At 37.5% G+C, this 144,179-nt stretch overlaps 5 protein-coding genes across 8 annotated transcripts; 3 read left to right on the forward strand and 2 right to left on the reverse strand.

Moving 5' to 3' along the window:
• The first annotated feature begins 20,636 nt into the window (after positions 1-20,636).
• Positions 20,637-29,355, forward strand: LOC121867241 (polymerase delta-interacting protein 2-like). Of its 2 annotated transcripts, none has more exons than XM_042367096.1 (8): positions 20,637-20,757; positions 20,961-21,154; positions 23,794-23,961; positions 24,168-24,282; positions 24,623-24,800; positions 26,000-26,163; positions 26,323-26,528; positions 26,907-29,355. In XM_042367096.1, exons 2-8 carry the CDS (start codon positions 21,042-21,044, stop codon positions 27,016-27,018), a joined length of 1,056 nt encoding a protein of 351 aa, XP_042223030.1. In that variant the 5' UTR covers positions 20,637-20,757; positions 20,961-21,041; the 3' UTR covers positions 27,019-29,355. The 2 variants fall into 2 exon arrangements, with proteins under 2 accessions (XP_042223030.1, XP_042223040.1); XM_042367106.1 differs by having other exon boundaries at positions 20,640-20,757; positions 24,168-24,273.
• Positions 29,356-31,560: 2,205 nt separating this feature from the next.
• Positions 31,561-58,434, reverse strand: LOC121867255 (cullin-3-like). 2 transcript variants are annotated; one of them, XM_042367118.1, is made up of 15 exons: positions 58,082-58,434; positions 55,083-55,088; positions 49,944-50,141; positions 47,646-47,831; positions 46,549-46,752; positions 46,245-46,424; positions 45,768-45,962; positions 44,682-44,858; positions 42,151-42,429; positions 41,451-41,629; positions 40,841-41,210; positions 39,927-40,096; positions 37,703-37,841; positions 34,277-34,404; positions 31,561-34,154 (listed from the first exon to the last, which is right to left on the reverse strand). In XM_042367118.1, the coding sequence occupies exons 1-15, from the start codon at positions 58,142-58,144 to the stop codon at positions 34,130-34,132; spliced, it is 2,499 nt and encodes an 832-aa protein (XP_042223052.1). In that variant the 5' UTR covers positions 58,145-58,434; the 3' UTR covers positions 31,561-34,129. The 2 variants fall into 2 exon arrangements, with proteins under 2 accessions (XP_042223052.1, XP_042223060.1); XM_042367126.1 differs by lacking the exon at positions 55,083-55,088.
• A 190-nt stretch (positions 58,435-58,624) lies between these two features.
• On the forward strand, positions 58,625-70,090 carry LOC121867268 (propionyl-CoA carboxylase beta chain, mitochondrial-like). Its single transcript, XM_042367138.1, has 10 exons — positions 58,625-58,846; positions 60,176-60,289; positions 61,204-61,329; positions 61,759-61,905; positions 62,110-62,417; positions 62,565-62,770; positions 65,654-65,862; positions 66,378-66,455; positions 68,874-68,994; positions 69,636-70,090. The coding sequence occupies exons 1-10, from the start codon at positions 58,649-58,651 to the stop codon at positions 69,755-69,757; spliced, it is 1,629 nt and encodes a 542-aa protein (XP_042223072.1). The 5' UTR covers positions 58,625-58,648; the 3' UTR covers positions 69,758-70,090.
• Positions 70,091-75,306: 5,216 nt separating this feature from the next.
• LOC121867274 (BSD domain-containing protein 1-like) lies at positions 75,307-102,451 on the reverse strand. Of its 2 annotated transcripts, XM_042367152.1 has the most exons (10): positions 102,394-102,419; positions 101,450-101,485; positions 100,402-100,453; positions 95,456-95,584; positions 94,988-95,143; positions 93,076-93,258; positions 92,510-92,642; positions 85,591-85,905; positions 80,906-81,015; positions 75,307-77,926 (listed from the first exon to the last, which is right to left on the reverse strand). In XM_042367152.1, the coding sequence occupies exons 1-10, from the start codon at positions 102,402-102,404 to the stop codon at positions 77,900-77,902; spliced, it is 1,152 nt and encodes a 383-aa protein (XP_042223086.1). In that variant the 5' UTR covers positions 102,405-102,419; the 3' UTR covers positions 75,307-77,899. The 2 variants fall into 2 exon arrangements, with proteins under 2 accessions (XP_042223086.1, XP_042223095.1); XM_042367161.1 differs by lacking the exon at positions 101,450-101,485 and having other exon boundaries at positions 102,394-102,451.
• Positions 102,452-107,080: 4,629 nt separating this feature from the next.
• LOC121867282 (grpE protein homolog, mitochondrial-like) lies at positions 107,081-115,341 on the forward strand. The gene is made up of 5 exons (XM_042367175.1): positions 107,081-107,231; positions 108,812-109,013; positions 110,982-111,095; positions 111,758-111,877; positions 114,591-115,341. Exons 1-5 carry the CDS (start codon positions 107,149-107,151, stop codon positions 114,783-114,785), a joined length of 714 nt encoding a protein of 237 aa, XP_042223109.1. The 5' UTR covers positions 107,081-107,148; the 3' UTR covers positions 114,786-115,341.
• Positions 115,342-144,179: the final 28,838 nt, after the last annotated feature.

Genomic DNA, 144,179 nt, shown 5'->3' on the forward strand with positions numbered 1-144,179 from the left:
GAACATGCCAGTAAGCCTCCTTCCGACAAATAAGGGTTGACCAGAGATATTACAATAGTCCGGAGACCCATAGAGTCTAAGCTCAGATTCCTTTAAAAGAAATGGCAATCAGGTGCCTATTCAGATACTCCCAGTCACCACATCTGACCCCTCTCCCCACTCCCTTTGAAGGCTTAGAAACTAAGATGGCTCCCAATTTAATGTTTTCACTTGATCTAGCTATAAGAGCAGACTGAGGAGTAAAACAGGTCCCCTACCATCCAAAGAAAACCAAATGTACTGTATTAGTACAAAAGCATTTTGTGTTCCCCTAAGTTCACTGACACAGTATCAAACTGTATATCTAAATATTGATTGGCAAGGAAACATTCTCTGGTAAAATTTAGAAGTGCATATATATTTTTTTCTTCTTCACAATGAAATTCCAAAATATATTAAAGAAATAACATTAGACAACTTGCTACAACCTCTGAACTCTTGACCTAGACCTATGGTCAGTCTTCTGATTCAGCCTGGACTCAGGAATCCCCCACACCTGCAGACAACTAAAAATAACACAGATATGAACCTAACTGACTAAATGTGAAGCAACCCAGAGTATTAAGTCAAACTAAAACTGGACTTATCTGAATTGAAGATCGCCCTAATGATAGCTGGCACATCACAAGTCAAGTAATACTGTATAGCAGCTAACAACAATCACAGCAATATTAGACTGCAAGTGTATGAAGCCAAACTTGTTACATATCAGTGAGAACAAGGTTACTAACATGTACAAAAACCTGTACCTACCCTCCTAGGGTGCTATCTGGAAAGAACCTTGGAGCTGCTCTAATGTGTGGAATAAGATTGCTCATTGGTGGAGGGGGAAACTGGTAACTCCTAAAAACAACTTAACACAATACACCACTTATCAGAACCCCCTGAAAGGTTCATCGACGTTGATTGTTAAAGTACAGTACAGTATTTAAAAGCACATAGTAATTCCAAGGAATAATTATGTACATGATGTAAAGTACTACAAGTATCTTCATAAAAAAAGGCCATAAATTTATTAAACCACTATACTGTACAATCAGAGATGTAGGAACAACATTTACTGGCAATAAACATCTTAGAAGCTTCAGCCAGACTCCTGATCCACCAGGAAGCCTCCACTGAATATAATAGACTGCACTACAGCCATCTGGAGAGGATAACCAATGCAACTGGTAATATGGCTCTCTCTGGTCACCACACAAGTACAGTACTGCATGGAAATACTCATGAAACTAAATAAGAGAAGGAAAACATCCTCTCTTACTGCATACATGGCCAGTGACTACTTGAATCACCCCCAACGTAAATGCCAAGGAGCATGCAATAAGGTTATTCCTAGACAAGGAATTAGAAAGACATATCTCTCATCAGGGAGATTGGCAACTGAAGTGAAAAGGGTTGTTGCCTGTGAAATTAGCCTATGACAATGACATTGTCAAATGTGGAGTGATCAACACTGCAGTTAAAGAGAATGGAGTGTAAAACAACAGGGATCATTAGTTCCCATTTCTTACGGGATGAACTGTGACCTCTAATCCCACACATCCGAACAATGGTTGTCACTGGGGAGATGATTGAACTTTAGAATACCTTCAGACACACACTGCCAAGGAATTTAAGTGAGAAATCCCACACGCTTTGGTGTACATATCCATGGGTTACTCTGATGTAGTGTCAAGTTACGATTTTTTCTTTTATAAAATAACAAGCTAGCTATCTAGTCACATTATTAGACAGTATGTCTCATTTAAGCCAAATATCCTTTTTACTAAAGTCAGGTTGTTTACAGTTCACTTAAAATGTGTATATGTATATACAAGCACAGTATTATCTCCTACAGTATATACATTCACCACTTTCTCACGAGCACATTCCCTTTTGTCTATCCTAACGGCAACTTTAGTCTGATGCCCTTAAGCACCACCAGTATAACTTTTAAAGGGTATTTGTAACACTGAAGTTCTTGGTCTCAGGTGTATATGGGTTAAAACCCTTGTATTTAGCAGGATGCAGGGAAAGTTTGTTGTGGTGTACTTTGAAGTCAGGAGTTTAAGTGTTCTGGTAAAAGTTGAAGTACAGACTGTGCAAGTATGCATATTTCTTTTGAGAAATGTTATTTTAACAGGGAAATGTGACAAGTATCATACAGCCAACCCATGTAATCTGACAGCAAAGTGGTCACCATCATCACCTGCCCATGTAATTGGATGAGGACGGTTATGTTAAGTTATAAGAAGGAGTTGTGATAATGCTGACACTGAGTTACAAGGTTGTAGGACAAGTCATGTAAGGTCAACACAGGTCACCAGCATGACCTACCTGTTTGCAATTACCACTTTCCATTGTATCTGCTGAGTGATGAATGCAACTGGCACATTTGATTCTTCTCATGAATAATGAATCATACCATTTTTATAATAATAAAACCTTGATATAACTGTTTTCAATTACAATTCTACCTTAATCGAGATAAACAATAAATAATTTAAAAGCAAAGATATAACTGACCCAACAGATGACACTACACCCTTGTTATTTGTTTATCCCTTCCAGCAAATAAACTCTCCCTTTCTTCCTCATTCTTACAGCTGTAACAAATGTGCTCTGCTATAACAAGGCCCCAGAAATTTGTCTGATTTACACAACCATATCATCAATCATCAGAAGCAACCACTTGAAGACATCCTCTCCCACCACTCCTATACACCACTACTGTACCAGTATATACCTTACTGTCCAATTCTGGTATGCCTTTAAGTCCCGTGCCTTATTGTTCAATTATTATATCCTGTAATTTATCCCCATCTCAAATATTTTTCCATGACTGATCAATCTACTGTACAGTAGTATCTGATCCCACATTTCTCTACAGGTCACCCTTTTAACCTCTTTGCTACTGTAATGTGCTAGCAACATCAACAAGTGGGTACTGTATACTGTAATACAAATCACACACACACACATCAAGAGCATTCACTTCACAGTTTTCCCTGGATTAATACACCCATTAATGGAATTATTGAGGCATTCCATGATACAGTACAGTATTCTCCCTTTGTCCCAACTATTCTGTACTGTAATCACTTATCGTATCCCTTAATACTGTATCACCCACATCCCCCTTACATTGTCAGCTGTAATCAAGTGTTGAACATTTTGTCTGTATGCATGCCTTTTTATAGTGCTGGAATGATAGAGAGAACAAAACGATAAAGAAAATAGAATGATAAAAGACATAGTCGAAGAAGATATACGACCTGTAAGCTGAGAGGTGGTAAAGAAGAGTACCCGGGGCCAAGCGCTGGGCCAGAAGAGAGGCTAACAAAGCTAAGAGGCATGAACAGAATGCATATGCAGATAAGCTTAATAGTGCACATGACTGAGGCGAGGTACTGTATACAGAATTGTTGGGAAAAATATAAACAGAAACAAAGACATACTTGGCGAGCAGGATGGGATAAATGACTACTGTACAGTATATTCTTGTTGATAATGAGGAAATTAAGGATGCTTGGACAAAATACTACAATTGTTTGCTGAAAGAAGAGTTTGAATGAGAGAAAGGCAGTGTAAAACCAGCAGAGCCAGGAGAGGAACCATACCTAAGGATTAAGTAAGAATGGGTAACAAAAGCAAGTGACAAATTAATAATGGAAAAGCTTCTGGTAGCTTTGGAATAGTCGTAGTAATATTGAAAGCATGAGATGATGCTGGCATGATTATGGAAACCAACTGATTAATTAATTAATTAATGCATTTATGATGGAATACAGTACAATATTTAACTGTTCCAGAGACTGGCTGAAGACCATGATTGTGAATAGTACTTGCAAGAGAAAAGATGATGATTGATATGTAGAAACTACAAGGGCCTGATGCTGTTAGATCAGGTTGTGAAAGTTGTGTTAAGTGATCAAGAAATTGATAAAGTACATTATGATATGCAGTTTGGATTCATCCCAGCAAGGAGACTACAAAGGCAATATTTAGAGTCAGACAACTATAAGAGAAATAATAGGGAAGGAAAAAAGCTGTAAGCTGTATTTATAAACATAGAAAAGGTTCCTGAGAGGGTTCCATGTGAAGTAGTACAGCATGAAACAAGAAAGTTAGGGATCGAGGATTGTCTTGTTCAAGAGTAAATGGTGGCAAAAATGAGAAATTTCAGATGACATTAGGGGTTCACTAAGGGTTTGTCCTGAGCTCCCTTCTATTTATCATGATGTTAGAGGCACAACTGCAAGGTTTTAGGAATGGTCTGCCCTGGGAGTTGCTGTATGTCAATGACTTAGTGTTGATAGCAGATAGTACTGAAGAGGTTATAAAGATTTAAGAAATGGAAGGTAGGAATGGAGTCAAAGAGTATGAGAGTGACCAAGGGTCCTTGCAGCATGGAGTAAGGATCAGTAGTGTAAATGGCAGACAGCAGTATATTGCTGACTAAAGAGTGCAGCATGTGCAGGAATTCATGTGGCTATATATTCATGGATTGTATCAATGAGTTCTATTTACCTAGGTGAAATAATCAGTGCTAAAGCTGGTATCAAAGCTTGCTGTTACAAAAGTCAGAAGTGGCTGAAAAACTAAACCATAATATTGTACCAGTATCTTTTAGTACTGTAGAGTACAAAAAAAAAAATTATTATATATATATATATATATATATATATATATATATATATATATATATATATATATATATATATATATATATATATATATATATATATATATATATATATATATATATATATATATACGGTATATATTAATTTTATAACTGTACAGTACTTTGTTTTTTATATACTACTGTACATACTCACACTACAGTATATATGGCACTACTGTATATTGTATATCAATTATGCAGTATCCTTTCTTACTCAAGATACCTATAATGTACTGTCATGTACAATGCTGTACAGTATAGCTTCATTTTACTGTACAGTATATACTGTATACCTATTTCCACTACCTGAAACACATGTTCAAATCTATGACTCATCAAGTTTACAATAAATTTTTTTTGTTTCCCCCCAATTTGTATCCACTCTAGACTTCAAATACTGTTATCTGAAACATTCACTGTGATGAACAATTCTCTTGGTATACACTGCCCATTAGTACCCGAGGTTCAAAGCTTCATTATTTTTTCAGTATACTGTATCATAACTCATCCTGCCATCTACCATTGACAATGTACAGTATTATTTTCATCACTTTATATTTTGCATCTCAAACGTTCTGCAAGCATTCTTTTTTCATGAAAATCTTCAAGAATTTTTGCAATTCATCACTGTTATTTAGAGAACTCGAATGAGTTACAAATCTCTTGAACAGCAAGAATAACATCAACATAATACTGTACTGTACAAGATATATCTTTCAGTTTCATGTACAAGAATCACTAGTCAGATGACAGTTCACAAAGATATTTCTTGTCTCAAATCCTTGTCAACAATCTATTCACAAGTAACAGGCAAGCTATGGCTTAAAAATTAACACTTTTTTTTCATTTTTCACTCATCCATGATCACCTCGCATAATAATAAATATGGTGAAATATCACTGTTAATGATTCCAATTGTTGACACATTTATTGTACAATAAGTTTTCAAGTTTTACCACTTTCAACGAGTCACGGTAGAATCTAGAGAAAAAGTTGTGGCATTCCAGTCATTTATCTGTTTTAATTTCACAGTTTCTCATCACTAACAATCACCTGTCCAGTCACTTGGTCGATCTGCTGCCTACTGTACTTTATTCCACTGGCTCCGAGAGCTTATCACACTTACTGTCATGAATAGTCATCACCATAAAGTAGCAAGCACAATATCAAGTCAAATTTTCATTGATAGGAAGTTTGTCCCGCACACTCTAAGAAACACACGACACATGTACTGTAGAGATGCACTGAAAAGTTACCACATGGATACATCTGCAATGTTCTGTTTGCAATCCACCAACGAAAATCAGACTTTATTTTAATTTCACACAATGTTCCTGATAATTTCCGCGCATTAAACGCAACATCACACTCGACAACTACGTGAGGACGAGGTAAATAACCCGGTAATTACGGCGACGTTGTGGCTAAGTTAAAACAACCTTCAGCTGAAAGAGGTCTTGCCATAGGTCAAGGCTACAACTAATAAACAAAATTTCCAGCTGTGGATACTGCTGGACACATTGGACCAAAGGTTCTAGAAGTAAACAAGTCCAAATAACTCCAACTTTTGCACTTTAAGACTTGTAAGGCCACTTTACTGTTGACAGTTAATTCCCTAATTCCTATCACAAATTTTTTTTTAATGAACTACAGTAATTACATCAATGTTTAACAAATTAAAAACTTTCATGTACAGAAAACAAACTCCTAACAATGTCATTATGTGTAGAGTAGTTCTACTATAAAAGAAGGCACAGTACAGTAATTAGAAGTAGTAATCCAATGTGTAAGAAAATAGATACTGTACAGGTGTGAATAAATATGGCTATAATATATAGCCAAATGGCCTGACAAATCCTCAGTGAAACTAAGTGTAGCAACTTGACCTTACTTCACAAGCATACTGAATTGTCCGGAGGCTCTTACTCTGGGTGACGCTGGTCGACGCAAGGGAGATCTCCTACGGGGAGACTTTGGCCGAGGGGACCTAGGCCGCGGAGATCGCGGCCTGGGGGACCTAGGTCGTGGTGACCTGGGTCGTGGAGATCGCCGGGTTGGGGTGCGTGCCATTCTCACACAACCCAAACCCCACTCTTACCCTGGAAGCAATAAGAAATACTGAATTAATAAACTATACTGCACTCAAGCAAGGAACCAATTCCTGCCCATCATAGTTGTTTATTTTCAGAACTGTGACTTAGATGATCCATAACACCTGGTACAGTCATTCTAGAAGTTGTCATGTGTAGGGGATAGAGGTGTGTGTTGGGGGAGACAGGACTGCAGGTGTAGAGGGGATGGGGCGAGTTTGTGTGCATACATAATTATATGCCAAATATTAGTAATGTAGGTCTTTCTATTGTCAAGTTATGCTGTTGACATACACAGTAGATACAGATGGCACTAATCACCCCACCGGTACTCACATAACTTTGTCAACTTAAGCAACAGATCTTTCAAATACAGTAGTACAGTACGTGTATATGTATTATCTAAACACACCAGGCCTTCTATGTACTGAGAGCTTTACGGTATGCAGATCCTTTAGTAACTGAGCTTACACCATCAACAGTGAACATTGAACAAGAGCTGTTAAATGTTAAAATAAAACAATTAAAAAGAATAAATTTTAAAAGAAATTCAGGAGGGTTGAAAAAATTATGCAAAACATTCAGCTATCCCATAACAACCAAGTACAGCCTCTTCTCGACTTAAGACAGCCCGGACATACGACGGCCATGGTCGTATAAAATATTTTTCACATTACGTATTTTTGAGTCTCGACATTGGTGATTGCGCTGTGTACAGACTTTTTTTTAATTCCCTTTAAAATGGCTGGCAAGCGTAATAGTGAGAATTCTCGTGGTGCTGAGAAGAAAAAGAGACACCCATTTTAGAATTTCTATGTACAGGTATTATCTTTGCCTTTTCGACTTACGACCTGGACGTCGGGACGGAACCCTATCGTAAGTGGAGGAGAGACTGTACAGTGAACCCTCGAAGATCTGGACTAAAAGGGGGGACCACCTGTCCGGAAAAGCAGATAGTCAGAATTTTCCGACGAATAATAAATGATATAAGAAACACCAAAAATACAGTACTAATGTAATGATAAACAAATTACCGTATATAAACCATGCATTTACCTATGATAACACAATAAGAAACATTGTACCATTAATAGAGTGAATAAAATAATATTCCCACAAACAACAATTGTCAACTCTGTTTATGTTTCCCACCTCCTCGGGCACCTGTGTCCAAGCAGCTGATGGGTCAAGCAGTGCCCATGAGCCTAAAATGTTCTTTGCTCTGGTTTGGGAATGTTTCTTAGGGAAACTTCAAGGAGGCTTCTCAGCCCAGAACCCCCAAATTTTTTGTCCAGATCTTCCGAAATCCGGATTTTCCGGGTCCGGATTTTCATGGGTTTACCGAATTGGAATTCAAAATCTGATCTTGAACTTTTAGTTCATAAAAATCACAGTTCTCACTTATTTTCATTGTCATGTCAAAAAACAATCTTGAGCAACAGCAATATGTCATTACTAGTAGGTACCTAGCCTGGTTCAAACTCAAGTCATAACATATTTTCCTCTCAGCAAGTCGTGTACAGATGCTTCTGAAAATTATAGAATCAATTTTATTATGCAAAGGAGGTACCATAGTTAATTTGGGTAGTGACCTCAAAAAAGCACACGACGGAAGAGTCCAAGATAGGAGAAGAGAAGAGTTCCAGTAGTTTTAACAAGACATCCATCTACATATGTGAGGTCTACTGGAATATTCAAAGACAATGCCCCATATTACAGATGCCAGGTGTAAAGACTTAAACCAACATAACATCTAATAATCAGCCAACAGAGTAGAAAGAGTTTGAAGATTAAGAAGTTGATATCAGGATAGCCAGCAATATTCACAACAGACCAATTTATTTCTCGCCAACTATGGGAAATTTGTAACAATGAAAAGATTGAGCTACTCTGAGAAACTATCGACAGGTAAAACCGTTGATAATGTAAAAGATTTAATTGTCATGGAGATTACAGTAGTGATGTCTGTTGATGAAACAGTGAACCAAAAGTCCCACACTGCTTTCCATCTGGAAGTTAATTCATAACATTTAAGTTCTAGGATATATTTCACTTTTGATCTCTGCATGCCAAATGTATAAATGAGGGAATTTTTATGTATCAGTATATATTCCTTGGGTATTTATGTGAATAATATTTTTACTAAAAATGCTGCATGTCATAGTCACCCAAGTCCTGGTCTTAGTGCATGTACAGTACTGTATTAAGGACCTCATACTGTGTCCTCTGTAGAAGTACTCTAACTTAGGCCAGGTGGAATATTTCATGCTACCATATAGTAATCTCCCCATTAGCTGGAATCCCCAGTCCCAAGAACTCTCCAATAGCCGGAATGGAAATCGAGCTAGAAAAAATCCGGGAAAACTCGTAAATCTCTCCAAATCGCACCGTTCTAGGCCTGGGAACAAATTCTCTGCGAGTTCCGAGAGACTGAGTCATGCTCTGACACTTCTGCATGTGTCCCCACATTCTGGGAGCTTGAGTGGACTAGCTGGTTTGGGTAAATTGGGCCGTAGGCTCACTTGTTGCGATTGGCTAATGCTGTTATGTGACTGCATGGAATGCCTGTGATAGGCTGATGCATCTCCCAGCTAAACCCATTATGACACTCTTAGTTCATAATCCTGTCATTGAAGTAGGTTGATTTTTTCGCTTGCTGTAGTACAGGTAATGTACATTACTGTACCAGGACACAATCAGCCAAGAGTACAGTGTTAAGATGTAAACAGTGATTACAGTACTGTAGTAATTTACTGCAAATTAACATTGTTTGTGTGAGCAAAGTACTACATACGGTAACATGCACAGCAGAGTGGACAGTGTTTGCATACCATAACCTAAGCACCACCAGCTGTTATAAGAAGGTACAGTAGAGGACAAAGCAGGCCAGCCTGTATCACTATTCGGCCTGCCTGCATCACAAGCTCAAGATGAAAGCATATTTTGTTTATCTCTATAGTGTATACAGCAGTAAAGGTATACTGTACATTACATAATTTTTATTATTTACAATATATTGTAAGTGTTCAGTGGTGTTTGCCTAAATAAATACAGCTCTGTGTCTGCCCATGCAAGGTGTGTAGTTTAGAATCTCAGAAAACTTTCCCCAGCACCGATGCATAGTTTAGAATCTCAGAAAACTTTCCCCAGTACCGATGCATAGTTTAGAATCTCAGAAAACTTTCCCCAGTACCGATGCATAGTTTAGAATCTCAGAAAACTTTCTCCAGCACCCGGAAAAATTCCAGGGATGTGCAATAATATCTGTCTGTGCGAGATATGTAGTTGAAACTCGAGGAAAACTTTTCCCAGTACAGTACCCTGAAAAATTCCAGGGATGTGGGATTTTTTCTGGGTTTGAAAATGTTGTCTCATTGCTCGGAAATCTCTCGTTCCCAGAAGAGCTCTGCACAAATTATTCCAGCTAACAGGGACATACGTACCTGTAATTAGTTTTAAGTTAATTTAAACAGCTACCTATACCTCACTGATTAGTTCCTCTGAGTACCTGAGATGTGTTATTAATTTTGTTTAATAATTATTATTGAAATTACACAAGTAGGCGAGTAATCTTTGATCACCCCAGGGAGTAGCAACCCTGTTTTACCAGCCAAGAGGGCGCATGAAAGTCTTACATATAATACCAGTTCCCACATTGTAAAAGTGGGCTAGCAATAGGAAGAGCATCAACAGTAAAACTTGGTTCAAATTTGCCTAATGGTAACCGGGACACCATGCCGTCAGGTATACAATCACTGATAACTCACTAAGCTTGGAATATGGCCATAAAATTGTGATGATACTGCACAAGTATGTGTACTGTATACAGTACAGTATTCACTTCTAATTTCTGGAATATAACCTTTGGTCTACTTTTACTTTATTTTCTCGTTGACGTAAAATGTCCGAGCGTCACTTCCACTGCAGATAATGATAAGTGATAATATATTTAATCTTAAAATATTCATCAAAAGAAACTATAAAATGACCCTCCCAATATTCAAAGGTGGAAGGTAATGAATTAAAGTTACTTAAATACTGTAAGGAGCTCAAATGGGTTTTTTGAATAATTCAGTTATACTGTATACGAGAGAGTAACTTTTTTCTTGGTAACTTTACTCTAAACTGAATAACTTTTCAGACAATTATCAGTACAGTACTGCATTCTTACTTCGCTACTTATCTTTTTGGGACTCTCGTTATCTCGTTAGTTTATTCTGGACATCTCAGCACCGAGTGTGCTCTCTATACAAAATTTATCTTTACTGCTAAAAACACCAGCATGTGAGAGATTCTATATTCATCATACCATACATTACTTGTATGATATATGGTATAGTATAGAACATTACAGCAAAATAAATTACAGTTCTGTACTTTATTATGTACAATGTACATAATAATATTTAAGGAGAATATCATATAGATGTACTGTAGGTGTAAAACAGAGATCCTTACATCAGACACTGCTGCCACACTCAGGATCCTGTTCTTATGTTAAGATAATTCATAAATTAGCCTGAAATATTATGATTAAAGTTTTGTTGACAGCAACTTATTCCTTATCTCAAGAAAATGACATACAGATACAGTACTGTATACTTGTGTAATGATAAGGAATTAAAATTTTCATGCTTTGTTCTTCCATTTTTTCTCATATACAGTACAGTAGAGTGCAATCTACTTCCAACCGCCACATCCACCCGACATCATTTATCCGCTTGATCTGTTGTTGACATACGATAAATAAACCTTATCAGCAAGTGCTATCCTAACCTTAATAAGATACAGGGTATAATAGTCACTATCAATACAGTTGCATAGTGACCTTTACTGCATCTTCATAGCTAACTACAGTACTGCACTGTACAGCTGTATATTGTTTAAATATATTTACAATGCAGTACTCTTGTAGAAAACTTTTTATATTCATTTCTGTCTGTGCACTATTTGTTGTACCTTTTTTTTTATTTCTCATACAGTACTGCACACTATTACTGTACAGGTATGTCATAATGTTCAAGCTTCCCTACACTGTACAGTATTAATAGAAGTTTGCAACTGTAGAGGCTTTTGCTCCACCCAGTTAACATTACATAACAGTACATCTATGATAAGTGATACATATTGCACTATACTATACCAGCAAAACAGAAGGTGCTAGTAAGGTTTGTAGGTCAACAAATCAAATGGCAAAATAGTGTCAGGCAGATAGGCCAGAACTCCATAGTTGTGTACCAGTACCTATAGACACAAAACACAGAAAAAATACACAAGTTTCAATTCCTCATCCTTACTTGCAATTTTCTTGAGGCAAGGAATAAGTTACCTTCAATACAATATTTATCAAAAATAGGTGGTAGTTTATGTGAGCAAGTGTCACCAAGTATTACCTATAATAAGACTTTTAATCATTTCACCACTTATCAGTTTACAAGCCATTAGGCAGTTGGTCTATCCACTGTTAATACAGGAGGAAACAGGAGTCTAGGAACCCTGTAATGTTTGGTAGGGTCACACTGGATAACACCCTTCTCCCAACTTACTCAAATAAATATGGTAATATTTGACAATGTGGAAGTGACATTAAGAAATTTCTCCATACAAGATAAATGATTTCTTACCACAGTAAAACAGACAAAAAGTACACAAGGAAAGCATTTTCATAATACCCAGTACAGTAACACTTCTAAATATTTCTTACATCATCAGGCTGTAGAGCAGACGCCAAACTCCACCTGGTATATCAGTCATGTTCATTTGTGTTTGATGCTTCTTTTCACAAAAAATTATTATTGTATTAAAATATGACTTATTTTAGGTTCAGTTAGGTTAAGTAGGTTAGTTGGGTTAATTTTATAAATGATTACGTAATTATCAACAATCTATCTCAGAATCTAGTGACAACAGTTAACATCCCTGAAGTATCAGATATTGCTATATTCTATAATTTATTATTCATAAAGTGAACCAAGCTAAACTAACTTACCAAACCTAAAATAAGTTCAGTAATACTTGGTGAGAATGGTCTGACTTTAGCAGCTACCTGAAAAAAAAAATCCCCATCCAAAATAAAAGTTTTCTTACCTCACAAAAAATAAAAAAAAATGCACTTCTCTTTTGAATTAAAAAAAAAATTCTGGGCACGAAGAAAATCTCGATCCTCCGTCCACCCACCATGTTTCTGTACCCTTTTTCATATTGGCCGATGGTTCCTTTCAATCAATCATTGTTGTTGTTTTTCCTTTTCTTACAGAAGATTTTTGTATTAGTATTATTATTTACAGATGGTCATCAAATTGCAACTTGAGTTAAGTTTTTTTTTCCATTCAACAAAATCCATCAAACAGTGTGAACAGATTACAACACCTTTTCTGAAAGCATTGTAGTAAGTGATTTCAAATATGGCATCACTGGCATCTCAAATGCAACTCACATTCTGTTGCTAGCAAGCAGCAAATTATGCTTACAATCTGTAATTTTTCATTCATAAAATTATGAAAACTAACCAAACCAAAAATTCTAGTTATATCCTATTTTATTCTTCTAAAATAGAATAGAATTCCTTTGTGAAAAACAAAAATCCAGTCAGAACATGGCACTGGTGGCAAGGTCGTGTTTGGCCGTCATCCGTTGACCATTTCACCCATTAAAACTACTACCTCGCATGATGCATTCCTTGTGCATTTTTGTATGTTTCTCAAAGTAAGAAAGCTTTTACCCGGTAACTTCAATGGAGAAATTTTGTCAGTTAACTGCTTAAGTCAGACCACTCTTGTCAAGCATTACCATAGATTACCTAGTATTTCACCCCCTAAAACTTTCTTTAAAAACAACCATTTATTCACAGAAACAGATACGAAGGACAAAAGAAGCTTGGCCATGTTCTCGCCAAAAGACTGAAAAAATATAAAAAAATCACAAGAGACATATGAGTACTGAATACTACAGTGTATTACACAAAATGTATTCCTTGTGCACTTTACATCCATTTCATAAAGTACAGTAGGGAACATTTTGCCTTGTTTGGAGAAATTTCCTAAAATTTTGCTAAGGACACTCCCACGTTGTCATATATTACCATAAATACTGGTACAGTACAGTATTAAGGGACTCGAAACAACTGTTTAAAACAGATTTTCCAAAAGGACTAAACAGTACTGTAGTACAGCAACACGTGCTCATAGCTTGAGTTTTGTTAGAATAGGTTTGGTCTATATTTCTTTTAGGTAATTCACTACAGATACAATCATTCAAATCTTCCTTTATAAGGGTACCATTATTATACAACTTATTGATACAGCTCCCATTACAACATAACAAGATACAAGACAGTGGAGCTAAATTCAAGCTTGCTTTACCATATACAGCACTGTACCGGAGATGCTGTCAAAAAGATTACAGTATAATGAAAGTGGTATATAAGGTCAATTTATAGTAGAGGACATAATTCAAATTTTTTTTAATGATAAGTTTAGAGAAAAACAAGGCAACTCTCATCTTTGACACCTTGCCATATTTTACCCATAAACGAGATATCAGGAGTTGACAATCAGAAAACTATTAGAAAAGCTACAATATTTTTGCATTTGTTGCCACCAACCGAATCTCGGGATTTTTTCTTTGCAAACAATAATTTAGGTTAATATATAGGACTAACCCGCCAGGGCTGCATAGCGACGATGCGGCCGTATCATCTCATGTCCAGAAATGCCTCAAATTTCACCATATCATAGTAAGTTCTTTCTGTTTAATAACTGGGGAAGTTAGGTAAAGTTAGTAGGTTTGTTTGGTTACGTCTGTTCTTCATAACCACAAATGTTAAGTAGTGTTTATTTTAAAAATATCAATTTTTTAACATTTCCAAACTACCACAGTGTCCACTATAATATAACAATGAAATTCCGGCGTTTTTATAATTGTTTTCAATCAATTTCGCTCGTGGGTTAGTCCTAAATAATTACCATAATTTAGACAATTCTAAGACCTAAAACCGAGAAGTTGGGGAGGTTTAGTTGGGTTAATGTATGAGAACAGTTACCACCAGAATGTCTAGATGAAATAGTCTTGCTTTCGTATGAACTTATCATTAGAAATAATTTTTGTTTATCAAATTATGTCCTGTAATATAAACTGACGTATATAATCATCACTACTTCTCAACCTTATTTTCATATATTCATAACACAACCAATCAGAGAAATGTATCTTAAGTTTCTTTTGTTCATGTACTACCTCAGTCACAGTAACAAAGAAAAAAAATGAGTACCAGCTATATGACCAGTCACATATATATTAATACCGCCAGAATTATCAATAATAATAGAAATTAGGACCTGGCGACCCAAGCTAATTAGAAAAAGACAAAAATGCACCTGGACATACCTGTGGTTGCTGCCTCCTGCTGGGCGGCGTCACTAGGCCATACCAAGCGGCAGCTGGCCACCTCCCCTACCACTAACTCCCTCCACTAATACTAACCGCGTACAGATACTTCAACAACGGATTGAATTGGCGGAGTCACTGTGGGTTGGAGGTTTCATCAAGTTCCTCTCTCTCCCTCACCGACCAAAACGCAGATCTATAATCGATGGGCGGCGGCGGCGTCGGGTTGCTGTGAGACAACCAACCTCCTTCATCCGCAATTTGCATCCCACGGCATATATATTTTGCGTTCCAGTGACGCTCAACTCTACCTAAGCAACTTTAGTCGACTGATTGACCATACCATCGAAGCAAGTGGGTACAATTCACGAGACGAATTACCTATTTGTACAGAGGCAGCGGCCACTCCTCTCTGAAGGTTGAATTTTCACTCACACTGTTGACGCTCCGGGGCAATGACGTCACGGGAGGGTAGGAGGGGAGAGGTAGGTCATCACCCTCACAACCTATTATAATTATCATACTATTGTACATTGAATCATCTGACTTAAAGATCAAACAATAAAATAAATATAAAGCTTAATATCTCCTTATAAAAACTTATCTGTAAGGCCAATTATAAAAGACCCAAAGCAATTATAATTACCCTAATATTGTCTGGTTGATTTCTTCTGATACAGGCATGTCACCCCGTGTTACATGCTCTGTAATTCCATAAAGTATGTTTTACTATGACCGCAGCTATTATTTCCTTTCTTTAAACTATATTTCACCGTTGTCGATATACAGTACATTGATTACAGTATAATGTAACGTCTGACTGCTATCATTGACTAAAATTAATAGTTTACACTTAGTTATAGAAAAAAAACATAATTTGGTCGTGATAAACGTGACAACTGTGTCAATGATTACACTGATCAGATTAAATTAGAAATTATAAAACTTTCGCGAAGAAAACGTGTACAGTATTACACGGAAACGCGAATTATTTTGATATAAGCGCCACCTATTAGTTTACTAGCCGTTCGGCCGGTTGGTCTATTCTTTATTACAATGAGGAGTATTTTGTTATGAACTTGACAATATGGCTCGATATTTTCCGATCGAAGTCATTTATGTTGATCACAAACACAGGGTGAATCCACTAAGAACCGTTTTTACCATCCCAATGTACTTTACTCCGTTTACGACCACTCTCCGACTAGTGTGTAGGTGTTATTTTTACCTTATTTACCTAATAGTCACTCACTGCAGGTGACCATGCTGAGGGAAGGCCATTGGCCTGTGTCGGATCCCTCCGTTGCTCTTAATAATTTTGTCAAGGGCTGTATTGAAGCCCAACAGTACTGTTCCTGATTCCACAGCTTGGGCTGGCTGACCGTTTCATAGGTCTACTTATACTGCCAGATTCTGGGGTCACTAAGTCTAAGGGGATAACTTAACTCTAATCTTAATTTCTAAGGGTCGCTGCCACCAGACCCCCTCTGGACAGCATGTAGCTCGTTAGGTAGCGGGCAGAGTGGACTAGGCATTGGGTTAGGTTTTCCATTGACCAGATCGATAAGGGTAAAGAAGGGTGAAACCATAACATGTCTTACTTGATTTATTCCTTATCAAACATACTGGTAAAAAACATATACATGAATTGGCCTTCCTCAGAAGAACAACGGAAATGTGGTTACCCAGATGGGCCCCAGACTCTTACATTGATGGCGTGTCATCCACCTACTTATTGCATAACAATCTGTGACCACCGTACCTCGGTCGTTCCTTCTTACAATATCCCTTAACACATCAGACTGCTCCACCTGTGTGGAATCTAGCACCGTCGGTTATCATACATAGTAGCACCATCTCAACACACCTGTTACACTCCATACCTGCAAGTATGTGACTCCTTGTGACTTTTAGGTATACACAACAGGCACCTCGTTCGCACACCGCCCTCGGTGGGTAAAGACGAGGGCTTCACCTAGAGACATACCAGCACTATTTCTGGTATTATAGGTCGCTCCAAGTGACGACTGCAGAGTTTCTCACGGTCTCCTTAGTTGTGACTATTCATTTGGAGTGGTGCGCTGGAAATCCACAGGTTCACAGTGGATTGGCATAGCGGGGAGTAGTCCCCACCTGTTGTGACGCTCAAAGGGACAATGGCGGCCGGGCGGCAAGGTACTCCGACCACATGGCACCTGAGGTGGCGGTAGAACGAGGAAGACTGAGCAATAATGTCTGACGGGCGGTTATCCCACCCCTTAACACATTCCTATTACACTTATATATCCGGCAAAGCTTTAAACTGTAATAACTTCTATTTATCAACCTTAATTATAGGGCGGGATATAGCCCGCTAGGACACTGACCTGAGGTGGCGGTAGAACGAGGAAGACTGAGGGCAGTGCCCCGCCGCTCCTCGTCACATAGGCCTACAGTTTCCAATCCTCAATTTACACCTTTGTTTCTTATGGTTCTCACCTGAACACTTTTCGGTATATTGTCACTCATGTCTTATAAACACATATTTTAATCCTAAATTACACACTAAGGTAAGGTCTTGGTTTGCTAGTGCTTGGGTAAATGCATGGGATTATAATATCAACGTGGCATCTGAGGCGGGTACATGACGCGCCTTGAAACAAAGGCTGAATGTTCATGGCGGGGGTGTATCAACTTCACTTAAAACTGTAATGAGGGATCCTCCTCTCACACATTGCACTATTTGAACACAGACATAAGATTCTCTGATCACTGTACCTGTCGTGGGTATATGTCACGTGAGGCTACGAGGTGTATTAAATTCATACTGACGCATACACGATATTTCCTTTCAAGTATAGTTTCTGGATCACTGTCAACACCTCACATAGTTCTGATACATTTATCCTTTTTCCAGATCATTGTACTCATGTATTTTCATATGATATCTGTTGGAGTTATGTTCGCTACACGCTCACAGACGTAAATAGTAAGACCTTCAAACCCTGATCCACACTTAGTCTTACAGTACACTAGTCCGGCTCAACTGGACTTTAACATTCATCTTATGCATACCCTGAGTGATCCTTAATGCTATGAATACATACACTTAATATGATATAACTATACCTGGGTACAATACAACACATGGTCTAGGAACCTTGAGTAGGTGAGTTGTCCTTTATCAATGTTTCCCGTTTTCTGAGGTTCTACAAGCGCGGTGCATTTGAATGTTATGTAGCGTAATATGAATTAAATGGGATTTTTAGGGATGACAATGATGTGCGCAGTACATAGCCTTCCCCTCCCAAAGATTCATATTATGCGAAATAATATGCAAAGCACTAACGCTGTAGTGTACATACATTTTCCAACATCCTAACAGTTCGTGATTAGAGTACCTTAATACATCAAACAAAACATAAGGAGACTTAAACGTTTCCTACGAGCGTCTCCGCTACCCTATACATCAGACAACCGTTTACAATCCTGCTAGTTCGGTGTACAATATATCAGTAAAAAGAAAATTATAAGGAGACAAACTTTTCATACTCGAGTCTCCGTTACCTATACATACAACAACTTATCAACTCTTATTTCAGTACAATATAGTATAGGGAACATTCCCTTAACAGTTCATCAGCGTAATACCTCAACCTACTTTTGGCACCAGCACATAAACAGTGACTCTTTGACATTACATCTACAACAAAAGTTCTCTGCATGAAATTACATATCCTGAGGAATTTAAATTCTTGTCTATGAATGGGGAATTAGTTACATCAGTCACTTCCTCAGATTACTACTTCATTTCAATAATAATTCCCCTTTTCAACACAAAACCGTGGTTCTAGATGTACACATTGGGGGCTCAGAACACAAAACACGTATTTTCTATCTCACAGTTCAGGAGATCTGGTGTTTGAAAGTCGGGGTGACTCCCTCACCCGGAGCGAGTCAACAACCCCCCAAAAAAAACTTCCAACCCACATAAACTGAGATTTTTTTCTTTCGACAACATAGGCAGCAACTGGATCTCCGGACTTCAGTTCAAAAGAACTGGGATTTATAATGTTGGGGTGACTTCAGTACGACTCTGTATGAAAAAATAATCCTTATATTCGTTGTGCATGACAAGTTGTTATGTTCTCTCGTGTTGATGGTGCATGATATTCACGTTTTCCACCTCTTTCAGGATTTTGAAGGTTTCAATGAGATCTGCCCGTATGTGTGTGTGTGTGTGTGTGTGTAATAGTGTAGTGGATTCCTCCCCTACAAACGCTGTTTGTCGCTGAGTAGCCGACCCCGCGAATTCCCCAGTGTATGCCTCGTGGTCTGGGTCAACCAGCGCCACCTTACATGACGGAGGTCAACTATTAAGCCACGCCTACCTCCGCTATATAAGACCTGACCTCGTGGTGACTTACCTCTCTTTCTACCTACAGCCAGTCCTCAAGCAATACCTCCTCCTCCTGCCTGGCGGCCCTCGCTCCAGCCAGCGACCATGGCGACCCACAAGCTTGTGCTCCTCTGAGCACCCTCACCAACCAGCTCTCTCTACATCACGCTTGTGACCACGCTGCCACTTCCCAGCACCAAGCTGCACTGTACATCCAATACAATATGTATACAGAGAACACATTGTGAGTTTCCTTTCTCCATCCCATCCTGAGTGTGAACCAAATTACCCGTACCCCACAATAGCATAATCAGAATTATTTTGGAGATCCTTAATAAATCAACATATCAATCAATCAGTCAGTCATTCAATCACTATATACGCTCGTATATGTATGTATGTTAGTTACAGTATGTATGTGCATTAGTTGGCGTGCGTGTGTGCTTGCACTTAACACTTTAAATATAGAGCAAGCTAGGCTGGGTGAAGGTCACGGAGAAATAAATAACTAAATTGCTACAACTACGCAGTAGAGACTGTTACTTCTGTCCTCGTCTTATTAATTTTCTTCAAACCATCTTCATGTTTGTGTGAGTGGTAATGATTCTTATATGGATGTTTTAATAGGAGGAAAGTTAGCGAGAGGAATAGGGTGGTTTGCTGATTACGTTTACGGGAATAATAATATCCCACGAAGTAAAATTTCAGTTTAAAATCAATACTCTCATACATATAGAATATACTTAAATATATCGTTTTATTCCTGTATTTCCGATTTGTTGTTCTTTCTTGTAATATATTTAGACTAGTTACTGTACGACCTCATTTTCCCTTGGATCTGTTTACAGCTGATTCTTCAAAAATAACCTTTTTCTCTACACTTAAGAAATAAATTTACTATAATAAAATATATTAAAATTCACAGTAGTATTTGATATGGTTATTTTAACTGTGATATGATGAAACTAGTAGTTGTTTAGATACGAGAATAAATGCAACTCACTATCGAACCCCACGGAGTCGTATAATATTAATGAGACTTGACTTTGATGATAATTTATAATATTTGCATTTAAAAAGAATTGTATAGAATTATTTTGATCCAATACTCAGCTCCCTCGCTAGTACAGTACGGGCCCTTGAATCAGCTTCTTATTTGTCATTGTTTGTATTTTATACCGAACCAACAGGAACGTGTATGGAGATTTTACAATTTATTTTATTAAGGATAAGCTTTTAGTGGGGTTTTGGGGTTATCTATAGTCAAATTAACTGAATATATACCGCAGTTTGGATACTTCCACTGCCCATGTACATAATAAATTACTATGAAGTTATATGATGAATCTAATGAGCAAACGTCTATCTAAAAATATTTATCGATTGATCTAATTTTTAGGTTCGGGTTGAAGGGGTTGGACGGACTCGCAGCTGGCCAGAGATAAGTCAATTTCACTACTGAGGAGACAGGAGTCAGTAGATGGTGGACGGTGCATGGAGCAGGAGGATGATGTTCTTACCATGTACCTCACGAACACTCTCGTCCACAAAACTTTTCAAGTGTATTGTAATACCGGTGGCTAATTATACCAGGTAGGTTGTCCTTAGCCAGAAATAACTTAGCATGTTTGTGTGTGGAGAGTTAATGGCACACCAAATAGTGTCATTACAGAATGTTATAATTTGGGGGTATTGTTGCAAGTATATGATGACTAAACAACCTATATAAGTTTGAAACACGTCTAGTACTGCTCTCTGTTATATATTCACTTTCCTGCATCTTGTATAAATTGCTGTTTATAGTATCCTTTTCACTGTTGTGGAAAGTGGCACACTGGGACTGATATCATCAAATGGGTAGGTGTCTTGTTTATAAACCAAGCCATGTATGTTGATATATGAGATAATCACATTTTCTTCAGAAGCCCATTTACATCTCATTTCCCTACAATTTATGAGCTAATTCTCTTCATTCTACTGTTTGTATTATTAGCCATTCGGGGAGTTGGTCTGTCCAGTGATAGTACAGTATAGTTCATGGGGAAACCTCAGTGCCTGGAGGAAACCTGTGATGTTTAAGGTCGCACAAGATAACAACCTTGTTAGGGTGTCCGGGCCAAGATTGTTGGACAAAAGCCACCAAGGACAAATAATGATGTTTTAAAATCATAAATTTTATTCTTTATTATTTACAGTTTATAAACCTAACCTAACCTTTTGGTAATTTGCAGTTTAACTGAGGGTAAAGTTGTAGTTTTGATCATCTGGGGAATCTTGGGAATTTAACTATTGGAATCTGTAGTTTAAGACAGTTCTGAAGACGTTTCTAATATGATGTTTCCCCCTTAAATGTCCTGACAAAACCTCGTGAACTGAGCATATGTAAATCGTTTGAGAGGGAAACATCGTAGAAGAAAAGTGTTTTAGAATTGTTAAAATTACCAATAGTAAAGATAAAAATCCTAAGATTCCTGTGTTGTCTGAAAGTTAAAATTTACCCTAACTACACCTAACCTAACAAAGGACTCTACTGGAAATTAACACCCGATATCTTTGTCGGCTATCATTGGTCAAATTGCCTTACTGTTTACTAGTGTTTGTATATGTGCACTGCACTGTCTTAGGTTCTGTTCATTGGAAATTGTATGTCTGCATGGTCTATGTACACTATATAATTATATACAGTACCTGCATTGCCAAAACAAATGTAAACTTGTACAGTATTATGATTTTACTGAATAAACATCAAACAATCAATTCTTGTATGTTGTTGCAAGTGAACTAAGCCCCAGGTTGATTCTTTGCTCACGAATAAGCTTTAACTCCCCCAGGAAGTAGTTTATATTTTTTACTTGGTTTTCCTCATGAAAAATTCTAAGTTCATTTCTTTTAACCCTTTGTGGTCATTCCAACCATATTTGTTGTGAGGTACAGTATGTCTAAAAAGAATTAGCCAAGAGACTAAACAAAACCGTTCTAACAGTAATACTTTAGACGGCTGACTCGTGGGAAGAAGCCACTTACGGATATTTTCTATAAAAGAGAAGTTGTTTTTCTCCCCACGAAGATAAAGAAATTGGTGGAGGAATTGCAACTTCCGACTTCTGGTTTTCCCTTGTTTTTGTTAAGATAGTTCAGTGAGTTGCTTGGACTGCCATGTTGACCTTCCTGTTGACTTTATATAGAAAGGCAAATTGACCCTTAATGAAACTAATATAACCTAAGATATATAACAAAATAAATATTTTCAATTCTAGGGTCATGAAGGTTGTCTGGGTTATCCTGTCATCATTCAGGTGGTGAAGGAGCACTTTTCCAATTAAGGTTTTTGCCCCTAGTTTCTCTTGTAAATAATAATTAATGTATGTACATTTAAAAAATATTTGTTTGCACAGTAATTATAAGTACAATATTTTATGTGGCAACCAAGGCATGGCAACTGAGTATGTTTGTTGGTTGTAATAATGAGGAACAATCTTTGTAACGATCCTAATAAGGAGCGAAAACTGAACAGGAAACGGACAGAAAAACTCAGAAATTCTCGTACTGCAATGTCAAAATATTCTGAACTTGGTTAATTCGGATTTTTCGGTAATTCGAGTGACCCCATAGCCCATTTTTTTTAATTAATGAGGGTATAGTGTACAATATAGTACTGGCATTTATATTGCTGTACTGTACAGTACTAGAATGTTTTAAATTCAGAAAATACCTTGCAGGAGGTGAGAGAGTACATAATGTATGTACTGTATAAGGAATGTTAAAGAAAAGCAAGTAAGCAGTGCTATGGAGATGATAAAAGAATAATTATGCATTTTAAAACTCTTGTGTGTGGATTTATTTATTCGGAGTTTGAACATTTAATACTACGGTATACAGCTCCTCCCCGACTTACGACCACCCGCATTTACGACCTGCCTCAGTCGTACCAAAATTTTGTCAAATTACGTATTTTCGAGTCCCAACGTCAGCAGTGATTGCGCTGTGTACTGATACAATTTTCGTTTGTAGTTCACTTTAAAATGGCTGGCAAGCTTAAAAGTGAGAGTTTTGTGGTGCTGAGAAGAAAAAGAGACACCCATTTTAGATTTTCTGTGTATTATTTAAGCATTTTCAACTTACGACCATTTCGACTTACGACCTGGATTTGGGTCCCTAACCCCGTCGTAAGTCGGGGAGGAGCTGTACATGAGAAATTATGCAGTAGATAAATTTTGGCTATTTTTTTTCAGTAACTACAGGTTAGCTGAAGTTGGCAAATTTGAATCTCCAAAATTGACAGGAAAATATGAAACAGGTCAGCTGTTCCTACACCGAGTGTTTGGTTACCGAGGGGTTGTTCTCTTCCCATGGCTGGCCAGAGTCTATGACAGAGATGTCCCTAATAAAAAGGAATCCAAGTAAGGAAAATGCTGTTTGTTGTGCAATAGCTACTTCAAATACCTGTTCTGTACTGTAATTATTTAATGTTTTATTCATATTCATTGTTATGTTTCATTATACAGTACAGGTACTGTACTTTACTGTATATGATATAGTAGTGTACTGATACTGTTTGATGTGACCTTCACTTTTAATCATTTCTATGTTTTTGGCAATATTCCAGACCAATAGAAGAGAATATGAACTATAACCAAGTTGGAAAAGAGGTGAAAGGAAGAGCTCACACATACTATCAAGTGCTTATCGATTCTCGAGATTGCCCATACATTGTAAGTACAGTACGTACCGTAGTGCACTTCCGTAGCCTTATGATTTTAGCCTTCCTCGGAAGAGTTCTGAGAAAGACTGTAAGGTCGAAACGTGTCAAAGGTAAAATTATCAGCGTCTGCATATAAATGTTGAATATGCTTTGTTTAGTGTCAAATATAGTACGGTACAGTACAGAAAAAATTAAAAATGACTAGACTGATGCTTGATAGCCTTTTCATTGGGGTCTCTTTACTCATGTTTAACTGCATAAATGCATAGTGTGTAGGGGAGGAAGGGAAAAAAAATGCACATAAAGTAGTCATTCATGGCATTTATAAAATAAATTAATCACCTTCTAATCATTTACAGAGAGCCCAGACTGAAGCTGTTACATTCTTAGGTAATCAAGACAATGGCAGAACCCTATATGCAGTGCCAGGACTAGATTACATAGGACACGAAGATGTGATGCCATATGTTGCAGGAAGCAAAAGGCCGATCAGACATGACTTATTTGATAAGTTTTTGTCATATGTCCCAGAGAAAGGTTAGCCCAGTTTTTTTTTATTTTTTTGTAGATTTGACTTGGTGCATAAATTAATTTTGATGCAGCCGCCTTTAATGTTTGTTCTTATGAGGATAAATTATGACCTGTAAAACACCTATTATACTCGATGACAAGAAGTGTAGTGATTCAGTATCTCTGCCTACATGACTGTGTACAACCAATCCCCAGAGGTTAATTCATTAGGGTGTAATGCCCAAGATACACTTATGCAACATCAGGACCATTTGCACATCTAGTGTGAAACTTTCATACTTGGAGCCTGTGGCTGTGGCTTCGGTTTCCTGTCTTGGTTTAGTTGTCACACCCCCCCCCCCCTCACCCCTTTGTAAATTCACATACAGTATTTTTAAGACATGAATCATTCTTCTAGTTCTCTTTTTACATAATTTTCATAATGATGTCTTGAATACACACAGGTATCAACCTATTTACGATGGGATTATGTTCCTGAAAAACCCATCGCAGGCCGAATTACCTTAAATCGGGATTATTATAACTTGGGGTTCAGTGGGATATGTTTCCAGCCAGTCGGACACCGACTTGTATCACCGAAAATAAAATTCCTACACTAATACTATACCTACAACACAATAAACAATACTCACCACATCATTAAGAACAAGCCTGGTCATCACATGTCCCCTTCAATGCTAAGGGGACTCTTGAAGGTGGAACGGAAACTTCACAGACTCACACACAGCCTCTGGGGAGTCTCTTGCTGCTTCACAAAGTGTAGGGTAAATGAACTGGAGAGGTCGTGTTTTGAAGTTAGTGGTTGTGGACCTAAATGATAGTTCTGAGATGCTTTGGCTTAGATGGGTGGCCTGGAGGGGTATGATGATTGATATTGTTTAAAGAACAAGAGTATATTGTTAGCAAAGTACAGAGGGAGGGATTGTGGGCAACAGAATGTGAAGAAAAATAGACTAGCTATTTCCTATTTTTTACATTTTTTGTTTCAGAATAAAACTAGCTGTATTTTTTTGTAATCATAACTGCAGTATTCATTCATGAAAATTTTAAGCCTTAAATTTTGGTACCTGGTGCTTTTTAGCCAGTTGTCTTTATAATATAAACATTTTAGCTTTAGGTTTTTTTTCTTCAGTATTGTTTATATGGAATTTATCATTTAATTTTCCAGTATTAGATTATTCTTGTATTTGGGATTCATCTTCTAGACCCACCATTTGGTGCTCGTGAAACACTGATGGCATGGCAGGAGCGTAATCACCCATGGCTGGAGCTCTCCGATGTACACAAGGAAACTACGGAGAACATCAGAGTCACCGTTATACCCTTTTATATGGGATGTAGAGAATCACAGAATGCCAATGTTTATTGGGTAAGTTGAGGCACTTTTAGCATTGTAGTCTAATATTCATCTATGCATATTATTGTCTGTTCATTTGCATACTTGACTTGCATGAATGAGTAAATTGGCGTTTTCAATATACCGTAATAATATAGTATGTTATATATAAATGTGTTGCACCGTTTGCAGTGGCGGTACTGCATTCGTCTAGAAAACCTAGGAGATTTGACAGTGCAGTTGAGAGAGAGACACTGGCGCATATTCAGCTTGTCTGGGACTTTGGAGACAGTGCGTGGACGGGGTGTTGTGGGACAGGAGCCAGTACTCTCCAGTCAACAGCCGGCCTTCCAGTACTCATCCCACGTGTCCCTACAAGCACCGTCCGGACACATGTGGTATGTTGAATCCCTCTAAACCTTCATTATCTATACTACTTTTTAAAGTAAATTAGTTAGAAGAGGTATACCAAGACACACAAGATACAATTATGACCCAATAATTCACTCAAATGTTGTATAAATGTTAAACCTTAAACTGTTTGTTCAAGCCGAGAGATTTCCATTTTAATTCATTCTTAAACTTTCAAATGCAGTTTGTCCCACATGTCCTTGGTCATCGCACATTCCTTTTACACAAATTAAAGAGATTTTATAGGGCTCACCTATTCATTGCTTGAGCCTTCTGTCTTGGCTCCAAGTTTTTACACTTATAATAGACTACCACAATTTTAGCTCGGTACTACAGTATTTAACGATTCACTGTTTCCTCTACAGGGGCACTTTCCGAATGGAGAGAGAAGACGGATTTACATTTGATTGTCGCATCCCACCATTTTCATTAGAAAGTAAACAGGATGATAACACACAACCGAGTGGTATTATTTAATAGGCATTGTTTGTCATCACAGCCACTATCTGAGAATTAAAGACAATAACCAAAATAATTCTTAGGTGCAAAGAAAGTGATGTAAAGATATTTATTTTATAGTTCAGTGTATTAATCGAGTTGAAAGTTAAGAGAACTCCTTAATTCATCAGTAGAATTGGTAATCAAGTTCAAGTCAGGTAATGGCAATCATCATATATATCGGTTGTCAATCTGTGTTTACTAAGATGTATTAAGGTTGTTCCTGTAACATATTATGTATATATACTGTACTTTGTAAGTATGTTGTTAAAGCAATATTGATCACCCTCTATAAGAAATTCATTTTGTATTACTAGAAATTTAATTTTCTTATGAATGAAACTTAATAAATGTTTTTAAGATTAAATTTTTATTAATAACTTTTTAGGACTGACTTAAGTGACCAGTAAAACAGTGGACATATCTGGAATTGTGAAATCACTTACGCAGCCTTCTCAAGCTCTGTTTAGTAATTAATTTGGAAAAACCTTAACAGCCAAACATAAGCCATAGCATGGCTTGACTTATTTAGTGTTTTCATAAAATTTAATCTTAAATTGTACTATAATCACAAATATTGATATCCTTTATGTGTCTTAGAGGTATCAATTTCATCTTATCCCAAATATCATAAATGCTATCCCTTTGAAAAGCCACGATTGTTGCAGTGGGATAGCTGAAAATTATCCGCAAACAGCTACAGTGGGAAAAGTGATTGGGAATCACTTTCCTGTGTGGGCATGACTTACCCATGGAGACCACTGCATAGAATTTTACATCATTCACTCTAAAAAGGTACTGTAGTTTCACTGGACTGTCCAGCCATGGCATGTGCATTTCTTAAGGCCAAATTATTTAAGTAGTCACCATGTTTATTGTCAATGGCTCCAGAAAAAAAATCTCCCACTGATTTAAATAAATCTGTTAATTTACTGGAGAAAACCATAAGACTGTGCAATGGTCCCACATCCACTACTTGTCTATTGATATTCGACTTTAATTCCTCTTGTACTTGTGTACTGTAATTCAACTTCACTTTTGTCAAAACCTCCTTCCTATACTTGTCCTTTCAGAATTGCTCATTATCTCTTACTGGGTCCTTCAACATGAGAGGGAATATAACATGATGCTGTCTATCAGTCAAACTTTTAGCTATGATATTTGTGCCTCTCACTATTGTCTAGTTTAATTCCTGGCCTGGGATATGAGTGAGAATGGTGTTATCCATTGTGACTGTACCAAATTTTGCAGTGAGTACTGGGTACTCGTTTCCTCCTATACTGTACTGGTCAATGAAAACCGTAACAAAGAACTGACCAACAGGACGAATGGTTAGTGAACTGATAAGTTGTAGAAAAGCTAATTATGTACCTCTAGCATCTTAGTTGTCGTTTGAGCAAGTGTTGGTTGACTATTCAGTTTTAACTTACCCATCCATGCATTCAGTGTGTCCGTCCTTCAAATGATTCTTGCATAGGTAAATAAACTGTCATCCACACCCCTTTACCATGGAAATAATGTTGAAATTAGAGTGTGAGGGGAGACCAGAAGCCATTCATACACATATACAGCTATACAAACATATACCTAAAAGATACATTTAAATTACATGAAAAAAAAAATTTGCGCGAGACGGTACAAAGCCTCTTTATTGGCTCGTATCTCAAAACTAATATTTTTTTTCATTAAAATTTTAAAACCCTCAATTGCAGTGGAGTTGCAAACTCGATTTTAAAATTTGTGGCCAAAAATTCAAAATTTGTGGCAAAGCACCGGTTACTTCAGCGCTCATTTATAAAGGAAACTATAAAAGTTGAGGAAATATCGTTTCAATGCACTTATGTTACTTAGAAATCAAGAAACTATAATATAAACCTATTAAATCAGAAAAAAATGAAGTGGGAATGAATTGTGTGTGAGGGAAGGAGGGTGGGCAGCCGGCTGAACTCGCCACCCCTTTATAACTGTAATTTCACCATAATTCTCATAATAGATTCATTTGGTGCTGGGATAATAAATTAAAGTAAAATAATCCCCCCCCCAAAAAAAAAAAAAAATAAAATATCCAATGCTAGACCCCAGATGAGTTATCCAGTTGTATTAAATTCCTGGTAGTTTGTTTACATAATAGACAAACAACTGACGAGCCTGCCTGCCTCCATGTTGGTTTAACAGTGTCACCTAGATGATGATTATGAGAAGAGAAGCGGTTTATGTAATATAGAACTACTACTTGTACAATATCTGTCTCTCAGTACTGTATTTTTGTATGGGTTATGTATGATATTTAGTGTTTATTAAAGCAGTTTTGGAACATTAGTGTATATTATGGCATCAGGAACCTAATTATTTCTATTTAAATCGAACTATAATTAGCAATTTGATAATACAAGGTGTTTTCTGGTACTTACCCCACAAATTATTGTGACTCCACTGTACAGAATTATTTTTAATGCTAATTTTGGCATATTTTATCCCAAAACATGAAAATCCAAACTCTCTCTGAAAATGAAGGCTTCTGTAGCTGTAAAGACCAATAGTTATAGAAATAGGTGGTGCATGAGGGTATTTAATGGATTAATTATAAACACAACCAACTGTAGTTTTAAAGGGAACATCTTGCTCAACTTTTAGTTACTTTTATTTAAATCAAGACTAAATGATGGGGAGGATTGCATCTGCCATAATTACTATATGCATAACAAGGGCCTTAACTGGTAAATAAATTTTCAATAAACTACTTGTTCTTTACATGAAGCTGTATAGTGAATTTCATTGACCACGAAGCCTTTCTAAGGTTAGGGAATTAAAACAAATCATGTAAAGCCAGATGGGCTCCCAAAATACTCTGTACCTGGTTCATATCATGATTTTTTACCTTGAATTCTAGGAGGCGGCTTTCCTCCACCTCAACTTGCCTGAACTCAAACCTTTCACTATAGTAACCATTAGATATTTAGCTGAATCCTTGACAGGAAGGGGGTAGGAATCCTTATCTTGAATACTGTACAAAGAGGTTCTACCAATGTAGAATAGTTGCTACGTTCATACAGTTACCGTACGCAAAGCACCGAGTCATCTTCCTCCAGATGTAGTCTGTCTCATACAACCAGATACTCACAGATGATCTTCTGGAAGAGGCTCACGCCTTGTGGTATAACTCGTTCTTCCAAAGACTGAAGCAAACAGCTCTTGTCCATAAGCCCCCCCAACTAATGATGTCACCATGTAACACACATTACCACATTAAATTTTCAAGTTATTACTATATTGTTAACTTTCAGTATTTATAATACAAATGTAATCTTTCCAAATTTATTCACCAGAATTAAAATAAATTATGAAAACCATTCAACTCATCTCAATCTGATGAATAAACCTGATTATCCATGTACAGTGGGGTATGCTATAACAAACGTAATTGGTTCCAGAACCTCGTTCGTTATAGGATTAATCCGTTCCAGGCCCCCAAATACAACCACCTAACACTGAAAAAATTCTGTGGAAAATGTAAAAAATACGGTACTTTATCTTACCTTAGTGTTATTCAGCATGCAGGTACCCCTAAACACTGGCACATCACTATCACTTCCACTGGGAGTCTTGGCTTTAAGGTCCTCAAACAATTGTCTGGCCTTCTCACAAATTATAGCTTCACTAATGTTACCACCTGCCATTTCTTTCTCCTTTATCCACACTAAGAATAAGTTTTCCATCTCTTCAATCACATTACACCTTGCTTTGCTAAGTCTAAAGATTCCCTTTGCCACTTGCACAGTTTTTAACTCCTCTTTATTCTTCAAAATCGTACATATAGTCGATTTAGCCATCCCATATTCATCACTAAGTTTCGCAATGCTTCTTCCATTCTCACGTTTCTTTATAATTTCTTTCTTAGTTTCAAGGGTTATTAGCTTTCTCACTCGCTTTGGACGACTCATTGTTACAATTGTATACTTGTATAACAAAATAGTTATATAACGCGAATTTCCACATCAAAAGACGAAATTTTAACAATAACAGTGGTGCACTGGCTACACAATGAGACAAAGATGGCGCCTGACGCTCTTCTTGTGGGTCGCGGTACAACAATATTCATGCGCCAGGCGAAATAGTCCCGTATTCATCCACGTTCGTTGTAGGAGTTGCGTTCGTTATAGCATTCTCAATTTTATAGGTAAAACCGTTCGTTATAGGAATATTCGTAGTAGGATCCGTTCGTTATAGCATACCCCACTGTATGCTCATCAGCATCATTTATGTAAAAAATTCAAGGATTACAAACAGTATATAGAATGACTTATCCTTGACAATGAATACATTCAATAATAAATTCCTAGTGAAGTTCACTAACCTCACACATACAAAATTCATTTAAGCAAATTGTCACATAAAATATTTGTCAGTCTGTCCGTGGAAATATTAAAAAATAATTTCCACAATACTTCTTTTAGCATTGAAACCAATGTTAAAGGTGTGGTTTTCACTCTTATCACATGAAGGAGTATCAAACAGAACAGCCTCTTAGACATTCATTTAATGGAATAAATACATAACTCTTTTAAAACCTGTTTATATATCCAATGGTAGCGAGTGTACAAAGGAGTCTGGGAGGAGAGACCAGATAACAAAGGAGAATACTGCTACGTAAGAAAGAGCATAGAAAACAATGTGACATTGTAAGATGGCAGGCAGATGGATTCATGACTCCTCAGTTCCACCCAAACTTTATTTAATTTTTTTTTTAATTTGCATACAGCCATCCCTTCCCACCCTCCATATATCAAGAGAAGATTCTGAGTTTAAGTGCCATTTCATTTCCAGAAATAAATTCTTGGATTTGCAAAACAGATATTCTGTATAACCAAAGATATAAACTAGCCTAAATCTTTCTCCAGTGGACAGACTTTTGAATTTTACACTAAAAAGGCACCAATCTTGTTGTCAGGTGCTTAAGATGGTTCTCTTGCAACATGCCAAGATGCAGTGAATTGAAGGCATCTACACTATCTCACCACAAGGATCTTCCAGGGAGAATCTTAGCTTAAGTGCTGCATTTGCCCATCTGGTATTTTGGAAGAAACTGTATACAAATAACTCTCAGGCACATTAAAACATAGGTGGTAAAGTCTCTTACTGTGCTTGTTATTGTGTTGACCCCAAACAGAATGACCTATTGTAGAATACTGCATTTACAATATTTCCTTTTAGTATAAGAGGTATAATTAGGGTGAATTTCAAAAGGGACCTAAGCCTACAGTAGAGCTATACTGTGAAGAGCCAATGAGTAAAACATAATACACTGGGTCCCTGAGTTATGGGAATTCTGGTTAAAAAAATTTGCTCTTATGGAAATTGTAAATCATAACAGTATCCCTAAAATCATGATACGGAATGTAAATTCGTCCTTATAGAATTTTACAAAAAAATATTAATGCCCCAAAAAATCAACAAATTTTTTTATTTATTTTAAGAAATTCAAATTGCATTTCTGTGTGCTGATGATGATGGGGGCAGGCTTTGTTTTGAATATGGGAGTGCGTCAGTTATAGTCCGCCTCCGCGACTAGCTATTGTTCTTTCAAGATTTTTCAACACTCTGAAGTGTATTCCCCTAAATGAGCATGTAAAGGAATTACACTTGATGTTAAAGCTCAGTGTTTTATGGAGGTTTGATGCTGGAGAAAAACTTAGGTCCATCTCTAAAACTTGTGTATTTTTATGTATTTTCCCTGTACAAGTACTACTATTTGTGGTAATATAAAATGTCTAAAACTAAAGTTTTTTTGTTATATGTAAAAAAAAATTATATCTCCATTTATAAGTGTTTTTATTACTTGTGTTGAACAAAAAAAATTGTGTGAAAGCATCTTCACTTTTAACATGGGAGTACTTCGGAAAAAATGGTTCGCGTTCCGGCCACTTTTTCAAGAACACATCCATTCCATAATGCAGGGGTCCAGAGTCAAAGGGTCAAATATCCTAAAAAATATCTTAACCTCCCCAAAAAATGCAATTACAATAAATTACACCCTGTGTTTTCATGGAATATGTTCAGCCCAACTGAAGAAATTCACATACAGTACTTGGATCAGTTTGAAAGGTCTAATAACACCTCTGTATACATAATTCAAAACATAAGTTACTATTCACCTAGTCCATCGACAGCATGCCTCTATAGTGTAAAATGCTAGTTAATGTAAAAAATTTACCACATCTATATTCCACAATGTTACAATTTAGAAGAGGTATTTGTGATGCTGTATATAACACTAACAAGGATGGCTATCACAAGTGCATTACTTTACTACCACCTATGAATTAATACCTCTGCCTGCAAGAAAGATATAAACTTTTCATAACACAAGTGAGCAACAGAAGTCTTCTCCCTCCAGAATTTACACAAGAGAAATAGAAGAGAATGAAGGTTAAGAGGATAACAAAATTTCAAGATGAAACAATTGCATCATTTATGAACTGGTAATAGCTCAGCATCGACCACACACGCAAGTTTGGCTGCGCCGGGACCAAGCAGATAAGCAGGTCATCACTCTTATATTATTTTTGTCCATTTCCAATGTTTCTTGGCCACCAATCATCTCCAAGTTAACTAATTACTTTTGGATATTGACAAGTTCTCTCAAGTCAAGTATCCAATTTCATTATATAGAGAGATCCCCTTGACACTCTTTGTCAACCATGATTAAAACTGTATTTTTGTTTTTTTGTTTTTTGTTTTTGGTCCAATCACTATCAACTGTTCCAAACACTTCCACTGGTAACAATGGCTATGAGAAGCAGCTAACAGTAACCTGCCGCACGATGGATACAGTAATCCCAATGTTCCTTATTACAGGTTGAACTTGGCTCTCGTGGCAAAGATCAGAAGCTACAGCCGTACACTTGCCGTTCCCGGCAATATATTGAGGGTGAAATGAGCATCTGCAGAGAGAGCATGGGACTGATGAGAGCAGAAGTTGACCCCCGGGCTCTCGTGATCCTTTCCCCTCACCCTCCACGGCTGCACGACTGTATCTCTTACAAAGGAAGGTTTCACAGCCTTGGCTATGCTCCAGTGAATAACCTACTCTTCACGCCACATATGAGTAGATTTTCCTGTAACAAAAAATAACATGTACAAAAAGCAAACACCATATACAGTATAGTATACCAATTGAGCATGAGCTATGGAAATTATTTTTCATCAAATTACTTTATCAAACATTAAATTTACTCACCTATCTTCTGGAGTGCGGGCCAAATATTCCCGCTCTATGAGGCTTTCAATTCTTTTCTTGATAAGTATTGGGGACGGTAAGAAGCGGGACTTGAGCTGATCTGTTACTTCAGCAACCAAGTTGTTATGCTGTAGAGAGATAATACATGATTAAATGAAGGATTGATCTTCAAATCCTATCTTATGGCCAAGGCTGAAGTTAGGCAACTTGAGTGACACCATGTCTGCAATTTGAAATCCATGAAACTCTACAACAGTGATGGTTCAAACTATATCATGAATTACCTGTAGTTAATTAGTTATACCTTCTTACTACTTCAGTCCCCGAAAAGACCACTTAAAGTAGAAACAACAAATTGTGGTGTCACATCAGCATGTATACCTAGACCTCATCTCAGTCAGCTAAATTGGAATCCAAGACCATACTACTGTATTCAGTTCCAACCCCACCCCCTGACCAGACCATGTTCACCACCTAACTTGACATCTCACCCCTCCCACCCAATTGTAAAATGACCCCAATGTCAAAGAAACAAAATTAAGGTGTAGGCCAGGGACACCATCCTAAATTTTCCTACAAGTATAAGTTTGTCACCCCCCTTGACCCAGCTGGGGTTGACTCTAAGCCCTACCAAACAGAGCAAGAATCATGTTCTTCCTGTCTCTGAACCTATATCATAACTCTTCCCCTAAATTACCTCTGAACTGCACTCGAGGAACACCTCCTCCAAGTATCCATGCCTCCTTCCGATAATAAAAAAGCCAGAGGACCAATTGTCCAGAAACCTAGTCAAAAACTACTCTAACTGCAAGACTTCAAGACTTGAACCTTTCTCTTGAAGGGTTATGCCCTTGGTAAAAAGAAAGGTCTCCAATTTAACTACCAGTTCTTATCCTATAGAGAAGGGGTTAGAATAGAATGACATTTGCAAAGAGCATATCATCAGACTCCAAATTGATAAACATTTTGTTCTTTAATGTATTCTGACCATGGCATCCCTTTCACCTGAACAAAGCACCTGTGCCTACAAGGAACAGTACAGGCACCTCTTGATTTACGCATTTTTGTTTTATGCCGTTTTTAGAATAACGCGTGTGGTCCATTTACACTTTTTTTATTTATGCAGGTCTACTGTATGTTTGGAATAATGTGATCATCGACAAACATCATCACTGGGCTGGCAGAGGGGTGGTGAGGTGTTGCCAGGACCGTACAAGGAGTGTGGGCATGCAGCTTCCTGCTTTGCAATCCCCAGTGTGTGGATCAGTCTAAAGTCACAGAGTGCTCCATTATTTTGTGATGTAGTACACTGTATATAAAGTATATATTGCACATATTTTGCCCCTTGCATCATGCCACCCAAGTGTTCATCAAGTTCACCTGGTTACAGTGGTGCTAAGAAGCAGAAGGCTATTACTATTGAGACGGATATGTTCAAACGTTATGAGAGGTGAACGAACAGCAGATAATACATGTGCCCTTGGACTTAGTGAATCTACAGACTATTCATGATACAAGGATGGATGATTAAGGAGAATGCCAATAGTGGAACATTTATCAGTGCATCTAAGACCTTGTGTTTCAGAAGTTTGATTATGAAGAGAATGGAACTAATGTTGAGCACATGAATTGAACACCAAACTCACAAAATGGTCCTGTCAGCAGGCCTGTAATAAAAACAAAGGCCCGGAGTATTTTATATTACCAGGTACGTGCATACAGTACGCCCGGATAATTCGCGGATTTTTATTTCGTGGTCCTCTACTATTTGCAGATGACATCCTGGATGTACCCAAGAATGTCTGCGGGTAGTATTAAAGTTGCCAGCATTTTCACGGCTGGGACAGGGAGCCATTCGTTCTAGAGACAGTACTGTAATTTCCTTTACCTGTATTGTGTGTGTGTGTGTGTGTGTGTGTGTGTGTGTAGAGACACACACAAAACACATAGATAAATAGTAGGTAGTAGGCAGCTATCAAACAGGAAGATATTGGAAACATAGTGTGTTGTCTAATGGTAGACCCTGCTGTCATGTCACCAAAAAAATTGTGACCAAGTCCCAGGTTGCTGATTTGACTTTCTGCCTCATTTACACACAATTGCAGGGTCTCAATCGTTTCTCTTACTTTGACAACACAACATACATAACGTACATAGCATTTCTCATTCTTGATTTATTTTTTTCGTTTTTTGTAATTATTTATGGTTATTATTATAATATTTATTATTATTTTTGTATTAATTTTTATTATTATAATAATAATAGTTATTAACATTATTATTATCATAATATCTTCACCCCTCCCCCCCAGGCCCTGATGTGGGTCAGTGACCTGTGCCCAGGTGGGCTAATCCCAATAAAAAATAATAATAATAACAACAATGGGAAAATCCTCTCACAAATAATCAGTAACCAATGTAATATTAACAAAGCGCGAAGTAGACTTGAGGGTAGACTCAACATTTTTAATACTACATTTGTTTCCGATTATTTGCGAGAGGATTTTCCCATTATTATTAATTTGTATGTGTGTCTCTACACACACACAGTGTATAAAATACAGGTAAAAGAAATAATTGTCGTAAGTGCAAACACAAAGGAAATATACATTTCTTTGTACACAAGTAAAAATGTACCCCCCCCCCAGCCAAAAGTTATTCGGGAATTTGGTGATTCGCGGCCATTTTGAGAACCCAACCCCCACAAATTTGAAGGGCCTACTGTACTGTAGTTTTTCACTGGTAAAATATTCGGCATTGTCTTATGAATAACGAAACTCCAGAATTTCCACTATTTATTGTACATTGTTTGATTTACGTGTTTTTATTTGCACGACCATTTTCAAGAACTTAATTATCGCGTAAAATGAGAGGTGCCTGTGTGTTCTCATGGCTCTCCCCTGACAGTGTGGGGTCAAGATGGCTCCCATACTAACAAATATGCTGGAAAACAACAGATTACTGTAACTCTAACACAGAGGACTGTGTGGCCCAGCCTTTATTTTTATACCATTAAAACAGTAAAGACAATGGACTTGGCTTCAAAAACAAAAGACATCAGACAAAGACGACCATTCAGGATGAAGTCGTAATTTCTAATATGACAAACCCTAAAAGGCCTAGATGATGGATAAGGAGCACAAGCTGGGAATTCACAACTTATTGCTTTATACTGGGTTTCTTAGGCCTCAATCCATAGACATGGCAAGTTTATTATTTAAAAACTTGTGTACAGGGTCCCCTCTGTGCTGAATCAAATTGCTTGACGCTAGCCAAATAAAATATTAAAAGTGACGGCCCCATAGTGAAGTGGTTAAATCACTTAGCGAGAGGCCGTTGGGCTACAAATTAATATTAATGTTATGACTTATACTTGATATGCAGTAACTCCAATGCCAGAAAAGGCAACAGCAAGATTAAACTAACTGTCATTCGCCGACGGGCCTTCATGATCCTGACAATAGCAGCTTCAATCTCATGTTTGCGATCTTCATCAACTTTACTTCGGGTTTCCTTCCTCTCAGGTTCACTCTCACCCTTAGCTGCCACGGCTTGAATCTTCACTCTGGCAATAAAAACTCTGAGTTATCTTGGTTATCATTTTACTGAACATGCTACAATGCACATTTAAAGTATTATACACAGTGTACTGTATCGACAGGGATAATTTCAAAATGCTTTTCTTACAACACATCTATAAAGAACATTGTTAAGTATATATAACTAATGGGTGTGAAGTTCTTTGAAACCATCCTCAAATTAACAAAGACAGTGTTGTACGTGAGGAAAATGAAGGAAAGCAACAAACTGCTCACCTGAAAAAATCATTGAGCTGGCCAGAAGAGCAGTGTTATGTATGTTTAAAAACAGCCATTAATGAACAAATAAATGAAACTACAGTACAATGATCTTTAAGCTATTTACTTCCACTAACACCACCTTAAGCATGTTATAGCCCAAAATATTTATACATTTGATGCTTTTGGTGAATAAAAAAGTGCTAATGTCACAAACAGGAACAGCAAGCAGATAGCACACTTAAGTAGTTGCTGACCTCTCACATAGAGCACTGAAAACACATTTAAAAATGGTCCCAAATCCTATAGGGTTCATGCCACTATAAAGATGCACACTTAAGGTAACAGTGGCCTTCGTCCGAACAACTTTCGGAAAAAATTATCAACCAGTTTTTCAGATACAGGGGATCCCCGACTTACGAACGCCCTGATGACCTATTTTCTACTTTCATTTACTGTATTTTGTCATTCTATTTCTTATTTTCTCTTAAATTATATGGTTTTGGATGTATACAAGGACTTAGGCTATGATATAGTGGGATTTTAGACACTGTTCTGTAAGTATGGTATATATTCACATAGAAGGTGTTTCGACTTAAGAACGTTTTCAGGAACAGACATCCATTCATAACCCGGAGAACCCCTGTATACTGTAGTTCTCCATTCCTCTCTTTATTCTCCCAATACTGTTACTACCACAACTACCAAATATACTTCCAACAACAGCACTACATAACAATGGAACACCCCTTAAGCCCATTTGAAAAAAAAATTGGCCACAGGACCTAGAAAACCAAACTAAGGTCTCTTCTTTTGAAAAATAACTGACATGTTGATTAAACGAAGCCTTGGTATAAATTCAAAGGGTTAACCCCAAACCCTTCATAATATATATTATCTACAAACAAACTAACAGTACAAGTCAACCCAAGTATAGGTTAATGGTTAAAAAAACAATTAAAAACTAAACAGCAAATCAATATATTTGCCAGTTACACTTCCCAATTACTATTCTCTGTCATATTTGATGAACAAGTGCTTCAAATCAAACCACAACTGCTCAGTCATTTCTTATGTGTTTGCATCAACAGGTGTGAGCCTGCTGGTACAAAACTTATTCTGTACAAACTGTACCACTTACACTCTTCAGTTTGTTTTTATGTAACTCATGAATTTACAATACTGTAATCTAAATATCTTAAAATAATGAATAGAAAACAAGGGGAATATAGAGGTTGTGAAAACAATGCTCAGACTTGCAGAGTCAGTCAGGTTGAGTAAGCCTCCTGTGCAGTTAGCTGGGTGAAAAATTGACAGACCACTTTGACACTGTTACAGAAATCACAGAACATTAATTGTTTCCTACTTGCCCCAATGTGTTCAACTTCACTGAATATCATCTAATCGTAAGTCCCATGTCCATTCTATCATTTTTACTTCTTTACCTCCCATCATTTCTTCAGCTTTCTCTGAAGTGGTGAACATATTGACATACCATCTGTTCTCACACAAATGACCTGCCACACGAACCTAATGTACATGCATTATCAACAAGGAGCTTCATCATTCTATTTTTTAACTTCCTTCCAGAATTACCCTTTTCTTAGTCGTTTTAATTCATCCATTATCCAACGGCATTCACACTGTCTTTTACATCCATTTACCCAAAGCCTTTAAATCCTTCAATCTGTTACTCCCATATCTTAATATCACAACTGGATTACTTAAAAATAAAATTAGGAGAATAATACCAACAATAAACCCTTTAATTCAGAAAGGATTCACTGTTGGTAATGGTTAACAGATGATGATTAGCCATATGAACTACAAAAAAAAAAAACATATAACCATACCTGTACAATTTGGATGTGAAAGAATCATTAACTGTAAACTCATGAGAGGACTCCATCTCTTTAGTCTTCGGAGTCTTGAGCAAAACTCGTTGGGCTGGCTTGCCAAGCGCTAGTGACTGTAACGCTCGAACAAGGTCTCGATCAGGGATGTCGGTCTCATTTTGTATCTCCTGAAAATTTTGGAAAAAATTTAGTGTATTTGCTTCCTCATTTGTGTTGTTGTTAAAACTGATGCCAAAACTCAGTAACTGTAACGTGTAACTGTGACCTAAACTACAAGTGCTGAAAGCTTATGAATATTCCTGCAGTTAACTCCATGAAACCATTTATTCTTATCTTATTTTTGCTCAATAACATCATCTTGTTTACCTTCACTCTTCTAAATCTATTCCCACTTCCCTCACTGCATTCTTCAGCAGTTTTCTTATCTCCATATACTGTACTTCATAAAACACTAACACATTGACATACAGTATTATCTTCTTAATACCTTCCCACTATTACATAGATTACTACCTGACAAAAATTATTTACACTTTAATTGGCTATTACATATGTCAATAAAATACCCAGTGGAACAGAATATAGCATACACTTCAAATAAGATCAAGTTTAACACAGATATGGCATAAGTTTTATCCAAATTTTAAATATTGACCCATGGATCCAACCCATGCAAACATAGGATATTAGACAAAGAAAGAGGTTCCAATAGGTACAACTGTATGTTATGGACAGTGTGGATACTGAACACTATAAATTTTGCCTTCGGTATGCAGGGAACCTGTATATAATAAGAGTACAAATACCCCATATGGGTTATTATACCAATTGAATTCATAATTAACTTACTACATACATAAATAATTTACAGGATGTAAAAAAACATCAGATAGGATGTAAAATTCACACACCTCATAAGTTAGTTTATCCCTAGTATTGAAGAGCATGAGGATGACCATTTGGTAGGTAGACACCTGAATGATGTGTTTCTTGGGGCCTGAGGGTTTTCCCGTCGCCATTACTGCTGATCCCGACGGCGTTGCTATGGCATTTGTTGGTGTGGGTGGACCAGGGAGGCTCGGAGATGGCACAAGACCATTATTATTGCTCGTGCCACCACCGACAGCCGATGAGGAGGAAGATATACCAGCAACACTGCTCACTGTATCACCTGATGCTACAGCTGCCACAGAGGCTACTGACCCAACAACTACACTGGCTGTTGCACATGCACTCTCCTCTTTTCTTGAGCCATGGAATACTGCATTGAGATCTGCTGACCTAGAAATTTAATAAACTAATTAGAAGTTCCATAGAATCAACAACAATGTCAAGATACAAATGTTTTAATAATGGTATATTTGGTGTGATGATGGAAGGAACACAAGGAGGAAAGTGACACCACTAAAAACCCAATGCTTCCTCTTCCACATTAGAATACAGTTAAAACTTTAGGGCAAAGTCACCATATATTGTAAGAACACGACCAGATATACTGATTGCCTCGAAAAGAACACTGACCCCAGCTGTGGTTGAAGAGTAAGTTGTCTGCCGCTGTGTTTGTTGAGGTAGAATCTCCGGAAGGCCTCAAAGGCACTTCTGGGGGCCAGGGGAACATTGGCTTTCAGATTAGCTGACTGCGTTGGCCAGTACCCTGTTGTTAAAACTCGTACATAGATGTCCACTCCATATAAATTTGTCTGTTGGAAGAGATGACACTGAAGAATCCAATAAAACCAACAAAAATTTTAATTATCTCAATAAACTGTTACATTTACTGTGTAAAAATAATAAATATATAGGATCAACAAACATGGAAATAATTAAAAATATACAGAAGTTTAATTGAATTTACTAAACAATTTTCTAAACATACTTGGAGTACTCTTCCTGGCTAACTGGGTAGATCCTAAAAATCATATCCTTATTTTACCTCTCCACATTACAATCAACCCCAATCTAATATCATTAATATGAAAACTGATTCCAATAACTATACTGAAAACTAGAAGGCTTGAAATCTAACCAAGGCTCAACTTCTGAACCCAAGTTTATGGTACTCAATCATTTTTTTCTCTTTCTAATTTTGCTGAATCATACACAGTTCCTGGGTGTCAATTCCTGATAAACAGCTACATAAATTACCAAAAAAGTCTGAAGTATGCATAAAAATCAGCCTAATCCTGTAAACATGTTCAATATTACACTCCACAAACCATACCCCAGCACTGCTGACTCGTTGCTTGAACTCCTCATTGATGGTATTGGAAATGGTCACATCCTTGAACATGCCTTCAAGCTTTGAAGTAAATTGACATCCACACTCTGTTTTCAGTTTAGATATCATTGTTTTCTCCGAATCCTCTGAGACAGACTTTTGCAAGAGAAGACGTTTGGCTAGGTGCTGCTTATAGTAACGCTCAAACACGTCCTTCTCTTGTAGGAAACGGAACAGCACCATTGTCTTGTCTAACACCACTTCTATCTCTGCTTCAGTCATCTACAAGAAAAAGGGGTAATAGTTGAAGAGTGAAACAAGTACTATTGTTAATGAAATTAAGGTCCTCTAATTAATGGCAATTTTTTATTCACACCAGGAAAGTTCTTCTCCTATGCACAAGGTGCACATTGCTTAGTATAACATATCTTCTAACATTTCTCATTGAAAGAGACGAGATGTGCCAGACAATTCATTGACTGGATATCTAGAAGTTTGTAATTTAAATATGCTTGTACAGTACTTACTATCCAACTGGATAGTGAATGAAGAAAAGTGGCATCAAAAGCAGAAATACAAATTTCAAATACCCCCGTCCAGTACTATATACTGAGTTGAAAGTACCATACTATAAAATAATTATTTGATATTATTATTAACTTTCACAAAAATATTCATCAAAAGTCATTAATTGATACAGTTTGCCTCACAAGGTGTGTGATGAATTAATGGGCACGAGTCACTGTGAGTACACTAGTATAACTGGTAATAAAGAATCAAAATAAAAGTACTAATGTACAGTAATCCCGTGTTTTTTGCGTTTTTTTATCACGGTTTTGACCATTCGTGTTTTTTTTACTAAAACATTTACTATATTCCCCTGTGCGGTGCGGCAAACAGATGCCACTCTTTCCCGCCTCAGACACCCGATGCTCCTAGAAGCCTCAGTCCACACGTGCCTACTGTACTGTGCATGCTACTGTGATGACCTCTTCTGTTTGTCCTCCCATGTGCATTCCACATGGCTTCGGGACGTAAGCCAGCCTCATCAAAGGCAAAAATTACTAACAAAGACTCTAAAGTGACCAAGAGATCAAGAATAGTGATGACCTAAACAGAAAAATTTTTTATTGGACAAGCTCAGAGGTGGTACAAACTATGGCTCGAGATGTGGTGAAGACTGACAATTCATTTGTGTTTTTTGTCAGAATACAAGTCTTCAAGTGGAGGAATGTGGGTGGAAGAGGACTGGCTGGCTGGTGTGACTGCGTGAGGACGGGCAGATGCCGGGACAGCAGGGAAAGGCTGGCAATGCGGGTGTTGCTGACCTCGGCGAAATAATTTGTTTTTTATTTACTTGTAAATAATTTTTTTTTGTATATAACCGTTTACGTTTTTCCATTATTATACAACAATATGATTAGTTTCAAATAATGATGTTAGTAAATGCTGGTACAGTGCATCAGTTATCAGTGTGACCACTGGGCCGTGAGTGGAGAGCATGACCTACCTGAGCTGTTTGGTGACCACAGGTACATTGATTCCTAAAGGAGTATTTGCGGTTTTGGCTTTTCGCGGGGGTTTCAGGAACGTAATTCCCACGAAAAACACGGGATTACTGTACCTTATAATAAAGCAAATTTACACCCAGTAATTACGTACAGTACCACTTAGTGGGAAAAATATTTGAGAAAGCAGGAACCAAAAACATGCAAGGTTCTGTAGGATATTTTGCACCATTTTTTGTAATACAGTATAAAAACGTTCCATGAGTCACGTCTTACATTTTTTTACAGCACAACAAATACAGTACTGTGCAAGACTTTTAAAACCTACTGACTCTCTTCATATAAATACAAATATATACAAATTAAATATAATAAAGTAATGTACAGTACTGTAATTACATTTTCACATTAGGCAGTTAATAAAATAGTTTGGAGCTACCAATAAACTATTCCGAGGGCAATATGAACTATTTAACACCCCACATTAAATTATGTATTACAGAGATGAAAGGCCTAGCACTCTCTTTTGGAGTCTATCAACATGTGATTAAAATATCATACTGTGCTACACAATAGACTGGACTCCTGAACAATAGTAGCCAAAAAGTAAAAATAATTTAAAAGAATAAGCAGCAGATTAATGCTTTAGTTTTTTTCATGCTATTACTTTTCTCACTACTGTCGAGTGTATGTTTAGAATTAAGATGAAACACACACTCAAACTATTCCCTTTTTACTGTTGTAATAGATATATTTTGCAATGATATTAAGAGACCATAAGTATCTACCTGGTTTATCCATCACTTGACACAACCTAGCATCACCCATCACACCACATGAAGATAATTATGGCCAACTCAAAGCTGAGATAGCACTAACATGTGAAACAAGATTAAAGATGAAATACAAACACTTTCTTCAGATAAATTACTTCACTGGTTGGATTGTGTTCACACTCTAGGCCTAATAATGACCCCCCCCCCCCAAAAACATACAATATGTACAAAAGAATCAATAAAAACTTACTCCTTTAACTCCCTTCTTGAGCTTGTCATCAATAAACAATGACAAGTACTCTGGTGATTTGTTATTAAGGTTGAGGAAGTATTCAAAGTCAGCTGCAATCATCTGTTTAAATATCTTATCATTATTGAAGGAGTTGTGGAGGAAGTGGTCAAATCGGTCCTTCAGGTCCAACAAATTCTGCAAATGATAAACTAATTAATAAGTCTTTAATGGCACCCAGAATCTAATGCAGGCCCCAGTAATAATGTCTGGTAAATCAGAGCATTTGAGGCTTTAGCAATATTATATTATATATACAAATAGTAACAAGTTGCTGTCCTTCCTCCAACTAATAGATCTTTTTTTTACTACCTTCTTCTTAACACCAGCACCACCTTTTCAGTGAAAGAACTAAACATATATTTTCCTTCCTTATACCTCTATTCTTTCTCACTCCCTTCCTTCTATTTTTGTTGTAGTGAATGTTTCCTGAGGCAACTCATTCCTCTCCACATCTTGTCTCTCTACAAAAACAAGTTGCACCTGTTTCACCATGCAACAACCAAATAAGCACAACTCTTCAACAAGTACTATATTGGATTATTGGTGTCAAGAAAGTGCCTTATTCCTTACTATTTGGAAATTATTTTCATGAGAAATCCCCTCACCAAAGGAATGGAGGAAGTTGCCATTAGAGAGAGGGCATCACTGATGTAGACAAGTGTAATGCTGAAAACTGTAGATTCTGCAGCTAACAAGTAAAATGGTATTTTTGAAGATATTAAGTTTGATGGTAAAATAAAAGCAGAATAACAATAAATGCAATATTATACAAATGGCACTCTTCTATTTTTTCTTCAATATATGCCGAGGCAGCAACTCTTGTCTTTTCATTTACACTTTATTCTTACTAAAAGCTGATGGCAACTGCTTCACTGAACCAGAAAAAAAAATCTGACATATTGTTGGTTCGATACATTTGAAGCCACCATGATGATCAGATGTCAATTTGGTTTAGAATGATGTACTGTACAGTATAAAGCATTGATCTTACTATTGATACAGAGAAGTGTACATAAAATATTACTCTACTGTACTTCCACTTACCTGTACAAATGTGATAGCATTCTTTCCTCCTTCTTCTTCTGCCACTAAAGCTTTCCCCTGTTCCCTAAGATGTTGTGATACACATTCTGCTACTGCCCGCAACCCATCTGATACACGGGACATTAGCTTATACATACAAGCTAAGTCTTCAGTTTTATTATTCTTGAGCATATGTACAACTCCAGAGTTCTCCATCTGTTGAGATATCAATGGAAAAATATCAAATACATATTAATGAGGGGTGGTACAGTACATATATTTCAAGCTGTACAGCCAGGTCCAATTTGGTCATAAACTTTTTAATCCAAGAGATAGATATTGGGTGCTATTGTCATGTTCTTTGAGGCTGTAAAGCATAAGGGCTCTGGCATAAGAAACAGGTATGATGAATTTGTGATATAAATAAAAGCGCAGAGGAAATATTTCGGTAACATCTAGTATGCAGCGAGGCCATACCTCTACAATGGTCTTCCATACCTCTACAATGGTCTTCATATGTTTCTTTATTAGTTCTTCCTCTACAACTTCGACAATCCGCCTCTCTGTCGATTCATCCAGATAATGTTTAGCTCGTTCTGCCTCCTCCATTATCCGTGCCTCTACTCTCTTGATGTACACTGACGCACTGTTCTCTGCTAAAAACTTTTGACTCTCCATCTGTAAAAATTAAGACAAAAAATTGTGGCTCACAGCTGATTTTTTCATTCCTATTTCCTTACTTTTCTGTAAATAAACATCTACAATTTACAACAAGAATTTTCAGTCAACAAATAATACTCACCCTATAAAATTCTGCTGACTGAGCAAGGAAAGGTCTTTCAAAATCCTCTTCATAAACAGCTCGAGACTCAATGCCTAATACTATGAGCATTTGAGCTGCATTCTTAATTGCTAGTCTGTCCACTACTTCACCCCTACGTTCCCTCATCACCATATCCAGAAGTGTTTCTCGTAGATGATCTCTTATGCAACCATACCGCACAACCTGCAATATAATAGAGTAATTTAGTTAATGACTAATCTGTTACATAACTTAATCATGAGCAAAATTTTAAGAGTAAGATGATCAGAAGTACAACCAGTACACTGAAAATACTTACCTAAGTCTGGTACAGTACCAGCACTTATACCATTCCTCTCAGAATAAAAAAATCTTTACCTATATTACACCAAAACCTCTAGAATGCATGGATGAGTCAGGACAGTCCTACGGATCTAGACCCAAGCTGTTCGCAGCAAAATGCTCAGAATGGTAACATGCAACCCATAAAGCCAAGGCAGCAACAAGTTCTTAACACTACACATACAGTACTATGCTGGCAAGTTCCAACACCAAACAACATAACAGCTGCTCTGAGTTACCAGGCTTATGTTAGAAATTTGCTGTTGTGCCAAATATAATATAAATACATGTCACAATGAAGTTATGACCATGAAAAGTCCTCAGCCTGACTATAACAGAATTATTGGCCCACCTATGAAAGGTTCTGAGCTTAACTTTGACAAGCTTTCAGCCTTAAAATACAGGTACCAGGGTCTAGATCCAACTATAACAATAACCTTTTACATGGTATACGAGAGGTAGGGGCATCTATATCTCGCAATCAACTCACAGCATTCTAAAACTCTTCACTATTATCCCTCAATATGCCTGGTAAGCACCTAAATTACTATTTTTTAGCTATTACTGTTTTAGTATTTCTATGTCTTTAGGTCAGAATAGCCTTAGTTATAGGAATGCTTCCATTCCAACTTTCCACTCACATGGACTACCTCCGGCCTGCTGGATTCAAGAGATTTTACTGTAATTGCACATTTATATAGGAATTACAAACCACAGTCTTCCCCAATATTTTATTTAACCGTAAGTAACATTACCTGATCTCTAAATATTATTAACCCTAAGTTGTAGACGTTGTCAACGTTGTTCTGCTGAACATACACTCGGTCCATGTACATAAGGATGTCTCTGATCATCACCATAGATGTCTGATGATCATTCCAGGCATGATTTAGAGTCTGGAGAAAGTTGTTCTGCAAGGAGGTCAACACATCTGCTCGCACCTGTCAAACAACAATAAACCATAAATGTACTGTTCAGTATATAACATCATACATATTACAATGAAGCAACAAATACTTTATATTCAGTATATTGTATTATACTTCCTATTACACATAGCATAAGCTACTGGAAAATAAATAAAAAACATGGCAAGTGTATGGAAAATAGCTCTTTCTGTAAAGATTATCAAATGATAACGCTAAATGTTATTTATTCGAACACTGCAGTACTGCATAATTCACTTGGCTACATAAGGTAACAAATGAAAAGCTTCAGTACAAGACATTACGGGCTGTATTCACAGTCGCCATGCCTGAGGGTGAGCCAGACCATTGGGAACCCGAAGTTCATGTAAGAAAATGCTATTCAAGAACATGATTCGGGCACTGCGATGGATCGGGAACCCGATAAACCGTGCAGGGCTCCCAATAGTTCCAAATTGGCTGAATGGCCCACTCCTGCCACAACCCAAGTACCTCATAATATTTCTCTCAAACACAATAAAAAGTAAACAACATTAAAAAAATTACCATCATATGACCAAATGAACATAAAAGTGCAGAAAGGATATCTATGGGATATAGAAGTTATTATTCTCCGGTGTTTGAGGGGTTTGTTTTGAAGGTTATATTTTACCAGGTGTCGGTCACACTGGGATGGCCGACAGTTGGTGTGCCGTGAGTCAGCTGTCACAACATGGCAAGGGAAATATGGATAGCCGTGAATGTAGCATACCACTGTCTTTTAAGCAGCATAGTACTCTAGTTAAGCCTCATTCGTGTGAAGGGAAAAATTATACAAGACAAGGCATCTAACCTCTGGGGCTGTGATAAGAAGAGAAATGCTTTGTTTGTCTGCTGATGTATGGGTGCATGTTTATGATCAGCCGGGATTATTTAACACTCCTAAATAACTGACAATCTTTGAATGAATATGGAAACACGACTTTCTGTCACCAACAAACTCATTTCCTATCTGCTTGAATATATTCTATTTCAATTATCAAAATTTGGAGGGCGAAAAGTTTTTATACTCATTGGGACTCCCGATGAATTTCTGCAACAATCCCAATAGAAAACCCGATCCAGAGGGACTGCCATCGGATCTGTAGGCATCTCTAAGTAACCACACACGATGGTGCTCCTGATTGGTCGGGTGGTGTAACAACTGTGATTACGGCCCTGTATCACACCTGCCAATGATTCCATATTCTGGGAAGATATCCTGAAACTTAGTCAGAGAAAATGCTATGGCGTCACATGTTTTACTCCTTTATTACCCTTGCAAGCTTTTGCCCACTACCATACATCACAGGGGGACCAGAATCAATAGCACAAATTCCCTTCTTTCAGTCAATCATTTTATCTCTGAGTTCTGGAACATTTGTTCTATTATGGTGTTTCCTACCAAGTGTTAAGACAGTGTTTCACACAATTAAGCATCACTCATAAACAGCAAGTTCTTCCCAAGATATTTTGGACACCATTCACTCTTGATCGTACACACACACACAAACACCACTGCTTCCTGGAAGTTCATCTTCCTTCTGGCCAGTCCTTCCCTCTCTCTATCCTTCTATATTTTTCTTGGGTATTCTCACCTCTATCCTTCTACCATTTTCTTAAGGCCTTTTCTCTCTCACCTACCATCCAACTCCAAATTAAACATGGTATACCCATTTAACAAAAGTAGTTAATGTGCTTAAGTGCAATAATGACTGAAGGATGACAGATTCCACATCATAATGATGTAACAAAAAAATCTTGTTTCACAAACTGTTCTGAAAAATGAAATCTCTAAGTTGACAAGTAAGCTGCATTACATGGGGACAGAACCAAAATTACCTTAAGGGGCTGAATTAGTTTGTGACCCTCAAGAAAAAACATCCTATCTCTTTGGCATAAGTTAATTTCCATACAATTATAATAAAATAAAGGACTCAGATATTTGCCATACACATAAAAGTGTATGTTTCATTGAAATAAACTTGGGGGTGAGAGTGGAGGAAGGTCCCACTTAGTAATTCGGGAGATTGACATCCTAATCACCCCATCTCCTAGGCTTGTGAATTATTGCATTATTCTGCTAGAGGAAACAATGATAAAGGTTACCTTGTTCTCCAAATGCTGCGTAACAACATCTCTGAGGCCCGAGTAAAGTCTCTCTCCATGCTTGTGTAGGACCATGGTATAGGCATTACGGTATAGTTCCTCAAAGCTCAGGCCACTGTTGTTCTTCTTTTGAATTTCCTGGATGGCATTTTTTAGCAGCTGCCAGATGTTTTCCACATAGCGCTCATCCATAGTCATCTGTTAAGATAATGGCTTATTACATACTAGTACAGATAATAAAAATTACCATAGTCATCTGAACTGTATACAGTACATACCCCATTAAAAAAATAGCTAGGTAACACAAATCAAAATATTATCTTCAGCAAAATATACACTTTTCATCAATGGCTCAATATACACTGCATGTACTGGTAGTATAAAATATTTTATTCAGATGCTGTATTGTATTTTCAACTTAGTGAGTTACACACCAGAAAACAAACTTGGATAAATGTACAGATGGCCTTCACTGGAGGAAGAAAAGATGATGACCACTGTGTCAGGGGTGCTAAGGCCATATAGACTACACTCTGACATGCATACAGTGCCATTCCAGGGCATGTAGAGGTCTGTTGCAAGGCTCAACACTAGTTAGAAGTGTCATAGTACACAGAAAAATACAGGTACAGTACAGTATAACAAAATAGGATTTAGATTCATTAAAAACCCAAGCTTTCTTAATGTTTGATCGGAAATTATTTTCTCAACTGCCATGTGGCAAGGTTCTGCTGATCTGGAACCAAATCATGCCCATCTAACCTTCCCAAAATAGAGTAGTTAAGTCGCTACTGACCGCGCATATCGCGTAACTGAAAATGTCAATACAGTAGTTATGTTTTATACAATTCTATTTATGCCATATTTTTTCTCTCTGGGACTACAAAACAGCAAGTTTAATCACACATTCTGTCATGTAACCAGAAAATGCACCGTTTCAATTACTACAGAGGTAGTTACTACTTTGCACCTTTTAGGAAGAGTACAGTAATATCAAAATGCCATTACAGAGGCACCATTATCAGGTACTGTAAAATACTTCTTTTAAGACAGGCAAAACAAACCAACATCTAGCCTACCTGACTAAAACAATTAAAAGATTGTTAAGATGGATTGGTTTGTCTCATCTACAGTATATAAACAGAAATGCAATGTCAATGCAGTAAGTGAATAAAAACTTTGGATATTTTGCAAGATAATACAAAACAATGTGTGACCAGCCAAACTATGAATTTAATAATGAATCCTAACTTTTTTTCTTTAAAGAAAAGCCATTTAATAACTTTTAATTCTACCATGCTCACTTTTTAAGTCTTAAAATAATTATAAGCTACGCCAGTTACGGCGGCAAACAGTAAAAAAACAACGTAATCCAACCTAACCACACTAAAAAAAATATGTTCAACTTGCCTTCCCACATGAGACATCCACAATGTTGATCTGATCTTTACAAAACTTTCAGTCAGATGACCTTGTCAATTGCATGGTACTACATAATTTTGTCTAAAATAAGGTCAAGGTCAGCTTAAGTTTTGAATGTAGACATTCCCAATTCAACAGTTGCCAGCTGCAGTCACCACAATACGATTTTTTCTTGTGTTACTCTGAGCAACATTTAATTTGGTGTTTCTATAACTATAGAAGCCAGTTCCAGCAAACATGATAATAATCATGGGTAAGCAGGCTTATACATTACAGTACCTGTACAAGTACTTGACAATTTCTCCACTTACACCTTAAGAAATTTTCCAAGGGGACTATTCATTACAATCCAGAAACTTTTTTACTATCAATTTGTCAATACATTATTGAATTCTACGGCATAAAATTGTTTATTTTTTTTAGGTAAAAGAACATATTTGCAAGTACAGAGTACAAATAGTTTCCAAAACTGGTTGAATTTATTAACGGGGCCAAAACACCCAGCATTCCTTGACTACCTGAAATTAGCCCCATATTAATAACAAAATGAAATTAAACCACAGTAATAGTACAGTACAGTAATCCAATTCCTTGTTTTTGTAAATTTCCCTTCCCTTCAGCTGACCATATGAACTAGAGTACAGGTACCCAAAATACTGTACTGTACATCCAAAGCCCATGGACACAAAGGAATTTCAAATACAAATGGTGGTGATAATTGACTCTTCATATGGCAATATGCTAAGTGGATCCACAAATGAAAAAAATACAAAGCTCTTAATATGAGCACCACCCATATTATACCTCTGCTTTAAGACTGCAGTTAGCCCTGAACAAACTCGAGTACTGTACTGTATCCATGTACAGTACAGTAATGTGTATTTTGTTAAGTGGTTCATTCCTGCAAAAATCACAATTCAGCAATTTCTTCATGTAGCCACCTGCAATGTTTATTTGGGGCCAAACTCATGAGCTAAAAAATAAAGCTTTTTCTTTGACTGTACAGACATTTTTTGAAATGTTACAATTAACCTAAAATGCACTCTGCAGTACAGTACAATATTGTATTACCAATGCAAGAATCTGATATTACAGTACAGTATTGGTTCTTAGCTGCATGAAAGAGCCTAAAAAGTGTGGATGCTCTCTGTACCTGTAATTCATAATTGCTTTACTTTTTAAAAAGAAAAATGCCAACATCAGTTCTCCTATCACCCAACAGCAATGCTGCATTAGCGATATGACGGTGATGAATTAACTGGAGATATTATATTGTGTAGTAAATATGGAAGTAAACATGAAAATGACAGTACGATATACACATTCTTTTGAAATCAAAATTTGGTTAAAAAGCAAGTACAGCTACTGTACAGCTTTTGTGGATTAACATGCAAGAAGACATCTGAATACTGTACATACCTAAGATGTAAAATTGTCCTGTGTGCTTTAGAGTATATCCCAACCACCCTAACTATGACCTATCTTAAAGGTAAGAGATATGTGGTATGAATGTATCTAATGACATATAATGCAGCACCCAACAAGCCCTGTTTGGAAATGTATATTTTGTTCATGTGAAAAAAGGGTAAAAGTGTAGTTAAAGCTAAAGGCCTTATTGTATATTTACTTTGTTTACATAAGTACAGTACAGTACAATTTTTTTTTTGTAGAAAATGATAGGGACCTTAGAAAACTGAATTACAACTTACTTAGGTTAATGTTAAATATGCATCTAAAAGTTAATACTTGACAACATAGAAGCACCCACAGTACTAATACAGTAACCTCCCCATTAGCCGGAATCCCTGGTCCTTGGAACCCTCCAATAGCCGGATTGAATTTTTAGCCTTCTGGGAAATTTCGGGCATGGGAATGAGTTTCCGAGGGTGAAATCACATGTATTTTCTGGAAAAAAATCTCACTGTTCCAGGCACGGGAACAAATCTTCTGGGAATTCTGAGAGATTGCATCATACTTTGACGCATACCCAGGTGCCGGGCTCGTGGGTGGAAAAGCCCCTTGGGTAACTTAGGCCATAAGCTCATGTGCTTAGTTCATATTCTGCTGCCATTATACAAGGTTGTTTCATTGCTTGTTGCTGTTTATGCATACAATTTGTGTTGTGCAGTCCTGGACACTCTCACCAAAAACTTTTCAAACGCTATAAGCACTATACAATATGAAAAACAAATGAAGAATCTGAAACCATTCTGAGGTGACAAGCCTCATTCTGCTCATCCATTGTGCCCGGGTGTTCGAGAAGCTTTTGTTGAGTGTACACATTACTGTATCAGTTCACAATCAGCCAGGAATACAGTTGTAAGACGTAAAAAGCGATTACAGTTACGTAAACTGTTCTATACATTCAGTAAGCATGAAAGAACTGTAAATAAAATACTGTATAGTATATAGCAGAGTGTATGTATAGTATACAATCTCTCCTTCATGGAGGGAGAGGAGAGTGAGTTAACAACAAGTGCTACAGTAGCTAGATGGTACAGGACAAAGGCAGGCCATTCTGTATCATATCACCATTTGGCCTGCCTTGTATCACAAGCCCAAGATGACAGCATCTGCTTGTGAGTACAGTATAGTGTATACAATAGTATATTTTGTTTATTTTCAATATATTTTATGTGTACAGTGGCATTTGAATAAATAAATACAGCTATGTGTGTGTCTGTGCACCCAGCACCCGTAAAAATTCTGAGGTTGTGCAATAGTGTGTCTGTGTGAGACATGTTCATATGTGTTCAACATTTTTTTTATTAAAATGCAATATAGCTGTAGTAATCAACAATCCACCTCAGAAACTCCTGGCAAACATTCCTGAAGTACGGTACAGTGTACACCAAGAAAGTGCTGCATTCTATAATTCAGCAATCATAAAATGAACCAGATTTATCTACCTCACCAAACCTAACACATTAAAATTATATTGCATGCATTTTAATATATTACAGTACACGTATTTTAATTAAAAAAAAATCTTTGAAAAGAACCATTTACTCACAGAAACAAACGTGGTGAACAGAGGGACCTTAACTATGTAAAAAAATTTTGGGCAAGATTTTAGTTTTGGTCATCCCTGTACAGTATTTAGATATCCAAACTACAGTAAGTGATTTCTGACAGGTATGATGGTTCAAATCGTTCAAAACCCATCAAAAATCATTGGAAAAAATAGTTTGGATAGCTAACTAATTGCCAAAAATCTCTGGTTGACCAAACCTAAAACACATGTAATACCAATCATTTATGACATGAGCTTTTACTTGTACTGTATATCTACTACAGGTATATACTGTACTAATTTCTTTTTGTAAAAATGGTGGGGACATTAGAAAACTGAATTTGAACTTACTTAGCTTAACTTTAAATATGCATTAAAGCAGTGCCAAGTGCTGTTGACACATTGGCAAACTGTGAGATTATGGCATTAAATAACATGAAAGATAACAGGAACCAAAACATATTAACACTCTTAGCCTTTTTTCAAATTCAGTTAAGTTAGCAAGGCCATGTTAGTCTGATTCATGTCATCTGTTGTAAATAATTTAATAATACAGGTACTGTATATGGTAGTACTGTACAGTACTATTCTCTTACGGCCGTCGAGCTCATTTGCGCAAGGCGTTGCGACGCTATTCTTCATAAGGATATTGTAACACACGATTCTTACCGAGTTCAAATTCTTTTTTTTCTAACTGCCCCCACCTGTTTCTGCAATAAGAAATATTGCTTAGTAAGTACAGAATGTACATTTTTTTTTGTATATAACACCCAAACAAAATATTCTCTAAATGAGATTTATAAACAAAACATTACCAATACAACAAAAAACAGTACTACAGTACAGTCCTCCTTTCCGGTTAGTGTAGTGAGCCACTGCAACAATTATATGGAGTACAGTATATAACTTAAACAAAAACACTGGCGACTAAACAAACACCGAAACAATTTGCCACAAAATGTAACAACCAGAAAACTTTTCTAAAAGGTTGTGATTGTGTGAAACATATTGTCACCACATGATGGCTGAGAATCGAATTTAGTACAGTACAGTACTGTATAAAGAAACCTACCCTACCTTCGAGCGAGAGAAATTTTTCCATCGTAAGAGAAAACGTTGTGAGAGCTGTCAGTATGATTTGCCATGTGTTGCTAAACCACAAACATAAATTGATGCAAATAGCTCAAGTGATAGCATAAAAGTTTGTGAATATTCATCCAAACACACTTAGAAAACAAACGGCATTGAAGGCAATTTATTCCTTAGACCAAGAAAATTTTAAATACAGTACTGTAATAAGGAATACAAATTTTCCCTATAAACAATGGACTTCAAACTGTAACGTAAACACTTTGTGTCTGCCACTTGTACCTATCCTAGGATGGACATAGATACATTATTCTAGGTTAGGCAAGTCAATGTTTGAATGGAAAAGTTGTTTGGTCGCTGGAAGTTTTTTCACGGTTATACAGCTGGTACTTAAATGTTCATGTGCACACTGCTAATCCACCAATTTTGACTCCATGGTACTTTTTTATTGAGGATAACTTATTTCTTAATTTGTGAAAATTGCAGGAATTGCAATTTTCAAAATTGTATTCCCATAAATGATCTGTCATCATTTCCCTGCAGACACTCCCAGTACCCTTCTCACCCAAATGCTACACTGCATCATTTATCCGATTTATCATGAGCCAACCAAGTCTAATGACAATGTAATATATCATATTACTAATACTGTACTTTGGAATAGTAATGCACCTTAACCGGACTGAAGGACATACCTTATCTAAATAGAAGATAAATACTTTCTTTCCTCAGGAGAATCCCATAAAATGATGAGTACAGTACTGATTATGTAATTTTTTCATCCTGAACACTGTGTTGACACGGCACATCACCATATTCACTGTTAACATTCCGAGCATTGTTTCATCCTCAGGAACACTTCCCAGCAACCACTACATGCTGTATACACAAACAACCAGCAACTTGAGAAAATTTTTGTATAGAAGGTATACCAGTACAGTATAACTTTCTTACCAATTTAAAAAAATATATATATTTTGTCAATTTTCTCTTGAACAGCATTTCATGCACTTACCAGAGATTGCTACATTATATCCAATATATAAATCATATAATGTAACAGTAACTGGTAACTTTTTAGTGTGCCTGTGGATAAAATAAAATACTTTTGCTTGTAAACAGTGAATAGGGCGTCGTAGTTCGTCGACATAGAAGAGAGTTCAGGATGAAAAAAATCATATATTGTATATAATATATATTATACAAAATTGAAATTTTCATAATTTTATGGAATTTCCATGAGATAAGGTGACATTAATGTTCTACTAAAAACTTCCTAAAGTTTCTGGTTAATGTGCTATAATAGTATTTTAGAATATTACTATTGCTTATAAGTTAGGATTGGTACCGCTACAATGTAGTAGTTGCTGTAATTGTTCATACAGAAAGGTTCCTGGAGGCATTTGTACAGAAATGACAACAGATCAAGCACAAAAATGGTTTGGACTGACGAGACATATAAATGGATTACTGTACACTATTTTCAGAAAGAAATAAAAAAAATAGATTGCATCAACTGCACAAGATTTTTGGTTTTCTCAAAGTAAGAAGGGAGTTCTCTTCTATACAAAGCTAATAAAAAATAAGCATTTTAAGAGCACAAGCATTATGAAGTATTACCCTTTAATCTTTAATGTATACCATATTCATAAGAAAATGTGTGGATGTGTGCAGTGGTGTTGGTTCTCAGTTTCAGTATTCGGCAGAAATCTGGTAGTGATGATATTACTTTGCAGTGTAAGTGAAATAAAATATGAAGTGGTTATTTGACCAGGATTCCCGGCCGAATAACTGTCGGCTATTTGACCGAGACCCATGAGGATTGTGCATACATGATCTTAATGTGATTCTGGTCAGGATGGCTGTGGGGATTACACAAGTGTACTATTATTTAAATGTTGAATGGTTTACCACCATCTTCGTTAATCATCTTCTGATACTACGAGTTGTTTCACTTCTCTCATGGACATAAATAATGTAGGTTAGGTTTTCTTAATAAATTAATTTTAATTTATTCTGATTTTATCTTCCTTGTATCCTTGATTTTTCAGGTATTATTTCTATTTTATCGATTTTTGCCCATAGTTTGAAATTATCAATAAAAAAATATGTAAACTTTTGTGGCCAGAAGTACTGCGCTTTATTTTAGATCTCAGTCAAATAACCAGTGATAATTGGACCGGATACTGGTCAAATAACCATGCCAATAAAATAATGTCCTTTTTTTACATTTCTAACAAATAATTAGCCTATATAAGCATTTTACCTTGTACATGTATTGCACATAATGAGCTTGCATCAAGGTGTAACGTGTTCTTGCAACTGTTAATGGACTAATCAAACAAGCAATACTATTCCAAAAAGTACATGTCAGTGTCACTAGACTTGACAACAACACCAGGACTAACTCCCCCTAACTTGACTCCCTATGTACTACAGGAGTTCCATAAACTTACGAGTATGACAAGTACTTAAACCACGGTATAACATGTGGTAAATGACAAAAGAGTGAACTCGGGTAAGTTAATAGAACCATATCAAGCGATGCATAGGGAAAAAGAATAAAATCTTCTCACAGGTTAGGACGGCATGACCAAAGGTACCACATACTTACCGGAAAAGCGCGTATACGCATTTTCTGATGATCCTTTTTGTTTCCTGGTTTTAACGAACTCATATTAATGGTATTTCGTTCACTTGATTTTAAAATACACTGAATCTTTGACACTTCCTTCCCGAAATTCTTGGGTGTTCATCAAAACATCTTTTATTAATGGCCTCTAATCAAGATACACGGCATTATTATAATCATTCGTATATTTCTTTCATCTTAAACAAAATTCAAGTTCAAAGTAAATGTGGAGTCATGATGATAAAGTCACCGAGAGAGAGACATGTAGGGAGTTAGGTTCACTGGTGGTGTCTAAGGCGGCGAACAATGGTCGGCCATCATTGTTGATACACTACTTTCACATTACGCCCACAAAACTAGTACCTTAACGCATTTTTTACTGATTTAATGAAGATAATTAATGCATAAAACATAATTGATGTGATAAAAATGAATTTATTATATTTTTTAATTTTACTATCAGAGGATAATTTATTTTCTCTGTAGAATTTGGTAAAGCGGAGTAATACATGGAGCAGCTGCTGGTGTGTGTGACGTCAGGAGGTAAACATGGCGCTGGCCCTGGTGAGGAGCTCGGCCGGTGGTCTCATGAACCATGGAGTCTTGGCTCTCCGGGGGAATAACACGAGCCTGCTGCGGCACTGCTCAATCGCCCATACTCTACAGATCCGGAATAACATAAAGAAGAAACGGAGCGAGGCTCTGCTTGGCGGAGGGCAAAAGAGGATTGATGCACAGCATAAAAAGGTAGTTGTAAGGGTATTAATCTATTTTGTCCACGTTGATGTACAAATGTTACACCCGTGACATTTGTAGATCATATGTGACTTAGGTAAGTTTTACAAGTGGACAACCATGGATTTTAACATCGGAAAAACACATTGCTCAACAACCAAAAAGCACCTAACCTAGGTTTAGGTTAAGTTAACTCGACGATTTACACTATAAAAACCCATTTTATTAAATCAATTAGGTAGTGGCAACTACTAATTATTTACCAACTTGAACTTTTAAATACATGTAAACCCCTTTTTAACACATTCTGGTCTTTAACCAAAAACATTGTAATAACTTCTCCACTCCCTCTTTTCCTCCTCTCTTCCGACTTAATAACTCTTTAGCCAAATCTCCCCTTGACAAAGCCAATCTCTTTGGCACCTTATTCTCCTCTAACTCCACCTTAGATGATTCCCACTCTATCCCTCCTCCTCCTACTGAACCACTCTATCCCTCCTCCTCCTCCTACTGAACCTATGTACCTTCCTATAATCTCCATTCGCAGGGTTGCTGGTGTGTTATCCAGGTTGGATGTGAGTAAGGCGCATGGACCGGACGGAATACACCCTCGTGTTCTGAGGGAATGTGCTGAAGTTCTGGCCCCTTTGCTTGCTCACCTCTTTCGCATTTGCCCCAAAACCCAAACTTTTCCTTCTTCTTGGAAGCATGCCTTGGTTCAGCCCATCCCAAAGATGGGTGACCATTCTAATCCCTCTAACTATCGCCCCATTGCCCTAACTTCATCCCTCTCTAAGATTTTCTAAACTATGTTGAACTCCCATTTTCTCCACCACCTTGAACGCCATTCTCTTTTGTCGGATCACCAGTATGGCTTTCGCCAGGCGAGATCTACTGGTGATCTGCTCTCTTACTGCACCCATCTTTGGTTATTTGCTCTTAGGGATTATGGGCAAACTTCCATGATCAATTTGTGGTGTTACAGTATTTTGAGTCATGCATAGCCATGGTAATTTTATTTTTATTTTTTGTATGTATCCCAATTGTTTTATGTATGAAACTTTAGCTCAGTAAGGTGAGATATGCAATACAGGTATTTATTTTATTTTCCTTATGAAAAGTGTGTTATATATTGTTGTGTGTTTCGGGCAGAGGTAAATTCCTAGTGCTTCATTGCCTTATCCTCCACCTGCTTGTCCTGCCTTATCTTTACAGTCACCACATTTTGCTCCTAAGCTTGAATTACTTTTAGTCATCTTGGGTTACATGAAGTTAATGGCTAAAGTTGAAACTGTAACTTGAACCTACCTTAAATTTTCACCAAATTGAATTTGTCATTAGGGCAAGTTAACAGCTCGAGAACGGGTGGAGCTACTATGTGACCCAGACAGCTTCGTGGAGTTTGACGTGTTTTCTGAGCACACCTGCACTGACTTCGGCATGGAGAATCAGAAGGTGAGCACCATTGTTTTTATACTGTAGTTGTATACAGTAATAACATTGTGAAACTATGCACAATTTGCCTTTTCACGGCCATTTATATGTAAAGCAGATGTTCAATTGTCTTTTTGGTCATGAATGATGACATCCTTCTACACCGGTCCTTCGCTGTGTACAAAGTTCTCTCCTGAAAATAGCCTTCAGAATACAACCTGACCAAAACATTTGCAGTTGGTGTTAAATTGCCAACATTTCAAAGATAACACCAAGCTGAGTGGCTGTAGACTTGGGGTGACCCGAATTATGACCTCACATGGTAAGTTTTACTGCCACCGACACCAGATTATAAGGGGAATGATAGTTAGGTTAGGTAATCACAGGTGCTGCCTCCACACACCCTGCAGATGTGAGGTGAGATGGCAGGAGTTATTACATAACATGATATGGGTTACTGCCATTGACACCAACCAGAAGCTGCAGTTGACCCTTGGATGGAGAAGGGTGAGGGTAAAAAGCATTTGGATGGACACAAGTGATCTGTAATTAACACAATAAATTTGAATGTTCTATGATGTTTATTTAACTTTTCCCATAAAAAAAATTCACTTGCCTGGGACAAGTATATCTTCCACATAATCTGCACAGCCTGTGTTGAAGACTAAGTAATACAATTGGTAAACAGTTCAGAGAAACAATACTTATCAAGGGATGAGAGCATGGGTGAATGGGATAAGTAGTCTCTGGGTAAATACAGGTGTTTACCTCCCCTTTTAATTTTCTTTCATTAACACTATGTGATGGACCCGGCAAAGTGAGGTAAAATGGACCCCATACGAAGGCAAGGGGTTCCTGTGCCTATGGATGTCATATTTAGTGGTGCTACATAGCTCCATTGGATATTTTAATGATGCCGAGCCTTGTTTTCTCAGTTTCCAGGTGACTCTGTCGTGACTGGTCATGGTTTCATTCATGGTCGGCTGACTTATATATTTAGTCAAGATTTCACTGTGTTTGGGGGTTCACTTTCATCTATTCATGCAAAGAAAATATGTAAGGTGAGTTATAAGGTCAGGTGGTGATGATTGTTTTGATGTAATATTGCATAGTAGTACTGTAGTAACAACTTGATTTAACACTTTCATAGAGAGTTCATATTTCCTCTTTTGCTTTCAGCTATGTACTCGAGTATGCCTGTACGTGTAGCTCATTTTCTTTATTAGATACAAGTGCTCGGCAACAGTGTGAAAGACTGTTATATGCTGATAATGTTTTAATGCCTTATACAAAATACTTATTCACGTTGAAAATTCTTTGTTTCTCTCTTCTTAAATTCAAAATTCAGTTCGGTAATTCAAGTTGTATGAACCATTAAGTGAAATGTATATCCCAATTTTCCCATTTCATAGCTTCAAAATTCCCAAGAAAAACTTTTGTTAATTAGGAATTCCTGTTCTTTCATATTTCTCATTTCACTATTCGATTAGATAATGGACCAAGCAATGCTAGTGGGGGCTCCTGTGATTGGTTTGAATGATTCAGGTGGAGCTAGGATTCAAGAAGGAGTTGAATCTCTGGCTGGGTATGCTGACATCTTCCAGCGCAATGTTATGTCATCGGGTGTTGTCCCACAGGTACAGTTTATTATTACATGTATTGTTATTACTAAGATTTTTAGATAAGAATTGCTATACTATATCTTCCTTATATGGTTATTTTTGTTTTATATTGTACTTTAAATTATAATTATTATTGATACAATACTGTATCATCATCTGACCATTATAGCAGGAAAAGTATTTGTATAATTGTTTTAATTTTGTGTTTTAATCTATCAGATCTCCTTGATTATGGGCCCATGTGCTGGTGGTGCAGTGTACTCCCCTGCCTTGACTGACTTTACATTTATGGTTGAAGATAGCTCTTACCTCTTCATTACTGGCCCAGATGTAGTCAAGGCAGTCACAAATGAGGACGTGACTCAGGAGGAACTTGGTGGAGCTCGTACACACACCACGCTCTCTGGGGTTGCTCATAATGCTTTCCAAAATGACATTCATGCGTTGCTTAACCTAAGAACATTCATGGGTTATTTGCCACAGAGTAACCAGGACCCATCCCCTATCAGAGAGTGTGATGATCCTTGGTGAGTGGATCACCATTAAAAAGTATAAGATGCTACAGCTGTTTACTGGAAGATCTTTTAAAAAAAATTTTTTTTTACATTTCTGAAAGATTATTATCATTGTTCTTGTATAATGGGAACTGCTGAGAGAATAAGACTTTTTCACAGGGATCGTGATGTACCTGGGCTGGACACAGTTGTACCACTGGAATCCACGGCCGCTTACAACATGTTAGATGTGGTCACTGGCATTGTAGATGAGGGTGACTTTTTTGAAATTATGCCTAACTATGCCAAGAACATAATTATTGGATTTGCACGCATGAATGGACGTACAGTTGGTATTGTTGGCAACCAACCAAAGTTTGCTGCAGGTTAGTGGGTTCTGATTGTCTTGTAAATGTGGGATTTGTCTTATTAAAAAGTGGATGGATGTTGGGATGGTTGATTTTACCAGATCTATTTGAGGAATACCCTGTATTACTATCAATGTGTCTGTCTGTACATTATGGAAACAAAAGAATAAATTCACCTCATCCAACATTTTAAAATGCAATATTACAACAATGTACAGGGGACCCCCCAAATTCACGGGGGTTATGTTCTCAAAATGGTCATGAATTGCCAAATCCGCGAATAATATTTGCGGAACGGGGTGGGGGTATATTTTTACTTGTGTACAAAGAAATGTATATTCCCTTTATGTATTTGCCCTTATAGACATACAAACACACAAAACACATACAAATCAATAATTATTGGATAATCCGCTCACAAATAATCAGAAACAAAATTATTAAAAATGCTCTATTAATAAAACACTGTACTGTAATAGAGAACGGACGGTAGACTCACATTTTTAATAAATTTGTTTTTTATTATTTGTGAAAGTATTTTCCCAGTATTATTTATTTGTATGTGTTATGTGTGTGTGTCTACACACACACACACACACACACACACATTTACAATACAGTACAGGTAAAGGAAATTACTGTCTCTAGAACGAATGGCTCCCTGTCCCAGCCGCAAAAATGTCGGCAACTTTAAAACTACCCACAGACATTCTTGGGTACATCCAGGGTGTCATCCGCGAAGTAAAAATCCGCGAACTTGGGGCCTGTATGTACCATACTGTGTACAGCATGCCCTTAAAATTCGTGGGGGTTAGGTTCTCACAATGGCCGTGAATAGCCAAATCCGTGAATAACATTTGCTAACCAGGGTGGTACATTTCTACTCGTGTGCAAAGAAATGTATATTCCCTTTATGGATTTCCCTTAGGACAATTATTTATTTTACCTGTATTGTATATACAGTAAATCCTCGCTTAACGTCGTGGTTACATTCTTGAAAATTTTCCCCAATGACCCCCTGTACCTTGGTAACAAAATACTAAATTCCTCGGAGTTATTGTTGATGAGAACTTAACTGGAGAAACCACATACAAGCCATTCACAGTAAAATCAATAAACAGTGCGGTACTGTATCATGTATCACACTCGACAGTCACTCACTCTCACAGTAATGAAAGAAATATATCATGATCTTGTTTACCAACACCTGATTCACTGTCACACACTATTGGGGGCCTCTGGCTCTTCAAAAATGCAATCCCTGGTTACTGCACAAAAGAAACAGATCACACAAAAGAAAATTTTGCGAAATTGAAAATTTTAAAATTCAAAGAAATTAACACCTGCTGCTGTGCCCTCTTTGTTTACAAATCTATCAATTACTTGCTTGACAATAATTATTTCCAGTTCCAGAATAATCAGAGATACAATTTTAGGTAACCAGGGCTACTAAGACCCCCCTCCCCCCATGCGCTCCTCTCAGTCCCAGACCTCCATAAAACATGGTGTGAAGGTGTGGAACAACTTACCCTCTCTCATCCAAGCAAAGACTATGCTCCCTTCCTTTAAATCATATTTACAGTACCTGCTTTTATTGTACCATCAAAACTGTTTTATCAGAAATTATCATGTAAATAGATAAGTAAATTACGATTGCAATAAATATATTTGCCAACTAGACATAATTCTGACAGCTCTGTCATCTTATTCTACCTTAATACTGTACAACCCATGTTGTACTGCTTCCCCATTATACTTATATTTTTCAATTCCAGTGTAATTTATGTATATACTGTACTTATAATATAAAAAAATAAAATAAAAAATAAATAAAATAAATAAATATTGAAGTGGTAACCATGGTAACACTATGAGATGTTCTTATTACCACCATGCTATTCCAGATGTTACTAAATGTTACATCATACTTCCGTGAGATAAATGTTTAGTATATATCAGGTGCCTACAGGAGAGCTCAGGTTCTCAACTGGCTCAGCCATGTTAATATTATTATTATCCACACTGTATCTGTGTTTTTCTGGCTAAATAAACTTTCAATTCAATTCATAAGAAATAGATAAAATACGCTAGTTATGTTCCCCAGCCTCCCTTTGCCCCATAAAATACATTACATGTGCATAAATTCAATGGAATTTTTATAGAAAATATATATTATACATCCATAAAGATAAATAAACTAAATCATTTTGTATTGTACTCACTGATAGGCAGAGGTGGAGCAAGTGTGTGGTGGGTTTAAAACCCCATTTTTGTAGCAAGACTAAGGGTCTTGCATTGCTTTTTCACAACACTAGCATCACTAACACTTGATGGGCGCTTGGAAGCCATTTCGAATGGTTATAGTACAGCATTTATAGCAAAAACACTCAAAGCACACACGTACACTGTGGAAGCCTAACAGACTGGGGACGCTGTGATGCTCCGCGGGAGAGCGTAGCACGCCAAGATGAGAGAGGTTGATGCGCCATACATAGTACTGTAGTCCGTGACGACGTTATAATGAACTGGTCGGGACATTGTCGGAATCATGGGTATCTAAAGAGTAGCGACGTTATAACGAAACAACACTGTCGGCAGCAACATTAAACGAGGACTTACTGTACAGGTATGTGTGTGTGTTTGGAGAGAGACACACATACAAATAAATAATTATGGGAAAATCCTCTCACAAATAATCAGAAACAAGACAACAAAATGTATTAAAAATGTGAGATTATTGCTACTTAATGAATTAGTCCCACCCTACTAATGTTTAAAAGGATTTCTCTGTTTCCAACTCAGTTGTATAATCCAAAAGTCACTTAAGTGACATGCTCGACCATAAAATCTGATTTCAGAATGAATCCTTTACTTTATACTTTATTTGTTCTTATTTTACAGGTTGTTTGGATATCAACTCCTCTGTAAAAGGTGCAAGATTTGTGCGGTTTTGTGATGCTTTTAACATTCCACTTGTGACATTTGTGGATGTGCCAGGCTTCTTACCAGGAACTGCTCAGGAGTATGGTGGCATCATTCGTCATGGTGCAAAACTTCTTTATGCATTTGCCGAAGCAACTGTTCCAAAGATTACAGTCATTACTAGAAAAGTAAGTATTTACCATACTTTTACTTTCAGAGTATAGTCATGTACAGAAATTTGCTCCCCATGGTGAAACTGAGTCACATGAATTAATTTACAACTGATTTACCTTGACTGTTATCTGGTGAGAGACACCTGCTAACATTTATGGATATATTTCATGTTCCTTGTGTTTCAGTTTCTGCATATATGGGGCAGATTAGGGAATACTTATCCACCCTTTCACTGAGCTGGAGAACAGAGATTTATTGTAATGCCTTGTGGAATTTTATTATCCTGTTCTCCTACAGTCTTCTTACTTACATTGTGTTTTACCATCTTGACCTTAGTTCAGGCCTGCATATTGTTACTGTAAGATACAATAAACTACCATTAACATTGCTTTGTGTGTGATACTTTTTATTCTGTCTAGTTGGAAGTGGAAATGTTTTTGTTTAATATTGTGAATATTTGTGAGTCATACCTGTTTTGTAAACTCTTAAGTTTTCCTTTTTAGTGTATTGAAATTTTGTTTACTTACAGGCATATGGAGGGGCATATGATGTTATGTCTTCCAAGCATTTACGTGGAGATATGAACTACACTTGGCCAACAGCTGAGGTAAGACATGTTTATAATATACAGTATGTAATGTGCCATACAAGGTACATGTATATTGAGATTTTGTTATGAATGTAAACAGTACAGCATGCCCTTCAAATTCACAGGGGGTTAGGTTCTTAAAATGGCTGCAAATAAATAACATGTGTTTGCCCTTAGGACACTTATTTCTTTTACCTGTATTGTATATGTGTGTGTAGACACACACACACACACACATATGCTTAAGAACAGCCCAATCCCAACCATTATAAAAATTATCAACAATTCGTAATCAACCAGTGTATGTACAGGTACAAATTTACCCCCCGCCAATCTTACCTTTTTGCACTGTCACTATGTTGAAATGCCCAGTAGTATTTCCTTCTCTTTCTTCTTAATGTAATGGATAGTTGATTCGTTGATGCCATACTTCCTGCCAAAGGCGACAAAGCTTTGGCCACTCCTAAGTTTATCCAGCAGTTGTATCTTCTCCTCTTGGGTCATGGCCTTTTCTCTCTTCACTTGTTTGGGCGCCTACCCGCAGCTGGATGAAGGTGGTTGAGGGCGTTTGGGAGCCATCATAAGCACGAGGATCACAGTTGTTAAGAGAGCGGAGTAGCACACGCGTGAGACAGACAAGTGTTTATCCCGGAGTGGAGTGAGTGCGCATGGGCCAGCTTCCCGGGACAACAGAGACACCTTGCGGGATGCCACAAAACTCGCGCGCTCCCCGTGCAGGCCACGAAAATGCCAGCAACTTTAAAACTACCCGCAAACATTCCAGGGTGTTTTCCGCGAATAATAGAGGACTGCGAATTATCCGGGCATATCTTAAGTAGCTATATTTGCATACATTTGTGTCAATGATTACAGTTAGAACCCTATTTATGAAGCATCAGATTAAGTATTTTTTATATTACAAAAAAAAATTATTCCATGCTGTATACAGTGATGTCACATAGGGTGGAGAGGTAGAGTTTTGGAGGGATCTGTTTGAAACTTGAAGGGCATCATCATCTTGGGTTGGTCAGTTTGGCACTGGGTAGTTATTATTATCACAAAAGAAATATGCATGTGCTGTTTTTTGGTTGGCCTTCAGGTCACAGGCCAATCCTGCTAAAAAATATTATTTCAAGGGTCAATTAATATTCGTTATTCCTTGTGTGACTTTATGATCATGGGGAATCAAGACCAGTTGATATACATCTTATACTGTACTCAAAGATGGGTATGCACAACTTTTTTTTTTGCGCCGCAACTGTAACTCTGCTGAAATAGTTACGCCGCAACCATTTTCAAAAAGTTTCGCAGCAACGCGCAACTTTTACAAAATTAAATAAACAAATACTAAAATAAAAAAAATTGCCTAATTACAAGTAAAACTGGCCACAGTCTCAGTGGACTGGCTGTCAAGTCTCAGTCACTTCAATTTCCATGTCCTGGTCGGCAGGATCACTGCTGCCGGCCAGAGACTCCTTCCTCCTCGTCACAAAACAATCCATAATATTAGTAATAACAAGAAACAAAACAACAAGAAACTGACGCCTTAACTGCAGTGCTACTGACTGGTCATGATATGAATCATTCCCCTTCCCTTGCTGTAGTTGCCAAATTTCATCTTTCACATTAACTCTAGTTTCTTTCTAGAGTTTATGTGAAAGATGAAATCTGGCAACTACAGCGAGGGAAGGGGAGTGAGGGCACGACGGAGGGGGCAGGGGTGGCGAGGGTCTCAACTGGTTTACAGTTCAGAAATGTGCTGCCCGACCTGTATCATGTGTATGCTGAATCATTCCGTCAGAAACAGAAATTTTCGTACGCGTGACTCTAGGGATGCCCATTTGTTTATGCGGTCGTATTCCAATTTTCAATTATTGCCAAAAGAAAATTCGCGTTGTGCTTGAAAATGCTTCTAAAAGTTGTGCCGCAAAACTCTGGAAAAATGTGCTGCGCAACTGCACGCGCAACCAAAAAAGTTGTGGCATAAGTTGCACCGCAACTGCCCTCCTTTGACTGTACAAAACAAATATAATGTTTCATTTTATGATTAACTCTCCTGTATCAGATGACTTATACAAAAGTGTCATTTCTTTTGTAGTATAGTATTGCAAAACCTTCACAACACATCTTAGTCATTTAATATCTTAAAACACCTACGTATGCACTTTCTCATTCTTGTTGTATTCACCTCTTGCATTTAAAATTTTATAATCGGTTTTAGTAACACTTTTATCTTCTTTCTTTTCCAAATTCAGTAATTCACTACCTAAATTCAAGCAGCCAGTCCCCATATGAATAAATGCTTCATATTTTAAGGTGTGCCGAGACACCTTCCAATATACGTAGACAAAAGGTAAAGGTGAGTTATAACTTCAATTAGATATCTATGTTCAGTATTGACCAATCTATGAGAGCTAATACTTTGCTGTTACTCAGGTTGCTGTAATGGGAGCCAAAGGTGCAGTATCAATCCTTTATCGAGGGAAAAGTGATGTTGCAGAGATTGAAAAAAAATACATGGAGAAGTTTGGCAACCCATTCCCAGCTGCTGTCAGAGGTGAGTCAAATACTGTATACAGTACTATACTGTACTCTGGAAATGATATATAAATTTTGGAATTTAGATATACTGTACCTTCTGTTGTTTGTACAGTATAGTACATAATGTATTGGTAATGTGCCTACGATATAAATAAATATGAGATGTTCCAATATATGTGGTTGTAATCTTAGTGATGAGAAGAGAGTAATTAAAAATTTGATGAGTGAAAGAAACATGGATGTTGTTTTGTGTAAAACAAAAAATGAGAGGCGAGTTTGACAAGGAAAGAAATGTTGATTACAGTGAGAGCATACTACTATATATGAGGGCAGATGATCAAGAGAATTTCTGGAAAGAACTACACAATATAGTTGAGCTGAAGCTTTAGTGGTGGAGATAGAGTGATAGTGATGGGGGATTTGAACTTGAATGTTGATGATTGGGAAATGGAGAGGATTGGGGGAAGATGTGGAGTGTGATGAATGATTGGAATTGAGAGAAACATTGAAGTTTGCACTGCAGAGAGTTTAAACCCTTATACTGCTACTTATTTTTTCTAGGAATGCCTGTATAATTGATTTATATTTAGTACTTTAACAGATTCTCAAGAAGAAAAATTGGGGTAATTATACCCAAACTTTTGTTTACGATTACAGGCTTTGTGGATGACATCATAGAACCCCGTACCACAAGACGGCGTATCTGTCAAGATCTGGATAAGTTGGCCTCAAAGAAGCTTAGCAACCCATGGAAGAAGCATGCTAATATCCCTTTGTAATGCATGTGCATATATTTAAAAGGAACTGTGAAATAAGTGTTGTATAGTTTCCAATTGAGAGGTACAGTACTGTCTAACTGAGTAGATGATTAATAATGCAAATTAAGCTTGTATGTCAAATTAACTATACAGTATTTAGCTGTATCCTCAACTGTATTATTACAAACTAAAATATTTATTTTGAAAACAGGTGTAGTAAACTTTATTTTGGGTGACAGCATTAAACTTACAGGATGTACAATATTTAGTTTAAGCGTAGGACATCTTTTAGTGGTGTCATTTATTAGATTATTATTATTTTTTTTTTTAAATAAAAGAGATGCTATTTCTGCACTTCAGCCTTTAATTTCCCAGCAGGTGGGGAAATTATACAATGGAAATAGGCATAAATATAAAGGCAAGGTAAAATAACTTTTTACATTATCTCACACAGTCAATGTAAGTTGATGTGTAAGGAATTTTTGCAGCAGCATATATATTTTCTGGAAATTCTCTTATTGTGACTGGACAGTAAATGAATGAATGAGCTATCATGTGCTTGGATTAAGAAATAATGAAAAAATAATGATAATTACTTTATAATGTGTATTCAAGTGTAAATATATAAGGATGGAAACCGATAATATAATGTGTATGCAAGTGTAAATATATATAGATGGAAACCGATAATGATGATGCTTTGACTGTTGGAAGATTAGAGAACTAATATTGAAAAAATACTGTTTAATGAAGTGATGATTGGTTCGTGACAAAGTACTGTACTGCAGTGTTTATATTTTAGGAAAATTTAATTGTTCAGCAGCTAAATGGCAATACATTGATATCTCCATTAGCTGGAACAATTGGTGCAGAGCACCTCAGGGAATGAGAGATTCCGGGTAACGAGACGATTCTCTCAAAGACGGAAAAATTCGCCCATCCCCGGAATTTTCCGGGTTTCTGGAAAATTTTCTCGAAATTTTCCGGAAAATGTGCCCCTCGAAAAATAGTTACCAGTGCTGGAAAATTTTGGCTTTGGGAACGATTTTCTGAGAAAATTTCAATTCCGGTTATCGGAGAGTTCCAGGTTTGAGGGATTCTGGCTAACATATTACTTACAGGTACAATGTACAGTGTTTTTTTAATTATTGGTATTTTTAATTTTTCCCTCACATTTATTGGTACAGGTATATATTATCTTATTTGTCATAGGAGTTGGTAACTGGGGGAAATTCAGTTTTAGAGACGGTAATACTGTACTGTTAAGCGTGAGCTGTAGTGGTGGTGGTCACGGCCAAGACTTGGTGGTGTTGTCTTGCTACACATTATGTCTAGGATTATACCTGGTATTTCTCAAAAGCTAGGGTGCTATTATAGGTTGATTTAACAGTGAGTAAAAGGGAATAGGTTCCAATCCTTCATTACTCTTTACAGAGGGTCCTCGGATTACAAATGGATTCCTTTCCTGAGGACGTTCTCAAGTCGAAAATGTAAATAAGTCGAAACACATGCTATGTGCATACTGTACTTTCAGAACAATGTTTAAAATTCAACTACAGTGAATCCTTGAAAATTCGGACCTGGTAAATCTGGATTTCGAAAGATTTGGACAAAAATTTTGGGGGTTCTGGTCTAAGAAGCATTCCCAAAACAGAGCAAAGAGCATTTTAGGCCCAAGGGCGCTGGTTGACCGGTCGGTCGTGCTGGACACAGGTGCCCGAGGAAGTGGGAAACATAAACAGTTGTCTATTGTTGTTTGTGGGAAAATTATTTCATTCACTCTAGTAATGATACAATGTTTCTTATTATGTTATCATAGGTAAACGCATGGTTTATATAATTTGTTTATCACTGTGCCCGTCACCATTTTCAAATTAGACTAAGAGATATGTATTTCTCCCATTCATATTTTGATCGTATGCAAGTAAGAGGAGTGAGTGATTGCATCGGCTGCTGTTGTAACTCATCGCTCTACCCTGCCATGTTTCACGGGATTTACTGTTATTATGTTTACTGACACATACATAGTGCTTAATAGTGATTAATCATGGCATCTAAAGCAAGTGGTGGTGTGAAGAGAAAATATGTACATTTATCTGTTGTGCAGAAACCTGAGTAATAAAGAAGTTAGAGAGTCTGGTGTTTCAGTGGCTCGCATCTGTGATGAATACAGCGTGAAGAAACAAACTGTGTCAGACATACGTAAGGTCAAGGATAAACTTACCACATTTGCAATGAAGTATGATGTTGATGGTGCCAGTATGGCTAGTGCAAAGGAAGCATATGAAAGTGCCAAAGGATAAAGAGCTGGAAGAAGCAATGTACAAGTGGGACTACATTACTGTACTTTGGGTATTTTTTATATCATTATTAATCGTTTTAATATATTTTGTACATTAACCGGAAAATTCGGACAATCGGCTTTTTCAGACAGGTGGTCCCCCCCTTATATATGAACCTTCGAGGGTTCACTATATCATTGCTTAAGTCCTCATATACATCTAAATAGAATGACAAAATACAGTAAATGAAAGTAAAAAAATAAGTCAAGTAAATAAAATACCGTAAATATAAAGCTCAACCTCGTTCGTATCGGCGAACGTTTGTAAGTCGGGGACCCCCTGCATTGTGATGCTGGCTGGGCTGGTGGTTGCCATGTCGCTCCACAACAATAACAATGACCTGCAAGATGCCGTGATATTTTTTTAATTTTTAATGAATTTTTTTACAAGATTTGTGTCGCTATTCGGACGTGTTGTTACTCTGGTGTGGTACTCGGGGTCAAGCAGTGAGCTGCAAACCAGAGATATGATAATCCTAAGGTCAAAAGTAAAAATTTAATAAATATTTCTTATATGAGTGGTAGTTAGCCCAGGGATTGTGGGAGGAGGGACTGAGGGGTTAGTATTAGAAATCTCAGCAGCTCCAGTCTCCTGCATGTTGTGAAATTATTGCCAACTGGTAATGAAATTTTTTTTATTTATTAGAATAATTTTTATTTATTCCTCACAGTTACTGGTACTACAGTATACACGCGACCCTGATCCCTAGTAGCCTCGAATAATGATGTGTATATACTGTATATATATAAAAATGTAGTGAAAGTTGCTGGCTGGGAACACATCCCCTTATATGTGTGTGAAAATTACAATCCCCCTCACCTAATGCTCCTCGAGTACTTACATGACACATACAGTAAGTCCCCACTTAACGTTGTTTCGGTACTGTGTCGCGAAACTTTAAGAGACCAAAAATTCGTTTAACGTCCCGGTGATCCGATACTATGTCGTTTTGCGTATTCACAAACTACATTTTACAGTGCATCACCCTCTCTCGTCTGGCCGCGCTATGCTTTCTCGGCTTGGCGCAGTCTCAGTGCCTCGCCACCCTCCTCCTCCGCCATCCACCTCCTCTGCTTCACTACCCACCACACACTCGCTCTACCACTTCCGCCCATCAGTAAGTACCAATACAAACTTAGCAGTTGTATATGTATGCATTATTTTCTATAGAAATGGAAATTACTTTCTGTATATGTAATGTATTTCATGGGGCAAGGGAGGCTCAGGAACATAACTCCCGTATTTTATCTATTTCTTATGGGGAAAATTTATCGGCTTAACGTTGTTTCATATAACGTCGCGTTTATAGGAACGTAACCTTGACGTTAAGCGAGGACTTACTGTACTGCCAAGTGTCCAGGGGCTTTTGTCCACAACTGTACATTTAACTGAGTACCGGTAATGCTCTTTGAGGTGCCTTTAACTTTTAATACATTGTATTTTAACCTTTTGTAGTATAACTATGTACAGTACAGTAGGCTCTTCAAATTCGCAGGGGTTGGGTTCTCAAAATGGCCGCAAATCGCCAAATCCGCGAATAACATTTGCTGACTGGGGGGGGGTGGGTTACATTTTTACTTGTGTACAAAGAAATGTATATTCCCTTTATGTATTTGCCCTTAGGACAATTATTTCTTTTACCTGTATTGTATACAGTATGTGTGTGTGTACACATACACACGTGCTATAAGAACAGCCCAGTCCCAAGCATTATAAAAATTATCAACAACATGTAATCAACCAGTGTATGTATTCACTCCCAGCCAATCCTACCTTTTTGCACTGTCACTATGTTGAAATGCACTATAGTACAACCTTCTCCCCACTTAATTATTATTTATCATATTTGTATCACTTATGTTATTTGTCAATCAAGAGACCCATTCCCCAATTATGTAACTGGGTATTTTCAGCCTTCCAGTTGCCATGCCCTTTCAATAAACTATTAATTATTATTATTATGAAAATGCATACAAATAAATAATAATGGGGAAATCCTCTCACAAATACCATAATCAGAAACACAATAACAAAATGTAATGTAGAAAAAATGCGAGTCTTCCCTCAAGTTAACTCTGTGCTATGTTATTAAAGTTGAGTTGGTCAAGTTGCCATACAGTGCCAGCTGGGTTGATACTTAGATCAAACTTACAGAATTTCTTTCGAAGCCATCTAGCCAACCCAACATGAAGGATGTCGGTAATTGTGGTGTAATACTGTATACAGTACAGTACTTTTTCACAATATGTATGTACGATGGTGTATGCATGTAAATGAGTAAAATTAATGAAGAAGGTTACATATATCTCCCCAAAAATATGAGTTGAAAAAACCATAACACCTCAAAGCTTGGCCCAGTAGCCTGGTGGTTACAATGATGAGCTTACCTAGCTACATTGACATGATTAATCACTGTTAAGCACTATTCTATCAGTAAACACTAATAATAACAGTAAATCCAGTGAAATATGGCAGGGAGCGAGGAGATTTAAAACTGCAGACGACACTCTAACTAGCGGTCACTCACTCCCTTTGCCAGATGTAGTCAGGCGTACAGTACAATGGGAGATGCCAGGCATAGCCAGGGCGTACAGTACGTATGGGAGAAAAATATATTTTGTAGTCTACTGTGAAAATGGTACAGCTCATTGATAAACAAATTATGTAAACCGTTCATTTTCCTACGATAACCTAATAAAAAACATTGTATCATTACGAGAGTAAATTAATTAATATTGCCACAAACAAAAAATGACAACTGTTATAAAGAAATAGATTAATACTCACCAGTCCATGCTGGATGTTTGTGTAGATCCCATTTTCCTCTCCCCTACCACTGATGAATATTATGATGGTGGTGGTTGAGGGCATTTGGAAGCCATAACAAGCACGAGGAGCACAGTTGTCACGAGAGGAGAGTAGCTCACGTGCGAGACATACAAATGTTTCGCCCGGACTGAGCCGGAGGGAGTGGGCGGGCGCGGGCCAGCCTCCTGGGACAAGAGAGACACCTTGCAGGATGCCACAAAAATCGCGCACTCCCCATACCGGCGGCATAAATGCCGGCAACTTTTAAGCTACCCGCAGTCATTCTTGGGTACATCCCGGGTGTCATCCGCGAATTATCTGGGGGTACTGTAGTTGTAAACATTCTAAGGTGCCTGAGTGCTGGCACCAGTTTGGTTACCCACCTTTCAATATTCAATTCAGGAATAAAGAAAAATTAAATTTTACTATAAATCCTTTAATGATAAGTGTCAATGTTTACAGTTTTCCCACTACCTTCACTGACCAGCAAGTCTTGGAATAACAGGAAATGTATACAGTAATAACATTTCCTTCCTCAAGTAGTGCAGCTCTTGCATTGATCCAAGGTTGTATTCATTAGTTTATGCAAAACCATAGATATATTAAATATACTATATTTGTATAAATTATTTTTTTACCTACTAAAACTAATAAAATCCCAGAAAATGTATATTACAATATCTTTATATGCTTGTAAAACAGATAATTAAAGTACAAATTACTCTAATTTACCTTGTATATGAAATGGAGAATTATGTGGAAAGTAAGTGAAAAATGCCAAAACAACTGTGAGTAATGTAGAATGACAAAAATGTCAATCACCGTATTGAAGCTGAGAGAGAGTTAATATGGTGAATGTTACACACAGCATATAGTTCTAATATATTTTGGCCAAGAATTCACACAAAAGCAATGAGAGTAAAATTTTACTATGGCTACAAATGAAGTTCAAGACTATGTATCTAATGTCATTTACATTACTGGAAATGATTAAGATAACCCTTTACCATAACAAACTTATGTTGTGGTCTAATATATTCAAATAATAGTTATAAGAAAACATTACGAGCATTTAGCAGAGAGCTTACGTGCATTAATTAGTGATAAAGGAGGTGAAAAATAGCTGGAAAGGACACCTTCTGCTGGTCTGTGTCAAGGGTTAGTTGTTGACAGGTTCAACATGAGCAGATCTTTGTGGTTATTGTAGAGATAAGACAGTACCTTAGCTAGTGAAAACTATACACTTTCAACTCATAAGAAGCGAAAACTTTGATCCCAGAGCTATGCAACACTGTAGGACTGATAATGTCTTTGGTGCTTCCTGAAGCAGTCACTGTCATGCTAAAACCTTGAACTCGCCTAGCCCATCTCACCTGGGAGTTATTACCCTATAAAGCTGTAGGAGACAACCTAAGTGATGTTACCTTTAGCTGACAAATATATAAGCAGAGGTTCCATCCATTATTCTTAAGCTATTATAGCTGAGTGCAACCAACAAGGTCAAGCACCACTCTATTAGCATCCACTCTGAAGATACTGTAAAGGAATTATACACAATAAGTTGAAAAGTTAATAGTGATTGCCCAAAAAAATGAAAGAAGGCACATGACAGCAATGAGCAATTAATGCAGAGTACTATAATTTAAAAAGTTATAATACAGGTGGATATTTAAATTCAATTAAACTTCAAGATTTATATCTTGTTCAGTGCCAAAGTGCATACAGCCCAAACATTAAGCCATAACCAACATTTTTTGTTTGTTTTACTCTTCACTGCTATGTCTTAATTGTTTCATGAAAGAAAGCCTAACTTGCTGTGATACATAACTTGGAGCTATGCTAATCAATCAGAACGAAGTTAAGGATGGCAAGATATATTTCAATACTGGAAGAAGTTATCGGCTCCAACCATCTTGTAAAAAGTCTAAAACTAATATTCCACAAGGTACAAGAATTTGCTTCTTTTTTTACCAATACATACCAATATACTGTATTCAAGAAACCTATAAGCATTCCTTTGCATACGTGGTTATGTTGTTTGCCCCAAGGTAAAAGAACGCTATACTTCTTCCCTACACCATCAGTACAAACCTACAGTATGTGCAACTTTTTGTGTAAACATGAATTATCATATTTCTCACTACCAAGTGACAAATAACATTATGCACATAAATTTGAAATCAATCTAAAATATATTCTCTATATAAAGTTCTATTAGGGTTTGGTATATCTAAAAGCTAAATGTAGTATAAAACTAAATTTAAAGATATACCATTACAATTATATGTTAATACCAGATAAGAGTAACTGAGTAACTAACAACAAATTTTACATCCAAACTCAAAACAGTGGATGAATTAAACAGGTCTATACATATTACTGTAATGTCTACCAGTGTTTTTTAAAGAGCTAAGTTCCATTGACTGTATTAAAGACCGAGTCCAATTTAGATAAATTTGCAATTTTATTAAAATTAAAATCTACTATATGTTCATTTCCACTCATACAGATGCTGATGACAATAAGGTTCACCGATTAAACAAAACCACTAACCTTCACTAAGTCTTTGTTTCAATATACTGAACTGTAATGCATTATTTTTCATTTAAGGATTGTCCTTTGTTTGATCCATGATAGAAAATTAAAATAAGAATAAGCCATCAGAGCAAAGATAACATCCCTTATATGTGAGCCAAGAGAGGCAAAGATTACATCCCTTGTTTCTGAGAAAACAGAGAAATAACAAACCATAATGACATTCTAAATATATTTCACACTATATATATATAACTAAATATTCCAATGTGCTAATATTGAAACATAAACTACATGAACACTAACTAGCTGATAACGATTAATGATGATTCATCAAAGAAAACTACATGATTAGAAAAAGATGAGACCCTAGAGAAAGTATTAACAAGGCTGGCCACACAACAAACTTTCTCAGAAAAAAAGTTTAGTACATGGCCTTTGTGTCAGTCAGAAGAGCACCCCTTACAGTCTCAGTTCCTCAATCCCAGCTTTCCCAGTCTTCACTCTGAAGTATAGTAGAAAAATATATTAAAATAATAATAGTACCCCAAGGAAAGCTGAATGCCTTAGTGATCAGCAATGAATACAAGTTTTTTATACGTACAATATTTTCTAATACTTCCGTGTGTTAACATGATTACACTCTTGGTATAAAGAACTAGGTACATACAGCCAATCCAAAAAGTATCTTGACCTCAGGGTTATAGAAAATACATTATGAGGTTCAAATATGGAATAAAGGTTTCAATCATTGATTCAAAGATGATCTTGTAGGTGCACACAGCCAGTCGTCCACAAGGACCCACACAGGATGGAAGAACTTTTTTCTCAAGTATCTGATGGTGATATGGCTGAGGTACAGTAATTGATAATGTAATATGATAAAATGTGTATAAATGAGGTTGTTTTTTCAGTGATCATAGCGTTTACCTTGTCTTGCTGGCCTTTTTCTTATTGAGTTTGACTTTCATTGCCATCCATAACCAAATGTGTTGATAAACAATATTATATGCACCATAATCCTATTTATGGCCATAAGAGAATATTTTAATTTTTTTAATAAGCATAACCATATTATGCACACGTGTCCATATTCCAAAATTATGTCATCACAACTCCCACATGAAAGTGAGCCAGATAAATACTTATATTGTTCTCAAACACATGACTAATAAGCATTAAATAATTATCAGCCTTTATTATATGCTATTATGTGCTTCTCATTCTTGCTAAATATTGCATGATACAACCAAGTCCCTTGGAGTTCCTGAGTCCAAGCTCCTCAGTGTTTACTCAACATTCATACTTCCCAAGCTTACCTATGCCTCTCCTGCCTGGTCTTCCTCCCTAAATGCCACACAACATAAACACCTAGAAAAAGTGCAAAAGATGGCATGCAAGATTATTCCCTCCTCTTCCTACTCCACATATCAAGAAGCGCTCAACACACTGACCCTCTCGACTCTCTCTGACCATCACCACGACCTCACTGCAAATTTGGCGAGAAGGTACTGCACCATCCTCGACACCGGCTCCTACTTCCACCCGAGATCCCTCATCCGCGAATTGCATCCAGTCCATGCAAGCATGTACTGATCGCTATAAGAACAGCCCAGTCCCAACCATTGTAAATATTATCAACAACTCGTAATCAACCAATGAGCTTAATCCCAGTCAATCTTACCTTTTTGCACTATCACTATGTTAAAATTCCTTTCTCCCCACATAGTTATTATATATCATATTTGTATCACTTATGTTACTTGTATATTATTTGTCAATCAAGTGACCCACTCCCAAATTATGTAAATGTATATTTTCAGTTTTGTGGCTGCCATGCTCTTTCAGTGAACTGGTAATTAATATTATTATTACAATGCAGATACTTCATTACACACATGAAGAACTAGATCCATTCTTTATGATACTTACTATCAATAAGTCAACAGCATAGTGACAACGGTGTAGTCATGTTTACATCACTATTATCAGTACCAATGAAATATGAGGATTAAGCTGAAGTATAAGTAACAGATTGCTGTTATGTGATGATGTGTGTGTGTGTGTGAACTTTACCATATGCACCAGCAAGTCATATATCTTATTAACATATATTACAAACGGGCATGGGAACGAAGCCATTGGAATGTCACGAAGCCAAAGCCAGACAATAAAGTCATGAAGCCAAAGCCAGACAAAAAGTCATGAAGCTGAAGCCGATGCTTTTCAAGGCTTCATGAAATCTTAACATCATTATTTGTATAATATACTGAACTGTATTACCCTATGTTGATGGTAATATGTATGGTATTCTAAGTTGCAGCAAGGCTTTAAGATAAGCTGATTGTTCTTGGGGTAAGTTTTGACTCTCCCTATTGGCTAAAAAAAAAAAGGTTATTTATAGTACAATTTATCTTTCCACATTTATTTTACCCCTAATACATAAACATAGTAACTTACAATCACAAATCCCAGAGGCAGCCATTTGTTATCTTTGATCACTTCCAACGTTTGGGTCAGGTCCTTGTGAGAATAGACCAACAGGGATAATTTGTGATGTCAGTGTGGATCTCAGTTCATAAAAGGTCAGATCAAGGTCACATGGCCAACTCACATATGACTTGACCTCACCCAAAGCTTACCCTCCCTGGCAATACCTGGGGTTGAGATTCTGAACTGATTACCTGTGACAACATATTCTTAGTGTTGGCACTGGTCATCGACATGCCGGCCAGTAATTTCAGCATCAACACAACCACCCATGTCTCTTGTCAAGCCAGGTCAAAACTGTGCTGCCTTGGATCCACCACCAATTTGATATATTTAATATGATCTAAATAGTGTCTGTATAAACATGAAAATCTAAAGCCAGTCTTGTGGCTTCGAAGCTGGTGTTATACCAAGCTTTGATGCCAAAGCCCAGTCCCAAAATCATAGCTTCCAGAGGACGAAGCCGGCTTCAGCCCCATGCCTGATTGCAAATGTATTGAATTATGTACTTTTATGTTAATGAACCATACTGTAGCGTATATATTTTGCATAATAGATATGGAATCACTTGTGTAATGCAATTATGTGAACACAGATGGAGCAGGCCAACCAATACCGTACTGTACATACCGATAACCACAGGTATACACGTCTTGCACCTTTGCCTGTTACTTCATATTTTATTGGACACCTGGGTCTCCATACTTCTTGGATTGGCTGTAAAGCTGTTAATTACCTGTCTGTTGGTCTAAAAACTCTAATGCCATCTTTGAACTTAGGTATGCTGGGAATTATATTTCTCCCCAATAAACTTAAACTTTTGCATAAGTTTTGAGACTTAAAGCTGGCAGAACACTGATTTGTAGGCCATAAACATACTGAATTATGAACATTTTCTTCATACCTATGTTTTTATAAAAGCATTGTGCCAACTTCCAACATTTGACATAATCCCTTAATGATAGCAGTCATTTTCTTCAACATTAAAACTCACCTTCTGCTCATCAGACTTTTCGATCTTGGTGCTCTTACTGGATGAGGAAGAAGCCTGAGAATTTGCAGCATCTGTAGCATCAACCTTTTCCCATTCATCTTCATTGCTCTCTAAAATAGAAATAATATTCATTCTACACTCTTCTACATTTTAACAAAATACCCAAGTACATTAACCATACACGAATCTCTACAACAAAAATGATGATAATCACAGCTTGTTAAAAGGTTTAGAACAATACAATGAGTCATACTAAGTTTTTGTGGAGAGTTGATGAATCACAAAAACAATCATATACTGTACCCCGGTACACACACACAATACACATGCATTTCTAAAGACCAAAGCTCCGGACAACATTTACAAAGACTTAGCAGTCTCATTTGTGTATGTTTCTGACAATATCCCTTTCTGCTGGAAGATCAGTAGTTTGAGACTGGAACAAAACTTAATAATGTTATTAAATTTCTAAACAAGTTCCATTTTACAAATGAAAAAATTATAGTAATTTGTATGGTCAGATATAATAATAATCTTTGGATACCATAACAAATCCAAGCCAGGTTATCCATGCATTGGAGGACAGAAAGAGAACCAGGTACCAGCATGATACTATGGAGAGTTAATCACTGCTCTAACCTACTACCTTACTTGTACTACATGCATATACTGTACTGTATAATACAGTACGTGCCTAATATTTTAGAGAGATTTGAGCAGTAGAATGTTTCAGTACATAAATTTTTCTACAGTATTACCAAAACAGAATTCTGGTTCTAACTCATGCAATCAAACCTTGTATTATGAGGAACTTTCAATTACAGTATGGGGTATTAACTTTTTTAAGTACAGTAGACCCTTGCCATTCACGAGTTTGCAATTCGCAATTTCGACGATTCGTGGCAAACAAATGGTGGCTACGGCGGCTAGCTTGCAAGCCTTTTCCTGCAGCACAACGAGTCACCCCACGCAGCATCTCGTGTTGTACTCTCAAAACTTTTGTGTTTTTGTGTGAAATGGTCCCTAAAAGACTGCCTAGTGTCAGTGCTAGTGGAGTAAAATGTAAAAGGCAGAAGTCAGTGATGACTCTGACAAAGAAAGTTTTATTATGAAAGAAGTTAAAAGAGGAGACGAGTGCTGCCGCGGCTGGTAAGTTGTTTGGTACAGTATAGGTATACAGTAGTGCACTAAGGTAGTATAAGTTGGTATTCGCGGTTTTGCCAACTCGCACCATTTCTTGGAACCCATCCCCCGCAAATGGCAAGGGTCTACTGTACGTATTGAATTTACTTAAATGTTTATTTGTTCAGGATAACAACAACATGAGGAGTCAGTTGTGTGTGTACATTAGTAGATGGTGTAAGACCTGTCCTGATCACAATTGCTTACAAGCACATCATATGCAGGAAAAATTGCAGTTAGTGTATTTGACATTACAACAACAAATGAAAATTCCGTTTATTTAAGGAATTACTATCCATAGGGATGTACAGACTGTACATATCAGAAAGTTAAATTTACTTCTGCCATATCTCTCCAGTTGCTGAATCTCTGTTTAGCCACATCTCTGTAGCCATATTTTATGACCTATTGTATCAGCAACATCTTACATCAGCTGCTATTTTATAATTTTCACCTTATTTCCCTTCCTTTCATTCTCTCTTTTATCTAGGTTAACATACTTTTTAACCCTAATATGAGTTATTTTATTCCTAGTTTCTATATTTTCATCTAACTTCCCTTACTGTACATACTTTTTCCTCGTTTGTTGGACTATGTGATACAACTAATGGCCTGGGAGACCTTTTAATGCTCTTCTTTAACCTTGTTTATCTACAACAGCAGCTGGAAAATTTATCATCCTATTAATATCATATCCTCCACAGTGACAAATATGCAAAAATATTCACTGGGTAACAGAAATCAGTTACCCGTATTAGTAGAATCTCTCAGTAAGTATACAAGGTTCTCATGTTGACCCACTGAGTATACAAGGTTCTCATATTGACCCACAGAGTATACAAGGTTCTCGTGTTGATCCATGGAGTATACAAGGTTCTCGTGTTGATCCATGGAGTATACAAGGTTCTCATGTTGATCCATGGAGTATACAAGGTTCTCATGTTGACCCATGGAGTATACAAGGTTCTCATGTTGATCCATGGAGTATACAAGGTTCTCATGTTGATCCATGGAGTATACAAGGTTCTCATGTTGACCCACAGAGTATACAAGGTTCTCATGTTGACCCACAGAGTATACAAGGTTCTCATGTTGATCCATGGAGTATACAAGGTTCTCATATTGACCCACAGAGTATACAAGGTTCTCGTGTTGATCCATGGAGTATACAAGGTTCTCATGTTGATCCATGGAGTATACAAGGTTCTCATGTTGATCCATGGAGTATACAAGGTTCTCATGTTGATCCATGGAGTATACAAGGTTCTCATATTGACCCACAGAGTATACAAGGTTCTCATGTTGATCCATGGAGTATACAAGGTTCTCATGTTGATCCATGGAGTATACAAGGTTCTCATGTTGACCCACAGAGTATACAAGGTTCTCATGTTGATCCATGGAGTATACAAGGTTCTCATGTTGACCCACAGAGTATACAAGGTTCTCATATTGACCCACAGAGTATACAAGGTTCTCATGTTGATCCATGGAGTATACAAGGTTCTCATGTTGACCCACAGAGTATACAAGGTTCTCATGTTGATCCATGGAGTATACAAGGTTCTCATGTTGACCCACAGAGTATACAAGGTTCTCATATTGACCCACAGATTATACAAGGTTCTCATGTTGATCCATGGAGTATACAAGGTTCTCATGTTGACCCACAGAGTATACAAGGTTCTCATGTTGACCCACAGAGTATACAAGGTTCTCATGTTGACCCACAGAGTATACAAGGTTCTCCTGTTGATCCATGGAGTATACAAGGTTCTCATGTTGACCCACAGAGTATACAAGGTTCTCATGTTGATTCACGGAGTATACAAGGTTCTCATGTTGACCCACAGAATATACAAGGTTCTCATGTCGATTCATGGAGTATACAAGGTTCTCATGTCGATTCATGGAGTATACAAGGTTCTCATGTCGATCCATGGAGTATACAAGGTTCTCATGTTGACCCACAGAATATACAAGGTTCTCATGTCGATTCATGGAGTATACAAGGTTCTCATGTTGATCCACGGAGTATACAAGGTTCTCATGTTGATCCACAGAGTATACAAGGTTCTCATGTTGACCCACAGAATATACAAGGTTCTCATGTCGATTCATGGAGTATACAAGGTTCTCCTGTTGACCCACAGAGTATACAAGGTTCTCATGTTGACCCACAGAGTATACAAGGTTCTCCTGTTGACCCACAGCAATATTACGTGCAAGGTTATGTTATGACAACTCTACAAGCACCAAATATTTACAGGTCAACAACCCCAAACTGCTGATCAGTGGTTCCTTCATATGAAATGTACTGTCTAGCAATATTCTCCTCCCCCTCTCACTTTCCTCCGTTCTTCAAGGTTTCTCTTTCCCTTGACTTTAGCAGGTCTATTACTTTTACTCCTTGAAGAAAGAGAACATAATAGGAAAGAATACTGCAAGACATGAGTAGAAAGTGACAGAAGATGGCTAGAATATGTTTATCTAGAATATGAAAGTAAATTTCATAAATAATCCAAAATGCATAAATTATTTACAACATAATCTCAAGCACTGACGCTGTGTCTTTGATCAACACTTTAGGTACAGGTATGGCCTATATCTTAAAACTTTGTGGAGAATTCATCATTTTCTGTAAATTCCACTTACAGTATAGAGTAAGGGATATTTGTGCAATCTTCACACTGCTGGGCACTCACACACAAAAATATATTAATGAAATGCAAAATCAAATCACCAAAAATCAACCACAAAAAAACAAACAATGGAATATATAATAATGATTAAAAACTACAAGGTTCTCTAAAGCAGGTTCAGACTGTGATCTTCCATAAGCCATCACCAAAGCTTAGTATAGGCATGCACAGCTTAAAAAACACTCTCCAAACTTTATAAATATTTGTATTAAAAAAATTCCTTTCAGCCAAAACTTCATAAGGTTTCAATGGTGAATTATTGTGATTTTTTTTTTACCCGGTTTTGAAATCATTACTGAGGTAATATTTAGTACATTCGAAGCTAAAAAGTATTAAATTTAGAAACTAAAAGTCTAGTAAAAGATAGAACTTGTGAAATAATGAACAATTAATTTCTGTGTCTTAGTAATTATGACATCATCACAATAATTTCTTTTAGAAAATATGAACTGTTGTTTTCAGTAATTACAAAAGCAGAAAACTTTGAAGATAGACTAATTTTTCTGAAGGTCAAGAGTGAGAACATCTTACTAAAGTCAAATGATCTGTTCTTAATATTTAAACCAAACACATTACAGATTTAAATAACAAACAAATCTTTAACAAAATGTGTATCTGAAGGACATAAACAAATATAAATAAGTGATTACCAACTACCAATCTGACACCTTGCATGTGGTCACAAGTAATCTCAGGCAAAAGGTGTTAAAAAATAGCATTTTGTCATGAGCTAAATTCAAGATGGGGAGAGGGTTTATCAGTCAATTATGCGTCACGAGGAGTGGAAACACATCAATTTACCTGTTGATGAGGGTGAGGGCTTACTGGTGGAATCTGAAGTTTTAGTTAAATCCACTTTGAGCTCTTCTAATAAGCCCTTCGTGGAAGTGTCATCAGACTTTGTATCTGAGCTATTTTTGGGAGAAATTACATCTTTCTCTGTTACCACTGAGTCCACAACTTTGTCTGCTGTTTCAAGATTATCAGTTGTGTCCTTTAGTTTCCCTTCACTATCAGAAATTGTCTTCCCCTTTTCTTCACATTCTCGCTGGTAGTCTTCAAGTAGTCGGGCCTGCATCTCCTCGGGTATTTCTACGTCCCCTCCAAAGTCCTCATCTGCCAGGGAGGGGCACCAGCACACCAACTACTGTTACTATGCCAGCTATGTTTACCTTACAAATGCTTTACATTATCACTGCTAATATTCATGAGCACTAATGTAAGGCAAGAAAATTCTTAGGTCATATACTCTTTTATGTTGCTCAAAAAAGGAAAAAGCACAAAAATATTTCCAAAACAGAATACAAAATGGCTACATACACTGCCAACATAAAGAAGACTTATCCGATAAATACATAAAATATCAAAGGTATTAGAACTAATGAGACAAAGAAGTCAAGCTGAAATGTATCTCAGAGAAGAAAGTTTATGTGGCAGGTAAGAAGCTTGTGGCATAAGCAATATGGTGTTTAAATTATGTGTAATTATGATATACCTGTATGTAAATAACAAAATATTCTTGTCATAAAGAGTAGTGCTGTACTGTACATATAGCAAACCATGCATTCTAAGACATGGAATTGTTGGGAGGATGACCAACAACAGTACTGGTATGGAAGGCATAAAAATTATCAGGTTATACCATATTTCTTTTCCACTCCTCCAGTGATAATATTCTTTTTACTTTAAAACATTCATACACAAAGGATCATCACACATTTTTTGAACTCTATAAGTATAAAGCTAAGAGAATGAGTGACATACATACATAAACATTCTAACAATCACATTCTCATTTTTCTACCATGCTCCTCCTACCTCATCGTTAACTTTTGCAAACACAGATCACCATTCATTCAGGGCAACTAAAGTCAACCGTTTCAATCTCCGGAAAAAAAATAACATTCATGCTGTTTCACCGAACATTTACCCGGCATTAATGGCTTTTCAAGAGGTGAATTTAGACACAGCAAATGAAGTGCCTGAAAACACCATGAACATCTGTCTAATTTAAATACATGAAATGACAAACGATACATTAATACTGAAGCAACTTTTCTTAGATATTTCCTTTAGTCAACTACCATTCCTATATGAAGTCTCTTGATTCCTCATTAATGTATACAGAACCTTTCAGAGGACAAAGCAACTAATCCCTAACCACAATACTGTAGTGAATGCTCTCACTAACAGCTGCTTCCCACCATAAAATTATTCTTTTAAATTTATTACTGGCAGAGATTGTGAATGGTTTTTCTCTTCACTTGTCATGAGTCTCAATCCACTTAAAATACATTATTGTAGTTATATTCTTGTTTAAAAGAAACCTAAGCAGACCATAGTACCTATCATGTCTATTTTATATGAAATAACGTGATCATCCTTTATAATTCAATACAAAAAATGAAGCAGAAACTGAAGCAAAATATACTTTTAGAAAATTTCAAAAACATATTTTACAAAGCTTTCAATATGTACAGTACTCCTATTTTCCTACTACAGGTAATACCTTAACTTACCAATAATGGAACACAGTTTTGAGAGGACTTATGGGTGTTATTGTGAGTTCTTCTTCTTAGTCAGATAAAGCTGTTTCAGTATCTAATTGATAATGGAAGAAGGATAATTGTACAAAGAAGACTTGTTCTACAAACATAACTCTTCAGATGCAAGATGCTCATTATACCATGAACATACAGTACTGAGCATTACTGAGGCATGTAAAACATTGAAAACCTAATACAGAATAGTAGTAGTACAGTATATGAAATGGATTGTAACATACCTTATTAATTACCAGTATGAACTGTTTGTTTCAATTACGTACATTGTTTATTCTTCCAAAAATGCAAATACAGTAATATTCCTGTTACACAGAATCTTTGATCCTGGAACTTTCCATTACTCAGAAAATAAAATTATAGAATTCCAAGGAAAATCTCTCCATTCCAGGAATTCAAATGAATTTCCGAGTGATTGGATCATGTGCTGACATGTACTGAGCACACGGGTGGGTAGGCTCAGAGTGCTCATGCACTACAATTGGCTACTAATTTCATATGACTGCATGAGATTCCATTGATTGGCTAATGTATCTAGCAGCCAATCTCCTCAAACTCTAGCATCATGACACTCTTAGTTCATTGTCTGCTCCCATTGTACAAGCTTGTTCGCTCGCTCACTGCTGTTTTCACATACGATCTGTGTTGTGCATTATTGTACATTACTGTACCATACAATCTGCCAAGAATACTGTTAAAGCAGTATTAAAGTGTAAAGTGATGACAGTTACATATACTGTATTTTATATTCAGTAAGTGTGAAAGTATTGTACATACAGTACTTTCCACAGCAGAGTGGACAGTGTATGCCTAATGTAGGCCAGTGTGTAGAGGGTGTATGTTCAGTATACAGTGCATGTACATTCCTCCTTAATTGAGGGGTAGGAGAGTGACAGTTAGTAACACATGCTACAGTAGATGGTACAGGACAAAGGCAGGCCATCCTGTATCATCACATCACCATTTGGCCTGCCTGTATTACAAGTTCAAGATAACAGCATCTGCTGTGAGTACAGCAAAATGTATGCAGTTGCCTATTTTGTTTATTTACAATATACTGCACGTATACAGTAGTGTTTGTATAATAAACACCATTCTGTGTCTTTCCGATTGCAGATAAGCCTCCGTAGCAATGGTGCTTCATGCCATAGGTGTAGTTTAGATGTGGAAGCATTCACCGATGCCCAGAAAAAATCCATAGACGTGCAATTTTTTCCGGGATAAGAGACTTTATCTCAATACCCGGAAATCTCTAAAAACCCCGAAATGTTCTACGTCAATTGTTCCAGCTAATGGAGATGTTACTGTAGTTACAAATATTGTGGTGGTTATGGTGTTAGGGTTAATGGTAACTGACTACTTTAAAGTAATGTATGCTAAAAGGTTGAAGCTTTACAAAAAAACATCAACAATCAAAAGAAAATTGATAAAATATTGTAAACTAATTAAAAGTAATTAGTAAATAATTAACACTACTTCACGGAAAGAAATGTACTTCTGATTACCCCAAAAACTACAAACTGAACTGTACATAGAAGACTATCCCTACTTGTCTACAAGCAAGAGCCATTCTCACACTCATTTCTCATGTTTTAAAAACCAGTAATGTTCTCAAAATTCTGTGTTCTCTCGGCCTATAAGGCGTCGGGGTGCATAAGACGGCCCCCCCAAATTTCCATTTAAAAAGTAGTTTTTGAGCTCTATTCGCTGTATAAGACCAGTACCCCAAATGTGACACTTACCCACTGACTCAGTAGTCCTCTACCAACCATCCTTGGTTTTTTAAAATAAGGCCAATTCACTTCAAGTAATGTCATCAAATGTTACCCGCTGGTGTAGTGTAAACACTAGTGACGTCACTGAAGCGTCTGCTATTTACCGGTAACTGGAACTAATGTCGGTGTCGAGTAAAATTTTTCCATTTACTTGAAATGGATTTACCGATTTATTTGTTTATTTATTTATTTATAATATACTGTAACATATTAAACACACTGCAAGTATTTTCTTTAATTTATATGCTTGCTTCACACGAGACGATCGGTGGTGGGAGTGTTACCTCGTCTCGGTGGTGGGACTGTGTTCCCACTGTTTACCGTACTTTTTTTTTAGTAAGTTCTTTTTTGTTATATTTTTTACTAAAAGTGTTATTTTATGTGGATAAAAATGTTACAATGGACTTAAAACTATAAAAAATCATCTAAGCATGCTTGAAAACATACATATCGACACCAAGATCACCCAGATTGACCAACTACATCAATTTCTATAAGAAAAATCAACTTTTGAAGGTCAATATGGCGGTCACCTTGAAAAATGGTCGCCATCTTGAATTTTTAAATGGCCAATCAGGCAGACTTGACTAGTAACCATTAGAGAATTACCATGCCAAATTTGGTGCTTGTACCACCATTTTCATGATTCTCTTGAAAAATTGCATTTAGCTGCCCCACTAATGTCACCACTCCCATCTCAACATGACACTCATATACTGAAATATTGTATTTCATACTACATATGACTTTACAAAAAGAAATGTCCACGTCTGGTTAAATAACTCTTGTAGATATAATACCAGTTGAATAAACGAAACTAAAAAACTGGAGATTGTAATTACAGTGAAGCCTTGACAACTCCATTATGAAGTTAGGGATTAGATGACGCCAAATACAATCACCTTAATGCACTTTAAGAGAGAGGAGTCACCGTGCCAGGGCTTAATATTATCCTGGACCCTAGAGGTTGATGACGTATTCAGTGTCGGGCAGAAATACATCGATGTACACAGCACATGATCCCAATCAACTCCAGTATAGGTGTTAATAATGTAGAGGTGACCAGGTGTGTTGCACGTTGGTAGTGTTGGATGGTGATGCAGGAAAGAGGTAGTGTGTTGAGGGTGGTGTGTGGTTATGACTCACTCCCACAACCCCCCCCACACCACTCACACATCCTCACAACTGTACCACAAAGCCCCCACACTACTCATACAGCATCCTCACAACACTACCACAACCCCCCCACACCACTCACACATCCTCACAACTGTACCACAAAGCCCCCACACTACTCATACAGCAGCCTCACAACACTACCACAACCCCCCCACACCACTCACACATCCTCACAACTGTACCACAAAGCCCCCACACTACTCATACAGCATCCTCACAACACTACCACAACCCCCCCACACCACTCACACATCCTCACAACACTACCACAACCCCCCCACACCACTCACACATCCTCACAACTGTACCACAAAGCCCCCACACTACTCATACCGCATCCTCCTAACACTACCACTGCACAACCCCACACCACTCACACATCCTCACAACTGAACCACAAAGCCCCCACACTACTCATACTGCATCCTCCTAACACTACCACTGCACAACCCCCACACCACTCACACATCCTCACAACTGAACCACAAAGTCCCCACACTACTCATACCGCATCCTCCTAACACTACCACTGCACAACCCCCACCACACACATCCTCACAACTGAACCACAAAGCCCCCACACTACTCATACCTGCATCCTCCCAACACTACCACTGCACAACCCCCACACCACTTACAAATCCTCACACTACCACAACCCCCCACACCACTCACACATCCTCACAACTGAACCACAAAGCCCCCACACTACTCATACAGCATCCTCATAACACTACCACAACCCCCCCTACACCACTCACACATCCTCACACTACCACAACCTCCCACACCACTTACACATCCTCACAACTGTACCACAAAGCCCCCACACTACTCTTACAGCATCCTCACAACACTACCACAACCCCCCACACCACATACACATCCTCACAACACTACCACAACCCCCCACACCACTCACACATCCTCACAACACTACCATAATAAAATTAATTATTTCTAGTGTGGTCGACTTCCTACACAAAGACAGGCTATAAATAGCTGTCTTATCTCAACCTCCTTCCTTCCCCCTACATCCCTCTGTTCTCAGAGAGGTCTTGGTAAATAACTTTTGTTTGTTTATTTTCATTGTTTGTCTAATTTATCATGTTGTATCAAAGTAATATTACTAAAAGTTTTAGGCAGCTACCAAATGGGGAGATTCTACTGCCTGGGAAGATATTGGAAGCACAATGTACAGTATTGTCTAATGGTAGACCCTACTTCCATATGGCATCACGAAAATTGTGACCAAGTCTTAGGTTGCTGATTTATCTTTCTGTCTCATTTACACACAATTGCAGAGTTTCAATTGTTTCTCTTCCTTTGACAACACAACATACATACAATATAATGTTTCTCACCTTTGATCTTTTTTCCATTTATTTATTGTTGGTTATTTAAAATAATGCCAATTCACTTCAAGTATTGGCATCAAATTATACCGGCTGGTGTACACTAGTGACTCACTTAAGCGGCAGTTATTTAATTGGAACTAATGTTGGTGTGAGTAAAATATTTCCATTTACTTAAAATAGATTTGCCGATTTATTTGTTTATTTATTTATTTATAATATACTGTAATACATTAAACACACTGCAAGTATTTTCTTTAATTTATATACTTGTATCGCGAAAAAGGGAGGCTAGCATTATAACTGGTAGGTGATCATTAAGGACCAAACTCCGAATCCATGACTCCATGAAGTGACTTCTGTTCATCATTTATATCCTAAATTTACCACTGTCGGTAGTTTCAAGAATTAACGCAGTCATTTACTGAATATTCTTTGTAAAAAAATTAATTTTAAATTAATTATTTATAGGAGATAAGTATTATGATCAGTAAATATACAGATATGCATTACTGACCACCTCCGAACACAAGGACGGCTAAAAATAGCTACAGGCGGTCACAGTCAAGGTCACTTTCCCTGGTAGGACTTTGTGAGTGGTTTACCATGTTTCCATCACCACTCTTGACACGCAATATTTAAGAGGTAAGAATTTTATACTTGGTGATTAAGACGACCCCCTAACTTTGGGCAGATTTTTTTAATGTTCAAATTCCGTCTTATAAGCCGAGATATACGGTAGTAGTAAGATCTCCAGTTTACACAGATCAAGTTGTTGCCAAAAGTAAAATACTTCACATCACATTTCACATTTTGAAGTGAAGTTAAAGGCAGTAAAACTTTTCCTTACCTTCATCCCATACCAGTTCTGAGTCATCGGCAGTTTTGTTAGCTCGTTGTTTGAGTTCCTGTCGTCGAGCTTCTGCTGCTTCTAATCGATGGACTTTATAAAAATAGTGATGCCAAAATACCACATGAGACACCTGAAACACATCAATACATTTGTTAAAAACACTTAACACAAATGTACTTTATCTCAGATTAAATTGTACAGTATATGTACTACATCAACATCCCCAAGACACAGTTGTTTTAAGAGTAGATTAAGTATTAATACAACCTTCTTTATCATACACTAATGTAAAATAGAATTACGGATAAACAGAAAAAATAATTATCATGAGACACAAAACACCGAGAACAACTCTTGCTGCTGCCTATCCCCAGGAGCAGAGGATAGTTGCCAGACAATACTAGCAGCCTTGCCTCACCATACCACCCCTTCTACCTCAATGTTAAATTAATACATTACTGTATATAAATGTAAAGTAAGATTAGCTTATGAAGATCAGAAATATTATAGACAATGAGAAGAATTGTTCCCTTCACATTCTTACCAACTCCCAAGAAACTTACCTGGGCTGGAACAAGAGAGGTATAATGATGTCTAAGAGGCTGGTTATTAACAAGGAGGTCAGAGAGCTCTGTCTGTCGGGACTCCAGGTCGAAGGTCGTCAACCAGGCTTCGTACTGTGGTTCTTCTCCCTCAGGGTCTGTCAGAAAGGTGGCTGGATCCTGAGATATTGCATATATGGCTGCCTGTGAACAACAAATAACAGACTATCAAAACATTTACTGCCTTAAGAGTCTTCTACAATGTCATTCAGATGGTAAACCATATCAATGTTCAGTACTAAGAGTTGTTTTTATGATATATGTACAGTGTTTCCCAGCTGTTATGACATAAGAGAACAGAAAAGGAAATTCATCAAGGTTTAAACTTTTTCTCCCCAAATGCTCTTAACTGGGGTCAGCAAATACTACAACCAAAATTACCCTTACTGAATCTTACTCCAATTGAGTTTTATAGAAGTAAAGTTACCAGTAGGTGACCATCAAATTAGTCATTAAATATTGAAATAAAGCTGACAAACATCATTCCAGGATGTTTAATATTGTAGATTACATTCTTTTAATAAACACCATCCACTGAAAGTTGACTGCTCAGTGCCCTCATTTACAATGACACCATGGTGATCAGTTCCAAGGGCATATATCATGGCACATCTTATTGGCATAAATATGTTTTCAGCACAATAAATGGCCATTTCAATTAAAAAATTATTTAAATAATTTTAAATTCATGAGGCAATATTGAAAGAATTTGTATCTAATATAAAATAACAAGTGTCATTTATGAGAATATAATTTTGGTGGGGTACAGTACTGTACTGTGTATTTGTTGTTTCTAAATCATTAACTCATAACATGTCTTCTGTAATGAAGCTCTCCTAATATATTACTTCACCTTAAACAAGTCTTGACTATATCCCAAGTTTTATTAGTTTTATTCCCTTGTATAAACTTGTGTATCTTTTACAATGTAATATAACTATTACAGTATTATAAAAATAAAGGGAGATTTATTATATTTACAATTTGTAGAAATGCCAAATAAAACATCACAAAGAAGAGGTCGGGCAACGGTTGGTCAGTGTCTGATTGACGATACCACCACAGTGGTCAGGTCTTTTGGTATAAATATATCCCAATATTATTACATATTTGTATTGAATAATACAATTAGACAGTTCACATTAAAATCATCCCAAACACCTATGAATTACATGTGACAAACAAGTGGGAAAGAGAAAGAATTTATGCAAAATAATGAACGCTGTAGCATGATTAAACAGGACATTTTGTGAACTCTATTTTAACAACAAACAAATATTAACAGTTCAAAGAATTCCAAAATGCTTGACTCATTCACTTGGTGTGTATATGTGCTCTATGCGCCATTTTCATCACTTTCAAGACTTCTTAATATCTCTAACTTAGTTTTTTTTAGTGTCAACCTCAACTTAACCTTCTTAACAAGATTTTCTTTCTTGTTTAGCAAAACAGGAAGAATGCTTTGGGAAAGATGTAATTAATGGCAAAAAAGATGACATCAATTCCATGAGTACTATAGAACAAAAGCATTCACATAACAAGCTCCTGGTATATTCTGCTGCATGAGATGTTTTTCCCTGATGCATTATGCACAAGAAACATGAAAAGTGTGATATGCATCCACACACATGGGAATCTTTGCCAAGCCAGGTATAAACAAAATTTGGGGAGAAAAAGTAAACCACATATACAGTTGTATGTATAAATGTGATTTTCAATTTTGTGAAATGGGAATAAACAAGTGTGAACTGTTAATCTGTCATCAAAACACCAAAGAAACCTTCCCAATTTGGTAGTTCCTCTTCCAATCAATAAAAGGCTAATGGGCAGGGACTTCCTGACTACTGTACTAAAATTTCATTGAAAAACTTACCTGCAGTCTATTTAATATGACGGGTTGTTGGTTGCGAATCACAATAGCCTCTTGGTCTGCATCATCTGGTGGAGGAGTGAAAACTTCTGCAACGTGATTTAGGAACCCACTCACACTCTTTTTCATGTTGTTTGCTGTGCTGTCGTCTTCATCAAGCTAGAAAAAATTCCAATGCTCTTAAATGACAGCATTCCATTACAAAATGTGTATACAGTACTGTACCTGTACTTCATTTCTAACAATGATTGGTAACAATTTAATAAAAAAGCCGAAAATGTAAATCAGATATGCAAAAAACAATTATTAATGCAAAATGATACTCAAAATCTAACTTTAAACACTTATAAACTTACAAACCACTATGCTAAATTAAGTTTATTAATAAAAAAGAAAAGAAATTTATGAAATGCACAGCATCAACAGATAATACTGTACTGTACTTCAAAACAAGTTTGCTTGAATATTCACCCTGAGCTTCTCCTTGAGTGTGCTGGCTGTTGAGGACACCACTGATGACGCCTCTTCAGACACAACTTTGGTAAACTCATCTATGTCTTTTTTTACAAACTCTAAAACTTCTGATGACTGAGATATCACCTGTAAAAAAGGCATGTTAAGTTTAAATAAAAATTACTTCTGATAATTGTTAAAAAAGCGAATGTAATAATATGTACTACTGTACAGCATACAAAATCCCACTACAGTAGTGGTTTAGTGATAGCATGCATGACTCTCAGTACAGTGTCCCGAGGGTCAGATGTGAGAAGTGTTACCCAAAGTGACACTACCAAACACCCTTCTTCAGGTACTGTACTGTACTCTGGTTTACTCCTGTATTATCAATGGATAAAGAAAGTCATAACAAAGAATAGACCAACCACCTAAAGGGTTAATAGGCTGATAAGTGATAGAAATGATAAACTAAAAAAAGAAAAATAATGAATCAATCAGTCAACATTAATATTAACAAACACCCGTCTTGTATTTCCCTAAATTATCTCTTACGTCAAAGGTACTGTACATCAGTCCTGTGCTCCAACAAAACAAAATCTGTGAACATTATAATATAAATTTGAGTAATACTGGACTGTACATGGCAAAGTTTACCTGATTCGAATACCATGGATCCTAAATACTGTACAGTACAATACAGTATATAGAACACCATATTCTACACACACAGCGGGTAAAAATATCTATGACGTGTATTTTTTTTTTACAGCAAAGGTGATTTAGTAGCTGCAAAAACCTTGATAACAATTATACTTTACATAAAACAACACAAAAAATTATTACAGTATTACCAGTAGTACAAGTTGTTCAAAGAATTGCTTCAAGCAAAATTTATAGAACAGGGTTACAATGGGTGAATTTATGTGGTACAGTACAGTACCTGTATACAGTGATCCTCGGTTAACGAGCGCCTCACTTAACGAAATTTCGGTTAACGAATTACCTTCCATAAGATTCTTCACTTCGGTTAACGAGCAATCCCTCGATTAACGAATTCCTTACGAGCGCCCCTCAACATGTTTTCGCTTGCTCACTAGCTATCGTATTAGTCCGCCAATCCAGTAATCGGTTATGGGGCTTAAATTCCTTACCATTTTAGTAAATACCAAGAAGGCTGTACTAGTCAATCATTTTAAAAGTTTTATATTAAATTTTTTAGTCATTTTAACAATTATTGAACATAATTGAAGTACAGTGCCCCCGTTAACGAACCAATCCGCTCCAGAAGGTCGTTCATATCCTGGAATCTGTTTCCAGTTAATCGAAACTACTGGTTTGTATTGGGTTCCAGCTCACCGAAAATTTCCTAAATTCAACAAAAATGGTAGAAAAGTTCACTTACTTTGAGGTGCGTATGTAGAAGGCTCCTGGATGATGATGATGATGATGGGATTTAGAATGGGGGTGGAGGAGAAGGAAGAAGAGAAGGCATTGGGGTGGAAGAGAAGTCACCCCATGGTGCCATTTCACCCATAAAATTTTAGCTCTCTGGTTTAATTCAAGATTATTTTCTTTAAATCAACGCTGCACTGCATTATATATTGTCAATATATAAAATATATTTCAAAATGACCAATAATTTGCTTGGAAACACAGAAAAAAGCGTTTAGTTGAAGAGAGTCTCAAGCAAGATGTTACCTCCAGTGAAAACAGAGAGAGACTGACGCCTGTTTGCTGTGTAAAGAGGCTGGATGCCGCGCATTAAACTAGTCACTTTACCTTCAATTTTGTTCAATAATTGTTAAAATGACTAAAAAATTGAATATTAAACTTTTAAAATTATTGAATAGCATAAACTTCTTGATATTTACAAAAATAGTAAGGAATTTAAGCCCTAGAACCGATTAATGTATTGGCGGACTGATACTAAAGCTGGTTGCCCTGTCAGTGCAAGCGAAAACATGTTGAGGTCGGTTCGTAAGAAGTTCGTTAAGCGAATTTTTTTTCGTTAACCGAATTGAAGATCCTTATGGAAGGCAGTTCGTTAATCGAAATTACGTTAACCGAGGTGTTCGTTAAACAGGGTCACTGTACAGAAAACTAGTTTTATGCGCACCAAACAGCCACTCAACACACCAAGCTTGGCGTCAGTTTGTTTACCAGTTCAGAGGAAGGAACATCTTGTTTGACTCTTCAACATAAACGCTTTTTTCTGTGTTTTCAGTCAAATTATTGGTCATTTTGAAATATATTATACATATTGATAATATATAGCGCAGTGCAGTGTTGATTTAAAGACAATGTTGAATTACACCAAGTGAACTAAAATTTTATGGGTGAAATGGCGGCATCGGGTGATTTCTCTTCCACCCCAATGTCTTCTCTTCTCCCTTCTCCTCCACCCCCATTCCCCCATTCTAATTCCCATCATCATCATCATCAACCAGGAGCCTTCTACATGCACACCTCAAAGTAAGTGTACTTTACTGCATTTATTTTTCGTTTGTATGTAATTTTCAGTGAGCTGGAACCAATTACCCAAAAACCCATTGAAACAATGGTTTCGGTTAGCGAACAACCTTCTGGAACGAATTGTGCTCGTTAACCGAGGGACCACTGTATAGAACTAAAAATAAAAAGATACGTTAAATTAATCTCTGGGCCAGTTCAAATTGTTACTGCAAAAAAATCACTGAACATTTTTGTACTGTATTCTATTCATTAACCTTTAAACTGTGACGTCCCTTGTATGAGGCCATTCTCTCGGATGCCTTTGTCATCATGGAAGATGCATGCTCTTTGCCATCAATGACAGTCTACCCCCGTCACCCCTAGCTCCTCCCCTAAATCACTCAGTACCTCATTCTCACTAAAACACTCCACCACATATAAAAATATAAATAAATTATTCATTTTTATTATTTTGCATGCACATCTTTAATTTCATAAAGATTAAATTTTGTCATGTGTTTTTGAGTAAGCTGGTTTTCCAATAGCTGTAGTCTAAGGGTTAACCCTTAAATGGCTATCATCACCTTTAGATGATTTCTCACAAAACTACCATTTTCACCTTAAGAAAATTAGAATCTTGTACCATGATTTTAAAGCTGTGTGCCAAAAAATCATGCTCTTGTCTAGAGTGAGGGGCCACCCTCACCCACACCACCACAGCCTGGCTCGCCACCTACGTATGGGCTTACCACCCACTTTGCACCACAAAAAACCACCATTGCACTACCACAACCTCTTTGTTTGTTACCACAACAAACAGTACTCAGCATTGTCACTTACACTCCTCCTCACTTCACATACTGTACTTATAAACAAAGTTTTTATTTACTTTATATGGCTTGTAAATCTTACATCTTCAATTTCAAGAAAAATCTTAAATTTCATATGTCCAGTCTGTACAGTACTGGTGTATATTGTACCCTTGATTTCTGTATAGTACAGTACCATAGTTATTGAGTTAAATGTCTTGGTACATGAACTACAGTAGATCTTCGATAAATTGGACTAATTGGCGCAGACCCCAGTCCGAAAAATGTGAAAGTCTGAAAACCCCTGACTATATATATGGGGGGGGGGAGGGGGGGGGGAGAGTTGGAGATAGCACTGTTTATTTGAACTGTCTAAAGAAAATCAACTGATGTTATGTTATTACTGCACTTCAACAACTAAGGTCTTTAAGTGTATAACAAGGTTATTAAAAGAATATTACATCAACAATAAAAATACAAAATATGAAACAGAACTCTCTGGGTTGAAAATCAGACATATAAGTCTGGTTGTCAACAACTGTTGTCATCGACTGGGTTATTAATTACTGTAAATTGTTATACGTAAGCAACCACAGAATATGTCTTATGAACACAGAGTAAACTGTATACTGGACAGAACTATAAAGATATAAAAAGAACAAATAAGTGTAGGGGCAAGTTGTATGTGAAAGATGAGTGTGTACCTGGGAGCAGAGGGAGGGGAAGGGGGGTTAGCATGAGTGGGTGCTCCCTCCCTATCTCCCCCAAGATTCCTTTAACACTGCTTTATGTAATTTCACCATAATTCTCATATAATTTAGGATCATTTGGTACCTAGTTGATAAAATATTATCCTAAAAGAATCAGCTTTCCTGAAAAAAAAAAATCCCACACTGAAAACCATGAGTCATTTGTTTACAAAAAGCAAACAACTGATTGGCTTACCACAATGTCTGTCTTCACACTTAGTAAATTAGTACAGTACAGTTGGGAATTTATCATCACAAAAAAATACTGTTGTAGTGTATTTACCACCACTTAATAAGTACTATTAATCTTCCCCATTTCTTAAAAATGTGGATTTTTTTTTCAGGTGACCAGAGCAACTCGGAGTCCGAAAAAAGTGAATTCCAATACTCTGTATACTGAAGTCCGATTCATCGATGTTTTACCATATTTAAAAAATAATTTAATTTTAATGATTTCCTCATTATTACATGGCAGGGATTAAGCTGTATAATTATGATCAAATAATAAACTAACAAAAGATATTTTAACACATCCATACACACTATTTGAGTGTTGATCAAATGGGCTCAAACCTCACCTTGAGGAGTGGGGTACCCTGTACCTGGGCCTCAAAACTAAAGGTTAGGTTATGTTAGGTTAGGGCCCATTTGACTAGCCACCAACCACAATACAAAGTTCTGGTTTCTTATAGAGTGACTCGCCAATACATAAATAACTTAAGACTATTTGAAAGCTTAGTCTCACTCACTCACTGTCTATAATTAACTTGTGTACTTTTTAACAATGGAAAGAGCCACTACCATAGCAAGAGAGACTTCCTTTCTCCCCAAAAGAAGGTGGTACAGTAAATCATGAAAATATATGGTAAGTTATACAATGCTAACAAGAGTACCTTTGGGGTTTGTAAGAAATGGAAATCTTTCTTCATAATCACCTGCTGCTGAGCCTTACCTTATCTCTGGTACTCTGGATCCACCCCCACCAGCTCCCTTCACCGCCACTTCTGCACGGGGTGGACACAAGATTAAAACTGCTAGGCCCAGAGAAATATGATTCATAAACAAATTACAGTAATATCTCGTGAAGATTACAAACCCCTGCTGATTTCACAAGATGATTAAACATACTAATACTAAATATGGATGTTAGGTTAAGTTTGGTTAGGTTAGCACAAGCACGTACAATCATCAGGTAAAATAAGCAGGGGCTCCTTCTCTTCATGAGATCCTTTATACCAGTCATACCAACTTAACTCTACAGAATGATGTAGAGTGTGGTACAGTACTGTATCTGGACTGTACAGTAAAGTATATACAAATCACCATAAATTATTTCCTATCTAAAACAAAACAAAACATAGTACTAGATGGGTTACATATATGTATAAATAAAATAAATATAAACCAAACATTAACTGCCACATTTCTGTAATTCAAATAAGAGATACTGATATTCTATACTGTATAAAAAAAAATTATATATATATATATATTTTTTTTTTTATGTAAACTTTAAAGTTACAGTTTAATGATTCTCGAAATCTCTTAATTTTTAGATACAGTATCATACACATGCATAGTTACATGTACTATGCTTACTTTTAAGTGGCTCACTGACTGGACATTGCTAGAAGGTAGTGGAGGAAGCAACCTAAAATAACCTCACACATCTATGCCAATGTTGCACTTTCACTTGATTTTAGCTTCAATAACTTTGAAGTCCTCTACTTGTTTTGGAATATGTTTTTGTTAGTTTATCAAGAGCCTGTCAGTTCTCTTCTGCATTTTACTTAAAATTTATTAAAATTCTCGTTTTTTACACAATTTCCTGGTTTAAGATAAAAACAACACAAATTAACCTGTACCAGCATCACCCTACTAAAGAAATCACATTCCAGCAGTGATGGAGTTAAGTGAACCATGATATAACATTCTAAATTCAACAGAAAAATTAACAACAACTGAACACATATGACATAACTATTCTCAAGTTTCCTTACCCATAAAATAAGGCAATTGATCCATCCTGATAACAGCTGCATGGATGGAGAGAGAATTAATCTATTACTTATATATACAGTTCAACATCTGAAGAATAAATTGAACTCTAAAAAACAATGGTCATTCTTAATTGAATTCAGAAAAAATAACCCACCATGCTGTACAGGTTTTAACATACAAGTTGTTAATTCTGTTATAAGATACTGTTCTATATAGGACAGGTGACATCAGTTAAATCAGTAATAAAACTAATTATGTGTAATAGTTATAGCAGATATCTTGCCACGAACTGGTTAATAAATAGTGACATGCTAATTTGTTGTGAAGTTCTGATATCAACCAACCTAAAGATCTATGTGTTGGAATCACCTACATCCAGAAATAACCTACATAAACCTAATTACTGCATCTATAAACCATGAACATAAGATAATTGCACGATAGAAATCACCATAACCTCCTAATGTCTCATTTCTTTATAATTTAGTAACCTTTTATCTCTTTAACTTCCCAAAGTAGTTCCACCCTTCAGTCCACATTTACTATGAACACGGTGACAACTATTAATGTCACAAACAATGGTGGAAGACTGATTAGGCACATAAAAACATTAGATTGCATAAAACCTAAACAATTGACTGTGCCAAATACAATGATCTACGTACTACAAAACACCTAGCAAATGTGTGTTGTGTAATGATTATAGAAGATATAGTTTTGGTTCTCAGAGGCTGATCAGCTCCACTACATCTACATTCATCAACAACGTATGTAAGTAACCTCCATATAAATCTGGACTATTCTCCTCGATTTCAATTCCTAAAATTGGTAAACTCTATGAGAACAATCCAACGAAGGATGTAGTCTCAATGACATATTATTTTGGTCATTGGTATAAAAAGAAATGGGTATAAAATACTAGTAATAAAGAAGGTGCCATTACCCCTCTGCCATCCTGCCTCCTGCTGTCGTGTAAACATTGATCCACCTGCCATCTGGCGGGTCACTTCCTTCCCCCGCCACCTTTGAAACTTATCCTTTTATTGCAAAATTCAAAGCAAGATTGTATTCATCTCTAGTTTCCACAAAATTTTTCAACTACTAAATAGAACAAGGATTTTGTTTTGTCTCTGTTCTATTTTTATAAGACCTATTTGGCCTATTCTTTATTGCTGCGTAGTAGAACGTTGGGAGAAAGTGATACAGAACCAAAATTAAATTTGCTGTTATATTCATAATAATAAAGAAAAAATAATTATGGATATCGTTATCATAAAAGCTAGCATGATTAGTACACAGATACACATTTTTGTGTGAACTCATTTTGATATAATAACCATGTGCATGGAGTTTTGATGTTTTTTGTGACTTAAAAATGCAGGACAGATGCAAAAGCAGTTAACGCACCGGGCAAACTCTCCATTCCACCTGGCAGTGCTGGCATCCTACCCTATCCTTTTCAATATAAAGGAAAAATTTACCATAAAAACGCTACAGGTAAGTCTAGCCAGGATTAGGCTCCCCAGCTTATTGCAAGATTAGTAATTGTAATCACCTTACCCCTAACACTACCTGGGGTGGGGTTCTTTTACTTTTATCCTCTTACTGGGTTAGGTTAGGGTGGTTAATATTGAGGTGAAATAAGCTCATGCCTAATTTTCGGGCAATCCTTCTGGAGCCGTGTGTCACGAATGAGTAATTGTTCAGCCAACCATTAAGCTGTCAAGGGTTCACTTCCCGTCACCACTCTTAGGGTGATTTTTTTTTTACTCTCTCCCCTCTTTGGTCTGGATATGCACTTAACCTTACAATTTCATAGACTTATCTGTACATTATTGTCACTGTTTATAGCTGGCTGACACAGGAGAACGATGCCCTCAGTGTATGATATTCCACGTCTTATTTATACTGTATATATTAATTTTTTTACCGGAGTAACTGGAATTAAGTCTGTCTGGCAGTGGTGACCATCTACAGTATGTGTGTGTGCGCTCTCCTCCCTGGAAAATTCTTGTATCTGAGCTTGATAAATATTATATTACATTAAATTTGGACCCCCGCCTTCTAAACATTCCGCCACCCATGGAAGGATCGTCTCATCTTCCCTGACAGCTGGAAGTGTAAACACGGGAAAAACAATAAATAAAAAAAACGTTCACATAACGTACTTAAATAACAACAAACCACAGCCACTGGGTGTGTATGCAATTAAAACTGGATCTCTATAAGTTAAATCAAATGAGACATGGAAATAGGCTGGCATGTAAGAGAAACTTCGATACATGACGAGGAACACGAGTAACGGTAGTGTCGTGGCTCGTGACAACATGACATCCCAGCTACTCCCTCACAGGCTCACTCCACCAGCCACCACAGGGTTCCCCATGATCTGTGTTGGTGCTGCACATACACGTACTTCTTATGGTCGTGTCACTCTGTGTGTAAGTTAGTTCACTTACATTTGTCAAGATAGCAAGGTATGAGGGTAAGTGATCATAATAATGAAACAAGTCTTATTAACTCTCCTCCTTTAGTCGACAATCTCTCTTTCCTTTCTCTTCGCCGCAATGTTGCTTCACTCTCTCTCTTTTACAGGTACTTTAACGGGCAATGTTCCGTGGATTTGGCATCCTGTGTACCGCCGGCAAGGCCGTGGGTTCGTAGCACACGTCTTGCCTGCGGTGCCCACCGTTTCTCTGTGGATGTCGGTCACACTAGAATAACCCGTTATAGTACATCCTTCTTTCCTCACACAGCCAAACTGTGGAATGCTCTGCCTTCTTCTTTGTTTCCATGCTCTTACACTCTGTCTCACTTTAAAAAGCTGGTTTTCCGGCATCTTCGTGGAGTAGATTAATACAGTATAACCTTTTTTTTCTATATTTACAATTTCTTTCCGTTCTTTTTTTTTCGCCCCTTAGGTTCCGTTGTGGGTCGTTTGACCTGTGCCCGGGTGGGCTAATTCCCATAAAAAAAGTATAAATGTTTTAATCTTTGAGAGAAAGAGAGGGGGGGGGGTGCTCATGGCGTCAAAAATCCCATGACGGGTTTATGGATGTCATCTCAGACAGTCTTTTATTATAATAAAATAAAATAATAAATATTAATAATATCATTTCATGGATATTTTCGGTTTCATGAACCGCAGTTTTTTAAAATAAACACATTAATCAGATGTACTTCTCCATTTGATTTCGATTTTTTTTAGAAACTAGTACAAAGTATTGAAAATGATAAATTAAATATTTACAGCTCTAAACAAGTAACAGACTAGCCTGTTAAACGTAAACAATCCTGTGAAGAGCTGCAGAAGGACCTCTGTGAGATCCAAGAATGGTCTAAGAAATGGCTGCTGAGATTCAATGTCAAGAAGTGTAAGAGGATGCACCTGGGGCGTACCAATGGTAAGAAGGCGTATCATATGTCCCAACGTGATGAAGAAACTGCACTATTTGAGACTGAATGTGAGAAGGACCTAGGTGTGTATGTTGACAATGAGCTGAAGTTCTCGGGCCATTGCGAGAAGAAGGTAAATCAGGCAAATAAATTATTAGGTCTTATAAGAAAGTCGTTCAGATATCTAGACGGCCCGTCCCTCGTAACGATCTTCAAGAGTGAAGTGCTTCCCCATCTGGAGTACTGTCACCCCATCTGGTCCCCGAGATATGCTAGGGATTGTCAGTTGCTTGAAAATGTTCAAAGGAGGGCCACCAGACTGGTGCCTGCACTTCGGCACCTCAACTACCCTGAGAGACTGGAGCGCCTGAACTTGCCTAGCTTATACTACACACGGGCAAGGGGGGACCTAATTGAGGTGTATAAGCATCTCAAGAGGCACTACTCAGTCGAGTGTCCTTACCTGGAGCTGGCGGACGCTCGCCCCACAAGGGATCACAGCTCAAGATTGAAGAAGCCGCAAGTCCAGAAAACTGTGAGGACAAACTTTTTTGGAGTGAGAGTTGTGAACTCTTGGAACAATCTGCCAGAAAGTGTTGTGACGGCACCGAGTGTGAGCTCTTTCAAGACCAGACTTGACCAACACTGGGGTAGGTTTAGGTACGTACATTCAGGAGCCGGTGCATGCCCAGTACTTGCCAACAGTACGTAACAGAGACGTGACCGATCGCCCAAGCGGCTAACGAGCCGATCAGTGAAGAGGATAAAAGTAAGTAAAAGGATACACATGAGGATTTTGTACCATTAATCACCACACACTGCAGTCTCCGATCCACTCTAGTGCAGTACCCTTCCGGTTTAATTCTCAGCCTTTCATGGAGTACGCTGTCGAAAGCCTTGGCCAAATCTAGGTGTACTGTATATTGTCAATAATTCCACCCTGTTCCAGAAATTGGGTCTAAACTTCCAGAACCTTGAGTAATTGTGTTAAGGAGGAGCTTCCCCTCATAAAACCGTGTTGTCAGTCCTTTACAAGGTTGTTTCGTAGTAGATGTTCCACTATGTCATCTCTTATAATGCTCTCTAGTACTTTATACACTCTGCTCATCAGGCTCATTGGTCTATAATATCCGTGGAGTGACAATCGCCTTCTTCAATATTCTGGAGCCCGTCCATGCCCAGGACTTGCATATAGTGTATAACAGACATGTGACCGACCGCTCAAATGGCTAACAGTGGTGAAGTTGTGTGTCATTTGACCTGTGCCCGGGTGGACTAATTCCCGTAAAAAAAGAAAGAAAAAAAAGTAATTTACTAATAGATCAAATAATAGTGCATAATGATTCCTCAGTTATTTTCTAACATGATTTTACATAATATGTGTTTGTGACACATCACCTTACTAATGATTATGATGAAAATTACTAAATTATCATTAACTACAACCCCAATTCTGTAAAACCAGAAATAAACATAAATTTCATACTGTAATTTGAAATCACTGAGTTTATGTAATATTTATCTGTTTGTCTTATTTCGTATCAGGAATTTTATTGACGAAATATAAATATAATAATAATATATATATATATATATATATATATATATATATATATATATATATATATATATATATATATATATATATATATATATATATATATATATATATATATATATATGTAATAGCTTATGCAAAAGTGGTAAATAAGAGGCCAGTGTTAAAATCTTTTCACGAACAGTACTAACTTCTATAAATATTTTTAAGTAGACGATAAAAGTTTAACATATTCCTATAAAAACTCAGTGGCCTAAACAAAATAAGATTTTATATACAATATGGTTGCTTTTCACCAATTGAAAATAATAATGGTTTGTAAAGAGATTCGTGGTACTTAATTTAACACTGGTCGCCTCACGAGGTGGATGTATACATACATGCAGTATCTTCTGAAATTCGAAAATTGAAAAAATGAAAGAAACCAAATTAGTTTTGTCTCATCTAAATTCATGTTTTCTTGTTTTCTTGTGGTTATCAGCATATGTTCCATGTATATGTATTTCGAATGTAACTGAAAGTTTGATATCAAAGTTTTGTTTTCATTGTGGAAATATAGATAAAAACATGATTTAACACGTGGAGAGTAGTTCATATATATTTTTTTACAGTGAAAATATAAATCATTGAAATAAGGCTTTATATTACATACAAAAAGGAAAAAAAATCCACAGAAGTCTGAATACTTATATCAAGTAAGGTTTTTCTCCTCACAGTTTATTTCGCATTTCAGGAGGGACCATCATGGCCGTTGTGAACATGTCTACGTTAATTGGTCGGGCTCTCTTCAGGCATTCCAGTGTAATTAGAACAGTCAGATCAGTTGGGTACGTGTCTGTGAGTTAATGGTTCTGTGATTTCTCTTATAGTTAGGTCATTGAGATGTAGTGAGCGGTTTTAAGTGACAAAACTGGTCCCTGCAGCTGGTTGTTTACATCATCAGTATGAGCTGTGGCTGCAGACGACGTCATGTCTTATGTATGTTCAGTCGGGGTCAAAGTTCATTCTCTCCCAGACTGAATTAGTATCGACTCCAAATGAAATAAATAGTACATTTGAACCATTTTACAAATAAGATGAGTCAGGGTAATTAAGTTGGGAGACTCATTCCAGTGACTAGGTTTCATCATCGGGAGAACTTTTGACACTAGTAACACTGGTATTCGTACGGGTATTATTGCGTTTTCACACCCTAACCTAACCTAACCTTAGTTGATACGAAAAGCAAGCAACAGAAGTGTTGTTAGAAGACCTCACCAACCTAACCAAACTAGCCTACTTAACCTTACCTAACTTCCTAGCTGTGAGGCTCAACCCTCTGGAGCCCTGATCCGTGTGGCTCATAAACATACTCTGGCATCGACCGGAGATGATTTGCTGTGTACCGCCGCATCACATTGAGAAAGACAAAGTAGTGTGTGCCTAGTAGTCTAATTATCTACCAAACGAAGCAATTTCTGTAAAAATTATTATTATATCAGAACTCGCTGACAAAAATATAGTAAGAATATAAAAATTAAAAATAACTCGTTGGCTCTGAAGTTCTCTGTATTAGCAACCTAACTTAGCATAACTTAACACCTGCTGTGGGCTGACGTACTGTTACCGAGACGGGGGGGGGAAGTGGCTGTGAATTCCTCCATATTAGCTTCCATTTTATCCCAATAGTTATTTTGGATTTGGATAATGAACTGTCTTCTGTTTTCATTGAAAATGGGTTAAAGAATACCCAGTTTTCACTGGTTTTATTATTGGATACTGTATTTATTGGAAAACTAAATAAAAATAGCTGAAATCATGTGCTAACCAAACCAAACCTAACCTAACCTATATTTTAACTTGCCTATATCTAGAAAACTAAGCATTTTCACAAGAAAATGAATAGAACTGAAAGTAATCAGTGTACAAAAGTGTCTAAAAACACCCTCATGATTACCGAACAGCTGACGGCCACGGTACATTGTTTACATCTGGCGTATCAAGGCTGATGAAGTGGCTTTTTATGCTATCTTAACTCGTCTATATCTCGAAAACTAAGTATATTCCCAAGAAAATGAACAGAAGTGAACTTAATTGGCGTACAAAACTGTCTAAAAAAAAGAAAACTCCGCAACTACTGAACTGCTGTTGTTTTTGTTTTTTTTACTTATCTAACACTCTTTAACACTCTTAGACACTATCTTTGTTATGCTTAATAAATTGTAAATATAAAGTGTAGCTTCTAAGTTACGCCACTACTAATTTTGTTAAAAGTTGAGACTACGTATATTGATAATGAGTCTAAAGTTTGGGGCCATTACCTCATGTACTAATACAGTATTTATTTTGAAGGAAGTTTAACTAACATATATAAAGCAGTTATTTTATTGTTAGGTTAATTTATTTATTGAGAAATTTTTATTTGCAGATGGGCATACAGAAGTCATAGGCCACTTAGTGCCACAGTTATAAAGGCAGCAGAAAATGCACCATCAGAGAAGCAGGTTCAAGAAGATGCCTTGGGTGAGAAGGCAGCAGAATGTACACAGGCTGAAAAAGTTCTTCATGAACAAATTGCAAATTTAACAAAGGAAAAAGAATCTTTATTAGAAAAAGTTGCAGATTATCAGGTGTAATATATTGTTCCATGTTTATTATGTTACTGTACTTTAAGAAATATAAATCTTAACCATGAAAATTAGCTTTAAACAACATTACAGTACAGTACAGCACTTTTGTATTTAGTTAATTCATAATAATTTGGTATTCTTAGCCCTGTTCATGGAAAACTTTGTGTACTGACGTTGTATATTGAATTTTCACAGATCATACTGTACTTTGATTACGGTATTTTGTGTGTGGGGGAGGGGGGCTTGAAAAATTGAGGAACCAAAACCTAAAAATATGAAAATGGCATACATGGCACATATACCTCTATATTGTAGTAAAATGAGAGGTTGAACATCAGCTCTAAGTGCAAGTTTACAGTAGTACAAAAGGGAAAAGTACGTACAGGGGGTCCTCGGGTTACAAACAGGTTCCGTTCCTGAGGATGTTCTTAAGTCAGATTTGTACGTAAGTCTGAACACATAGGTATGTGTATACCATACTTACAGAGCAAGGTTTAAAATCCCACTATATCATAGCCTAAGTCCTCATATACATCTAAAATCACTTAATTTAAGACAAAAGAAGAAATAGAATGACAAAATACAGTAAATGAAAGTAAAAAATAAGTTGTCAGGTAAATAAAAATACTGTAAATTCAAGCTTAACCCTGTTCATATCGGTGGGCGTTCGTAAGTCGGGGATCCCCTGTAGAATGAGTAATTAAGATACTGTATCATTGATAATATTTTAAAGTGATTGAAGTGGAATTGTCTATGTACTGTAGTGGTCAGTATGAGGTTGTATGGATTTAATGTGGTTATGGGTTTGGATCAGCATTTATTGGGCAAAGAACTGTAGGTGGCAGAGGGAATTAAGGTAAGGGTAGTGTAGCAGCTTTGTACAGGAAACAAATAATATTTATTTTATTTATTTGAGTGCTACAAAACCTTTTCTATTGGTTTTGTAGGTACTGTATGTTGATGAAGGCAGATATAGAGTGAGAAACCAAGTTGGTTGTACAGTACAGTATGCTGAAATTGGTAATACAGAACTGTACTGGATGACAGTTGCACAACTTTAGAAAATTTTTCAATGCAGTAGAAGATACTATAGCTAGTAACTGTTGTCTTACCTCATGAAAAGACATCAAAAAATGAAAACGTACTCTAAAAATTTCATAATACGTATTATATTTATGTGACTGCTGTGATGCAATAGCTCCAATGTTTTTATCCAGAACAGATTTTGTTTCACCCTGGGAAAAAATTGTAGAAATGAGGTAATGAAAACCTTTTTTCTTTCCCTGTCTTTTGGGTTTTTTATTCAGTAAGACTGACTTTATCTTTTAGAGAAAAAATTTCCTCAAATTGTTGGTTAATGTGCACAACAGTACAGAACAGTACTACTCCCAAATCTGTGGGATGCTTGTGTCAGTTGGAGGCAGCAGACTGTAATGTACTTTGCCCTCCTGCCAAAATAGCATTACTGTATTCTGTAAATTTTTGGCCTTCCAGTACCTAATACCTTATTTTGATTTCTGAACCATCATGTGAGTTTCATGAACTGTTGAACATACCTTGCCCCAAGGGTGTCTGTGAAAATATAATTTGCCATTAGCACTACTGTACTATCCTATTCTGCAAGGACTTGTGGCTAATGAACAGATTCATAAACAACACTGACTTTTAGTACTTAAATGTTTAAATCTCATCTATAGCATCTGGTTTGCTAGATATTTCTACAAGAACCATCTGATGTTTTGTGCTTTATACAATTTTTAAGAACATATGAACTTAAATATTGGAAATGTGTAAATGTGTAGTGAAGGTAGTACAGTAGGGTACATACATTTGGAAGGAATTTTACATGGATGTTTGGGGCTCCTCATTCATAGTGAGAGATATTATAATACCTTGTATTTAATGTTGCTAAGAGTGATGCTGTATAGTTTTTTGCAGTGTACATTATGTTCTTAAATACTATTTCAGGAAAAGTACCAGAGGACCTTAGCTGATCGTGAGAATGTTAGAAATCGTTTGGAAAAACAGATTATGGATGCTAAACAGTTTGGCATTCAAGGGTTCTGCAAAGACCTTCTAGAGGTAAGGCACTGCTGCTGTGTGCTACTGGGGTTGTACTCAACTTGTTTGTAACCTTTTTTCTCGTAACTACATCATACTCTTGGGAAAATATTGTAAACATTTCTAAGACTTCAACTGGGGGTTGAAAGTGAAGTTACATATTTATACAAAAATCTATTTCAAACTGTGACTATAGTACTGCATATAGGTACTGTACTACCCTGTACTGTTATATGAGTACAGTACAGGTATTAAGTCTTTGTTTGACTTTTTATAGTGCAAAAAGCAAGTTCTGGTGTTCATATATGACACAAGGGACTGGCTAGCTATGTACCTCACATTAAAGGTCTCTCATAATTAACCACTGAGTACATTAATGTGGGATCTTAGTGTATTTATAAATTCAGCATTCTACTACTGTATATAACAATTTTAATATTACTTGATTTGTTGTCACTGATGTTATATTAAAGGCTAATATTGTTTAGGGCACATTTTTGGATAAATTAACTCTGTGAGTATCAGAGAATAATAACTTTAATTGCATACCAGTTTCATTTTTATGGGAGTGCAAGTAAATGGGGAGCAGAATTTAGATGTCAAAATTAAGTCCCAGCAACACTGTAGCCAAAATTTGATGTGCATTTTAGAACAGGATCACTGACTTTGTCATTTTTTTACAGGTATCTGATGTGTTCCATAAAGCAATAGAGAGTGTACCAGCAGAGAGAGTAGAGAAAGGCAACCCTGAGCTCCAGAATCTATACAATGGCCTAAAATTGACAGAGAACCAATTACTAACGGTAAGTTTCAAGTTCTCCTTCAACACTTGACTTGTTCTTAAGCACTTGCTCTGAATTTTCACACTCCATTTTATTTTATTAATTCAGGAACATTACTGGTACCATGACACATGTGTAGGTACAGAGATTTAAAAATAACATACCACTGGCCTCTCATGTTCTGCCCCTACAATGATACATTAGGTTCTTGTACCAAGTTTATGAACATAATCTCTCTATTTCACATTATGTAATTTCCATCTCTTCAATAGGGTGGAGCAAAATAACTTGATGATGGTCCGAAGACTGAAAGCAATTATACAAGTGATAATTTGCTAGTTTGCAATATTGTTTGGGTATTACATGTCAGGCAGTTGGTACAGCTCCTCCCCGACTTACGACCTGCCTCAGTCGTACCAAAATTTGGTCAAATTACGTATTTTCGAGTCCCAACTTCAGTACACAGATAAAATTTTTGTCTGTAATTCACTTTAAAATGGCTGGCAAACTTAAAAGTGAGAGTTTTGTGGTGCTGAGAAGAAAAAGAGACACCCATTTCAGATTTTCTATGTACTGTATTATTTAAGCATTTTCGACTTACGACCATTTTGACTTACGACCTGGATTTGGGTCCCTAACCCTGTCATAAGTCGGGGAGGAGCTGTATTTGATTGTAATAATAGTCAAATTTCCCAGTAAGATGACCTTGAAGCAGTATAGGTGTTCTGGGGTTACAAGATATGAATATGAAGTTGAGCTGTCATTCATTTAATTGAACATGACTTGGAGTGAAGTGAATAAGGCGCTATGAAGCAACTGGTGCCACTATGGAGGACCAGATCAGTTCTCTATGGTATTCACGAAATTGACCTATATCTGGAACACTTATAGTTCAACAGCATAGTGACAACAGTGATATATTTTGTCCACTGATATTGGTACGGTGTATTGTATCAATGAAATACTATGATTATGCTGAATTATAATGAAAAATTTTGTTTTTAGAACTTTACCATATGCACCAGCTAGTCATTTATCCTTATAATGCATTAAAGAACCATTTATATTTTAAACACAACCAAGATAATGTTCTATACATAATACATAGGGGGAAATAGATCTGGAATTATTGTGAAATGTGATTATGTACAGTATAGTGTCACTGCCTTACAGGAGGTACAGGCCTACCAACACATGACAATAACTACAGGAATACATCATAAGTCTTCATGCAATATTTGGAATTGTTACACACAGCAAGGGGAGAGTTTTTTCTGGCATTACAACTGAAAGTAATGAAGAAAAAATACACACAAGGGAAAAAATAGAGGTACATGTGAAAAAAAAAGGAGAATAGAAAGAATGAATGAAACACTATGTATATTGTGGGAGATGGATCAGGGAAGAACCATCAATGGGAGGAAGGTCACATCCCTGATTTAGGCCCAGTGGTTTCCCTTAGGTGTAAGACAAAACTAATCATGAGAATGGTCATGTGTGAATGCCACCAGTGTTGACGTTGAAGGCAGCATCCCTCCTGTTGTAGAGGAGGATGGTGATAAGTGCTTATTCCTGACATTTGGAGTGAATGTTAGGTTATCAAAGGTGGAGTTTTTCATATTACCGTAACAATACCATGGTTATCACAAAGGATGCATTCTTAAAATAGAGTAATTGTGAATATCAGGGCAATTTCCCCCATAAGAATCAATGTAGTTAGCGGAGATGCTTTTGGCTTTATGATAATATTTTCTTTTATTTGTATTATTATTATTTTTATTTTATTATTATTATTTTTTATTTTGCACATTTTGTATGAACGATTGTGTGTGCATGTAACAGAGAAAAAAAAGAATAAAATTATGCTTATCTTAGGAGTTAAAAAATAACAATAATGCTGCTCACAGCTTAGTCTAATATCCGTGACACCACACCCCATCCCACGATCCATGCACTAACTCACATGGACATAAGAAATGTTTATTCTATTTATATTTTTGACCTTATGAGAATCATTTCTTTTATTTTTATTTTTGCACATTCTGTATGATCAATTGTGTGTGCATGTAACAAAAAAATAAAATAAAATAAAATAAACAAATAAATAAAACTATGTATCTACTCAAAATTAGAGTTGAAAAATAACAATAACAGTTTGGCTTGGCAGAGGGATGTACTTACAGGGACAGTCTAACTTGGGGACATGCCAAGTCCACACATGCATTCACTTCACGCACATAGACACTTATGCTCTTCGTTTTTCTTATTTTACAGCAGCAGCATGCCATCTCCACGGATATAATTTTTTTCTAATTCTCTTTGCGAATATAAAATATGGGTAATAAAAATATCAGTTGCAATTAAGCAGAGTTATGAATAGCGAAGTATTCCTGTACAGTACTTACGTTAAGTTTTAAACTTACACTCTCACCCCAATTAGCACTAGCGTTGGATAACAAGAGCAAACTAACATACAATTTTGTTATAACAGGTCTTAATTAACCAACCACCTAGTTTCTGACTACAATAGATTGTTTTGATGATTGTACAGCACAGTATACTGTTTTTCATTCAAATTTTTTCCCTGCTGTAATACATGGTAGCTGGAACTTAGAACAAACACACATGCACTCAGACTCTTCTACAACACACATTCACTCAGACTCTTCTACCATTTACTGTCATTCACTCCTGCTGGTATAAAAAATTTCATCTGTGCGGTGTACTTTTCCAGATTTTTCGGCGACATGGTTTGGTACAAGTTACACCAGAAATTGGAGAAAAATTTGACCCATCGTTACAAGAAGCCATGTTTGAGCTATCTCTGCCCGACAAGGAACCTGGTACTGTCGCACACATTATTCGCAATGGATGGACTCTTCATTCCCGATGTATTCGTTCAGCTCAAGTTGGTGTTGTTAAAGAATAGTTTCATATAAAAATGAATTGTAACTTTGTTTTTATATAGGCTTATAAATGCATGAGAGAATTAATAATATGAAAAAGAATCTTGCAAGTAATTGTAAAAAATAGAAACTGTATTGTATTAGAAAAATAATATTTACTTATCCAGGTATAACATATATATATATATATATATATATATATATATATATATATATATATATATATATATATATATATATATATATATATATATATATATATATATTTATATATATATATATATATTTTGTAAGTGCTTCAATGTATGTATTGTATTTGTTAATATGGCGATGTCTTTTACTTGCAACCCAAACATTGGTCACATATGTGCATGCATTATTACTGTTATCTGATGTAAAAACCCTCTAATGAATTTGACCAATATTCAAGAATTTTTTGAATTTGTTACAGTTCTTCCTCAGAGTTTTGTCAAAAAAGCAAATGAGACCGATGCAAGGACCTGTCATCTTTACACAATTTATCAAGACAGTAATTAATACCTGTATAGTGGAATACTGTAATAAAATATTTATGATAAACACTTTAGTTTGACTGCAGTTCACAAAATATATATTTGGGGTGGATGTGCTGCTGATGGGTGATGCTTGGTTGTATACTGCACAATGAGTGATAAACCTGGTGGATATCTTGGGGCTTTGTTGTGGAAGGGGAACACCACAGATCTGTGAAGGCAGTTAGAATGAATGACAGGTTACTCTTGAGACTGGCTTCTCTGTATTATGGTGGAAAAGACTTTTGTATAAGTGAATGTAATATTGTACACTTAAGAAAATCTTGAAGAAAAAATTATCAGAGAATATAAAATGAATACTGTAGTACAATATAGTACTTGTACTGTGATATTTTTTAAGTGAGTATATCAAGAATTTTTTTTTTATCTAATGCAACTGGTCTATAACAAATGGTAACACAGTTGTGTAATGTGTATTGTTAATGAGAGCGTCCAAGAATTTATACCTATATGTAGTATGTTTTACAGGTTAATTACATTTGCTGTTGTTTCTGGCATCCTGCTTTGGAGAGGAGGGAAGAAAAAATTATCAAGTCTAACTTTTTTTTTTTTTTTTTTTTCAATATACTCTAAGTATTCACTAATTCCTGCATTGATAGAAAGTTATCAAGTGTAGGAATAACAAAAATCCTTGTATTTTCACAAAAGTTGTTCTTGGATGACATTATAAAAGTTTTCAACTTAAATATTGTAAAATTTCTTTGTGTTTTGTCAGTACTGTACATGTACTGCAATTAGTGAGAGCATGTGATGTTGTGTAAGGAAAATATACCAAGTATTCTTACAGTACCTCTCCAGGTAACAGTATTTGACACCAACGAACTTAAGCTAACGATCCTGGGGTAGGTTTGGTTAGGTAAATGCACACACAGAGGTATTGTTTGGTTAGGTAAATGCACACACAGAGAGGTATTGTTCAGTTTTTTGAAGTATGAGTATGAGAATTTGGAAAACCCTATTCATTGATGGTCATACTATGAGAAGTTTATGCTTACTCTCATTAACAGGTTGATCAGTAGTCCTCGGCTCACACAGGTCCCTCTCATATTATGGTTAAGTGCAAGTTAACACTTAGCAAGGCACCATACAGATGTAATTTATTCTTACTCAACTTAACACCCATGAAGGTTACTACATTGGTACATATAAAAAAATTTTTTTGAAGTAATTGTGTTTGGAGACCTCTGCACCTTACTAAAACATGCTAGCAATTGCAGGGGCAGCCCTCACAACACATTAGACCCTCACCCTCCCCTCTCCCTGGGATGTAGCAGTTGGAAAAGTTTTTTTTAATAATCATCTGTAATTATAACATTTATGGATGTCTAAAAAGTTTCAGTTAGAATATTAATTTTAATGAGCATTATGAACATGACAGTCGAAGTATTACGAGTTTATGACTGATTATTTGATCATTCTCTTGTGATATTATTTTACTCATAACATGGTCCAGCAAGTTGATGATTTATATGCTTCTTTGTTTACTTACGCTTTTATTGATTGATATGATATGGGAGTATAGCAGTCCCCGAGTTATGAATGGGTTACATTCCTGGGCCCTGTTCATAAGTTGATCTGTTTGTAAGTGAGGACAGCGTTAATTCCAAATGTTAGGTTAGCTTAAAACACAATCCTGTCCCCATATGACTGACTTGAGTGGTGTGACTGAGGCGTGGGTTGTGTGACTGAGCCATGGGTTGGATGACTGAAGCATGGGTGATGTGACTGAGATAGGTGATGTGACTGAGATACAGGGGATGTGATACAAAGGACTGAGAAGGACACAAAGAAAAGAGAGGGGTGCCCCAGATCTCCTGCTGCCCCTTGGGGTGCCCTAAACTGCAAACTGCCCCCTTGAAGAGTCTCAGACTGCCATTCACCCTGGGGGCGCCGCAGACCTTGGACCGCTTCTAGGGGCACCTCAGACCACTAGCGGCCCCTGAGGACGCCCAAGATCGCAGCTGCCCTTGGATGCATCCTTTTGCTGTTCTTGACGTTGAATCACAACAGCCATTCCACTGACCACTCCTAAAGCTGAAATACATCTTTCTGTTGCTCTTCACTGTCACTATGCACTGTACCCTGTTAATGTAAAGTACAAATGTACTAAGCACTGTACCATTACACATAAAGTATTGTTAATACTGTACAGCATTTTTTGGGCAGAATAGACAGTTTTTCAGTTGGTGATGTATGAAGGCCAAGAAGTAGCATTTTCCAATCTGAATTGACAGTTGTAAAACATTAACTGACAAATATAGCAATACATGACGTAGGAGACATACTTTGAGTTGGAGCATTCACTGGGACACTCAACACAGTAAATGTTCTAATAGGTTTCCTCCTGTACTAACGCTGGATAATAAAGTTCTCAACAAAGTGACGAAAGAAGGGACCAATCGCCTCAACGGCTAGTAAGGTAATAAATGGTGAATTAAATGCTAATCAATCAATCAATCAAAGTACCAGCCTTATATCTGAGGGTTGACGACCACAGTCCTCCACTCTTAAACGTTTTTGGCCTGTTTTAACTAATCCTACAAGATTCTGCATGTCTTTGGAGGACCCAGTTTTTAATTTCATTCGTCCTTCCCAGTCTCTTCTGTCCCCTGGCCCTCCTACTCTCAACTTTGCCCATTAATATTTACGTTATTATACCTTCATCCCTAATTATATGACCAAAGTATCCTTTTTTGTGCGTGTGTAAATTTCAAGTATTTCTCCTGAAGTTTGTGCTAACCTTAGTACTTCTTCATATGCTTTCTAGCCTGTGTAACTTATTTTTAACATTCACCAATAACACACTTCAAAGGCCCCCCCCATCCTCTTTATGCTACACAGTAAATGTAATAAACTTGATTATGCAGTTTGTCTGCATGATATTGTGTGGACCAAAACTTTTAGTAGCACATAGGGAGACTTGTTTAATAATTAGGTGAAAAATCCCAGGAAAACAGCCTTTCCAGTCTTACGTGGCTGGATGAGCTCTTGCTGCTCTTCCCAAGAGGGTTTCAATAGGCCATTGACTCAGTCTTTTTCATTCACTGATGAAGACAAGTACCTGCCGGATTTTCTTTTTCATGACCTCTCACGTTCCTTCTACATGGTCAATGAAGGGTGCTTCGAGTACAAGAATGGGGAGGCCAGGGAAGCTCCCCAACTGCTGTGTTTCACACAACCGCAAACTTCTTCAACCTCTGCTGTTACAAATGACGTCAGTACTGCTGGGCAAGTGTGCCTCCCTCATTGTCTTTTAATCACTCTGTACACACACACAGAGTACAGTAGATTACATGGCTGCTGAGAGTGAATATTATAAGGGATCAAGTCATTGTAGTGAAGGGGTTAAATCTTCGTTCTTAAGGGACAAGGTGTCTTACTTTATGGGTAATTTCAAGGGACTTTGGGGATGGCAAGTCCTCAGCTCACTATAAGAAAGAGAAAGAGTGACACACAAAAAGAAAGATAAATAATTACCTATCACTGGAAAAGCGATCATATGGCCCTCGTCACAGAGTCTCTGTGTTTTAAGATCTGCATAATACTGTAGATGTTCTGAGTGTCACAGCAAATGTATAAACAGAAATGTATGATGCGATGTAGGTTTAAATGGACAAACTAGAAACTTTTGGTGTGAAAACAGTGGCTGAGTCATCATCAGCTGTCCAGAAATGGCATGTGTAGATATGCTGTTTGGGGTTATGTATGTTGCATATCCTGGTAACTGAAGCACTCAGATAAAAGAGATGGCAGATTGTGACATGTTGCTTTTGTTTATATTATAATTTCTGTTCCGGTATCTAAGGTCTTTGAAGGCGTCAACTCATTATGTTTATACTATTGCAAATCAAGAGATGTATATCTGTTTTGAGTGTAGCTGTTCTTGTTTTTTAGTAATGGTGTAATTATATGACTAAAGTCTTTAAGCTCGTATGCTAAGTCAGGCTAAATACGAAACATCTATTGGGGATTAATAAACATTGTATGGCCGAGGTCCTACCAGTTATAAACCTAAGAATTAAGCACCCGACTTAGGTATTTTGTGTTGCGTAAAACTCACTTGTTAGACAAGGTTTATAAGTTACAACACAGCTGTAATATCGTCTTAATGGCGTTTATTCATCAACATCTATACTGAGCTAAATAATTTCCCTGGTGTAAACAATAATTTGGGATATTTTCATTAATGAGTTCTTTTAGTATACTTACTGTATTTGGTTGTAAAACCTATATATATATATATATATATATATATATATATATATATATATATATATATATATATATATATATATATTATATTAACTTCTAGTCTTGTATGTATTTAACTTAGTTATCCTTGATTTTTATTGGGTACACTGACATCTAACATCTTTTATACTTACCATACGCTAAAATATATTTGGTAGAAATAAAAAAAATAAAGAAAATAAAAACTCTACCAACAATAACTTATTCGACTGTCAACAATAATATTTAATTTGGGCAACATTAACATAACTGCCAACAATAGCATTCAACTCTGCTAACACTAACATATTACAGTATAACTCTACCAACAATAATATTATAACTGTCAAAAATAACATTATAACTGTCAACAATATCTCATCGGACGAACAATAATAACATAAAGTATAATTGCCCCGTGCTGGTCTTCACTAACTAGGCTGTAGTCATGTCATCATCGCCCACTCTCATATAATAGGCAGATGACGGCGCTCATCATGTTATTTATAATTACTAAATCAAAAACAATCAAATTTGCATCTCGTATTTGCTGGCGTTATTTAACTGAACTGATAAAACTCTCATTAAATATGCATTAATGGTCGATGTGTTGGGTCATCAAAATGTGATATTCTCATGATTGACAATTATCAAAAAATATATTAGTTTGTCGTGTCAATAATTATGTGTGTGTGTGTGTGTGTGTGTGTGTGTGTGTGTGTGTGTGTTTGTGTGTGTGTGTGTGTGTATTCCTTATGCGTTTCCACATCAACAACTGCTTTTTATTTAAGTCAGCAGTAATCAATATTTTATGCAATAATTCAACGTTATTCTAAAAAAAATACATGTATGTACTTGTAGTGAAAATTGTTAAACATTTTACAAGGTACATCCATAATTTATTTCTCTCTCAGCAGTCTCGAATATTTCCTAAACAATTTTTGTTATCTATAATATTTTATTAATGTGCCACAGTCACTTTTTAGTTATTTATTTCATGAGTTTATTATAGTCGCAAAGTGTAATGGTCGTACAGTGTAATGGTCGTACAGTTTAATGGTCGTACAGTGTAATGGTCGTACAGTGTAATGGTCGTAATGGTCGTACAGTTTATCGTACAGTGTAATGGTCGTACAGTGTCGCGTCAGTTTAATGGTCGTACAGGTAATGGTCGTACAGTGTAATGGTCAACAGTGTAATGGTCGTACAGTGTAATGGTCGTACATGTAATGGTCGTACAGTGTAATGGTCGTACAGTGTAATGGTCGTACAGTGTAATGGTCGTACAGTGTAATGGTCGTACAGTGTAATGGTCGTACAGTGTAATGGTCGCGGTTTAATGGTCGTACAGTGTAATGGTCGTACAGTGTAATGGTCGTACAGTGTAATGGTCGTACAGTGTAATGGTCGTACAGTGTAATGGTCGTACAGTGTAATGGTCGTACAGTGTAATATCGTACAGTGTAATGGTCGTACAGTGTAATGGTCGTGCATTTAATGGTCGTACAGTGTAATGGTCGTACAGTGTAATGGTCGTACAGTGTAATGGTCGTACAGTGTAATGGTCGCGGCAAAAATGGTCGTACAGTGTAATGGTCGTACAGTGTAATGGTCGTACAGTTTAATGGTCATACAGTGTAATGGTCGTACAGTGTAATGGTTTCGTACAGTTTAATGGTCGTACAGTGTAATGGTCGTACAGTGTAATGGTCGTACAGTTTAATAGGTCGTACAGTGTAATGGTCGTACAGTTTAATGGTCGTACAGTTTAATGGTCGTACAGTGTAATGGTCGTACAGTGTAATGGTCGTACAGTGTAATGGTCGTACAGTTTAATGGTCGTACAGTGTAATGGTCGTACAGTTTAATGGTCGTACAGTTTAATGGTCGTACAGTGTAATGGTCGTACAGTGTAATGGTCGTACAGCTTAATGGTCGTACAGTGTAATGGTCGTACAGTGTAATGGTAAAAGTATAATGGTCGTAATGTAATGATTAAATAGTTATATGGTCGTACAGCATAGTCGACAGCAACATTAATGATTAAAATGTACTACGATCACATTTTAATATATATATATATATATATATATATATATATATAATAAAATTAATTAAAAAATAAATAATAATTAATTAATATATATATATATTATATAATATAATATCTAAATATAATATCGTACATATATATACAGAATAATATATATATAATATATATATATATACAGCATATATAATACTCGTATATATATATATATATATATATATATATATGTACAGCATATATATATATATATGTAATATATATAGTGTATATATATATATAATATCGTACATGTATATATATATATATATATATATATACATATATATATATATATATATATATATATATATATATATATATATATATATATATATATATATATATATATATATATATATATATATATATATATATATATATATATATATATAGATATATATATATATAGATATATATATAAAATTTTCACTGGTTTTAAATTGCGTTGTACAGTCGGGGTCAAAGGTCTTGAACACAGCAATATCTGTCATCTACTTCTGAGTCATACATATATGATTGGGATATACTAATAACACTACTGGTCATCACATATTATGTTCTGAACCACAAAGTGGGATAAAACTCTCCTTAATACCTAAGATCTTCGGGTACTTACATGCCAAATACTGTCTAGTGTTCAAGACTTTTGACCCCGACTGTACATCCCACAATTCGATATAATATAGTGTTTAGTTGTAATCAGGTTTGTTTGGTGTGCAATAATGACATTTTGTGGTTTACTAGTTATCATTACACCTGTATTTACTAATTAGTTACACAGAAGTCGAGTAGATATGTATTTTACTGGACCAGTTAACGAAAACTCGTAGATAAGAATCGCCAGAGCCAATCAAATTAGGCTGATTAGCTACTCGCGGTGAAAACACGTCCTCACTCACATCCAACACTCCATCATTTTTCCCCGGCCTAATTTTGGAATGGGGGCTTCATCACCATATTTCACAAAAGCAACGAGAAAGATCCCTATCGAAAATAGCACGTGTTTAAACCTGCACCCAGTTAATCATTGTTTGGCAAAGTCAACACGTTGTTCCCTCCGCCGGTAGACAAAGCCGCATCAACACCTCGCTTCCGCCACTCATCATGACCCTCGCGTCCTCCTGCCACAAGCGCCAAACTCCCTCGTCCCCGGCATCAATTTTGGCCCGCTATCGGCGTTATCGGAATTTGAATATAAGTGAGATGAGTTCGGAAAGCGTCTGATAACCTGTCAGTGAGGATGAGAGGGAGTGCCAGCCAGTGTGAGCGTCCGACGCCGCCAACACACACAAACACACCACCGCGCCGCCGTGTCCGAACCCTTGCATGCCATCCCATCAACAAACCATCCGCATTGGATATTAGTTCCTTTATTTTTTTCTCTCATTTCTTTTCGTTACGATGGAAATCTGTACATTCTCCGTTTAATGGCGATAACGCAACATCTTTTGTGAATTGTAAGAAGACTTGGTGATTATAGTGGTAACTCACAATTAGGTCATTATTGTTTTTATTGAAAAGTGATCCACGAAATTCCATCCATCACTCGTACATTTTGTGTCATGTCGATGCAGCTCTATCCATGGCAAACTCATGGGCAGTGTGATAATACTGGAAGGGCTCACCGCTGGTACTAGTTCACTATAAAAAGCAGAAATGATGTTTGAACAACGGGGTGGGAAAAAAAAAGGTTCGTGCTGAAAGGTTATTATTATGGATGAAGCCTAGTCAATATCTTCAACAATGGCGGTGTGCGGATAATGGACTTAGCATTTGTACTGCACAAATATTAATAGAAGATTCTGCTGATGAATTACTATGATGTATGAAAATGTCGAACGTAAAATACTAAAATTGGGATTTGTTCTAAACTGTAGTACAAGTGACGCGGCTAAAATTACCGGTACTTTGGCAAAATATGGATAAAAGCTAGTTTCAATATAGCCTGCTTATACAACTAAAGTCTTTTAGCACGTACTTTACGTCGGCTTATTCACTAGACAACAAATAAAATTGCGTATATTAGTTTTCCCGCATAAATGAATGTTTTAAATGAATTACTGAGCTTCAACAACTTAAGTCTTTTAGGTTAGGACATACGATACTCATCAACCGTTAAAAAATAAGAGAAACATATCTCTCATTATGAGTGATAAAATTTTGTTTTAGTTTGGTCTTTCAGCTCTTGGGGGTTTGACGATGAGTGAATAATTTGAGCATCACGTCTGTTTCTTGAGAACACTCATCTTAGTAGGACCAATTAGTCGCGATCATTGACAAACAGTAGTTGTAAAATGATCTTGAAAATTAAAATTGGCCTAAGATATAAACGGAGAACTAAATGTGAAGAACTTTACTTGATACTGAATTTAAAGGTCAACAATTTTCAATCACCCTCAGAAAAAGATCCGACGAATAGAAGTTTTATTGATATAATTTATCCTGTGAACTGGTAGGTCTTCCCCCGCAGATGTGTTTGGATGGAAAATCATAGATATACCGTATAAATATTCGATATGGATTAATTTTCGGTTACTTTTGGCGTTAAAAGAAACTTATGAATGCATGTGAGTCTTTATGATGACACTACTAGCGCAGCAGTTCACTTCCCCTGCACTCTGTACTGACAAAAGGATGATTCAGTATTTTTTCCACGTGTGTTTAATTATCTCGATAAGAAAAAAGTAATAAAAGACACTGCATTTTTAAAGATGGAATATTTATATCCAATATAATAAAATGATTTATCCGGAAAAGGTTTGCCTACAAGAAACTTCCTCCCACTGAGCAACATTGCAAGGATTCGAACACACAACAGCGAGACATCAAATCTCTGATCGATAATGGAGTTCAATGCACCGACGACACACCCAGTCAAGCCAAGATGTCGTTTAGTGATGCATAATTATTGTCTCTAAAACAATGTAAATAAAACATACCAGACGCTTAACCTAGTCTTTCTTACCGTGAAGTCAGCTTACCAGGGCCATACCTGGTCATACAATGCGCCTGAACAAAGCAATATCTTCACTAAAACAATAAAGAAAAAAATGCTCACCAAGTTTGAGCCAGAATTGTTTACAATTTTACAGGATAAATTATATAACTACTGTAGATTCACAATAGTTCGTACGGCGGATAAAACACGTAACTGAAAATGTAAGACTGTACCTAAATAGTTGGCTTGAACCAAATCGCAAAAATAGCCTTAAGAATATAGCATTACAGTAATATGTCTAGAATTCTGCTGTGACTAGATACCGTATAGGTTTAATCCACACCAGCCAAAACTACCGAAGCAAAACTTTCCACTGATCGTGTACGTTAATTTGATCTTTTAATTAGTGTTAAGTGAACGTATATAGTTAATGTAAAGTATGTGTAGTCCTGGGGCTATTTTTGTGCTTTGGGTTAATGACAGTAACCCTGATTAACCATCCACCTAAGGAAACATTTCTTATCTCAAGAATAAAGAAAAGAGGGTAAAGGAATAGTATTTTTCCTTCTCAGGTTTTTGTCCCTAGTTTTTCTCCTAATTTCCCCACTCAACAAAATACCTGTTCTATCTAGATTCACAAAAGTTCGTACGATATATATTCCTCATAAATGAAAATATAGGGATGTACCGAATTGGTGTACCTGTGCTTAAATATAACCCTATTTGTTTTAATCTCTCTTGTTTAATTGATTTGATCTTTACAGGTACTTCTATTTCTCATAATATTTTATGAACTGGTGTAATTACTCAACTAGTTACGCGCGTAAAGACTTTAGTTGTTTAAACGTAGTAGTACATCATAGTAACAGCACGGTGACTATAGTGTATTTACTAATCTACGATACGCACTTGAAGACTTTAATAATTGAAGTGCAGTAGTACATTATAACATCAAAATATTTAATAAATCAGAGATGTGTATTTATCTTAATTCATAGTTACTATTGATAACTAGTGTACACAATTAAAGAAGTATTTTTGCAACTTTGTATAAGACAATATGGTACAACGGACGGAGGATTTTGACAACGCTTCCGAGACAAGACAGTGTTCATTTTGAAATTCATCAGACCCTTTCGTAAAGATGCTTTTTTGATTGTGAGTACTGTACATGCCCAAATAAAACACACATATAACGGCACACTGAAATGATATATTCTAAAAATTGTTTTCGGAAACGATAATAATCACTACTGGCACAGAATAATGAATTGTTTGAAAAGAAAGACATATTCACGCAGAGATTATTTTTCATATTATATACAAATAAGAAGATAAGTAGAAGTGTTGCGACTCTATGACGAAATGAAACTACAGTATATGAATAAGGAAAGAAAGCTTTACTCCTCGCCCACTCACTCAAGATGGCGGATGAACTAAGATTAACCAAATACGTATAGAGCAGCCAAGAGAACCCTTACTAAGTTATGTCTACATGTAACACTCTTTACGCATTAGTTGCTGACTAGAGTGTACATGTTGTTGATTTACGAATACTGTACAGGTTTAAGACTCATTTACAGTTTAGTATCGTAGTATAACTATTAATGCATTACAGTTATTTTAATTTGTAAACATCTCCATGATGACTTATTTTATATGTTAAGTCCCACACAGTTTAATTGATGTCATATTATAATCATTAATTTACTACGCTCAATTCAATTTGTAAATATCTCCGCAAGGACCGGTCACTCGTTTAACTGTAAGCGTTCTTTACACCGGTAGAAGCCTATGAAGGTCTCGTCTAGCAGGTTTATCTCGACTGTTTTAGCTCTCTTGTACCATAAATGGCTAACATAAATCGCCGGGAATACTTATAAAAGAATAAATCTCATATTCTGCTCAAGTAGCGCTGATCGTTGTGGGAGGGAGACAGTTGTACAAAATAATTTATTAGTTTTTCTTTCGTTTTGATTTTTTTTAGATCACCGTTTTCTTTCGTGGCCTTTCTTTCCCTTCTGCCTTTTGTCTTTTTTCCATATTATTATTATTATTATTATTATTATTATTATTATTGTTATTATTATTACTGTATTATTATTATTACAGTATTATTATTATTATTATTATTATTATTATTATTATTATTATTATTATTATTATCATTATTATTATTATTATTATTATTATTATTATTATTATTATTATTGTTAATATTATTATTAGTTTCTTCACTGTTAAATCCCCGGAACACGTTAGGTACGACGACAGAAATTCTAAACACTTCGAAAACATTTTAGTCATCACATCATTTCTCTCTCCATCTATTATACGTCTTTACATCCCTAAGAATCTACTACCAATAAACATACTCCATGTTGTTGAAGTTATAATGATTTACTGCGCTTCAACAGCTAAGGTCTTTAAGAAAAAAAAGCAAGCCTGAGTTAGACTGTGACAGGTTCTTAAAATAAATATTCCTCGTAAGTGAAGGCGTAAGAATGCAGCTAAAGTAAAGAAACAACGCCCCCCCAAAATTGCGTCACTGAGAATACCGTAACTACTTCCACTTACTTAGGTACAGAACAATATTTAAAGTAGATAGATATATTTGTCAATTCATATACTAACACACACACACACACACTAAATTAACCTCATAATTTTTTTTCTACGTAAGTTACCCTCACACGCCATAACGCTACCATACAAGTAATATTTTCACCCGTTAATTACAAGATTACCAATACTGTACTGTACATCATATTGAAGATCTACGGTGGAATTACAGCCGGCCATGGAAAGTTTATTCACAGTGGGTGGTGAGTTATTGTGGCTGGTATTATTATTAGTGTTATTATTATTATTATAATTATTTTATTATTTTAGTTTATTTTTTTATTTCTGATTATAAAATTTATTTACTATGAATTATCATTAATACATGAGGTCGCTGACCCGATGTGGGTCAGCGACCTGTGCCAGGGTGGGCTAATCCCCGTAAAAAAAAACAAAAAACACTAGGATTATCCGGCTAATGCTAGCTACATAACCCAAGTGGCTAATAGGTGGATCAATGACTAGGAGGACACGTTGCTACTGTATTGTTTGATGCTTCATTTAAACAATTTCCGTAAAAAAAGATGAGGTATTGCAGTTGGTTTTGTTTTCATAGTTAATAATTTACGTATCTTCGTGGAGAATGTAAGATAAGTTAGTCCAGACCCGATTATAACTTAAAACAAGGACCTTTCGAACTTTACTTAAAATATTTGTTTATATGTTAAATGTTATTATTGATCTTCAAATAACTTATCAAATGTTTTCTTTATCTTTCTCACCCTCTAGAAATGGTGGACCATATTTTTTAAATCGAAAATCTCTCATACCTTTAATTCTTACTGTATATATAAATAATTATCCCATAAGTTTACCATTAAGGATAAATTATTAATACACTTCAGCTATATTAACTGTTAGCTTTATTTCTATTATTTTCTCCCTCGCGTGTCTTTGAGGAGTGGAACCAGCCATCAGACGCCGCCACCGTCAGTATCTACCCGCGTTGTCTTAATAGTCCATACGACATAACAGGGAATCAGTCTAACTCCACCCTCGACAACACCTCCATTTTCTTTTTCAGGTCTGACAGTCTGAAACCCCATAACCTGGTTTTCTGACACCTTGTGGTGATGGAATTTTGTTGAGTTCTTACAAGAGACAAAATTTCCATGGTTTCTTAATATGGTGGGCAGGCGGTGTGTCGTTTGGCTTCTCAGACAAAGACGGAGGCGAGTCAGCTGTTTACACCCACACGATAAACATGTTTAAATTTAACTGAGCGTGTTCAAGTAAACTGCAGGAAGATGTTAAGATTATTGTACAGGGGTACCTAGTGACAGCACTAGGATCTATTCATACAAAGAAACGAACAAAAGACGATGATACTACTATTACTACTATACTACTACTACTACTAATAATAATAATAATAATAATAATGGCATGAGTACACCACTGCCATACCATGGGTCGTCACCTCCCTCGAGTACACACTAAACTGTTATAGGCTCGTGGTGTCTTACGATAATTAAAAAGTTAAACACAACGTCATCGTCAACATTTTCCATAATTAACTTTGCTTTGAGCAAATTTTTTTCTGCATTATTTACACCACACACATACAAGGGAACCCATTGACATAAGGAAGAAATGTTAACGCAATTGTACACTAGTTCTTGTTTCAGGTAGAACAAAAATAAATAAAACCTTGGTTTATTCTGTTATATGAGTTGAATTATTCTCTTGGTGGGGTGTTACTTACAAACACACACACACGCACAGAGGACTCAAAAACAATATCTTGCCAAATTTTAAAACCTTTGATACATTATAATCCTTCAAGAAGATTCAAACTGTGTCGGGGTCAGAGAGCCAAAAGGGTCGTTGGTTCGTGCTAGATGTACCCACAGTCGACCCTGCTGTTAATGGGTTCCTGACTAGCTGGGGTAAGTAAACGAGGTTGGATGCAGGGTCGGCCACATTGCCTCCTTGTGTACCGAGGTTTAGTGTGCAATATGTCGTATCCAGGAACCTTTATGTAAGATAGTTAGGTAAGGGCGGAGGGAATTTTTCGTCAGTAACTTGGTCCAGTCGATGAATGTTCCTTATGGATGATGTCAAAATATATCTGTCAAAGTTCCCTCAGTAGGCCTGTTTAAATTGTCAGGTTGTCTGGTAATGAATCAAGATATATCAACCTGTCAAACCATCCGAGTGTCAGCCTTGAAGCTAGCAAAGGGCTTTATTCCGTCTCACTTCCCGTCAAATAATGCCAATATAGAGGTCAACCTGTCGAATTGGTTTTTTTTTATCTGTTAAGAATCTTACGTCAAGATTGTATCAACAAGATTATCTCCGTTAATTTGCTTATACTGTCAATATACCGTCAAGAAGGCTTGTCAAGTAGCTATCAGCGAGACCGCCAACCTGGCAAATACCTCAAGCACTTAAAAAACTATTTCTTCATCCCTTCAGCATCTCCGTCAAACCTACAGTAGTGACAAGCTGGCGTGCGTGTTGAGCCCCCAAGACGCCGTCAACGAGGGAGGTATAGTAGAGGAGGGAGAACCTTCCCTGTCAAGCGATGCTGTTACGGGAACCTGTGGTATATCACAACCAAATTGGCAAAATGAATACAATTCCAATCCTTACAGGGCTGGAAATTGAACCGTGGCCGTCTCTTAGCGTTCCACATTATGGTTTCTTTACCTATGTGAGTCTTGGCTGCGGCAGATTGACTCTTGTGGCCCCGGGTGAGAGGGACGTCTCCGCTATGCTCCCGCGGTCCCCGATGGTTCCCAAGTTGATTAACATCCATGAAAGGCTGGGATTCTTTGCTGTATAAAAATCACATCACGTAATTAACCTCTTTTGAAGGACTCAAAAGAATTCGGCAGACCTACCAGCTATTGACGACACGCGACCCCTTACACCGACCTTCTCGCAGACGTCCATAAAGTCGATCTTCACTCATCAGTCGGAGGTCCCGTGTGGCCGCGTGAGCCAGGGGTAACTCGTCCCTATGGTGAGGGGGATATAAGGGTCCGTCTCACTTGAGGATGGTGAAGGATCTTACGCGTTGCTGGAGACCCGAGGTGACGGAAAGGACCCTCCAGGAGTCTTTGGAATGGTATCGCAGAATTAAAAAGATGCTCTGCCTAGAAGAGTATTAATTATTTTCCCAGCAGTGAGTCTTTACCTTACTGCCCCCCACCCCTCCCTCCCTCCCGTCCCTCTCCTCCCACTCCCCCCGCTTCTCGTTCCTCCCCACTCCTCTCTCTCCCCGCTTCTCTTACACCCCCGCTTTTCCTCCACCCATCTCCCGCTCTTCCTCCACTCCCTCCCACCACCTCTTCCTCCTCCCCCCTCCTCTTCCCGTCATATAATCTTCCTGTCGGTGACGCATCCCTCGCCTTCCTATTCCCCATTCTTCTTCTTTCTTTTCGTTCTTCCCATTTTCTTTTCTTTATTCCTTCATTCTTTCCTAAACATTTTTATAACGTAACTTTTTTTTCTCAGTCGTGGATCAAATATTTGCGAATAAATCACACACACACACACGCACACGCACACGCACACACACACACACACACACACACACACACACACACACACACACACATACATAACCTTCCCGGGAGTTATGAGTTTGACCTTTTGACTATAAGAAAACAAAGAGATCTCGAGAGTCTTGTGGTAATGAGGATTTAAACGATGTAGGTCTTGTAGAGGTGTTACGGACATACATACATACATACATACATACCTACCTACATACATACATACATACATACATACATACATACATACATACATACATATATACATCTTTTAATCAGTTTATATTTCAGTTGCCAGCGTGTGTGTGTGTGTGTGTGTGGGGTGAAAAAAAAATAATTGAGCTCCGAACGAGAGAACCCATTTTCTCCGACACATCAAAGTTAACGATAGTCTCAGAACAATTCAGCCGCCATATTTAAACCACATTAGCGTCTCAGTATTATTTAAGCGCCATATTTAATCCTTAAGCTTTGTGTTATGGTGTAATTAGGTTAATTTTAATACGTGTTCTTTTGATCGACTTTAGGGGGGAAAATTAACCTAAGTAAATACTAAAATCCGGATTCACGTTGGATTCAAGTCGGATACCTAGACGTCTGGTTTTTGTTGCTTGTAAACAAAACAATTGATGTGTTCAGGAAAAAACCTTGTGTTCTGGTCATTCCTTTATTCGATGGTTAGGTTAGGTTAGCATTGTCTAAGGTAGGTTAGGTTAAGTTAGATAGATTTAGGTTACATTGGTTAGGTTAAATTAAGTGAAGTTAGGTTAGGTTAGGATGCCTTAGGTCAAGTTAGGTTAGGTTAGGTTAAGTTAATTTAGGTTAAGATATGTTAGGTTAATCTGAAGGTTATATTAGCTGGGGTTAATTTTCAGGTAGGATTAGCTTAGGTTATGCTATGTTATGTTAGGCTAGCTTTAGGTTTGGTTAGTTTAGGTTAGCGTTAGGATGGTTAATATTAAGGCGACACAACCTAGGTGTTAACCTTCAGGTTATGTTAAGCTTGATTGGTTAGGTTAGGTTAGGTTAGGTTAGGTTAGGTTAGGTTAGGTTAATGTTAGGGAAGGAGGGGGAAGGGAAGGGAGGGGAAGGAAGGGGAAGGGAAGGGAGGAGGAAGAGAAGGAAGGAAGGGAGGGAGTGAAGGTGGGGGGGAGGGAGGTCTTGGCAGGTAATTAAAAACGTGGCCAGTAATCACCTCAGTCACAATCTTCTTACTAAGTTGGGAAGCCACTCAAGTCCTTCCCAGCCCTCCCTCCTTACCTTCCTTCCCTTCCTCCTTACTTTCGCTTCCTTCATTCGTACTTTCTTACCTCCCTGTTTACCTTCTTCTCTCCTTCCTTACCTTCTTCTCTCCTTCCTTATCTCCCTCCTTACCTTCCTTATTATTTCTTCTCTTCCTCTTTCCCCATCTCACTTCTCAATTATCCTTTCTCTAAGTGAACGTATCTAGTCATAAAAACGTTCAGTCGGGGCGAGAAAACGGTCAACAGCGCTGAAACGGTGGGGTGGGGTGGGGTGGGGAGTGGGGTGGGGTGGGGTCAGGTCGGGTGGGAGTGGGGTGGGTGGGGTGGGGTGGGGGTGGAGGTGGGGGTGGGGTGAGGTGGGTGGGGTGGGAGTGGGGTGGGGTGGGGTGGGGTGAGGGTGGAGTGGGGTCGGGTGGGGTGGGGTGGAGTGGGGTGGGGGGTGGAGTTGTGAGGTGGGGTCGGGTGGGGTGGGGTGGAGTGACATTAACGGCGTTTTTAGAAATTTAAAGAATCTATAACCTCAAAAAATATAATCTTATCCTTCAAAAATTAATGGGAAATCTGAACCTCTAAAATATATATATATATATATATTAAATCTGAACCTTCAAAATATATAAATAAAATCTGAACTTCTAAAATATATATAAATAAAATCTGAATCTCAAAAAAAAATCTGAACCTCCAAAATATATAAAAACAAAATCTGAACCTCTAAAATATATATAATAAAAATCTGAACCTCCAAATTTTTTTAAAGAATCTATCCCTTCAAGCGAATGAACAAAATAAAAATAACCTATATGTTTTAAAACCTACAAAACTCCAATGAAATATGTTCTGAATTTTCCTCAAGCACAAGAACTCCAAGGAAAAGGATCTACACCTTCAAATAAACATAAACCTCGATAAAACAAGATCAAGACCTCTATTTAGAATCTCAAGACTCCAATAAACAGAATCAGGACCTCTATTTAGAATCTCAAGACTCCAATAAAACAGAATCATAATCTCATCCAGAAGTAAAGGCTACGATGGAATAGATTCGAATCCCCCTTTTTTTTCAATACAATAAACTCCACTAAAAGACGATAAGAATCTAAACAAAAACAAACAAAAAAAGACAAAAAAAAAAAGGTTCGAATCCCTTTTACAATGCCACAAAATCGCACTAAAACAGGGTTAGAATCTTCTCCTCCTCCTCCTCCTCCTGCTGCTGCTAGGGAAGGATACACTGCAGGGCTCCACTTAGTCCACAACATGGCGAACAAGTCCGTCCTCAATCCTCGTCCCCCGCCGGCGAGCACCACCATTGTGCGCCTCAAACTCCCGCCATTCTCTACCTGATTGGGAAAGTTTCTTGGGAATTGGAAATCTTTCGGGCGTCCACAGAGGCTCTTGGTAAAACTCTCTCCACTGTCTGTCTGTCTGTCTGTCTATCTATCCTATCCTATCCTATCCTATCCTATCCTACCCTATCCTATCCTCCCTCCCTCCTTCCATCCCTCGTCCCTCCTCCTTCTCTCTCTCTCTCTGACTGTCTGTTCTGTCCTGTCATGTCCTCCACCCCTTTTCTGATTGTTTGTCTCTGTCCACAACCTCCTTCCCCCATTTATCTGTATGTCTGTCCGCCCGTCCAGTCCCTTTTCTTTTCCTCATCCCTTCCATCCCTTCTTATATCTCTCTCTCCAGTTGTCTGTCTGCCTTTTCCTCCCCCCTCCTGTTCTTCCTTCCCTCCTCCTTCTAAACCTCTTTTCCATCTTTCTTCTCTCCTTCATTTTCTAATTTTGCTTCCCTCCACCTCCTTACCTTCCTTCCTTCCCTCCTCCTTCTTACCGTCTTTCCCTCCTCCATCTTTCTTTCGCCTCTTCGATAAATCGTCTGATATTTTTCCTTCACAAAATTCGTCCCGTTTGGTCCACTATCCACCCATTGTAGGTGAAGTGTTGTTGTTGTTGTTGTTGTTGTTGTTGTTGGTGGGTTATGTTGTTGTTGGTGGGTTATGTCTTGTTGGTGGGTTATGTTGTTGTTGTTATTGGTGTTGTGTGGTGTTGTGTGGTGGGTTATGTTGTTGTTGGTGGGTTATGTTGTTGTTGGTGGGTTATGTTGTTGTTGGTGGGTTATGTTGTTGTTGTTATTGGTGGCTATGTTGTTGTTGGTGGGTTATGTTGTTGTTATTGGTGGTTATGTTGTTCTTGTTGGTGGTGGTTATGTTGTTGTTGGTGGTGGTGGTTATGTTGTTGGTGTTGTTGTTATTGTTGGTGGTGGTTATGTTGTTGTTGGTGGTGGTGGTTATGTTGTTGGTGTTGTTGTTATTGTTGGTGGTGGTGAGAAGAAAAGAAGAAATAGTAAAATAAATCAACTAATAGGATCACCTCGCAGTGAATTTGTTTAAGGCGTAGAAGCTGTCGCCAACACAACAACCACACCCTGAGTTAACGAGCTGCATGACCCGGTACTGTATCAAGGAATAGTCCGAGAAGACCGGACAACTCGCCAACTACACTGGCTAACCATTACCCCAGAACACAATCCACAAATCAATTAACATCCAGGTCCCCAATTACTGCTGGGTAGACAGAGACAAATGGCGTAAAGAAACTTGCCCATAGTTTCACCCTGCCCGGGGATCGAACCTGGGTTCATTCGCTTATGAGACGAGCGTGCTGACTCTTACACCACAGGTCGCCAACACACACACACAAACACATACACTAACACATACACAAATACACAATCGCACACATACACAAACACACATAGGCACACACCCAGACGTACATACTCATACACAATCACACAAACACAAACACACTCACACACACTCCGGGGACGACCACCTCACACCACCATCTGCCACACACACACACACAGTAAAAGCCGCCACCGCCGCCCCAATTTTCCCTGCGTGTTTTTCTCCCCGCCAGCGCGCCTGTTTTTCCCCGCCACCCGCCTTTCACGATGGTAATCCGGCTAAAAGCCAAAATTTAGCCGATTTGGAGCCGAGGTTCTCCACTGGCCGCCACAATATTCAGCTACCAGAGCTCCTAATTCTGCTGGCAACCCGGACCCTCACGGTAGATTGGGCCCTGTGATACCCCGGAGTAAGCGCCATGTACCCTGACATATTCCCCGTAACTCAATACTGCCAAGCAGATTTGGCTCATTTTCACCTCCTGGAAGGTGGCAGGCGAGAGTGGCTCCTCTGGACGCCTGGAAAAAGGGCTGGAATGGGTCGCAGCAGAGGGCCACTTCCAGCGACGTTTGTCTTGGCTGAGTGTGGTTGGGCCCCCGCCGGTGTTACACGAATGGACATAGGTAAATGGATTTTTGTGTCTTGTCCAGCCAGGCCGCTTAGGAACGGAGAGCCGGGTATAGAGGACGACCCCGCTTCAACGGACGCCCCATTAACCGGCACTGAGCCACCTAGACGGCTTCGACTACACCCACAGCCGTCTTGATCACCCACACAGGCTTTCATCCCATCTGGAGCTCGTTTAGGGGGTTGGCTGGGGTCGGTACTTGGAGGGTGTTCGTGCAGGAGGGGTTAAGGTGCCGGGTGGAGCCTAGGGACCTGGCGGGGAGGGTGAGAGAGGAAGATAGAGATGCCGGCTGTATACGTAACACCTTTTCCAGTTCAGTGGTTTTTTGTGTGTGTGTGTGTGTGAGTGTCTGTTCCTTGTGTATGCATAAGTTGGTGTGTGTTCGTGTGTGTGTGTGTGTGTGTGTGTGTGTGTGTGTGTGTGTGTGTGTGTGTGTGTGTGTGTGTGTGTGTGTGTGTGTGTGTGTGTCCCATGGTTTGACATTTTTCGTTGTTGGCATGTTTGAGAGAGAGAGAGCTACAAAGACAGTGAGACAGACAGAAAACAATGAGCACCACTCTTAAAGGCTATCTCTCCCCCTCTCCTTGTCTCTCTCTCTCTCTCTCTCTCTCTCTCTCTCTCTCTCTCTCTCTCTCTCTCTCTCTCTCTCTCTCTCTCTCTCTCTTCATTTTTTTCTCTCTCTCTTTCTCGCTCTTTCTCTCAGTCTCCTTGTAGTTCTCTCTCCCTTTCTCTCCTTCTCTCTCTCTCCTCTCTCTCTCTCTCTCTCTCTCTCTCTCTCTCTCTCTCTCTCTCTCACACAAGGTAAAATTCGACATAAACAACAAGTACAGAGGCTATCAGCAAGGAGCTTCAAGGAATTAACACCTGGAATGAAGCCTCGATGATTCCTACCCTGGAATGAAGCCTCGATGATTCCTACCCCACTGGCATGAAGCTCTCGATGATTCTTACCCCTGGAATGAAGCCTCTTTACCCCCTGAATGAAGCCTCGATGATTCCTACCCCTGGAATGAAGCCTCGATGATTCCTACCCCACTGGCATGAAGCCTCGATGATTCCTACCCCTGGAATGAAGCCTCGATGATTCCTACCCCACTGGCATGAAGCCTCGATGATTCCTACCCCTGGAATGAAGCCTCGATGATTCCTACCCCCCTGGAATGAAGCCTCGATGATTCCTACCCCTGGCATGAAGCCTCGATGATTCTTACCCCCTGGAATGAAACCTTGATGAGTTACCCCTGGAATGAAGCATCGATGATTCTTACCCCCTGGAATGAAGCCTTGATGATTCCTACCCCCTGGAATGAAGCCTCGATGATTCTTACCCCCTGGAATGAAGCCTTGATGATTCCTACCCCCTGGAATGAAGCATCGGTGATTCCTGATACTGAGATTGATAGATAGATATATAGAGTGCTGTAGCGAACTGATTTTGCTGGCGCACTCAATCAACGAATGCATGCAACCAAAGGACGCACGCAACCAAGGGACGCACGTAACCAGGGGCGCACACAGACAACGGACGCACGCAACCAATGAACACACTCAACCAACAGACGCACACAACCAACAGACGCACGCAACCAAGGGACGCACGCAACCAAGGGACGCACGTAACCAGGGGCGCACACAACCAAGGACACACGCAACCAACGGACGTACGCAACCAATGAACAAGTTCAACCAACAGACTCACGCAATCAACAGACGCACGCAACCATAAGACGCATGCAACTAAGGGACGCACGTAACCAGGGATGCACGCAACCAAGAACGCACGTAGAGTAACACGCATACGCAAATAGAAGTTGGGTTATGATAAAGAGAAAATAAGCAAATAAGGTAAAAATAAATAATAAAAGGAATTGAAAACAAACAAATAAATTAATAAAAGTAATGACAAAAAATAATTAATGAATAAAAATAATAAAAGCAACCATGACGAAAAATCAAATAAAAATGACATAAAGAACAAAAATAAATGAACACAAACCAAAACAAAGAAAACAAAAGAGAAAAACTACTAAAAATAAATGAATAAAAGAAACAAAAACAATTACAAATAAAAGAGGAAATGTTAGAGAAAGAGAGATGTAAACTCTACCCAACAAACAACAAACATAAACAAACAATAGACATAAACAAATACACACAAACAACAACAATACAAACAACAAACAAAATAAACAACAACAACTCCGCCCAACACACTACAACCATTCAAACAACAAACACAAACTCATCCCAATAACACACAAACAAGTCTTAGGGTGATTACTATCAAATTTCACTTACGTAAAGACCATGTGACTCAAATAGGTCTTTGTTTACATTCATGACGTCACATAGGCCTTGTTTACCTTCATGACGTCACGCAGATTTTCATGACGTCACATAGGTTATTTACCTTCATGACGTCACATACTAGGTTATTTACCTTCATGACGTTACATAGGCTTTTATTTACCTTCATGACGTCACATAGGGCTTTGTTTACCTTCATGACGTCACATACTAGGTTATTTACCTTCATGACGTCACATAGGCGTTTATTTACCTTCATGACGTCACATAGGGCTTTGTTTACCTTCATGACGACACACAGGTCTTTGTTTACCTTCATGACGTCACATAGGTTAGTATTTACCTTCGTGACGTCACATAGGTTAGTATTTACCTTCATGACGTCATATAGGTTAGTATTTACCTTCGTGACGTCATATAAGCCTCAAAAGAATAATAAATTTCAATAACACCAAAACGAAAACCTTCCATACCAAGACATAGAGGAATAATAAGATAAATACCTCAACACACTACACTGGTAAAGCATCCATCGCCAGGGCCTGTACATTTCTTCCTGGTTGTCGGAGTTTATCGGACAAATATACACATTAAACCGTATATTTCGCTTATCCGGAATCCATTACTGGTGGATCGTAGTTTCTGAGAGGGGTAGAAGGAGGGTGGAGAGGGGAGAGGGGAGAGTGGGAGGAGAGGGAAAGGAGGGGGAGAGGGTGAGGGGTGTAATAATGTATACGATAAAAGTTGCGTTGTAATATTCTGTCTGGTGGATCCTTAAAGTAAACGGCGATGTACACACACACGCACACACACACACACACACACACACACACGTGGAGGAGGAGCACTGACACGATTAACCTCACACAGGTAATACTACCACCTGTATCTCATCTAAAGGATTCACGGAAACCATATACGCCGTGACTTCCAGAGCTAACTGAGAGACGTTATACCAAGAATTTAACAACTCCAACGGACACTAAATTGTTCTCTGACCTTTGACCCTGACTTAATGACCTTATAATCACACCGACTGTACAGGTCATCAAGGTGAATAAATGATGTCGAATTTCATCAGTTATACTCCAGACAGACAGACAGACACACAGACACACACTTATGTCACCTCCGGCAGAACGTGTTTATAAAAAGCTCTTTGGTAGATTCTGGTGGTTAAAGACAGACACCATTTGGTAGTGTGAGATAAGTTGTTTACCCAGAAATAAACTCCTGAGAAGTATAAGTAGATCGTTGTTTACTTTATGTCTGTTTACTTTAGTTTTCTCTGATTTTTTTGGCTTGTTTTAACTTTTTTCTTGTTTTGCTAGTTTTTTTGTTTTACTTGTTAAAGATTTTACTTTAGTTTTTTTACTTGTTTAGTTGTCTACTGGCTTCTGCTTTCTACTTGTTTACTCGTTTAGTTGTCTACTGGCTTCTGCTTTCTACTTGTTTACTCGTTTAGTTGTCTACTGGCTTCTGCTTTCTACTTGTTTACTCGTTTAGTTGTCTACTGGCTTCTGCTTTCTACTTGTTTACTTGTTTAGTTGTCTACTGGCTTCTGCTTTCTACTTGTTTACACCTTCCATGGATGACAGACAGCACTAAAGCGAGAGATTATTAACTTCTCTAGTGAGTTTATTTGTTACGTCACCGCCTTGAGTTGTTTTCCCACCGACCATTGCACTGGAGGTGGACGAGAGGTCTTCACGAGCCTCACACACACACGGGGGAGGTCTTCACGAGCCTCACACACACAGGGGAGGTCTTCACAGCCTCACACACACACGGGGGAGGTCTTCACGTGCCTCACACACACACAGGGGGAGGTCTTCACAGCCTCACACACACACAGGGGTTGGTCTTCACAGGCCTCACACACACACACGGGGAGGGTCTTCACAGGCCTCACAGGGGAGCCTCACACACACAGGGGTTGGTCTTCTGAGCCTCACACACACACACGGGGAGGTCTTCACAGGCCTCACACACACACACAGGGGGTCTTCACAAGCCTCACACACACACAGGGGGTCTTCACAGAGCCTCACACACACAGGGGTTTGGTCTTCACGAGCCTCCACACACACACAGGGAGGTCTTCACGAGCCTCACACACACACACGGGGGAGGTCTTCTGAGCCTCACACACACACACGGGGGAGGTCTTCACAAGCCTCACACACACGGGGGAGGTTTTCACGAGCCTCACACACACACACACGGGGGAGGTTTTCACGAGCCTCACACACACACGGGATAACAAGCTACACACACAGGAGGTCTTCACGGGGCTTCAAAAAGATAAACATTTACCAGAGGGGCGTTGGTGTACTTAAAGGTTATGTAACCGTAAGTGGATTGACAACAGTTTCCACAGACGCTTTTAGCCTCCCCTCACAACCTTCACCGACCCTCAACTAAACAAACGTTACTGCCACTACTATGATCACCGCTATCGTCATCATCATCATCATCACTACCACTACTATGATCACCACTACCGTCATCATCATCATCACCACCACTAACAATCGTCATCACCACTAACAACCATCCTCAACACTAACAACCATCATCACCACTAACAACCATCACCACCACTAACAACCATCATCACCACTAACAACCATCACCACCACTAACAACCATCATCACCACTAACAACCATCATCACCACTAACATCACCACCACAAACAACCATCACCACCACTAACAACCATCACCACCACTAACAACCATCATCACCACTAACATCATCACTACAAACAACCATCATCACCACTAACAACCATCATCACCATCATCTAACAACATCATCACCACCACAAACACACACATCACCACTAACCATCATCACAACACCATCCACCACACTCACAAACAACCATCACCACCACTAACAACCATCACCACATAACAGCCATCATCACCACTAACAACCATCATCACCACTAACAACCATCATCACCTAGCAACCAGCATCATCACCACTAACAACCATCACCACCAATAACAACCATCATCACCATGACCTTAAACGTGCACTACCCCCTCACCTTACATTCCTCCAACGACTCTCCACAGCTGAATATGGAAGAGAACACACACACACACACACACACACACACACACACACACACACACACACAATGGTATTAACTCTTATTGGATTGCACTACTCCAAAGCCTTACGTGCTGCACTCTTTACTTTACTTTAAAACATTAATACAATAAGGGTGCCGTTGAAGGGCTTGGCTCTGTCTTCACCTTTTGGTCTGTAAGGTTAAGAAACAAAATTTATATGTGTACTGTGTGTGTGTGTGTGTGTGTGTGTGTGTGTGTTGAAAAGGAATGTTATTATTATTATTATTATTATTATTATTATTATTATTATTATTATTATTTTTATTATTATTTTTATTATTATTACTATTATTATTATTAGGTAGCTTGCATAACGTTAGGGTCAAGAAGGAAGCAGTTGAGTCAGGTCAGGGTCCAGTGCGTGGTCATCTTTCATCGTATCGGAGAGGGTAACGCGTCTTCAGGTAAGGTCACCACCACGCCTAACTTGATGAGTGTTTATCTTATATATACAGATAGATAGATAGAGATAGATAAGTAGGTAGGGAGATAGATAAATAGATAGCTAAGTAGATAGATAGGGCCCTCAAGTCACCCAGGGCCCCAAACTGGGTATAAGTAGATGGATGTGGGTAGACGTAGATGGATGTGGGTAGAAGTAGATGGATGTGGGTAGAGGTAGGTGGATATGGGTAGAAGTAGAGGGATGTGGGTAGAAGTAGATGGATGTGGGTAGAAGTAGAGGGATGTGGGTAGAAGTAGATGGATGTGGGTAGAAGTAGAGGGATGTGGGTAGAAGTAGAGGGATGTGGGTAGAAGTAGATGGATGTGGGTAGAGGTAGATGGATATGGGTAGAAGTAGAGGGATGTGGGTAGAAGTAGAGGGATGTGGGTAGAAGTAGATGGATGTGGGTAGAAGTAGAGGGATGTGGGTAGAAGTAGATGGATGTGGGTAGAAGTAGATGGATGTGGGTAGAAGTAGAGGGACGTGGGTAGTGAGAAACAAAAATAATAAAATAACGGAAAGAGCCTGTAAAATGAAGTCTTCCCCTGGTCACAAAGGGTAGTCATCGTACACAAGGTATTAAGTCATCGTACTCAAGCTATTAAGTGATCGTACTCAAGCTATTAAGTCATCGTACACAAGCTATTAAGTGATCGTACACAAGCTATTAAGTGATCGTACTCAAGGTATTAAGTCATCGTACTCAAGGTATTAAGTCATCGTACACAAGAGACTAACGAATCGATCAGTGGCGAAGAGGATAAAGGCAAAAAAGTATAGGGTAGTCAAAGTACTAACACTCCTATACCTACAAAAACTAAAGTATGCTAATAGACGCCACGAAAATATCTCACTGAACTAATATTAATATGATCATTAAAGTATATTACCTCGACTTTAATTACTAATGTTTCAAGAAAATTTCATTACATTTCAAATTATTTCACGTCAATATAAAGCAACACTGATGCTTATACATATTGTTATGGTGAATCAATTTGAAAATGAACAGTAATTTAAAAATGACTTGTTATTTGTTTCATGTTCAGTAAAATTCTTCTGTGATCAAATTTCTTGCCATGTCTGTTGATTTAGGCTTTTTTTTGTTTTTTGTTTGACTTTATAAATAATTCTGTCATTGTTATAGTTTTGGAAGAGGAGAGATTATATGCCGTTAGATCTGTTTTTACGTTATCGTCTTCGCCACTTATCGGTCTGTTAGGTTAATTGTACTTTCCTTCAGGATATTCAAGATCAAAGCGCTTACAAAACATTCTCATGGGTTGGTAATACGAGGCTGTGAGTTGTTAGAGGAGCAAGCAAAGTGAGCGGTCCATTTGTTCATTCAGTAGTTGTTAAGTTGTATCTCCTTGTTTACCAGCCAACACACACACACACATACACACGTTGCTCACTCTTCACTAAGTTGTTAGTGTTGTGTCCACGTTCAAGAGCCACCATTAGCAGCCGACATACATTATACAGTATTCCCGTTTATACAGCATTTGTAAGTTGAATTTCTTTGTACAACAGCCTCAATACACCGCCATGTCCCAATACGGCCACGTATCCGCGGCTCAAGAGTTCGGGCGAGGCCAAGCTGAGGCCGCAGTCCAGTGCAGACATCCGGAGAAGGGAGGCTGGACCAATCCCGTGGCTCGCTGGTCCATTATATGCCCTCAGGGAGCACCAAACTGCGGCCGCCCGAAAAACTAATTTCATGCTGAGGAACCCAACGCACTTTCTTTCAACTTTCAACAACTCGTTCACGTCAAGCATAAAAGGTAAAGGTTTCATCTCCCACAAACTGTTGTCCTGGGCCCTGAGGCGGGTCGCTGTAAGGACGGAAATGTGGGCGGGGAAGCGCGTGCTTTTGCGTCTCTGTGGCGGGGAACCGCATAACTATGAGTGCTCGCAAGATGCCCGCGGGACACTTGGCGGTATAACATTTGTGCTGCTGCTGTGTTGAAGAATAAGGAACGATTCATAAAACAAAGAGCAGGTAGCTTGCTTCTTGGGATTTGATGACACGCGCGGCCCACACCGTCTTATCCCCCCGTCAGGAGATGCGCGCGCTTTTTGGACCCTACAGCTGGCGGACAAAAGGGCGGGAAGAGGTGGGCGAGGGAGGGTGGTGGTTGAGGTGGTGGGCGCCGCACCATGGTGCTGGGGAAACCACAGTCGTTTTCAGTGTGACCGCAAGAGGGCTAAATGAGGGGCTTTACCGCGAAATTACTTGAGGGTTTTGCTTACAGTTAACACTAAGCGCTAGGTGGCTGGCAGGGGAGCCTACACTCACTCAAGCGCTAGGTGACTGGTAGGGGAACCTAAACTCCCTCAAGTGCTAGGTGACTGGTAGGGGAACCTACACTCACTCAAGCGCTGGGTGGCTGGCAGCGGAGCCTACAGTCACTCAAGAGCTAGGTGACTGGTAGGGGAACCTACACTCACTCAAGCGCTGGGTGGCTGGCAGGGGAGCCTACACTCACTCAAGCGCTGGGTGGCTGGTAGGTGAGCCTACACTCACCCAAGCGCTAGTTCGCTGGCAGTCACTGGGAGGTGAAACTTAATGCTAGCTGAGAGGTGACACTCAAGTGCTAGCTGACAGGGGACACTTAAGTACGAGTTAACGGGTGACACACAGCAAGTATACGGCCGCCACTATGGCCACACGACACACTTACCCAGAGTAGTGAGGAGTATGACCCCAAGGAGAATAGCCCAGGAAGATCGGACAGCCCGTTAACCGCACTGACTAACCAACACCACGAACACTGGCCGCCTATCGACCAACTTCCAGGTCCCGGATTGGCGGACTGAAGCAAACGATGTCAAGAAACTGACCCATTGATTCATTCTGTCAGTGAACGGAACTCTGGGCGATAGACATACATAATGGTTGACCCTCGGGTAACGAGGATGGCTGACCCAAGGGCCACCTCGGCGTGAATTTTTTTAAAGTGCAGAAGCTGTCGCCAACACAACAACCACACCCT

The sequence above is a fragment of the Homarus americanus genome, unplaced genomic scaffold, assembly GCF_018991925.1.
Source record: "Homarus americanus isolate GMGI-L3 unplaced genomic scaffold, GMGI_Hamer_2.0 scaffold32583, whole genome shotgun sequence".
In the NCBI taxonomy this organism is placed as follows: Eukaryota; Metazoa; Arthropoda; class Malacostraca; order Decapoda; family Nephropidae; genus Homarus; species Homarus americanus.

What these genes read in the sequence shown, in the direction of transcription:
- LOC121867241 (XM_042367096.1), top strand. Translation starts at nt 21,042, where the DNA reads ATGGTGGACGGTGCATGGAGCAGGAGGATGATGTTCTTACCATGTACC. An exon ending in CCGGTGGCTAATTATACCAG is followed by an intron (nt 21,155 to 23,793) that starts GTAGGTTGTCCT and finishes ATTTTTTTTCAG; the next exon opens with TAACTACAGGTTAGCTGAAG. An exon ending in AGAATGCCAATGTTTATTGG is followed by an intron (nt 26,164 to 26,322) that starts GTAAGTTGAGGC and finishes CACCGTTTGCAG; the next exon opens with TGGCGGTACTGCATTCGTCT.
- LOC121867255 (XM_042367118.1), bottom strand. Translation starts at nt 58,144, where the DNA reads ATGAGTTCGTTAAAACCAGGAAACAAAAAGGATCATCAGAAAATGCGT. An exon ending in AGTCAGCAGAATTTTATAGG is followed by an intron (nt 46,425 to 46,548) that starts GTGAGTATTATT and finishes TAATTTTTACAG; the next exon opens with ATGGAGAGTCAAAAGTTTTT. An exon ending in TCAAGAAGGGAGTTAAAGGA is followed by an intron (nt 42,430 to 44,681) that starts GTAAGTTTTTAT and finishes TTTTTCTTGTAG; the next exon opens with ATGACTGAAGCAGAGATAGA.
- LOC121867268 (XM_042367138.1), top strand. Translation starts at nt 58,649, where the DNA reads ATGGCGCTGGCCCTGGTGAGGAGCTCGGCCGGTGGTCTCATGAACCAT. An exon ending in CATCGGGTGTTGTCCCACAG is followed by an intron (nt 61,906 to 62,109) that starts GTACAGTTTATT and finishes TTAATCTATCAG; the next exon opens with ATCTCCTTGATTATGGGCCC. An exon ending in AGAGAGTGTGATGATCCTTG is followed by an intron (nt 62,418 to 62,564) that starts GTGAGTGGATCA and finishes ACTTTTTCACAG; the next exon opens with GGATCGTGATGTACCTGGGC.
- LOC121867274 (XM_042367152.1), bottom strand. An exon ending in TCAATTGCCTTATTTTATGG is followed by an intron (nt 100,454 to 101,449) that starts GTAAGGAAACTT and finishes CACCCCGTGCAG; the next exon opens with AAGTGGCGGTGAAGGGAGCT. An exon ending in AGAACTGGTATGGGATGAAG is followed by an intron (nt 85,906 to 92,509) that starts GTAAGGAAAAGT and finishes CCTCCCTGGCAG; the next exon opens with ATGAGGACTTTGGAGGGGAC.
- LOC121867282 (XM_042367175.1), top strand. Translation starts at nt 107,149, where the DNA reads ATGGCCGTTGTGAACATGTCTACGTTAATTGGTCGGGCTCTCTTCAGG. An exon ending in AGAACAGTCAGATCAGTTGG is followed by an intron (nt 107,232 to 108,811) that starts GTACGTGTCTGT and finishes TTTTATTTGCAG; the next exon opens with ATGGGCATACAGAAGTCATA. An exon ending in CAGAGAACCAATTACTAACG is followed by an intron (nt 111,878 to 114,590) that starts GTAAGTTTCAAG and finishes GTACTTTTCCAG; the next exon opens with ATTTTTCGGCGACATGGTTT.